The 144,179-nt window shown below is 45.2% G+C and overlaps 2 protein-coding genes across 3 annotated transcripts; one reads left to right on the plus strand and one right to left on the minus strand.

Moving 5' to 3' along the window:
- Window positions 1-25,277: 25,277 nt before the first annotated feature.
- Window positions 25,278-80,529, minus strand: Klhdc10 (kelch domain containing 10). 2 transcript variants are annotated; one of them, XM_021164780.2, is made up of 10 exons: window positions 80,269-80,529; window positions 53,481-53,567; window positions 41,105-41,326; window positions 38,842-38,996; window positions 35,687-35,835; window positions 33,636-33,720; window positions 32,864-32,930; window positions 32,332-32,379; window positions 30,707-30,846; window positions 25,278-29,933 (listed from the first exon to the last, which is right to left on the minus strand). In XM_021164780.2, the coding sequence occupies exons 1-10, from the start codon at window positions 80,423-80,425 to the stop codon at window positions 29,724-29,726; spliced, it is 1,320 nt and encodes a 439-aa protein (XP_021020439.1). In that variant the 5' UTR covers window positions 80,426-80,529; the 3' UTR covers window positions 25,278-29,723. The 2 variants fall into 2 exon arrangements, with proteins under 2 accessions (XP_021020439.1, XP_021020440.1); XM_021164781.2 differs by lacking the exon at window positions 53,481-53,567.
- A 10,630-nt stretch (window positions 80,530-91,159) lies between these two features.
- On the plus strand, window positions 91,160-113,333 carry Zc3hc1 (zinc finger C3HC-type containing 1). The gene is made up of 10 exons (XM_021164814.2): window positions 91,160-91,318; window positions 94,459-94,570; window positions 99,332-99,482; window positions 100,140-100,223; window positions 104,128-104,255; window positions 105,192-105,343; window positions 106,677-106,917; window positions 107,210-107,422; window positions 109,713-109,919; window positions 112,970-113,333. The coding sequence occupies exons 1-10, from the start codon at window positions 91,173-91,175 to the stop codon at window positions 113,036-113,038; spliced, it is 1,503 nt and encodes a 500-aa protein (XP_021020473.1). The 5' UTR covers window positions 91,160-91,172; the 3' UTR covers window positions 113,039-113,333.
- Window positions 113,334-144,179: the final 30,846 nt, after the last annotated feature.

A 144,179-nucleotide genomic window follows, 5' to 3' on the forward strand; every position in this document is an offset into this window, starting at 1 on the left:
AGGAATTGAATCCAGGGTACAGCTTACCGCGTACCACTGAGCTGCCTCCCCAGCCTCCAATATAGCAGTTTCTTGTATTAAAGTGAGTCAATATCTACTAACAACACAAATCCTCCTAGGATGTGTGTCACGTGTTCCTTTTCCTTGCTTGGCTCAGATCCATGAATCTAGATTACGTTCACTGTGACATTTATCTTTTTCTTTATCAATACCAGCCTTTACTTAAACCAAATTTGTTTTAAAGCATACTGAAAGAGTTTATAATCTAGTTTCCACTGAGACAGAAATGCTATGTTACTTGGTTTTCTCAAACTAATATATTCTTCAAGCTGATATTTGAATGGCAAAGAAATGTGTGCAAACTGGTTCTTCCTCAGTTTGGCTTTGCAGTAGGAACCTCGCCCGTGGACTTCTCCAGAGGGCTGCCTTGCTGCTTTCCTCCCCTGCAGTCTCCTTGGTGAGACATTCGTCCCACAGATTCACTCACATTTCAGCCTGGTCCCCAAACTAATCAATATGCACTCCATCTCTCCTGAACTCACCCAGGAACCTGTCAGACATGTGCAGTTGGGTATCTATCTGTCAGACATGTGCAGTTGGGTATCTGTAGACTCTGCACCTGGGACCCCATTCACACCTCCTGAAACCTTCGAGGTCGTTTAACATCCCTTTCTGTGCCCCTTATACTGCCAGTTGCTCATGCTCGCAACTGTGGTGTCAACCTTGATTCCTTGAGTTCCCTGTGTCCCCAGTCCAATCAGGCAGCAGACCTCATCCATTCTTTGTTAACAATGTCCCTCGCAGCTGTCCCTTTCCATTTCTGCCACCACTCCTCCCATTTGTACGCTTATCAACTCACACAGGACTGCTGTAACGGCCTAATTAATCTCATAGCCTTCTAATTGTTGCCATGCTTCCAGATTTCCCAATTCATCCTGTACATTCTCTTCAAATTTATCTTCCTGAAACACCTGTTTGATTGTTTCATTCCCTTGATAAATTCCTAAGCCTGACATTTAAAGCCCTCCACAATCTGGCCCCAGCTGGGCCTCCTGCACCCAGATCTTTGGCTCTAGCCAGTGTAGCCGCTTCCTGCTGTCACTTTGTCTGCTTGCTGCCTCTGCTCATCCTCTGCAGTCTCTGGGAATGCTCCCTCCGTGACACTCACTCTGATTTAACTTGCTGCCTGGGTCCTAACCATGCCAGCTAGCCAGCATTTTCTCCAGAAAATGAAACCTGTGTCCTTTGGCAATCAGCCTTCCTACCAACAGATCTGGAAATGGATGAGTAGCTCATCTTAACACAGGACTGCGGGTGAGCAGCCTGAGCTGAGGGTATTGCTATTCAGGGATACCCATTTATGGATAGGACACCCTCTGGAAAAGGTGAGCCAATGAGGCACACTGGCCTTCTTAGTGCTGGAGTGTTTCAGAACTCCACCTGCCACACAGTGCTGCTGAGAAAGGTAAGTTGTTTACCAATACCCCAGGACCAATTCCATGTACTCTGCAGGCCTTCCTCAGCAACCTGGAGTGTAGCCAGAGCAGCGACAACCCAGCAGAGGCCGGCTGCCCTTCTCTGGAATATGTCAAAGTCTTTGAGCATTAGCAGGCTCTTTCGAAGGAAGGCTTCAGGGAAGGACATCTTGTCTGACCACCTAGGACGGGAAGGCACAACCAGGGCCCAGTAACACTGCCATGGGTCACTGAGTAGCTTCCTACCAAGTCTAGGGTGGTTACATATCAGGCCGGAGCTGCATCTCAGGAGATATCAGTAATTCAATTTATTTCCACCCTGAATGACTGAGGGCTCGTGATGGATTCCATGGAGTGAGGAAGAAGAGGACCAAGCAAGATGGGTGTGGCCCAAGTGCACCACCAAGGACAGCATTGGCCCCAAAGAGATTTCCTAGCGGCCCACATGGAATAACTCCATGCATTCTGTGGAGGAAGTTTAAAGATGAAAGTTAAGCCTCTCTTGTGCCACATGCCTTTAATCCCAGTGCTATTGCTAGGGCGGTGGTTTGAGGCCAGCCTGTTCTACACAGTGAATTCCAAGACAACCAGGGCCATACTGAAAGACACAGTCTCAATAAATAAGTCCTGCCTCCAAAACAAAGTGAATATTCTAAAATCAGTCTGACTTCAAAGAGCCACTTGACAGAATGGACTAATCTGGAGGGCAAAGCAGTGGGGTTTTTATGTGTGTGGTTTTTTTTTTGGGGGGGGGGTTGTGTGTGGAGTCCCCTGAACCAGGGTCTTACTATATTAGTCCATGCTAACTGTGAACTCCTAAAATCTTCCTACCTTGGCCTCTGTAGTGCTAGGATCACAAACAGGTAATACATCATTTACCTGGCTTCACAGGGGTGAAAGGAAGATTCCGACAATGCTTTTTGTAGTGAAGAAAGGGGCTGCAGAGACATTGGGAGATAGCTTTCTTGTTCTCGAATCCCTGGGATGCACATCTTCAATGGCCTTGACAGTTCACATCCCACCTCAGTGGGATATATCTGCCATATCTGCCTGCTGTGCCCCTTCCACACATAGCCCTGGCTGTCCCCTTTTCCTTCCCCCCGTTTTACTTCTAAATGAGAAGGGAAAAAAAATGACAGCTAGATTGCTTTCATAAGCTGCATCCCACAGAGTACAGTTAGAAATGGGCAGTCGACTCCAGTGGGGGCAGCAACCAGGCACCATTGCTCAAACAAATGGCTCAAGAACAGCTCTGATGGTTTTGGCCCAGAGGATAGGCACCAATTTACCCCACTCCAGCTGCAAAGGAAGGCCCCTTGTGTGCTTAGGAGTATCATCCAGACCACCCAGTGGCAGGACATGCCTTACTCACTAGGGAGAGAGGCTTCCAGAGGTCCTGCACTGAAGCCAGGGCGCCACACCTGGTGGCTTGAGAGTTTGCATGGCTTCCCTCATGAGCTCTGACCATCTTTTAAATCAGATCAACACTGGTCTGTGTTCAGGTCAGTGTGTTCTGCAAGAGGTCTATAATGGATGTCATGTTAGAAATCCCTGGAGTGGAGGTCCTTAAAGTAGTGGTTAGATCCTTGTACACTAAGTGGCTTGCATCAAGTTTGAAGGAAAAGCCACATCCTAACATGGCCTTTAATGAACACTGACACCAAGCATTTCTGTGTAGCCAGGACAACTCTCCCTCACTGGAAATGCTTGCTGGATACTCGACTTTGACCTCAGCACATCTGCTTCCCCTTCCCGCTCACTGCCGGCACTTTGTAAAGTTGGTGAGGGGGTGGTGAGATGGCGCAGTGGGCAAAGGTGCTTGCCATCAAGTCTGAAAAACGGAGTTCACCATGGTGAAAGGGAAGACCTGACTCATACAAGTTGTCTTCTGGCTTCCACATGTGCACTGCGGTATGTGTACCGGCACACATACACATGAGCCAGTGTGATTTTTAAAAACTATCAGTATAGGGGTCTGCAGGTGTCTATTTCATGACCCTCCTGGTGAGCACTGCCCGAACAAATGGAGAACAAGTCTCCCATGGACTCCATGTCCCTTGAAGTCTGAGAGCAAATGTATGTAAGGCGCTTGGTAAATATTTGCTGAGCTAATAACCGGACTATATAAACAGTTCACTGAATTTCTTGTGCTGGAATTTTCAGTGAATACATCTTCTGTGCTGGAGACCACAGAGGGCTCCACAGACGGTGGGTAGCAGAGAAAAGAAAGGAGCTGGCAGTTGGTTGAGTCCAGATATGTAGAAGAAAAGTCTGGAGGGCTCCACTCTGCATCCCTGTCCCCACCCCCTCCAGTGGATGCTCTGAAAATGGATTCAGTAGTAAAAGGTGTGCAGATGGCTGTGAAGAACAAGCCATCTGGAGCGCTCTCTGTCCATCTCCTCGCCATCCCAGTCAGCACCAGATTGGGGTAGATGCAGTGAGCATGAGGAATGCTCTCCTCTGCTCGCAAGGTACTGTGGTCACGTGCTCTGAATTCCTTTTCCCTACATCTGCCTGACTAGACTAGAGAACCTGACCTAGGAAGGCCTAGAAAGAGACACCAACAGACCCCTGGCTGTCCTGGAACTTGCTCTGTAGACCATGCTAGGCTAAGTCTCAAACTCAGAGATTCACCTGCCTCTGCTTGACCTGCTCATAATCTTACAAATGCACACTCTGGCTACATTATTTCAATGAATGTACAAACACACGTGCACACATGTGCACGTGCGTGTGTGCATGTACACACACCCACACACCAAGCACCAACTTGGCTATAGACTCTGCTAAGAACTGTGAGCAGCAATAAAACAATTCCCCCTGGAGGAGCAAACCTAAGATGTAAAGTGAGACCTGGAGCGATACGTGTCCCTGAAAGGTGTGAGACTGAGGGAATCTGCCACATTCATTCCTCTACAGTTGGTGGCAGTGCAGCCAATATACAAGTAGACTGTACATGGATTCCAGTCGTCCTAGGTTTGTAAGAAATGACCACAAACACCATTTGGCACTTCTCCCAGCATCAGGGATGCAGGCTAAGTGGGGCCGGCTCTTTTCTGCTCCACAGTACTTGGACTTTGAGGATCAGCATCATTAATGCTGTGCACTCAGGGTCTGGCAGGTGGTGCCAGCTGTTAAAGAGGGCAGTAACAGGAAGGACATTAGTGTGGTACCCACACACAACCTCCATAAGCAACCTGGTCTTCCTCATAGCATGGTGGCTCAAATCCAAAGACTGCTGTCCTGAGAAAAGGAGAAGGCAAGGGAGACAGGAGCTTTAAAGGGCTTGGAAGTGCCAGCATTTCTTCTACCCTTTCTGCCAAGGGGGCAACAAAGAGCTTTAAGGGAGGAGCTCGGCCCTCTACCACTGGGTTGAGGAATGTCGCACATTACGCGTGGATAACCCAGAGGATCGATTTCACTCACCAAACACAGGCACATGAACGTCTGCATGACCATCTTTGGAAAACACAATCTGCTATAAAACGCAATGCCAAAAGTGATTCATTGATAGCAAGGAAATTTATTCTATGAATATAATCAACAGAAAAAAATAGTTACATCTGAAAATATTCGTTGTGTGGGTTTATTTTGTTATTTACTTTTGAATGATTTTTGCAGTACCGGGAATCCACCTTGGGCTTGCACATGCTAGACAAGAGCCAACCACTAAGCTACAGCACCTGTGCACCCCCACACCCTTTTAAAATTTAAGCACGTAACAAAACCTGGTCCTGAACTCAGTTTTCCTACCTCACCCACTCAAGTAGCTGGGGTTGTAGACCTGTGCCTCCAGTAACAACCATGGTATACATTTATTCGCTATACATCTCCCAGTGTTGAAGTAATTTATGGTAGGGACTAAGAGTGTAAAGAAGACTGAAGATACTGTCTTTCCCTCATACAGTGTAACTTAACAAAACCCTATCCTTGTGTCCAGTGTTGGGTCCATAAGTTACAGTCAGCTCAGATTCCCCCAGAGATGCCTTGTTGAGATGCTAACACATATTGAATGGTATCTTGTTAGTCCACCTACGACCTTGAAAAGTCTGTAGGCTGATGAAGTGTGGGATAGAACTAACTGTAACTATGTAAAACTATGCATGTGATAGAAGAAAATACACAAGTTTAAACTCACTTGTCCAAGTTGGAATATGGAGGATTTTTGGTGTTTGTTTTTTAAACGCTTTTCAAAGGTATATTACTTTTTTAAAAAATATATTTATTTTATTTATATGAGTATTCTGTCTCTGTCTTCAGACACACCAGAAGAGGGCATCAGTTCCCATTACAGATGGTTGGGAGCTACCATGTGGTTGCTGGGAATTGAACTCAGGACCTCTGGAAGAGCAGTTAGTGCTCTTAGCCACGGAGCCATCTCTCCAGCCCCAGTATATTACATTCATTCATTCATTCATTCATTCATTTATTTATTATGCCTGCATGTATGCCCACATGCCAGAAGAGGGCATCAGATCTCATAATAGATGGTTATAAGCCACCATTTCATTGCTGGGAATTGAACTCAGGACCTCTGGAAGAGCAGTCAGTGCTCTTAACCTCTGAGCCATCTCTCCAGCCCAGTATGCGACTTTTTTTTTTTTTGTTTTGTTTTTTGTTTTTTGAGACAGGGTTTCTCTGTGTAGCCCTGACTGTCCTGGAACTCACTCTGTAGACCAGGCTGGCCTCAAACTTAGAAATCTGCCTGCCTCTGCCTTCCAAGTGCTGGGATTAAAGGTGTGCGCCACCATGCTCGGCCTAGTATGCAACTTTTTTAAAGAATTTATTTTATTTAAAATGGCTTTTGTGTTTTTATTCTTCTGTGACAGGTTTTCTTTGTATATTCTTGACTGTCCTGGAACTCTCTTCTGTAAACCAGGCTGGCCTCAAACTTACAGAGATACACCTGCCTCTGCTTGAGTGCTGGGATCAAAGGCATCTGCCACCATCACCTGGCTTTCGAATTTCTTACAGAATATATTTGGGAACTCTTTATTATATAGTTGTTTACATACTTTTACGTCTATTGTTTAAAAACATGTGCTAAAACAAATGTGATATTTGTTTCATAAGCATCTTCTTGTAGTCTATTATAAAGTTAAAATTAGAAGTAAAGAATGTTGTAATAGTTTTTACTAAAATTTGTCTATCATTTTTCATGGTTGTTTTTATAAAAAGAAAAGAAAGCCGGGCGTGGTGGCGCACGCCTTTAATCCCAGCACTTGGGAGGCAGAGGCAGGTGGATTTCTGAGTTCGAGGCCAGCCTGGTCTACAGAGTGAATTCCAGGACAGCCAGGGATATACAGAGAAACCCTGTCTCGAAAAAAAAAAACCAAAAAAACAACAACAAAAAAAAAGACTTATTTTTGCCGGGCGTGGTGGCGCACGCCTTTAATCCCAGCACTCGGGAGGCAGAGGCAGGCGGATTTCTGAGTTCGAGGCCAGCCTGGTCTACAAAGTGAGTTCCAGGACAGCCAGGGCTATACAGAGAAACCCTGTCTCGAAAAAAAAAAAAAAAAAGAAAAGAAAAGAAGATTTAAAGACAGGTACTAGTCATTCTTACATTTTATTCACAAAAACTCATTAGTGGCCAAATTGCTGAAATGATCGCCTTTTTATTGAAACAAACTTTTCTGTAATATTTTATGGAATATAGAGACAAAAATTAAACAATATACAGTGCACATGTCTGTGTGTGAGTATGTACACATGTGAGTGCAGGTGCCCACGGAAGCCAAAAGGGGGCATCAGATTCACTGAACCTGGAGTGACAGGCAGTTGTACATTTTCCTGTCTTCAGTAAGATCTGTCCAAATGCATAGCATCACTATGTTCATAGCAGCCTTATTTATAATAACCAGAAGCTGGAAAGAACCCAGATGTCCCTCAACAGAGGAATGGACACAGAAAATGTGGTACATTTACACAATGGAGTACTACTCAGCTATTTAAAACAATGAATTTATGAAATTTTTAGGCAACTGGATGGATCTAGAGGATATCATCCTGAGTGAGGTAACCCAGTCACAAAAGAACACACATGATATGCACTCACTGACAAGCGGATATTAGCCCAGAAGCTCGGAATACCGAAGATACAATTCGCAAAACACATGAAACTCAAGAAGGAAGACCAAACTGTAGATACTTCGATCCTTCTTAGAAGTGGGAACAAGGGCTGGAGAAGTGGCTCAATGGTTAAGAGCACTGACTGCTCTTCCAAAGGTCCTGAGTTCAAAGCCCAGCAGACCACATGGTGGCTCACAACCACCCGTAATCGGATGCCCTCTTCTGGTGTGTCTGAAGCTACAGTGTACTTATATATAATAAATAAACAATAAATTAAAAAGTGGGAGCAAATTACCCATGGAAGGAGACAAAGTGTGGAGCAGAGATTGAAGGAATGACCATCCAGGGACTGCCCCACCTGGGGATCCATCCGATATACAGCAACCACCAAACCCAGACACTACTGTGGATGCCAACAAGAGCTTGCTGACAGGAGCCTGATACAGCTGTCTCCTGAGAGGCTCTGCCAGTGCCTGACAAATACAGGAGTGGATGCTCACAGCCATCCATTGGACAGAGCACAGGGTTCCCAATGAAGGAGCTAGAGAAAGGACCTAAGGAGTTGAAGGGGTTTGCAGCCCCATAGGAGGAACAACAATATGAACTAACTAGTACCCCCAGACCTCCCTGGGACTAAACCACCAACCAAAGAAAACACATGGTGGGACTCATGGCTCTAGCTGCATATGTAGCAGAGGATGACCTAGTCGGTCATCAATGGGAGGAGAGGCCCTTGTTCCTGTGAAGGTTCTATGCCCCAGTTTAGGGGACTGCCAGGGCCAGGAAGTGGGAGTGGGTGGGTTGGTGAGCAGGGGGAGGCAATAGGGGGTTTTCTGAGGGGAAACCAGGAAAGGGAATAACATTTGAAATGTAAATAAAGAAAATATTTAATAATAATAATAATAAATATCTGTCCAAATGTCACTTCTTCATACCAGTTAGGATTTGGATGTAAACTGCGGCACTCCATGTGTTTAACCAGTTGGTCTCCAGATGATGGCACCATTTTGGAAGGCTACAGAAAACTTGAGGCGATAGGACCGCGCATAGGCCCTGAGGTTTACGGCTTTGTCGTGCTTCCTGGTCTGCTGAGGTATAAGCCATATCCTTCCAGGAATAGATCATATCATATCATATCACACTGTGAGCCAGAATAAACCTGTCTTCTCTCTTTTGTTAAAAGATTTATTTATTTGTTTGTTTGTTTATTTATTTATTTGTTTATTTATTTATTTATTTATTATATGTAAGAACACTGTAGATGTCTTCAGACACCCGAGAAGAGGGCGTCAGATCTCATTACATTGTGAGCCACCATGTGCTTGCTGTGATTTGAACTCAGGACCTCTGGAAGAGCAGTCAGTGTTCTTAACTGCTGAGCCATCTCTCCAGCCCAACCTCTCTTCTCTTGTCCAGTCTTTAGAGTCACAGCAACAAAATGTACCTAATGCCATTTCTTGGCACCCAGCAATAGCAGCCAGCCACTGTTATCCTCTGCTCAGGTGTTTACTGTACATAGGTGAGTGGACTCATCTGTTTCCTCTTGTTCTTCCCTGGTAGAAATAGTACACTGGCCTTGCCTGTCTGTTGGGGGAACAGGACCTTAACCAGCAACTATGTTCCAGGAATCCCTTCTGTAAATGTCTGCTGTGGAACATACAGTGAGGTGAACTGTAGCCGGTCTTTGATACTTTGTGGGTTCTTCTTTTCCCACCCTTTAACCCCCCACACACACACACACCTGTGAAGGGAGAGAGAGAGAGAGAGAGAGAGAGAGAGAGAGAGGAGAGAGAGAGAGAGATATCCCTGAATCTAATGTCCTTCCTTTTGTTTCTTCTTAGATCACAACTACTAACAAACTGCAGCCAACCCCTGACCACCAACCCTGCCTCTTGGGGCCCTCACACTTATAGACCCTCTAAAACGTCCCCAGAATTCCAAATGTCACACAATCGCCGAAATTATCTGCAGCTGGCAAAACCATGCCTCTGCTAGAGCACAAGGCAAATTACAGTCAGCTGCTGTGGACAATCTGAAACAGCCCCATATCCCACACCTGGGATTAAAATGAAAACACTTTGTTGTTGTTGTTGTTTCGAGACAAGGTTTCTCTGTGTAGTCCTGGCTGTCCTGGAACTTACTTTGTAGGCCAGGCTGGCCTTGAACTCAGAAATCCGCCTGCCTCTGCCTCCCAAGTGCTGGGATTAAAGGCGTGCACCACCATGCCTGGCTATGAAAAGTTTCTTATATTTCTGTGTTTTTTTTTTTTTTTTAAGAATCCAAAATTCCAGAATTCTTTTCTTTAAAAAAAAAAAAAAAAAGATTTTGTTGCTGTCCTCAGACACACTTTGGTGGACATCGGGTCCCAATACAGATGGTTGTAAGGCACCATGTGGTTGCTGGGAATTGAACTCAGGACCTCTGGTAGAACAGTCAGTGCCCTTAACCACTGAGCCATCTCTCCAGCCCAAATTCCAGAAGTCTTAAGAATGTCACTACAGACCGGGCGTGATTGTGCATGCCTTTAATCCCAGCACTCGGGAGGCAGAGGCAGGCAGATTTCTGAGTTCGAGGCCAGCCTGGTCTACAGAGTGAGTTCCAGGACAGCCAGGGCTACACAGAGAAACCATCTCGAAAAACAAAAACAAACAAACAAACAAAGACTGTTACTACAGTGAACAAACTATTCCCTTCTGGCTCTTTAGTCCGAGGGTTTAAAACTTTTCTGGTAGGGCCTGGAGAGGTGGCTCTGCACTTGTTCTTGCAGAGTGCCTGAATTTGATTCCCAGCACCCACATGGCAGCTCACAACTTTCTGTAGCTCCAGTTCCAGGAGATCCAGTGCCTAACTCTGGCTTTCATGGGCACTCCACACACGGGTACACAGATGTATGTGCAGGCTATAGCCCATACACATAAATTTAAAAAGTAAAATAAATGACAAGAATAAACTACCACCCCAAAGAAAAGGAATACATCAGCTGCTTAAAGCCTAGACAGACAGTGGTAGTTATTACCACATACATCCTGTTAGCCAGTACTTTATCGCATGGGCACATCTAGCTGCAAGGGAGTCTGGGAAATGTTTGCGTTTCCAGAAGTAAACTGGTCATGCCACAGCTACTAGCCCTAGCACTGTGGAAATATGGATATCAGATGACAGAGTCTGCCCCTGAGGGATATGTCTGAATGCACCCACAGAGCTTTGATGGTGCTTGGTTTCCCAGGATGGTGACTGCTGTGGATGTGGGATTTGTCAGGTCACCTGAACGAGGCCATCCTCACCAAGCACTTTGCTAATAAGCGCGCTCTCCGCTTTCCTCAGGCACTGGAAGTAAGGAAAAAGTAAAACCGTGGCAGATATGTTCATAGTCTTTCCTATTGACCAATATTATAAGTTTCTGGGCCACATGCACTATGTAATTTACAGAACTTGGAGCTAACTTTTAAAAGTGGGGCTCCTTGTAGACTTTCAAGACGTCCACAGTGGAGGATTAAACTATTCTCAGCCCCTCCTAAGGGCAGGGTCCCCTATGCCTGTCCAAGTCACAGTGTGTAAAGCCAAACTCTGTCCGTACTGACAGGCTCTGTTACATTTATGAAAGAACGCACACAATCATGTTGGCTTTTCTCATAGCTTCAGCTTTTAGGTGAAAATTTCCCCTCCTTGACATGGCTCAGGAAAGCTTAGAAATGGTTGGAGACCAAGCTGATCAAATGTCTGGTTGTGTGGAAGTCCAGTAGGGTTTGGCGTGCCCTTGCTGGGCACTGGCCTGTCAGAAGTCAGCCCAAGGGGCTTTCTCCTTCCCTTCCTTCTCACATGACTGGCTCCATGGTCCAACACAGGACTTATCTGATACTCCTAGGGCCTCCCATTGCCAACTTGGGTTAGACTGTTCTAGCTTCCAATCAGAGACAGGGGGGCTGCCCGTCCTTGTCACCCTTGATTTCCTCACAAAGATGCTTCCACATTAGGTATCCAGTCCCATATCTGAGGTACTGAGGTGGTTGGAGAAGCTATTGAAGGCTTCCTGGTTTGGCACAGCCTGCATGCTGGGAGCAAGACTCACCCTGAAGGAACTGGGTGGAACAGTGCAGACGAGAAAGATGAGAGCATCAGATGACAGGCCGGGCACGGAGATTGCAGAGAGCAGATGCAGCCGCAAGGGCAGATGAATGTGCCAGGGGAGCCAGGGACAAGCGAGTAAGGTGTCAGATGGGCACGCTTTCCTCCAGGGGCAGGCAGGCTGTGCGAAAAGCCAGGCAGAGGACAGGGGGATGATTAGCAAGCGGGAGAATGAGTCACGCAGCCAGTCCCCTGGGCAGCTGCACGCGCAGCAGGCTCTCCCGGGCACTGCTCCGTGCCAGGCTGCACAGCTGGCAGAGAGAAAGGGGCCAGAGCTCCTGCAGGGCCTCTTGAGGATGGGCTAGGAGCCTGGCTTCTAATGACCACCTGCTCCTGGCTTGGGTCCAGAACTGCCTACGACCTCTGTCTCTGGGTACAGCTTGCTCCCCCCCCCCCCCATAGCTTCAGAGCAGGCCTCAACTTAGGGAGCCATGTTTCTCCTCAGTGCCCCTCCATCCTTCCTGCCCCCTTTCACCCCACAGCACAATGAGATTTCTAGTTTCCAGAGACCTGAAAGCTGCTAGGAAAGCAGAAGTTGACAGGGCCCGCCTCCCTCACAGGACTACCTTTGATGGGAGTCATCTGGAGACGGACAAATCTCAGGGCCAACTCCCGCCCTTTGGCGAATGGAGCAAGACAGACATCAGGCAGCCCCTCACCCTGAAATGGAAAAGGTACAACCCGGCCCGGAGGTAGTCTGACTCAGCTGCTCCGGCGAGGGTGTCCCAGAGGCATCTGTGGGCAGGCCCGCACTAACACGGCTGTCCCCGACTATGATGGCCAGTAGTGTTTCATGGCGTGGAGAGTTAGAGGCAGAAGAAACCTAATCGCCTTGGCTGCAGATCAGCAGAGGTCTGTCTGCCAGGAGCTGGGATGAGAGGGCACGGGAGACTCACTGTGACCCCTTGACCGTGTTTTTCAGAGCCGGCTCTTCTGACTTCCTCGAACACAAGGAACTTGGGAACATTCCACTGAGCTCTGAAAGGAGTAGGGTGGCACAAGGTGGCAGTAGAGAGGCTTATAGTTGTGAGGGGAAGACAGGGTCTCTCACTGGCCTGGAACTCCCTAGGTAGGCTCAGTAAGCCAGGGACCAGGGATCTGCTTGTGTCTACCTCCCCAGTGCTGGGATTACAAGCGTGTGCCACTCTACCCCGTTGTTTCTGTTGTTTGTTTCTTTTCTTTTTTGTTTGTTTTTTTGTTTTGTTTTGGGTTTTGGTTTTTTGAGACAGGGTTTCTCTGTGTAGCCCTGGCTGTCCTAGAACTCATAGACCAGGCTGGCCATGAACTCAGAAATGCACCTGCCTCTGCCTCCCAAGTGCTGGGATTAAAGGCGTGCGCCACCACTGCCCAGCTGTTTGTTTCTTTTTTCTGAGTCCTGGGAATCAAATTCAGGTCTTGGGATGCTTTACTGACTGGGCCATCTCCCTGGCCCCGGGGCTACCCTTTGGATGCAGGTGGCCACTCTGACCCCCTAATCTAAGCATAACTTTTGCAGCTCCACAAACAGCTCCCAGGGGCAGAAAATTCACTGTGCCTTTCAGTGACCATTGAGTTGCTCCTTTCCTTCCAGAGCAGCTGGAGGAGAGAGTGGAGGAACCAGGTACTCAGAGACAGTGTGTGTGTGTGTGTGTGTGTGTGTGTGTGTGTGTGTATCTCTGTGTGTCTATCTGTCTCTCTGTGCCTGTCTGCCTATCTCTCTCTGTGTATCTCTGTCTGTCTCTGTGTGTGTATATCTCTGTGTCTGTATCTCTGTGTGTGTGTGTCTGTCTCCCTGTTTGTCTGTCTTTGTGTGTGTGTATACCTCTGTGCCTGTATCTCTGTGTGTATGTCTATCTGTCTCTCTGTGCCTCTATGTCTGTCTCTGTGTGTATCTCTGTCTGTCTGTGTGTGTGTGTGTCTCACTGTGTCTCTCTGTCTCTGTGTGTGTGTGTGTCTAAGTGCCTCTGTTCTATCTGGCCTCCTCAGCCAAGGGACGAGCCACTGCGGTCTTGCTCAGGCCCCTGCCCTGCTGCTGACCAGTTGTGGAGGAGGAAGATGGCTGCCTCAGCATCCCTCCCGGCCGGCTTGTGGTTCAGTCAGTGGATTTATTGAACACTTAAGCTGCCCAGGGCTCTGGCTGCTTCACCCTGGCTTGTCCCTGCTTCCCTGTAGCCATTTTCTCCATCTGCAAATGAGATCAGTAAATCTCGGCACTGAGCGAGGAGGGCCAGTGACAGACAGCACTGCTGGTGACCGAGCAGCCGGGGGCTTTGCTTTTCTGCACAGCCACGGCCTAAGTGGCACGTTTACCTCTAATGGCAAAAGCATGCAACGAGGCCCCATCAGGACCCTTTGCCTGTTCCAAAGCTCACTGAATGGATGGCGTACGTACATGGCTGTCTCAAGTCTCGGAGTCTAAGTGTCTGCCAGATTCACGTCCAAGCCAAGGTTAAATGGGCCCCTGGTACATTGGAGTATGCGGGTGAATTTGCATCTGTGGTGTGGCGCTGTATATTGTGTTTCTATATTATAGTGATGAGGCCTTTGGGTGCACAGTGTGTGATGGAGAGAGAGAGAGAGAGAGAGAGTCTGGGTTTGTAATATAGGTTTGTAAGAGGTGGTATGAGGGGTATGTGGTGTGTGAGAATACAATGATGTGTGTGTGTGGTTTGTGGAGGCAGTATGAAATGTGTATGGTTTATGTGGGGTATGTGGTATCTGAGTAGTTTGTAAGGGGTGTGGTATGTTATATATGGTTTGTGGTGGTGTGGGTTGGTTTGGGGGTTGTGGTACATGAGGCATGAGGGGTGTCTAATGCCTTACAGGAGGGGTGGCTCCCGTGCCTGGTACCTTAAACGATGAGAAATTCTTGCGAAGTGGCTACTGTGAAGTTGGGAGCTCTGGTTACAGTTCTCAAGGGCGCATCGCAGTGCCACTTCCAGCCAGGTCAGCTACAGAATTTTCATGGACACACAGGTTTGGGCCCACTCTGGTTTATTAACGGAGCACTGCTAGTGTTGAGGACCCACCCACCCACAGCTTGGATTTATCACAAGATCCCATATAATGGCAGCACACCCAGGCCTGAGCTACTTGGCCACAGCCAGCTGAGTTCACGTAGATCCCCAAAACCTGACAGTGGAGTTTCTGTTTGCTGGGGGACACTTGCAGGGGTGGGGCCCATCTCCATGGCAGCAAACCTCTTAAATCAATGTCATCCTCCCTCGTTAACACTCCCGGATCTCTAATGTGTCCTTCTCTTAGCCCCCATTGTCCTCTGTCTGTCAAAGCCTTGTGATTGTGTGCACAAATCCTTCACTATTCCAGGTGGCTGTGGTAGACAGAACACCCACCCAGACATCTCCAAGGTGTTCACAGGGTGAGCCAGGTCATGTTACCTATGTCACAGCCCTTTTAAGCCCTCCCTGCTATCTCTTCTCCAGGCCCTGCAGAAGTGAAGACGCCATTCTGTAAGGAAAGATCCTTTCCTTTCCTGGCGGTGCTGCACCTCATCTGGAGTCCCTGTGCCACATTTGGTAAGGGACCACAAATCTTCAAAGCCAAAAGTAGCCCTGGATGACTTGAGGCAGGGGAGGCATTGCAGGTTTTAATAAGAATTAGACTAACAGCTCCTCCATGCAGGGAGAAGTCCCCCCAATACCAAGTGTTTTCGTAGGCTTTTAACCTTCCCTTACCCTCAAGCTGAATTGTTAACTAAACCTTCTAAAGCAGGAAGTCCTCCAGAAACTATTACCAGAGTCTTCTGTCCAGGGACTGAGAGCACACCGAGCACGCCCTGCTTGGTAGGAGGACCAAAGTAGGTCATGGGTGGACTTTCTTGGGTGGCTGTCTCAGAGCACAAAGCAGCCAGCCTCATCATCCCCGTCCCCTCCCAGTCCTGACCTCACTCATAAGAAATCTGGCTTGGTGTCGGAGCTTAGTAGGAGAATATTTGCCCAGCACGTGCTTGGTCTTGGGGTCTATCCCCAACACAGTTCATTAATGAGTGAAATCCTGGAGAAGCGTTCTGGGCCTGGAGCTGTGCCTCAGGGTTCCTGTATCTGCCTAGCATGCAAAAGGCGGTATGTTCAATATCAATCCCATAAAAAGGAAGGGACGTACTGTACTGTTGGGCTCCAGCCGGCCTCTCCAAATACACAGACTTCAACCAGTCAAACTCTGAAGAGTTCGGGAACTTTACAGTAACAAGGAAGCCACCAGCTGTCTCTCACCATAGCCTTGACAGAGTGGACAGGAAATGTATAGCACTACCTCGGTCTGCCAAGGGAAGAGGGAGCCACGGTCCCACCTTAGAATTCAAGGTTACCAAAAAAAAAAAAAAAAAAACTTCCCATGGGCATAAAAATTAAGCCTAAACAAATTATATCTAAAATATCACTGGATGCCAAGGCACATGTCTGCAGTCCCAGCACTGGGCAAGCTGAGAAGATGGGGCAGTAGGGGCTGCCTTGAGCAACAGTGAGACTATGTCTCAAAACCAAGGAAGGGGCAGAGGAAGCAGGGAAGAGAAGAAGGAAGAAGGAGGAGGAGGAAAAACAGAAGAATTGGCTTCCTGCATCCCACTCTCTGCCTCTAGTCCAGCTCCAGTCTTTTCCTATTCTAAGTCCAAAACTCCAGCATAGCCTCTTCAAGAAAGGCCCCTCAGCAGCCTCCCCCAGGAGACACGTGGAAGTCCATTGGTAGACACAAAGTTTGCCTTGTTCTACTCCCACGGGACTTGGCGCTCTCCCTTTCCAGCATCCGCCTAGCTCTCAGAGGAAGACTCTGTATGTCAGCCTGTGAAGGGAAAATGGAGAAGAGACAATCCCGCCAGCAGGCACCACTCAGTGGAGCAGACAAGGAGAGCGTTCGATGGTGTAGAAAAGTGATAACTCTTCCTAGGGATCATGGGAAGGGAACACAGGTGCCTAGACCTGAGAGGGCAACTCTGTTGGGGACACAAGCAGCACCCCCCACCCGACGGGACGGCCTAGCCCTTGCCGTCCGTCCTTTGCTCCGTCCTTAGGGAAGAGTAGCAAAGGACTGGCATCAGGGAGCACTGAGCAGCGTGGCTCAGCACTGCTCTCAGAAGTGCTGTAAGGGAAAGAACGGCTTATACTCTTCTTCCCCAGGGGGCTGTGCGGCAAGAAGACACTGTCTGAACTCAACCTCCCCACTGAAGGCCCGATTCTCTGTGGCTCTGAGCCTCTTGGCTACCCTCTCCTGGCTGCCTCCTCAGACCCCTCCCAGGTTGGATACACGGAACAGCGCAGGCTACACCGGCTGGGGAAGCCGATCTGTGAGGTGTGAAGAAGAGGTTTCAGAGGAGAGCGCTATCCCTGACAGACTGCTCTGGAGGTCAGCTAGGGCCCCTGGGCTGGCCATGTTCAGAGGCGCTGTGGGTTAGGTCTCGGACAGTTTTCGGGGGCGTGGCAAGGAAGATGAAGAGGATGCTATTTGGCTGGTGACTTACCAAGAACATCATAGAGCGGGCGTGGTGGCACACGCAGAGGCAGAGGCAGGTGGATTTCTGAGTTCGAGGCCAGCCTGGTCTACAAAGTGAGTTCCAGGACAGCCAGGGCCACACAGAGAAACCCTTTCTCAACCCCCCCACCCCCCAAAAAAAGAACATGCATAGCCTTGCTCCGAAGTGTACGAGTAAGTCGTAGCTGTGCTGGTCCGGGCACCATATGTACCGTGTTTAGGACTTGCCTAGCTGACTCCATTCCATCTCAGCACACTCACAGGTAATTTCATGAGCAGGCTGCAATTCACACCTGGATCTACCATCACGGCAGCCTGTCAACACTCAGATGTGGCTTGGTTGAACACATTTTCCAGGTGTCACCAGGCAATTCAACACATGGCAGGACGGCAGACAAAGCATGCGGCAGTCATATCCGAAGGCCGTCCCCGAGACTCGGAACTCTGTCTGCTTTCAGTTATTTACTTATTTATTTGAAACAGGGTCTCACTGTGTAGCCCAGGTTAGCCTTGAGCTCACTGTAAAGCTGCCTTTAAACTTATGATCCTCCTCCTAAGTGCTAGGAGGACAGGGACGTGCCACCAGACCACACTTCATTTCCTTATCTTATCTCTAAGCCAGGGCGCACATACCAGACTCTCTCCCGAGGTAATTTCAGCAGGAATTCTCTCCAGATCTAGTGCCCCAAACATACTTACATCTGACACGGCCATTTGTATTCCTTCTGGGGTCCTCTTTGCATGGCTGACTTCAAGCAGGCTAATTAATTATTTTAGAAACCACGATTAAATTGACACAGTGATTAATCTGATAATCCTTTTTATGAAATTACCTCGGAAACGCTAACTTTTCATCTTTTGAAACTCACTGTGTAAATCACTCTGAAGATTACATTGTACCAGCTTTTGGCTCCGTAAATCTTAATGGCAATGTTTTGCCAAAAGCAATAAAAGCTGTCCTGGATTTATCAGGTCAATCAGGGAAGAGGCAGGCAGGCAGGAAATTGAAGGTGACTCAAACTGCAAAGTCGGGAGGGAGGGGTCGTTGACTGAAGAAACTGTTGGAACTTGCCACTGTGGCCACATGTAAGCAAGGAAGTGAGTAGCCTCAGGAAGCAGAGGGGCATGCAGAACGCCAGTCACAGCTGCCAAGGCTCCCTGTCGGAAAGAAGAGATGTGCAGTTCTTAGAGGTGGAGCCTTCTAGTCTTCTTTTCCCCACCCCCAGCAGCTCCTCCCAGGGCCCAGGGCTGGGTCTCACTCAGCCCACCACCTGAGCTCTAAGCTTAGAGGGCAGAGCCATTGCTAATGAGCCACTGCAACAGCCCCCAAACTCCCTAGGCAGAAGGCAGAGGCAGAGAGAGGATGCTTGGGCTGTTGTCTTCCTCTGTTATACCCGACGGGCAGGGTCCTGGGCCTCAGGCTGACTTGAATCACTCCAATCATACTTTAGATGTTATCAGCCATGCCTCCTACAGCCTGGCTGCAGTGACCCAGCCTATCTGAGTGCAGCATCCCCTTCTACTGTTCGCTTCTTTCCTACGTAGTGGCTACACACTGGATCCCTCTGCGGGCCTCACTGGAAGTGTGTTACATTGCTCTGCAGCTTGTAGGAGGTAGCAGGCACCACAGGCCTCTACAGATTGCAGGACAGGTGGAGGGCCCCTGCCTTCTGAACCCAGGCCCCCAGCTATCCAGCTAGCTGAAAGTGTTTATTGAACACCTACTTTGTTCCAGGCTCTAAGGACTATGGAATGAACAAGATAGAGTCAGCTCCTGTCCTCCTGATGGTAGAACAAACAGGCAGCAAACTCCATGGCCATGGGGGAGATGGGAAGGGGACAGAGCCGGTAGAAGGGGTCAGGGCAAAGGCCTTGGAGTCTCCCTAGCGGGACCCTAGCTTTGACTCTTCCTCACTGAGATGACATTTGAATAGAGAACCGGAGATGGAGGACAGACCCACAGAAATGCAGGAGGAAGAGTGAGCCACTGGTGCCAAGGCCCCCAACAACACACTTCATCATCCTAGGAACAGCGCCATGGCTGCACCAAGGAGCAGCGCCATGGCTGGACTAAAGGGAGCATCGTGGCAAGACACCAAGGTCAGGTAGCTTTGGAATCCCCACGCCATGGAAAGAGCTGAGATGTGGCCTTTCTGGGCATCTTACAAGGAAAGCGTGTCCATCTGTTGCCTTGTTCTGGTCTGAAAGGTACACCCACCCCCCCACGACAGATCAGGTGCTTCCACTGGCTCTGGTGAAAGGCTCCAGGGCTGGGGTTTCCAAATCTTGGAAGCCTCACTGCCAGGAGTCACCGTGTGGCCTGAGGAAGCCAAGATACCTCATACAGATTCCACATAGTCCCTGTCTCTACTGCTGCGTCTCTGGGGTCGGAAGAAGACCAACCCATAGCCTCTGTCTCTTTTCTCCTGGCCGGGCTATTCAGATGATAGCTAAAGACAAGGCAAGCTGCCTCATCTTCCCCAAGCCAGGACAGAAGGAGTTTATGAGGACGCGGACAGGAACTCTGAGGGGCTACTGGCCTTCTCAGGTTGCTCCTCAGAAAAGTCTCAGTGTGTGGTAATTATCTCGTTAGTGAGGACTTCAGCTGACCTCTGGAGAGTGACAGGACAGTCGTCCTCCTTCAGGAGATGGTGACCCACACCCATCAACCCATGCTGGAGTTACTCTGTTCTTGGAGCTGGGCCAGTCTGGAGGAGAAAGGATGCTGGAGCCTTACTCTCAGGGGAGGAGCATTCTCTTAGCTCACTCTCCAAGAACTGGGTGGGGAGTCTTTCAGACAGAACCTGTCTTTGGCCCTGGGTCTCATCCGGGTGGCTGAGCCGGGCTTATCCCCGTGGCTTAGCAGAGCGAGCGGCCATGGAAGCTTTTCTGGACAGGGCTAGCAAGGCGTGAGGGTTTAAGCATGTGCCCGGAGAGCTCTGGCACCTGTTTGATACTTCCCAGGTTGATGGTGGCATTTCTGGTGTGAACCCAGCCCCTGGAGTACATCTGTGTATCTAGGTCCCGGGCTCCACCTGCCACCTCACTTGAGGGTACCAGGCCCCTCACCTCTCCTGCTCCAGGCCCACATCACCTTCCAGAATAACCCCCATCAGGAACCCGGCTAGGGTCTTTTCTCCCTGTTGCTTTTCCAGTGAGGCCTCTTTTCCCCCTTAAGTCATACAAGCACTTCCGAGAGAGCCATATCGACCGCCCTCTAGGTTGCCATGGAAACAGAGCTTTCTTTCCTCCCTCCTGTTTACCTTGGTCAGGGGACTGCGGCAAAAAGCAGCCTGTCGCAGGAGGAGAAGGGAGGGCGGGGGAGAGCGGAGGGAGAATCAGCTTGCCTTAAACCAGATCATTCCGGTTTGGAGTGGTTCTCTCCCCCGCAGCCCTAGGCCCCTCTTGCAATACAGCACTGCAGTACCACACAGGGCTGTGGAAGGCAGGGAGGGAGGGAGGATCCTCATCCTGCGAAGCTTTAGTGGAGAAGGTCCTACACCCGTGGTACCCCGTCCTAATTCCAAGTGGACCTGTCTCCCTCAAGGCCAGAGTTTGGCCTCCAGTGCATCCTCTGGAGGAGGTGCCCCAGGGTGACTGCTGTGCTCAGGTTGTCCCCCCACCCCAGGATAAAGAGATGGGAGCTGAAGGCCAGGCCTTGCTCTGTATATGTACTCTTGAGTGCCCTGGCCAAAGTGGCCTCACCCTATTTACCTCGAACTTAAAATTTCCCAACTAACTGCCTTAGAGCGCGATTATATATCAGTGCCTTCTGAGCACTGCCTCTCCTCGCCCTAACTTTCCAAGTCTCCTGCCGTTTTTTCTGGTTTCTTTCGTAGGCTTCCTCCCCTTCCAGAAGCCACCAGGAGGTGGTGGGTGCTGTCCCTGAAAAGCTTTCTAGCTCTTTGTGCTCCTCTGAGCCTTGAGCTAAAGTACTCTATCCTCAGTACCTGATTACTCTCCTCTAACCGGTTTGCTGGGTAGAAGCCCTGCCTCCCGGTGCTATCAGCCTGAATACAAGGTTGTGCCCCGGTGGCATCCCAGCTGGTTGCGTACCCACTAGATGCACAGTTAGCGTGGGCACTGGCCGCTGCTAGTCGCGGTGCCCACGACCAGGCCCAGCGCTGCCCGCCAGGGGGCGGCAGAGAACCCACCCTAGGCAGCTTCTCTGCGAAGCACGAGGCCATCTTACATTCGGAAAATCCTGACCTGGCTCCGCATCTGTGTGGACACTGGGAGCTTTGCCGGGACAAGTGACTGGCGGTGGCACCTGGGGGACTTGGCGCTCGCTTCCAGAGCAGCTTCCCGTCCCAGCCACAGGCTTCATCGTGCTGCACTGCGGCTCCGCGGAGCCCCGCCCACCTGGGGAAGGGTCTGATCCTTTAATTTAAGCTAGGGTGCAGTGAGAGTTCTTACCAAGGAGACCCTTCCTCTGGCATTGGGAGAGCTGGTAACTCCCTTGGCAAGAACACTTTGGTGGACCTTGGCCCATCCTCCCGCAAAGGCTAAGACCCTCAAACTTATGTCCTAACACAATGTTTTTGTTTGGTTTCTGATTTTGTTTTAAGAAGCTCTGGTTGGCCTGGAACTCAGTGTATATAGACCAGGCTAGCCTCAAACTCACAGGTCCACCTGCCTCTGCCCAAATGCTGGGATGAAAAACGAGGGTGCACCACCACGCCGGCTCCAGCACAAATTAGCTAAGCAGAAAGTGGATGGAGTGACGCCGGACTGCAGCACGTGCCAGATATGGCTCTGCTACCCTGCAGGGAGAGAAAGTGGGCCTTGCAGTCTTGGCAAGCAGGTGCTGAGGCTGTGCACAGCCCGCCATGTTCCACATTCCTAAGGGTCCCATATGCGTGGCAGGCAGTGCAGGGTGAGCGAGGAGCAGATGCCAACATCTTGAACCCTGATCTGAGTTTGCTTGCTGGAGACTGGCATTCCAGTAGTAAGGGACTCAGCCACAGGGTTGTACTAAAATGTGTTCCCCTACAAGGGGGTGGGAGAAATTTTGGAAATGGGTAAAGAGAAGAACCTTCCAAGGCCCAGACTCTTGGTAGCTTTAGTGAGACGGTTCATAAAAGATAAACTGATCTGCCCGTCCCTTCTGGGGTGACACACACTGACACTTGATGTATTTCACAGATGCCACTGCTATGAGGACCCTGGCTTGGTGTTGAGTGCCAAGAATAATAAGTGGTCCACGTGTGCCGCTGTCTCTTTCCTCTCTTTGCCAGCCCTAGAGCTGGGCTGAGGAGCCAAACTGGGCAGGCTCTTCCTGCCTGCCTGGCTGCTGCCTGAGCTGAGCTGAGAGATCTCACTTCTGTGTGTCAGGCTGGGCTGTCCCAACCTTGGTGAATCAGAATATGGCTAATCTGCAGGGTCTCCTGGGAATAAGCCCCCCCCCACACACACACACCTCTTTTCACCCAACTATGGAGAAAAAAGAGGTACAATAATGCTCTTGCTTGATGTTATGAAGGGACAAGATTGCAAGGAACACACTTCCGGCAACACGATAAGACCACACACTTAGAACAACAGATTTTTTTTTTTCCCCAAACCTTCTCCCCCTTCATTTGTTCCTCTCTAGAGCTGGCTCTTAAAGGTTCCCAGATACCAGTCAGGCTGCGTGTGAACAAGTGGGGAACTTCACAGTTGTATCCTTTGAATCATTCCAACTACAGACTTAGTGAGAAAAGCTAGATTCACACTATCTAGAAAGACAAGTAGTCTGGTTTCTGTTTTGTAAGGAGAGGGAGATGCCAGCGGGTCAGCCCAGCCCTCCCTCGAATGTCACACGATAGGCAGGTTTGCTGCCACCTTGCTATATCCCCAGCCTCCACTCAGTCTCAACACTACAGAACTAAGTAGTCTAGGCACTGATGCCTTTGTTTGTTTGTTTGTTTGTTTGTTTTAGACACTATCCTTTTATCTCTAATTAAAATGTTACCTAATGGTTGTCTTAATCTGAGACCTCCCAGCTCTAGAGAGCAGCCATGACTGACACCTATGCAATGGGACCATTAGCACCAATCTGAGCACTCTCCACGGCCACTAAAGCCTCACAGAGGTCTCAGGAGACACTATTAGTCCACTTGAGGAAGAATAACACTGGCACCATTTTACTCGTATTTCAGTGGCTCTCAAGGGAGGGAAGGGACGAGTCTGTTTGATCAAACTGTCATTCTCACATCAAGGTGACAAGGCCAGGACAAGCAAGCACTGTTCATCCCGGCCTTGGCTCTATAGTTCTTTGCTGGACAATTAGGCACAAGGAAGAGAGTGAGCAGCTGCGAGACAGGGGTCCCCAAATCCTTAACCCAGTTGATACAGAACTGAGATTTGTTAAGATACCACTTTATGGGCCGGGCGTGGTGGTGCAGGCCTTTAATCCCAGCACTCAGAAGGCAGAGGCAAGCGGATTTCTGAGTTTGAGGCCAACCTGGTCTACAAAGTGAGTTCCAGGACAGCCAGGGCTATACAGAGAAACCCCGTCTCAAAAAAAAAAACAAAAAAAACCCCACTTTATTTTAAAATATTTAAACTAACAACAGCAAAAACAAACAAACAAGCACCCCCAAAAAACAGTACTGAGTTTTGGGGATTCCAGCCCCACATTTTTCCTTTTTAAAAAGTATGTATTATTTTTTGAATGATTGTTGCACATGTGCAGAAGATAACCCTCAGGTGCATCTCGTCTTCTACCTTTGCGTGGGTCTAGGCGGCCACGCGCACAGCAAGACTTTTGTCTACTGAGGCACTTCGCCAGCCCTGCATGGTTTAGAAACCAGTGGCTTACACGTTAGCTCTGCCGCTGGCTTTGTTCTTCCTCCCTCCATTTACAGCCCCTCCCACTCGGTCCAAGCATGTATCAGACACGTGAGCATGCTACAAGTATGGCACTCACCTAATCTACAGAGCTGACACCAAACCCCGTGGGCTGACAGTCGGAGTGTCAGATGAAGGGGTGTTGTAGAGTTGTACACCACCCTTGGCAAGCATCCTGCTTAGCAGAGGCTAGCTTCCCAAGTTCCCCTATATCCTCCCCTCTAGTCCACTTCCTCTGACGGATGAGTAAGCCACACCCAAGGGAAACCAAGCTCTCCAGAGGCGGAGTGTTTCTGAGAGATAGGAACCAAGTCCTGTCCCAACCCAGAGTCTTCCTAAAACGGCCGCTCTGGGGCTAGAACCATGTGTGGCTATTTATATTTAAATACATTTAAATCAAGTTCCAGCTTCAGTTTGTCTGTCACAGTAACCAGTGTTGGAGTATTCAATAGCCCATGTGGCTGGTAGCTGCCACCCTAGTGGACAGTGCAGGTGGAGAACATGTCCTTTCACTAAACAAGGCTTTCTGCCGAGCGGGGGGAAAAAAAAACCGGAAAAAAAAAAAAAAAAGGTACCCGATGTGGATGGAGTGCCCCTTGTCCACTCTGAATTGAGAGTTGAGGAGACAGTTGCTGGGAGAAAGGTCACAAAATGAAGCAGGGCTAAGAATTGTGGTTTAGCCGGGCGTGGTGGTGCACGCCTTTAATCCCAGCACTCGGGAGGCAGAGGCAGGCGGATTTCTGAGTTCGAGGCCAGCCTGGTCTACAGAGTGAGTTCCAGGACAGCCAGGGCTACACAGAGAAACCCTGTCTCAAAAAACCAAAAAAAAAAAAAAAAAAAAAAAGAATTGTGGTTTAATCCCAAAGACCCCAGTAAAGGATTCAGCTCCCACGACTGACCGCCTTTTCTCTGGACTGCAAAGTCCCAGGACTGCGTACTGGGCTCACACCGCCCTTACACGTCCCTGTGTCACCTCAGCAACACCTAGGGAAGTCTGACAGCACAGGAACCTGCTCGGCAGTGGTCTGGGGTATCTAAAAGGTCGCAGTAAGAGAGGGGCCTGCTTGCCCCACAGGTTCTCCCTTGCCGAGAGCCGAGTTCTACAGAGCAGGCTATTGTGTGTCCAGGAGTTCCGGAAGGTGAACAAAGAGGGGTGGGGGTAATAGTGGAGGGCACGCAGATATGACAGAGCAAAGATGACTCTGGTGAGGACTGAAGAACATGTAGTGACAGGGTAGGGCTGGTGTCTGTGTCAAATAGGTGAACTCAAACATGTGCCCAAATTACTGCAGACTGCAATCATGGCAACTTGGACCAAGTAGATTTAGAGATTTATTGATCAGATTGTTTTAGAAAACCAACAACGAACACTGACAAGGTAGGTAAGTACAGGTGGAACGTTTCAGGGTAGGTTCACTTGCTCATAGGAAACCGGGAGAGGCGGGAAAGCTGCCCTGCTCACATGGCATGCACACCAGACTGCAAAAGGACGTCCACACTGTGCAACAGGACTGTGGCAAAGAGCTTTGAAGTAAGGCAAGCACTGTGTATGGCCTCCACTGCCTGCAGGAAGAGTAGAGCCTGGCCCAGCCTGGGAACAGCTCCAAAGGGAGGCTGACCTTTCCTGCCTGTCCCTACTGCCTCTGCAGGGAGAAGCCTGCACGCTCCCTAAGACTCCCCGAGCCAGTAGCTTCCCGCTGCCTCCTTTATATCCAACAGCAGTCACAACTACTTAGTGAAATTGGCCTTTTCTCTGAAAACTGCCTTTGACTCCCCCTCTGCAGACTAAGTGGGGCCTTTAAAAAAACTTCTCAAAAGTTTTAAAAAAGATTAACAACATGGAAAGACCACCAAGGAGATGGTGCTACCATCGAAGCACAACTCTGTTTTTGACACCAGACAAGGGAAGGTATTTTTTTTTTTCTTCCAAATCTCACAAACTTATGGACGAGTGACAACATATGGAGGACCCAGAACCCCCACTGCGCCTGCTTCAGGCCCAGCCAAAGCTACCAGAGCTCTAAGGTACCTGGGGACCAATGGAATTTACACCTATGGTAACCAGCTCTTGAAAAGCATGGCTGTAACAATAAATCCTCCCGCATTCACCCTGAAGCCCAACACCTGGAAACAACAGAGAACAAAAAGGAAAATGGCTTTTTGTGCTATGTCAGAGTGTTGGTGGGAGGGCCATTCTCTAAGCATCACTAAGACCACAGAAAAGCAAACTGTTTTTACAGGGGACAAAACCAATACAGTCCAAGAGGACAGAGCACCCTTGCTGCACACCAGGACATCAGACTGCAGAAGGTGACTCCAAAGGAGGAAACAGAAAAGCAAGCTTTGCCGAGAGCCAGGAAATGTGCTCAGAGGGTGGGGTTTCTGTTTCTGTCCAACACAGCCTGTTCATCCCACAGGAACTAAGAGTTCTCTCTGGTCAGGAAGTAGCAGAGAACTCAGCAGCAGGCTATGCTCAAGGTTCCCACCGATGGTTATTTTCCTACCAGAGTCTAACACCTCTAAGTTAACTGGGACCCTGGCCTGGCTAGCTGCTGGCCCTTCTTTGAGCTTCTTTTCCTTTCCTGACTTCTCGTCCCTTGAAAAGGGGATGTGTGTGGAAGAAGGACAGGAAGGGACAAGATATGTAAATCAACTGTTTGAAGGAGAAGGCTAAACATTGATTATCTATGTATTTCGATTGTGTGTGCTTTCACCTTGCTACAGTGGATAACAAAAGATCAGTCGTACTTTTAATCTAGAAATGTTAATATTTTCATCATATATATAATTTTAAAATCTAGCTCTGTACTGGAAATGAATGCTATAAAGCAAGCTTTTATATCAAATCATTAGGCCCTGAAAGATGATTTCTGCCAGTGGGAAGGAAGGGTTTTGTTTGTCCTGAAAAGCAGGTAAAGTTTTGATCTATTATATACTGGTTTGCAGTTTTCTGTAAAGTGGAAAATACCTTATCATAAAGAAAAAACCATTTAATAAGGTATTACATTCCCAGATAAATTAGTGTATATGGGGGAGGGGCTGTATTAACATTAGGTTTCAATTCTCTACCTGGGCAACACTTTCAAGTGGACTTCCTTATTCCTGGGCAAGACATGCAAATGGGAGACAGTACGAGCAGGGATGGGAAACCCTCAGCTCCTAACAAACTGAGGAACTAGAATAAGAAAACATGGACCTGAAAGAAATCCAGCTTTACCAAGAAGTTGGCTTATGATTGCACTAAAAAGTTCTTGGCATAATTTCACTCTAAGGTAATAAGTTGACTTGCCCAAGACAGGTACAAAAAGCAGTGTCACTGCTTTACAGTCGCCGCTGCTACATAATCTGTACAGACCATGTTTCTACATATTGCACTTCCAGGACTGCAGGAAGATGTCTGGGCACACCTCAAAAAGGCAGAGGGGCAGCGGGCATCACAACCTTCCCACACCAGGTGATGCCACTGGGAATCCCAGTGCTGGTTATAGAGAAACCAAAATGCTGGTGACCCTTCGAGAGGATCCAGTCACCTTCCTTTAAGTCCTTCTCCACAGTCATTTGGCATCCAGAACATGTGCGTGAGTGGCTGCGGCATTCAGCTGCTCCCCGCACCACTTTCGCTAGTGTTCTATTCAAAGACACTTTAGACCCAACATGCACTTCTAAGATACAGAATGTCGTTGATGTCAGGCCTCCAACATCCATCTCAAAGAGACTGCCTTCAACGGGCTTAAAAAGGATGCCAACAAGTGTTGGCTTGAACCAGCCCCCTTTCTACAGCTTTCTGGTATAGTCAGACCAGAGTCAGCCTCAGTAGTCCAAGGACCATGGGAGTCAAAGCACAGAGGCTGAACATTGCCTTTGGTCCCTATATAAACCAATGACAAATATCCTTCTGTCACCCTAGAAAACATGGCTTACTTAGTTTGGGATACACTTCCACCATGTGTCCAGGAGACCTGGCCCAGAGTCACACAGTTTTGAGCACACAGTGGCTCAGGCTGACTTGCTCTGGAGAGAGGTCTTATGAGGAGTGCGCCTATCGGTGGCAGGAAGTAAAAGCCACACCAACAGGAAGTGGCCAGAGCTGGGGGTTAAGACCCCAGAAGAGCAGCTCCATTCCCTCGCTCACAGATAAGGGCTTCTCTCAGGACCACAGAGCAAAGGCTCCACTAACTTAACCCACATGGATGGAGCATAAGGCCTGCTGGGAGCCAAAGGCAGGAGACCTCCCTAAGACTGCACACCGGGCAGGAACGTTTTTTTACTGTAACTCAAAGGTGACTTTTATTTCATATCAACTAAAGAGATCTCTTTTGGGCTAAAAAAAAAAAAAAAAAAAAAAAGAATAATGTTAAAGCTAGGTGGAAAAGAGGCACTTAAAGGAAAAATGTGTTTGAAATCTCCTACAAGCCTCCTCTGGAAGGAGCCTGCAGGGGGGACTGGCTGCACCCTCCTGCAGGCCTCTAGCATCCTGACTGCACCTATGGATACCCACAGGCTTACACAAGTCACTCCTCAGCTCTTCTAGCTGTCTGAGGACAAAAGGAGTAAAAATGTAGGTTACTTTTCTCTCCAGAAAGGACGAAACAAACTCAAAATCTCTCACCAACAGAAGCGAATCACCCTGTCTCACCCGTTCCTCCTGCTGGCTCTCCAATGACCCCTGCTTCTTGAGAAGGAGACTCTGTGCCTTTTCCCTTAAGACCTTCCTCTAGTCACTAGGCAACCACAACATCGTGTACACGGAAACGGACAGCAAAGGAGGCAACAAGCTCAGGAGGCAATCAAGAACCAACAGTTTGAGGAAACGCAGGGCCATGGTCCAGAGACTTAAAGAGCAGCAGCTGCTATGCTAGTCAAAGCCAGCACACCAAGCAGAAGGTAAGACAGTTAAGTCTGAAGGGTGCAGGTGCTGTGCTCTATATACTGTCCTAGACATTTACATCACACACTTAAGAGTCTACAATCCCCCACCAAGAGGTCAAAGACATATTTAAAGCCATTAATAAGCACAAGGGAAGTTCAGAACTGCCTGGAAAGAACTTGATGCCATATACATTTCATTTGAAAGACAACAATAGAGGGTGATGACGACAGACACACTAAACATTGGCAGGCCAACGCTAAGCACTGGAGCATTACAGGATTGAAGGCATCACTAATCGTCACTGAGCTGCCTGCTAGTGTCAAGGTCAGGCATTTTTACAGCAAGTCATGAAGCACCGTTGAGTCCAGCCACTCCGTACATCGCAGAAACACTAACTCAACATCCAGACTTAAGAACAACCTGCTAGACTACCAAGACTAGTGTTCTCGCTCTATCTCCCAGACCACAATTTGTTGTTGCTGGCTTTTTAAGCTTTGTGTTTGTTGATGATGATATTTTAATCTGTAGTGTTAGTTGACATGGTCAATATGCTCAGCATTAAAAGAAAAAAAGGCAACAATTTCTCTCTCTTGATTCTTAACATTATTAAGGGACTTTCAGATATTCCCTCAACTCCATCAAGAAAGAGGGAGTGCATAAGTGTGGGGTGCATTATGAGGGGCAGGAGGGAGGGGAGCAAAGAAGAAAGCACATGAGAAAGTGAAATGTCCATAAACTTAACCCATTCACAAAAAGGCATCTGATGTATTTTCTGAATAAGGCCTTGATCAGGGTAGCCAATCCTCTTTGTAGCACATTCTACACTGCCCATAAATAAAGGAGTCTCTTTAAATTAACATTTCCAGTATCAATGAACAGTCCAGAAATCTTCATTTCAAACGCTCGATGAGTTCTTGTGTGAGTCCAAGGTGCAGGAGCTGTGTTCGGGAGAGGTTTGCTAGGTTGGGGAAGGCCGCGAGCAGCTTCTCCCATGCCAGTTCCAGCAGGCTAGGTACCACCAGCCAGATCTTAAACAGCGACCCAGTCCGTTTGTTTTCATGGATGTTCACCACTCCTCCGTGGATGTACATGCAACCGGCCTGTGAACAAATGGCAGTGAGAAGAAGACAAAGTCAAACACCAGAGCAAGAGTGACCAAGGCAGACTCAGCAACGGAAACAAAACCACCTCACAGGCTGGAGATACAAACCAGGTAAAGCACTTGTGGAACTGCCAGGCCTGGGCTCAACACACAGGCCCACAGACACAGACTGTCTCACTGATCTAAACCTACGTGGAAACCAAGACTGTTTATATAGTGACCTGCTCATCTCAGCCTTCTGAGTGCTGGGATTACCATGGCCAGTTCTATAGTTTTGTTTTGTAATTTGATTTTACTGTGTTTTTGTTTGGTTTGGTTTGGGTTTTTTTTTTTTTTTTTTTTTGAGACAGGGTTTCTCTGTGTAGCCCTGGCTGTCCTGGAACTCACTCTGTAGACCAGGCTGGCCTCAAACTCACAGAGATCCACCTGCCTCTGCCTCATGAGTGGTGGGATTAAAGGTGTCCGTGTGTTTTAACTTCAAGTACAAAGAACTTTTTATTAACAATTAAATTTAGAGTATACTAATTATCCAAAGTACCAAATGCTGGTTATACTACAAAGATGAGAATCAGGTTTCTATAGTCTTTTCAATAATACGCTAACAGAGGGTGACATCATTCTGCTCTCTAATGCATTACATTGTTCCTTTAAACTTGGATGTGACTGTATTTCCCTCTCCTTTTCCAAATCTGGTTGCTATCAGCAACTTTTCCCTGGCTAGTCTTCCTCACTACCTACCACTACGTAATATCAATGTGAGAACAAACTCACAGGAGTGACGGCCGCACAGTGAAAGTAAACGGGCTCTGGCATGGTGGCAGGGAGCTTCACCCACTGAAACGTCTGCAGATTCAGCTTCCAGATGTCTCCCAGGATCACTTCTCCATTATAGCCCCCACAAATGAAGACATCTGTCATGAACAAAGGAAATGAGCTGCAGCTACAGGATGTCTTACAGAGAACACGTGGGTCATTCCACAACACACCTGGGACACTGGCTGGGATGGAGGATGCCAGCCCAAGGAGGCTTCATGGCAAGGCTCTCCAATCCAAATGTGACTCGGTTACAGACACCGCCAGTGCTTGAACTTCAGAGAAGCAGCACCGGCAGTAAATAAGCCAGGTGTAGGAGAGCTCATGCTCTGAAGGAGGTGGCTGTGCAGGACCAGGGAGATGCCCTGCAGGGAGCAGCCTAGCTACTTCTTCCTGGGACCAAGAGAAGCTAAAAATCCCATGAGTCAGAAAACACTAATCAAAAACAAAACACAGCTACAGATGAGTTTCCAAACTCTTCCTTTGAGGAACATCCTGGAAAGAGCATGCATTTTTTTATTCCCAGAGACAAATATGCTCCACGTGGACATATGGAGAAATGCACACTGCAATATGCACTCTGGGGGTCACAAAACAGGTTCTTCCTGGCCATCTTCAACCATGATAGCAAACACTCATTCAATCTGTAGAGCTGTTGGTTAGTTCATAACTATTGATCAATTTGTAGTAAAGGTCATGTGACCTTTTAAAGGCTGAGAAGTTCCAACTATACGGTGTGACTTCCAGGAAGCAAATGAATAAATGGCTAATTCAAGTTGGGATCATGTTTAATGCAATGCTGAATTAAGCTATAAAAAAGAGCAGAACATTTTTTGACTAGAATGCAAGAGAAACTTGAAAGCATCTCTCTGTTCTCAGAGGCAAAGCAGAGCAGCACTACCACCTATAAACCTCACCCAAGAGCATAAGCAATGGTTTAACACGCCCCGGTGAATATATAAGTGGCAGATAAATGCTACTTAAGTCTGAACTGGAGTGCTAAAGGCTGCAGCGGCCAAGCTCCTGCATATACCCCTTCCCAGGGGAGGAGGACCGGGTGTGCTCAAGGATGTTATCAAACTGTAGAAAATATTAATTACACAGTAAATTAAAAGTCATTAGCCAAAGGCTCATTATCACACTTAGATAAATCATACCAAGCCTTTGCTACAGGAGGCCCAAAGAATGAACTCGGACTTCTGACATCAGACAGAGAACAGAATAAATGTGATGGTATAGTACTCTGAGAGTTATTACAATTGTAGTACGGTGTGCACCAACGTCTTACTGCATAAGCACCCACAGTGCTGCACACAAATCATGCTGAAGGAGCCAGTGGTACAGTAACAGCTGACTTACCGTCAGCCTCAGAGTTCTTTTAACTGAGAGAGCCCAGACCCAAAACGACTTTACATTCTGAAAACTGCCAAGAGGCAAAACTCTCTACAGTTCCCTTTAAGTTTAAATTAAAAAGTAGGTGCTGTCTAAAATTATGCACCCCTTTTGAGGAGCTCATTAGGAAGCCAGTCATTCTCAGCAGCTATGATTACAGAAACGAATCAAACTTTATTTAGACTCCATACCATTTTTAATTTGAACACAACTGTGACATCGTCGGGCTGCAGGAAAACCTGTCAAACACATAAATACAGAAACTCAATTATTCACAGAAACCATCAGATTTTTTCGTTGTTGTGTGACTTTGTGTGTGTCTCTGTACTCCGCATGTGTGTGTCTCAGAGAGCCCAGCAGAGGAGAGCGGATCACTTGGAGTGAGCTGGGGTTGCAGGAGGCTGGGAACTGCCTGATGGTGGGTCTGACCTCAGGTCCTCTGGAAAGCAGTGTGTGCTTCACCCATGAGCCCTCTGCAGCCCCTAGGCCCCAGTCCTTATTTCACACGTGCTTCTCCCTGTGCCGTGTAACCCAATAACCCAGGTGAAACCTCTCTGCTGGGTTCCTAAGGGAGAATAATAACTGGACTGAGAATATCGGTAGTTGCTGGTGTCAGCTTTATAAATATTTTATGTGCCATACCACTTAAGAAAATCACCCTTACCTCCTAGAACACAAGTGCAAAATAGAATTGTAAAGCATGAATCAATACTTTTAATTTACCTATTTTTTCATGAGGTTTTGTTGCGATCTCCTCCCATGCATTTGTTTCAAGGTTGTATGCATGGATCTTGGAAGAAACAAGAGAACACATGTTCAGGTAAATAACTGTAATCTTAGTTACCATGGAAGCAGATTTTCTAAAAGTAAACATTTTTAGAACAGTTTTAGAAAAACTAGACTAAGGAGAGATGCACGTGCCTCTTAGTGGTCTGTGCTGCCCTACTGTGTGCTGTCCTAGACTGGTCACATGTCCACAGTGAGTGAGAGCTATTCTTGTAACAGAGAGAAATAAAGCAGCATTGGCGAGGGTACAGACAGAAGCCATGCAGACCTCTTACAGCCTGCTGCAAGGCCAGCAAGAGCTCTGTCCCCTGACCCTCATCTCTGTGATTTCTAATGCATTTGAAATGCCCTGGGGACGGATGACTAAGAGCCCTAAGGAGCTCGATGCTCTGGAGTCAGTGGTGTGGAGTCCCGACAGGGATGTCACATTCCCAGAAGCCTGCTCCAATTCTCTAGTCCCAATCCCTAGTCACCGCCTCACCCACTGCACTTTCATAAAGACTTTTCAGCGTGTGAAGAATGTGACTACCAACTGCAAAGCCTCTCAGGAGCTCTGTGTCCAACCTGTCACAGACAACACTGGTCACAAAACAAGTGCTGAAGCTGCTCCAAAATTCAAGTAGTCAACAGAACCATCTTGATTAGTATGACATATGCCTATCTATTCATCTCCCAGTACCTTTTACTTCTTTAAGAAAAAAACAACTACCTTGTTTAAGGAATAGGCTGTCCAGGAAGTACCTCCTCCCAAGATGTAAATCCTCTGCCCGTCATGAGCAATTTCATGTCTGTACCTGAAAATACCAAAACAAAACAAAACAAACAACTAGGTGGACATGACCTTCCTAAGGTTTTGCTGTGAGGTTTTTATTAACTAAATATATAACATTATTTATGTTAATATGTGATAAATGATTAGAAATGACCTAAGTGTTAACCAGCAGTGAACTGGTTAATGAATTACAGAATATATACAAAATGTATTAGTATACAGTCAATAAGGAATAAAGGATGGCTAATCCACTCAGAAGTTCTTTTCATACCATTATCTGGAAAAGAAATGAGCTCCACACTAAACAGGCTGCAGGCAGGGTTAAAACTTCCAGCCATGTAAACACTCGCAGGTGAGAGGGTGTCTAATCAACTAGTATCTTAGCTATCTCTAAGATTAATTTTATCTTTCTTTCTTAGTTTGCTGATTTGTGTTTTTTAGATTGTCTATAATCTTCCTGTCATAGGTCTGTAAAAGGAGAAATTATTATCTAATAAATGATCAACCTGTATTTAATTAAACCCTACACTATGAGTTTTAAGATATTTGACAAAAACTGTGTGTACAGTATGCTGAATGAAACACCTACTAGAACTTTCATCTAGGCAACTAAGCTAGAAGTGAAACTTTCCCCCCCAGAGTGAAAGGCTCTGTGTACTATTCTTGGTTGTCAATTGAGTATATCTGGAATTAACTAAAACTAGATATACCTGTGAGGGCTTCTTTCTTAAAATATTTGAAGTGGAAAGACCCACTTTTAATCCAGATCTTTTGAGGTAAGAAGATCCACCTTAAATCTGGGTCACACCTTCTGGTGACAGCCTATACAAAGGACATGGATGACGGAAGCTTGCTCTCTCTGGCATTCCAGTCTACCTCTTCAGGATTGCAGTGTATACTGAAGACCTAATGAGACAGCCAGCCTGTGGACTGAACAACCACAACTACTGGGTTCTTGGGCCTGCCATAGGCAGATGGCCACTGTTGGACCATAGCCTATAAGCCGGTGTGTGTGTGTGTTCTATTCTTCTAGAGACTCCTGACTAGTACAGGCTTTCTTTGAATTGGAATTTCTTTTTTAAAAAGATGTGTTTGATGTACCTGGGTGTTCCGTCTGCATGCACTCTGCGCACGCAGCGGAAGGGAGAATGGCATCCTGTGGGTCTATAGTTATAGACAGCTGTAAGTTGCCATGTGGGTGCTGAGAACTGAGCTCAAGAGCTCTAGAAGCCATGGTAACCACTGAACCATCCCCCAGGCCTTTAGAATTGGAATTCTTTTTATTTATTTTTATTTTTTGAGTGACGAAGGGGTGGGGCGGGGGTTGGGTGGCATAGTGGTTTGAGACAGGGTTTCTCTGTGCAGCCCTGGCTGTCCTGGAACTCACTCTGCAGTCCAGGCTGGCCTGTCTCCCCAGTACTGGGATTAAAGGCTGAGGTAAGAAAATCCTGCTTCAGCTTCCCAGTGGCAACAATGTATATAGAAGGCCACTATGTGAAAATGCTCGCCTTTCCCTGAAATGCCCCAGTGATCAAAGCATAAATTATATCCAAAGAACTGCCTTACGGACCATCTCCATCTCCCAAGTTCCCTCCCAGGCAGCCCAGCAGCATCCTACTGCAAGGACACTAGAGTACAGCAAATGGAGACATGACGTTTAAGGCAACAAAAGACACCCAGTCAGTCTGAAGAGAGGGAATACTCTCTTCCAGTCAATACTCACTGACCCTCAGTATGACTTTTAGTGGTAACTGCTACTATTGGTTTCTTTCAAACATTGCTAGCCTCTTACTACTAAAGGACAACAGAAATAATATATTAAAAATGTTACACTTATAGGAAAATACTCTATTCTCATTAGCAGACCTTTCTTCTCTACTAGTCTGGATCCAGTCTGGATCCAGCGACTTCCCTTCTTCATGTTGCTAAGGCTCTGGAAGAGGTCAGATTTCAGCAAGAAAGGCTAGTGCTCAGTCCCCGCATCTCACCTCTCCTCCGGCAGGTCACAGGACAGGTTGTTTGGTTTGAGTTGTGTCCACACCATGGTGTTGAGATCTAACTTGTGCAGGTCTGTGCTATAGATGTAGCCGGTTGTTCCCCCAAAGACATAAAGGGACCCATTGATGAGGGCCATGGCCTGTGGAAGGTGAGTGAGAAATAGTCCTTAATACTTTAGCACAGATGTCCCCAAACCGTGTTTATCAAATTCTCTTCTTTTTGCTTTTTCTTAGGTTTGTTTGTTGTTTTTGTTGTCATTGTTGTTTTTGTTTTTCAAGACAGGGTTTCTCTGTGTAGCTTCGGCTGTCCTAGAACTCACTCTATAGACCATGCTGGCCATGAATTCAGAGATCCATCTGCCTCTCCCTCTCAAGTGCTGGGATTAAATGTGTGCATGAACACCCGCCTGGCCTCTTCTTCTTCAGCCTTTAAGCTGTGTGAATCTTGGGCAGAAACTTGTCTCAGTAGTTGGAGTGTTTCCTGTTCTCCCAGAGAACTGGAGTCAGTTCCCACCAGCCATTTGGGTAGCTCATAACCACCTGTGACTTCAGCTCCCCAGGCACCTGTGCACACACACTGCATAAACAAAAATAAAATATCAGGGTTGAAGCAATGGCTCAGCACTTAGTCCGGTTGCTCTTGCAGAGGACCTGAACTTAGTTTCCAGCACCCACATGGTGTCAAAAACATCCTGTACCTCCAGTTCCAGGAGATCTCACACCCTCGTCTGTCTTCTTTGGCACTACATACAGATGTAGTACACACATGCAAGCAAAACACATATACACATAAAATAAATCTAAAAATAAAATAAAGTGTCAAATTTTGACTCAGGTGTGATAGTGTTTGCTTATAATTCTAGTACTCAGGAGGCTGAGGCAAGATCTGAAGTCTGAGGGTAGATTAGGTGCTCCATAGTGAGTTCCATGACAAACTGAGCTACAAAGTGAGACCTTGTCCCAATAAAATGAAACAAAAGAAAAACAAAAAAGACAAAACAACAAAAAGGAAACATAAGCAAACAAATAAAAAAAATCACATCAAAATCTCAAAAAACTAAAGGTAAAAAGGCTGGTGAGATGACCACTGAGTTCAAAGTGCTGGCCTTACAGCCTGATATACGAGCTCATCCCCAGAATCTAGTGACGGGAAACAACCAACCTGTAGAAGTTGTTCCCTAACCTATACCTGTGGGCTGTGTGGCATCTGTGCATACACACGCACACATGCACACAACACACACACACACTCTAATAATAATAATAAATGAACAATTTTGAAAGGTTAAAATTCAGGCCCTTCATCCAGGTGAGCTAACAGATGCCTAATCATCCCAACTGTCATGAAGTTGATCTCAAGCTGGGACCAGCAACACGTGAGCCCTTGTCCACGAAGGAATGAAGAAATGACTAAGGCATTGTACAGAACTCAGGGGCTGTTTTCCCCTCACCTATACAAAGGTGAAGCTTTGCCAGTTCTACCTAGAAAGGAATCTGTCAGATGACTCTTAAAGGTCACGACAGTAGGGACAGTGAACAGGAACACCCCCTGAAAGCTACTTCTCCTCTAAGCAGTGAGAAGAAATACACTCCAAGCAGCAGCAACAGGAAACTAAGCTAGCATCATCCTAGAGTATGAAATGCAGAGCTGGCACTCTCCACCAGACTCCTCTTCGGAGGACTTACTCGGAAGCACTGCCACGGCTGCTTCTCAGAGCTTGTGTGCTGGGAGAGAGTGTGATCTGGGACTCTTTCAAAGTTAGAGCTCAGAAGTGTTTAACCACGCCTGTGTGCCAGACAGCTGAGCCAGATGCCACACAGTGCCTACTGTAAGTGCAGCTACTTGTCTTAAAGTCTGTTTATAGGGCAGCCAACTATCTTTCTGGATATCTTTACACTGACCTACACAATCTCTACATGTCTTAGTTCAAACTCCTGTTCAGTCTCTTATGAGCTATACTTCTTGGAGATAAAGTTCTTCAGAGAGTTCTGTCATCAGACCAGCCTCAGACCATGCTAAAGCTCCACATTACTAAAGGTTGGTGTAGTTAAGGAAATTTCCAAGTAGATCTAGCTCCTGACCTTCAAGTTGGATTAGAAGCAAACAGTGGCCCTGGGAAGATGGCTTGCTGGGTAGAATGCTGCTGTGCAAGCCTAAGGCCCAAGATCAGTTCCTAACACCTTTGTGAAACAACAATCCAAACAAGTCAGGAGTGGTCAGATGTACTTGTACACACAGGGCTGGCGAGGCAGGGTCGGCAGACCCCTGCAGCTCACTGGCCAGGATGCAGAGCTGGCGAGGCAGGGTCGGCAGACCCCTGCAGCTCACTGGCCAGGATGCAGAGCTGGCGAGGCAGGGTCGGCAGACCCCTGCAGCTCACTGGCCAGGATGCAGGGCTGGCGAGGCAGGGTCGGCAGACCCCTGCAGCTCACTGGCCAGGATGCAGAGCTGGCGAGGCAGGGTCGGCAGACCCCTGCAGCTCACTGGCCAGGATGCAGAGCTGGCGAGGCAGGGTCGGCAGACCCCTGCAGCTCACTGGCCAGGATGCAGGGCTGGCGAGGCAGGGTCGGCAGACCCCTGCAGCTCACTGGCCAGGATGCAGGGCTGGCGAGGCAGGGTCGGCAGGCCCCTGCAGCTCACTGGCCAGGATGCAGAGCTGGCGAGGCAGGGTCGGCAGACCCCTGCAGCTCACTGGCCAGGATGCAGGGCTGGCGAGGCAGGGTCGGCAGACCCCTGCAGCTCACTGGCCAGGATGCAAGGCTGGCGAGGCAGGGTCGGCAGGCCCCTGCAGTTCACTGGCCAGGCAGCCTGGCCTCATCAGCAAGCCCCAGAAGCCAGAGACAGTATCTCAAAAAAAGAGAGAAAAATCAAAAGGTGGACAGCTCCTCAGGAACAATACCTGAGGCTGTCCTCTCGCCTACACACGGAAAACAAACTCAACACACAGCCCAGAACGGTGACAAGAAGAGGGGGGAATGTAAGATCCATAAATTATACTTTCACACCAGAAAGTGAAATGCCCCATCAAGTCCCATCTCCACTGCAACCACAGCAACACTGGATTCTGACACTGTTGCTAGAGCACAAAACATGAGGCAAGCGCAAGGCAAGTGCACGGCCGTGGACCTGCCATGGCAGGCAGTACCTGTCCGTATATACGGCTGGGCCTCTTCCCCCGACAGCTGAGTAGAGCCCATCTCTTGTACTTCACATTGCAGACATGGACGTCATTGCCGTTGCTCTCACCAAACGGGATGCCTGTACCTCCGAACACTAACAGGTTGTTTCCATGCAGCACAACTGGGGAGGAAGAAGCACACATTCCACTCGTGCACTGCTATCTGTAGCATGCTGCCCCATGAGCCCAGACCACCTGAGAAGCTCAAACATGTCTACTTTAATGATCTAAGATCACACATATCTAACTATAGGATTTTGCAAAAGAAACGGCTTAGTTAATACTAGATGGACAACTCTCACACGGCTCACTGCTAGATATATGATAAACAGCCACAACGCACTTGTACAATTCACTAAATAAAATAATGTGCATAGCAATGTCAAGTCTACAGAATACATTGCTGTTCAAGACAGCTCAAATACACAGCAAAACAGAGGAAAAGGATCTATCATCTTTGTCTTAGAAAAGACCCCATAGGACTGGAATGGGGATTAAGGGCTCAATCTCTGCCAGAGGAATAATCTTTACATTTTAAACTATACTTTCTTTTTTCTTTTTCTTTCTTTCTTTTCCGAGGCAGGGTTTCTCTGTGTAGCCCTGGCTGTCCTGGAACTCACTTTGTAGACCAGGCTGGCCTCGAACTCAGAAATCCACCTGCCTCTGCCTCCCAAGTGCTGAGATTAAAGGTGTGTGCCATCACGCCCGGCTTTAAACTATAGTTTCTGCCAGTTTAATCCTCTACCAGATAAAAAGAACCACCAATATCCTGCAGGCAATTTTGGTATTCTACCTTTCTCTTTTCTGTTTGCCACATTGTGCACAATCCTCCCTCCCTCCTTCCCTCGTCCCTCTCATTTCAGTAGCTCCTCAACTTCCCCACAATCCCAGGGCAGTGGTGGTGCACACCTTTAATCCCAGCTCTCAGGAGGAAAGGCAGGTGGATTTCTGAGTTGAAGGCCAGCCTGGTCTACGGAGTGAATTCCAGGACAGTCAGGGCTACACAGAGAAACCCTGTCTCAAAAAATAAAAACATACAAACAAAACCTCCCCACAGGGCTGGTGAGATGGCTCAGTAGGTAAGAGCACCCGACTGCATTTCCGAAGGTGCAAAGTTCAAATCCCAGCAACCACATGGTGGCTCACAACCATCCGTAATAAGATCTGACTCCCTCTTCTGGAGTGTCTGAAGATAGCTACAGTGTACTTATATATAATAAATAAATAAATCTTAAAAAAAAAAAAACCCCTCCCCACAATCCTTTAACTCACACAGTGCAGTAGTTAAGTCTGTACTCCAGTGCCGTCAGGAGTTGGATTTAATTCTAGTGGGACTTTAGGAAAGCTAGTTCAAACACCCCTGAGGCTGGAGCTGTAAATGTTATTCTCTTTTCTCTTTCATTACTACTTTCCTCTCTCTCCTGTCTCCCTTTCTGTCTGCATCCAGAGCTTGGTGCACTCCATCATTAAGCAATGAACCCATTTCCACTTTTAGAGATGCTAAACAGAAACAGAAGTAATCAATGTTTGTTTTTTAACTCCTCTATTTTCCGGAGATAAGGTCTTGCTATGTAGCTAAGGCTGGCCTCAGAATCACTATGTAGCCCAGGCTAGCCTACAATTCATTGCAATCCTTCTGTCTCAGCCTCCCAAGTGCTGGGGTTACAGGCATGCACCACTGTACTGTAAAAAGAGTTTAAATAGCTTGCTGAAGGTTTCCTAAAAAGAGCTGGGATTCAATCCCAAGCAGTCTGGCTTCAGAGCATTTACTTTTAGTCATCTATTCTCAGGGCCCCTCTCAAACCTTGGTTCTTCATTTGTACAATGGCAATCACTGTAGAAACCTGTATCACAATGATGCTGTAAGGAAGTGAAGACCTTCATTTAATAGCTATTAATTACTATAGCTGCAACTCCAGCTTTTCATTTGACTACATTTTCCCTAGGATATATGTAATACTTTATATTGACCCTGAGATGGTGTTAGTCTCACTTTACAGGTAAATAGTTAAAACCTCATCTGGCAATCCAATATTATACAGTTAGACTCAAACCCAGGAACCCAGATTCTGAGTCATTACTCTGAATTACCACCACAGTGAAATACCTATTCCGTGACAACGCTTCATCATGTTGCAACAGTGTACGTTATTAAGAAGGGACAAGTGACAACAAACCTGCCATTTCAGATAGTTCACAAAGTCAAAACTTCAAAACTGCTGGCACTTACGTGACATAGATGCCAATTCCCGGGGCATGTAGCCATCTGTGCCCATCTGGTGCCACACGCCTGTTGCAAAATGATACCGCCAAAGCTCCCTGAAGAGAGGGTAGTCTTCGTTATCCGGCCCTCCCGATTCATCATAGTCTGGGTTATACCCTCCAAACACATAGAGATTGGTATTGTCTGCCACACAACGGTGTCCACTGCGGGCTGGGGGAGGTCTGTGGCCTAAAGAAGAAGAGGATGGTTTTCCAAAAGAGGCTTCAGATGAGGAGCAGAAACAGAATTAGTAACAACCACCTGAACTTCCAAAGGGAGTGGGGGGGGGGGGATCCTAACACACATGTATGTCATTTACCTAGCTTATTTTATGCACTTACACAGACTACTTAAGATTTTAGGGAGTTAGTCTCCATTTTTATTTCCTACGATTTTTAAATTTCAAAGACTAAAAGATTCTTCCCAGGAGAGGTGACACAGCATGATAAACTCAAGAAAATGACTGACAATATGGAATTCAAGAGAAGCAAGAGAGGCCTACTGCTTCAGACGCTAAGGTCAGAGATCAGATCTCGTCCTCTTTCAGTGAGAGCAGAGGCAAGCTAGATTAAACTGTGACTGTTGGAGAGAGTAATCACAAACATGCATGAGTCATGTCTAAATAAACACATACATGTAAGTATACGCTTAAAAAGAAAACTGGCTCTCGTGTACTCAGAGCAAAATTAAACTTTGAATACCATTCCAAAACTTTTCAAAGAAAATCCTGCATTTATCCCAAAGAACATCTTATATTCTGTTTAAGGCTACTACTAAGAAAAGCTATTATGGAAAAATTTTAAACTCAAAATGATCAAAAATAAAAAACTGTAGGTAAGACCTAACCTCTGAAATGCTCCATGATATGGGTAAAGACAGCATTTTCTGGATAGGACTCCAGGACCCTTCCCCACAACCTTCCCCGCCAAGGACAAAGTTTGTCAAACAGGAAGGAAGCAAGTTATAGATTTTAAATATTTTTCTTTATGATAGCAAGAATCCAGCTTGCCTTGTGCATGGTTAGCAAGCATTCTGTCACTGAGCTACAGCCTGAGGTTTCAGTTCTGTCACCAGCTAGACCTGTGGCACAAGCCTGGAATCAAAAGTCCTCAGGAGGCTGAGGTCGGAGACCCATCATCTCAGGGCCTGCCTGGGCTCACAGCATAAGTTCAAGACCAACCTAGGCAATTTGGGGATATAGCTCCAGTGGGTAAAGTACTTGCCTAGCATATTTAAGGCCCTTGGCTAAAACCTGGTATACAATAAGTAAATGACTGAATTATATACATAATTCATTTAAACTAATTTTGAGATCAGTTTAAAGGGAGAAAAAAAATCCACTACTTTATATTTCAATTATCCTTACAACTTCTTATAACAGTCTACAGAAGTCCTTAAATAGTTACAGAACCAAACAAGCTGCAATAGGATATGGACTATGATGACACTACATTTGTTACTACCCTAAAGATATCTCTATTTTATGTGCTACTGATGATAGTATAATGTCCACTAGTACTTAGTACACTGCCAGACACCAAATATGCTTTACTAATTAGTATTTATTACCAACCTAGTAAGGCCTTTTGTGTCTTTTTAAGCAAAAACTCTACTTTATATGATAAACTTTGGAACAAGAATTAAAATGCTATGCACAGAACTAGAGTACCTGAAAAACAAAGCAACAATGTATCTTTTAGTCACTCTTGTCCTGTCAGTCCTGTGTGTAAATCACTGACAGCTCTTAAGGCCTAGGTTAAGCATCTCAGAGCCCTCTGATGCTAAACCACTTCCTTTCAGTTACTCACTAGAGCTGTTAGCCTCATTGCCCAGCAAGCCTGGAGTCCTTCCTTTGACCTTGGCCTAGGCCACCTGCTCTCTAATTCTCCAGTGTAGAAATGCTCTCAAATCTACCATATGTCCCTTTAGGTTCTTCTGGATCAGCAGCCTCCGTTCAATGTTAGGGCAGACCTAAAGTTATCGAGATGGGAATACTGTATTTTGTAAATATGAGTCCAATGCCAGGCAAGTCGACTTCAGGCAACTGGGCATTTACAAATGATTTATGATTTGGTGTAAGGGAAGAATTAAGTCTCCTTCTGGCACACTGAGAACAGGAGAGTAAGCTATGGGAGACTGAGCAAGGGCTCCCAGGACATCCTAGTTCTTTCGTCCAGGACCTTGGTGTAGACACAACCTTCCACTGAATCTGTTTCCTCATCTGTGCTGGGGACGGCCCTGTGCCTCACAGGTGTGCTACTGTTAAGTGCTCACTGGCTTACATGTCTATCTCTCCAGGTGGTGGAGAGCTATGTGAGGAAAGAGAAATGTAGGTGCACCCACTTTCCTGTAACCTAGTGTAAGGCTCACAGAAAACACTGAAGGGGGCTGAGAATGGAACTGGTTTCTAACTGATTCTTCTCCACTCATTTCATGTTTGTTTTTTCCTGCAAATAGAGTAAAAGTTCCTCAAAGGCAAACAGCATGTACAATTATCCTGCATTACCCACATCACGTGACACAGCCAGAAAATACAACACATCTAAAAGTTTCCCTGGGTTTAACTTTAGGCCAAAGTAAACAGTGGCAGGAATGATTAAAACAATGACCGGCTCTGTGGACTCTGACACAGTATTTCCAAGATAGATGGCGTGGAGCTCAACAGCGAGCAGGCGCTGAGCACGTGGGAAGCCTGGCTTCAAACTCCAGCACCAAAGGAATAGAAGGGGGCGAGGGCGAGTGTGACTAGGGGACAGCTAGATTGTGTAATGATCTTTGCAAGGTACAAATGCATCTAGGAATTAGCAAGACAACCGTAAAACAGTTGCTATGTTCACTGGTCAGGAATGAAGACTCTCATGTTTTTTGTTTCTAGAAGGCGTTAGATAATTCTTAGGTTTTACATTTTTGGGAAAATGTGAAAAGAAAGACAGTAGCATTCTAGAACTTTCAATGGACACAGAGCAGAAAACATGGTCTAGGCTTACCACCATTTTGGCGATGAACATAACATGTGGATCAAACACTAGGGCAAAATGAAAAGATGATTTGACATAAAATGTACCCATTCATTCATTCTAAGCCCCAAAATTACTGGACAACAGCTGTGAACTGTTATTATGACAGGTTCTGGGCCAGTGACACTGTCTCTGGGGCTTACAGCCTAGCTCTGCCCAACATAATGCAGTAATTCCTGGCTACACTTGAAATGTGGCTGGGCCCAACGGGAATTTGTGTTCAAAAATTTAGCATCCCTAAAAGAATGTAAAATTGCTGGGCAGTGGTGGCGCATGTCTTTAATCCCAGCACTTGGAAGGCAGAGCAGGCAGATTTCTGAGTTCAAGGCCAGCCTGGTCTGCAAGTGAGTTCCAGGCCAGCCAGGGCTACACAGAGAAACCCTGCCTCGGAAAAACAAAACAAAACAAAAAACCAACCAAACAACCAAACAACCAAAAAAAGTAAAATTACCAGTTCTACATTAATGATATAATAAAATGATATGGGTTAAATAAAAATATTAACATAATGTCTTGTTTTTCATGTGGCTGCTACAAAACTTTAAGTTTGTAGCTCCCGTGTCTCCCAGATAGTGGTGAGTTAATCTAACTGCTAACTTCTGCTGTTCTCGTGATCTAGGCTAATTAAATGGCTGGGTAAGAGCATCTGACCAGTACTTGATCAATGCTGACCATTCTGTCAAGGAGCCTTCAGAGCTGCACAGGGTTAAGTTCTTTCTCCACAGAACCCCTTCCTATAGCCCAAGAGTGACTCCCAAATAGCTGAAACCCATTTCTTTCTTTTCTTTTTTTTTTTTTTTCGGTTTTTTGAGACAGGGTTTCTCTGTATATCCCTGGCTGTCCTGGAACTCACTCTGTAGACCAGGCTGGCCTCAAATTTAGAAATCCCGCCTGCCTCTGCCTTCCAAGTGCTGGGATTAAAGGCCTGTGCCACCACGCCCGACTCCTATTTCATTTTTAAAAAATCACAGGAATGTATCAGGGCAGAAGCCAAGCACATGTGGCCAGCTCCTTGACCTTAACAAAATGAAATTTAGTTTTAGTATAAAGTCTCTGAGTCCTCCACCAAGTTTTCTGCTGATACAATCATCCACAGGTTTGGATTGCCTGCTTCCAAAACTCTCACTAGAAAACAGAGGAGTAGGTTTCAGAGTGAGCTCAGAAGTAAAGATTCACAGAGCCAAGGCCAAAGACCAGCACCCAACTCCTGTAACATACATATCACTCACTCACACACACACACACACACACACACACACACCACGCAATGTAAAAATGTGTAAGTGAGGAATGAAAAATGACCCTGCATGCTGAGGTGATCTGAACATCAGAAGACACACGTAGCTGTGGGACCTGGACAGCTGAGCCATTTTCTTTCCCGAGGCAAGCATCTGTTCTAACTCAGGGGTAAACAGGAGTTATGGTAACTAGGGAGGTGGGTTGATTTTGTAGCAGAAACCAGCTAGTTTTCTGAGATTATGCAACAGATGACTAGGTCATTTCCAATATTCTCATTATTATAAGTAATACTGGACTAAAGTTTCTTCTACATATTCCTATGAAAATTATGAATAAATCTAGAAATAGAATTTTTGGGTCAAAGAAACATGCATGTCAAATATTTACAAATATAACTATTATAGAGCTATACTACTGGACTATTTATAATCCTAAGTATGTGTATGAAAGTGTGTATTTTGAACTTTTCCTGAGACAGGGTCTTAAGTAGCCCAGGATCACCGCAAACTCTCTACACAGCCCAGGATGATTAAGCTACTGATCCTCCTACTCCTACTTTCAGAACGCTAGGATTACAGATAGGGGTCACCATGTCCAATTTTCACAGTGTCGGGGATGAATGAAAGGCAAGTGTGCTACCAACTGAACTACACACCCCTCATAGCACTACTGCCTTCCTATCTTCCTTATTGAGACAGGGTCTCGGGATATAGTCTGGGCCAGCTTTTAACTCTCTAGAGGCAGGATCTCACTATATAGTATTGGCTGACCTGAAATACAGTCTTTAGATCAGACTAGCCTTAAACTCTTAGAAACCTGTTTATGTCTCTCCAGTGAAAGGATTAAAGGCATGTACCACCACATCTAGACAAGCCTCAAACTCCTGATTTTCTTTCTCTGCTTCCCCAGGGTGCAGTCCAGAAAATTTTTTTTTTTTTTTTTGGGTTTTTGGTTTTTCGAGACAGGGTTTCTCCTTATAGCTCTGGCTGTCCTGGAACTCACTTTGTAGACCAGGCTGGCCTCGAACTCAGAAATCCGCCTGCCTCTGCCTCCCGAGTGCTGGGATTAAAGGCGTGCGCCACCACGCCCGGCTCTATTTTTTTTTTTTTAAAGATTTATTTATTGATTATATGTAAGTACACTGTAGCTGTCTTCAGACACTCCAGAAGAGGGAGCCAGATCTCGTTACGGATGGTTGTGAGCCACCATGTGGTTGCTGGGATTTGAACTCTGGACCTTTGGAAGAGCAGTCGGGTGCCCTTACCCACTGAGCCATCTCACCAGCCCCCAGAAAATTATTTTTTAAAGATTATTTCTCTATGTGTACGACTGCCTAGATGTATGTACACTATACGTATACCAAGTTGCCTAAGTGAGTCAGAAAAAGAAGTCAGAGCCTCTGGAACTGGAGTTATAGACAATTGTGAGCTGCCGTGTGGGTGCTGAGAAACAAATCAGGGTCTTCATCAAGTGCTCTTAATCTCTCCAGCTCCCCAGCAAATACATTTTTTTGTTTATCCTATTCAAGTTTTAGCTGAAATTTAACAGAACAAGGTTGAATAGAAGAGATGATACTGAAGAGATTAGTCTTGCTTAATTTAATTCAGTGAGGACACTGGTCAAATTTCACTTCAAAATTAGATATTTCCTCTTGGTTTCTTGTTAATGGTCTACCAATAAAGTAATCATTAGATTTTGTTCCTTATTAGAAAAGGGTATGTTTTTAAAATAAAATTTTTACTGAAATGTTACATACAGAAAGGGACACATATAAGGCCACAGTGTGATACATTTTAACAAAAAAGAATGCTTAAATTTTTTAAAGTTTTTATGGGGGTGTCATGGTTTTCTTTGAGCCTATTAGTGTAGGTACTACTAACTTCCAGAAGCTTGCCCTCCCTTCATGCTCACAGCACCCTCCGATGCACCTCTTTACCTTAGATTATTGTGAGCTGCTATACAGATGCTGGACATCAAACCTGGGTCCTCCACAAAAGCCACCAATGCATTTAATCTCTGATCCATTTCTCCAACCCACTAATTTTTCTGTCAATCATAAAACGAGTGGTCTCTCTATAGTTTTATTATACATTGCCATATCTAAGTGTGCATTCCCAAATAATATTTGAAGTGTATAATAAAATGAGACAGTAGCATGCCTTTGTAGCACTTGGGAGGCAGAGGCAGGAGGATCTCTGAGTTTGAGGCCAGCCTGGTCTACAATGCAAATTCGAGGACAGCCAGGGCTACACAGAGACACTGTGTCAAAAAACCAAAATAAGAAGATATAGTACATATTCTTTTGGGTTCTTATTTATGATTGTTCCAAGGCTCCCTCCCTTTCTGTTGTTGTTGAGGATGGTGTGCGCAGTCTGCTCATCTCCACTGTTGAGTGGCATCTCTGTAGGAGTGTGCAGCCCAGTTTACTCACTCAGTCTAGTTCTGTGAATAGACATTTAGGTGCTTTCAATCTGTGGCCTATTATTGATATAAACATTTTCATACATGTTTTCAGGTGGACAGGGGGGCCACAATGCTGTTGGCTATAAATCCAGAGACTGAATTCCTGAGTCTTAAAGGAAACCCTTATTAGATGAGGCCATAGTTTTCAAAATGGCTAGAACAATTCCCGTAGTTACCAACAGCATGAACATCCCACGTTCATGTCAATACTTGGCAGTCATTGCTCCCATTTAGTACTTCCTGTTAGTCTACAAACCTATCTCACACTAGAACACACATTTCTCTCATTGCTGATGAAATTGGGCACTTATTGGTTGTGAGCCTAGCCTTTAATGGCTGAGCCATCTCTCCAGCCCAGAAATTGGGCACTTTTAAAAAATCTTTTTAGATGAGGTCTCCTTGTGTATTTCTGGCTGTTCTGTAAATCACTATGTAGACAGGCTGTCCTTTAACTCCCAGAGATCCTCTAGCTTCTGCCTCCAAGAATGCAGAGATTGAAGGTATACATCACCATGCCCAACCAAGTCAAGCACTTTTTGTTAGTTGGCCATCTGGAATTTCATTCAGTAAATGCCTACTCCAATTTTACACATTCTTATAGAGATGTCTTTTATAAATCCTGATTTGCATAAATTCATGGTATATTCCTGAAATGAGAATGCTTACTTCTCACCTATATATTTCAGTACTGAAATTCTGTACTTTTACTAAGATTTATTTTCACTTATGTCTGTGTGTATGTGCATGTGTGTAAGGGCATAGGTATGTGCGCATGAAGGCAGGCCCAAGGCTGACGTCCTTCCTCTTGCTGACTGAGGAAAACTCTTTCTGTTCATTTCTCATCCAGCTAGTCTGACTGGACAGCTTTCTCTTCGACCTACTGCCTTAGCCTTCCCAGAACCGGGATTACAGGCAGCCTGCTGTGCCCCCTGGCATTTACAGACATTTTGAGGGACCCAAACTGGTCCTTAGGCAAGCACTTTATTCACTAAACAAAAAATTATGAGACTTTTAGCACTAGTTCCAACTGTTTAATGTTAGTTATAGAAATGCAATACATATGTATACACACATATTACACAATTCCTCTACACTGTTAGAAATCTCTACAATTGTATTTAGCTTCATGTCTAAGTTTTAGTAGAGTCTCTACACACTACTTCATATAATCAAATATTCCTCGATTTGGAATTTATATCACCAGAAGTACCTTTCCAACTTATTTTCCCAAAATGACTGTACTGCATAAATTCCAGATCTCTCATTTATTTTGAGAGATCAAGGCCAGCCACATCTGGAGAGTAGATTCTATGCCAGATAGGGCTACACAGTGAGATACTGTTTCAAGACAAACAAACAAATAAAAATAAATTCTTTATACTTTATAATTAGATAGAACTCAATATACCTCTCACATGCACTGTACTATCAAACGGAGATGCAGAAGCAGCTGAAGTCCCACTGCCCCTGTCCTGGAAGAGCTTAAAACCCGAGGGGAGGCACACAAGTGAACAGAACTCCATGTGGTCAGTGCTGGTGCTATTACAGGCTGTCCACAGAAAGTGACATCAGAACAAAGTGGGGACAGGTCTTCCAAGTTTTCCTGGAAGTAACTGCTAGACTTACTGTTGAAGAATCAGAGGTTTTTCTGGAAATACTTATTAAAAGTGTTAAGGGATAATCAACTAGTGGTTTGCAAATCAATGGGAGTTTATCACCTACTCCCAAACTCTGCCCTGTGATTATCCATGCCATGCTTAATGACAGGAAGTATGTCACACAAGAAAATCTGGAAGTAACGTTTTAAAAAGATGATTTATATTCAATGTGCATGAGTATTCTGCCTGCCTTCAGTATGTATGCCCTGGGTGTCCGCCTCGTGCCCACTGAGGCACCACTCTGCAGCCAGTCCCTGAAGTCATTCCTTGTTTTCCCCTCCTACTCTTCAATTAGTGATCAAGGCTCTAATTCAGCACATGCATAATTCAAGTTTGTACCTCCCCCACATCCCTACTACCGCCGCCTCATTTCAGGATGCAGCTTTCCTCACCTTGGTAACTGTAGTCATTATCTCTTTACTAGCCTCAAGACCAAGTCTGATCCTGAAAAACTCTCCTTCAATGGTGCTCGCTCTATCTGACCCCTTACAGATTCTGGCTGCCATTTCCCACTATGCTAAACTTCCTACAGACCTTTGAAAGCATCTTTGAAAGTGGTACACAAACACCATATTCAAGCTATCTGGCACCTACCTGTGTCTGCAATTTTACCCTTCCCTCAAAAAAACCCACTTAGGTTTAAGTGACTTATCTGATAAACCAAAAGATACTATTCATCGTCTTCATCATTTGTTGATGAGAAACCTCTGTGTGTGCTCCACTACCTTATCAGGACACTGTCACAAATCACTGCACTCCAATCACTCTGCAGCTGTCTGCTCACCTGGTTCTCTAGATCTGCATCATCAATCTATCAAGTACAGTGACTGCTACATGGAAAGCACCCAGAAACGCCGAGTGAAGGGATGAATGATGGACAGAGTTAAACCTAAGAAAGTTGATGGGACAACCAGAGATCAATGGGAAAGGACAGAACACTGAGTTTCCACCTTTAATGGGTAGAAATAAGAAAACACGGAAGAGAACAAAATGGACAAAGAGGAGGAAGCAGAAAACATCTAGGATCATACAAAGCACTGTGACCCAAGGGAAGAGAAACGTGAATAAGATGCAGGAGGCCGACAGCATCAAACATTGAAACTCGTCAAAGGAGAGAAGACAGACAAGGCAAGGCCCCTGCTTCTAAGGAGGCTAGTGGTGATCCTTACACCCCAATGCTGAGCCTGCTCCCACCTCAGTCTGCTCAGCATTATCTATCACCAACTTCCTCAATTTTTCTGAATTTAGGACTTACAAATCTCCAATGGTATGAAACTTACCTGTGCAGTGTTTTTTACCCCCATGACTCTTTTTTTTTTTTTAATGGAAGCTATACAAAACAAAAAAACAAAAAACAAAAAAAACCCACCATCCAGATAGAACCAGATTTGTTTTTACTATTTCTTTTGACATTTTATATTTATATAGGATTTTACACAATTTTTAAGTTTTTTTAGATATGTTTGAGTGTTTGTCTGCAAGTATGTGAAGTGCATACACACCTAATGCTTGCAGAAGCCAAAGAAGGACGTCAGATCCTCTGGAAGTGGTATAAATGCTTGTTAGCCACCATGCGGGTGATGGAAACGGAATAAGGGTCCTCTGCAAAAGCAGCAAGAGCTCTTATCCTCTGAGCCCTCTCTCCACTCACATAACTGCTTTTTCATTAAACTCTATGACCAATTATTTTTCTTTTGGTGGTGGTGGTGGTGGTGGTGGTGACATGGTCCCACATGCTTCAGGCCCCTTGAACTCACTATGTAGCTGGAGACAACCCTGAACTTCTGACAGTCTTGCCTCCACCTCCCTTTTAAGTGTGAGAATTAAAAGTGGTATCATTTTTGCCTTTGTTTGCTTTGGTGGTGTTTTGTTTGTTTGAATTTTATTGTATGTATTTTGTGTAGAAGAGAATAGTTTTGCTTTAAGAATATATGGAGGTCAGAAGACAACTTGTGGGTGTTTCTTTTCGGGTTCTACCATGTGGCTCCCAGGGATTGTGAGTTGGTTGTCAAGTCTTGAGTCATCCCCCTGCCCCCATACTTGGTGTTATATGTGGTGCTGGGGACCAGGGGTTTTTAGGTGGCTCTGGGCAGGCTCCATTTAAGCACCCTGCCAACTAAGCTGTATCTCTAACCCTTGTTCTGGTTCTTAGACAGTTTCATTCTGCAGAGTTTCATTCGAGGATGGCCTAGAATTCACCATGCAACTCAGGCTGGCCTATACTGTAAAAGGACATCCTCCTGCCTCAGCCTCCCAAATTCAGGGTTTATAGACCTGAACCACCATGCCTGGCCTTAAATTACTTCTTAATTATGCTTATATTTAGTAAACATGAGTATTTAAAATAATGCTACATTGCTTATGAAGCCTAGTTTATGCTTATTTCAGACTAAGTTAAATTTCTCAGTTTAAAAAAATTAATAAGTTAGTATTTTAATTTAAAAAGAAAATATTACAGAACTAACATATCTCTTTGCACTTATATGTATTATTTTCCCATCACATACTACTAAAGTACCTTTGACATTTATCAATAACATTATTTCTGCTAAGAGGCACCTTGCTATTACTGAATTTCTTATCTTGACCCATTCAGGCCCGGTTTTAAGTCTGTTCATGTTCCAGGGTTTGGCTGCTAAAAATACGTTAAAAACTAGATATGGAGACATCTATAGCAGCTGTGGGATTTACCGTAGTGGTCTTTGTTGTTTGGTTTTGGTTTTTGTTGTTGTTGTTTGTTTGTTTGTTTTTTGAGAAAGGGTCTTTCTGTCTAGGCCTGGCTGTTCTGGAACTTGCTATGTGGCTTGGCATTCACTGATCTGCCTGCTTTAAAGGTTTACGTGGCTCCATGCAGCTTAGGTTTTTTACTTAATCTCTTCAGTTAAAATTAGAAGAATGACTTGTAAGTAATTTAGTAAGGTCTTAATTACAACATCAAGCATGCTTATCTGATAATTTGCTATAGCTAAAAAACAAGAAAGAAGGAAACACTATGAGCTAGATTTTTCTTTTTATCACAACAGTCTACAGCTGATAAAAAAGTGGTTAGTAGAAAGAGTGTGGACTCTAAGAAGAAAAGCTGCCTGTCAGACACATCAGCAGCTTTAAAGGTGATACATTTTGCTAGTTAGTCCTAAGAATGCATACAAGCTCACACTTAAGATCTCTTTCCTACACTCTTGCCAACACTCTTGCTTTAGTCTTCCCATTTCACTTATTGTGTTTGTGACAGTAGTGAATAATGAAGTTTATATTTACTGGCATTTGTTTTTGAACTTGTTATTACATTTATATATATTTATAAATTACATGTGTTGTATGTGGCTGTGTGCACATGCTGTGCCACAGCACATGTGTGGAGTCAGGACAACTTGGAGTAATTTCTGTTCCTACCATGTGGGTCCTAGAGATCAAACTCAGGTCACTGAGCCTGGCAACAAGGACTTTTATCCTCTGAGCCATTTTGCCCTCCCCAACTACCATTTGCTATGTATTAACTATTCATGTGCATTCACTTATTTTTTAGTATAGACTACTAGTTCCTGGGAGCTCTTTATTATTCAGATTAACAACCTGTTATAAATGCTTCCCATGGCTATGTTTTTATCTATGATGCTCGATACAAAGGGTTGTTAGACTATCATATCATCATTTGGTTCTTCCTTAGAATCACATCCTACACTTGAAGGCTTTTTGATGTGGTTATGGTGGTCTGCCACTGATACTAGTGAGGTAATCTACTCTACTATCTAAGATACATTAAGAGAATCTAACTTCCCCAAAACTTATCATTATAATCCCAACAGTGGTCAATATAAAACATAAATTTAAAACTAAGGCCTAGACTTTTTGCTTCAATTTTGGCTGTTAAGACAACGTAAAGAAAACAGTTTTGAATTTAGAAAATTCATTGAAAATCCCCTTCAACCCAGAGGAAGCACAGACCTCTTGCTAGTTATCACCCACCTCTCAAGAACCTGTTAGGGATCCTTATGATGGGACAGGACTGAATGAAGCGCCTCCTAACTGGGTCCCATCGTATTTTCTTCTTACCTGTCACCACAATTATCAGCAGTAAGTCAGACACATACAACACATGGCAAATAATACATAGTTACTGTATTATAAAGACAGAAAAACAGGAAACAAAACAATACTTGAATACAGAAGGAAAGTGATATAAAGTATCGTTTAACTCTGGAAGTTAAAATGACATAATACATGAGCAGTGGTCAAAGTTTTCAACTCTTATCCCCCAACAACACAATTATGCACACCTTTTTAAAGCGGTTCAATAGCCTGTGCACTCAAATCATCACCAATGCCATCTTGTGGCAAAAATTTACCAGGAATTTTAGAAGCGATTAGACAGAACAGCCTTTTAAAGCCAATAAAGCCAAAAGGAGCTCCACCCAAAAGCATCAGGCACAGCACAGGCTCCTCTGCTCAAGGGTTTTGTTTTGTTTTGTTTTTATTAGTTACAAAGCAATGGATACAGACCTTTAATAAGAAATCTGCTGGGCTAGCAAGATGGCTCGGCGGTGAAGAGCACTGACTACTCTTCCAAAGGTCCTGAGTTCAAATCCCAGCAACCACATGGTGGCTCACAACCACCCGTAATGAGATCTGGTGCCCTCTTCTGTTGCATCTGAACTCAGCTACAGTGTACTTACATTTAATAATAAATAAATCTTTTGGCCGGAGCACACCAGGCCAAGCCAAGCAGGGCCGACTGGAGCGAGCACAGGTCCTAAAAATCAATTCCCAACAACCACATGAAGGCTCACAACCATCTGTACAGCTACAGTGTACTCACATACATAAAATAAATAAATTAATTAAAAAAAATCTTTTGGCCTTAAAAATTAAAACTAGATGACAAGCAAGTTAAGCAAAACATTCCTATCTGGGCGCCTCCATGCAGTATTGGGAGGAGGGTACAGGATGCTCCTCCTAGGAAGCTAATCAGCCCCACACGAATCCCAACTACAGTTTGTTTTCTCACAACATAGAAGAAAAATGTAATGGACTCATAGAACTGTTCAAAGGATCAATTTTCTCTCTTCCCAAAGTTTTGATACTTCCCATTAAAATACCTCTTGTCAAAAAAAAACAAACAAACATTGCTTGCATAGCACATAAAACTTATATTACATCATATAATTCCCTCAGCAATTCAGAACTAGCTCCGCACTCATTTTTTAGGCACCTGCTATGCCTGAATCCCTGTTTTAGGACCTAGAGTTGCAAAAGAAGGATATGACTTATGCTACCTAGAACCCCTCTCAGGTAAGCAAAGGACTTGTATAATAATCACATGACAGTAAGTTAAGTGTAAGGAAGATCTTATGGTAGTCGACACGTAAGGGAGGGAGGAAGCGGAAGGAAACTGACTGACTGATGGAGTGTGAGGGCCCAGCCTGAGCATCCGTCTTCCCACTACATCGCACCTACTCTGGCTCCAATTTCCCAGAAAGAGAATGAATGGGGTATGCTTTAAGCGATTGGAGGTATATTCAGATGATCATCAGAAGATCTAGCTTGTTTATTCAAACACTCTAACATGGAGAAACACAAATGCTGTTTAATATGACCGTCACAATACTGGGGAGAAGAGACTTGTGGGGAAATTATATATCTGCACAATATCTAAAATCTTTTAAGTCTGTGGTTTCCAAATGCTGGTCTCTAATTCACTGCTAGGTTAAAGTGAAAATTCCCAGCCCAATATAAAAGGAGAAATATATGGAAAAAAGCTAAAATATTCTCTTCAAAGGTCTATCCTTTTTTACTATTAAATATTCTTTATTTTCTAAGAGAATGATGATAGAAAATTGCATTGGTTATATTTTTACATATCTTTGCTTAAAAAATAGAAAAATTTGCAAACAAAAGTTTACTCTAAAGTTACACACCCATATATTTTAAATATACAGACTGAACCACTGCTTTGAATCAATCTGATCCACCATTGATGGCTCATGAGTCCTGCACAGGAAGCCATACTGCCAAAGGATACTACCACACATTATAACCTTCCCTTCGTCTCACCTAGGCTCCAAGTAGAAAGACAAGATAGACACACAAAACCACCGAATAGCAATACAAGACAGAATATGACAAGTGGTTAGCTTACAATTTGACATTTTTATGTATCAAAAGTGTTAAAGTGTACATACCCTTTGACCCAGCTATTCCACTTCTAGGAATCTATTCCTAAAGAAACAACCATAGATGCATGGAAAGATGTCTAGACAAAGATATTAACTATAGTAATATTTATAATGGTAAAAACATTATAAACACTTCCAATATCCAACAAGAGGGAGATGGTTAAGTATGTTAGTTAAACATACTTAAAAACGTTCATATGCTACATACCACTTAAAAGTTTATATGAGGCTATTAACATTAACAAGCATTTACAATATATTGCAAATGAGCCAGTTACAAAGTAGCATTGCAGTAAGATATAATCTTAGTAAAAAAAAGTCTACGATCATGAAAAGTACAAAAAGGATTTACATCAAATTTTAATTGTGATTATCTCTGGGTAGATTTTATGAGTGATTTTGTTTTTTCTCCTTTGTTCTTGCCTTTATTTTCCAAGCTTTTGAGAAAACATTACTTTTGGACTGGAAAAAGACAATATCATATTACTTTAGTTTTTGAAAATATAATTTTTTAAAGTAATGGAAAGAAACACACCAAACTGTTAACAGTGAGTTATGACTAAGGTTGGAGTAATTAATCTTTTTATGTCAGCCAAAAATTTTATGGCATATTATTTATAGAAAATAACATAATCATGAATTTTCCTTTTGCTTTTTTTGAGATAGGACCTCCTCGTATAGGCGTGGCTGCTCCAGAACTTACTAAATGGACCAGGCTGGTCTGGAACTCACAGAGTTCCACCTGTCTCTTCCTTGCTTGAATTAAAGATATGTTCTACCACATCTGGCTGCTATGTGAAATTTAAAACTACTTTAGAATATAGAGATAACAAAAAAAATTAGTGAATCAAAGCTGTAACCAAAGATCTTTTGGAGGGCTGGGTGTGTAGCTCAATATACACACACTTGGCCAGCATGCACAGGGCCCTGGGGTCAAACCTAAGCACCCACCCCTGTTTTCTTTTATCAGAACTTCTGTTAAACATCTTTGGCATGTTTCTCTCATAGCAACCAACATATTATTTCTGTCACAGATGAAGCTAATGCTAACTTCATGGAAGTTATTCAATCAAAATGGATGCTGACTTTAGGACCTATGTGTTCTTCTTCCCCCAAAGAGCGGAGATGGGGGTGGAGGGAGAGAATAAAGGGGAAGGGGAGGGAAGGGAAGGAGGGAGGGGCACAGTACCATAACAACAACAACAACAACGTAACAGTAATGTGCACATGCACTTTTTATTTTTACAGAATAACACACCTTTTAAATTTCATAAATTTATTCTTGACCTAGACTTCTATTCATTAACATTTACACAAACATAAGCTGCTTATGGTAAAAATTAAGCAATACCAATCTCTATTAGTGCTTATTTTAAAATAAACCTTCCCAAAGAAAAACATATTTTCTCCAGTCATTTAACCAATATCTAATCTGCTACCTTAATTTTCTTTTTAATTTTTAAAATTATTTTTTTTATTTATTTATTTTTAGTTTTTTGAGACAGGGTTTCTCTGTGTAGCCCTGGCTGTCCTGGAACTCACTCTGTAGACCAGGCTGGCCTCAAACTTAGAAATTCACCTGCCTCTACCTCCTGAGTGCTGGGATTAAAGGCGTGCGTCACCACACCTGGCCTTAATTTTCTTTTTACAAAATTTGCTTCACCATAATCACTAAAATTAAAACTTTAGCAAGACACACGCTAACTCAGCTTCTCCCCAATTTCATAAATAATGTCATCTTTTTATAAATCTACAGAGAAAGCACATGCTTTCAATCCCTTGGGAGGCAGAGGCAGGTGGATCTGAGTCCAAGGACAGTGTGGTCTATAGAGTGTGCTCCAGCACAGCCAAGGCTACAGAGTGAAATCCTTTCGGGGGTGGAAGGCCTACACAAGAAAGAGCAAAACAACAACAAATACTCTAATAGACTAAAACTAAGAGGAGTCAGTGAGAGATAAAGAGAGGAAAGGGAAAGCTGGGAGAACAGACTCGGAAGTCAGTCTAACAACAACCAGGAGCGGGTGAGAGGTAGCTTCACTGGTGTAAACAGCTGAACTAAGTTAACCACAGAGGCAGGCAGCAGAAGGAGCTGAAACAGACTGTAAAGATCACCACACTGGTGGTTGGTGATACACAGAAGTTATAGTACAGATCAACCCCTCCCGCCTATTTGTCTCCTGCAGCCAAGTGTTTAAGAAGAAGAGGCTCTGCTCCCAGATGAGACTGGTGGCAATGAGCAAGCGTATGCTCCCCAGGTAGGACTAGGATGAGCTGTTGGCATTCTGACAGCTGAAGGGCAGCCACACTAGAGAATGGTCAGTATCAGGTACACTCCCTCACTGTGACTCATCCAGTGTCCTCTCTCCTCCCTACTACAATTAGTGGGATCTGTGCAAAACACCGAGGGAAAGTCACAGCAAGGCTAGCAAAGATTCTCAAAGTAGAATGAACCAGCATAAAATCAAGACTCAAACATGGTACAAATCAGAAGTAAAATGCAAAGATAACAAAGAGAAGTGAGCTCTATCAAAATGTGAAGTACTGGGGTTTTTGTTACAGAAATGAACAAATGAATCTTAAGCTTCATATGGAAATGGAAGGAGCCCAGAACACCACAACAATCTAAAAAAGAAATTGGAAGACTAACATGACACTTCACTCCCAAACTTACAATGATACAGTATTTAAAGCAGAGGGACTGACATGAGAACACACATAAATGATTTCCAGTGAGAACTCAGTACTGTGGTGGCTTGTGCCTGTAATTCCAGCACTCACATGGAGGGCAGAGCCAGAAGGACCACCAGAAGTTTAAGGCCAGCCTGGTCTAGACACAAAGTTCCAGGGCAGCCAAGACTACATAGTCAGACACTGTATCAACAAACCATAAATAAATAAATAAGTGTATGTGAGAATTCAGTTAAACACAAACTCTATTATCCATTAATTTTGGAGAAGTGACAAGTAAATCTTACAGGTCACAAGAATCATCTTTCCAACTCACTCTACATTACATACATTTTAACCTAGCATTTTTTGGGGGGGAGGGACGGGTGGAGATTGTTGTTCTGTGTTTTGAGATGGGATTTTCACTCTGTGGTCAGGTTTAAGTTGGCTATGAGTCTCCTTTTCTGCCTCCTGAGGGCTGGGGTTATAGGTAGGCATGCCCCACCACATTCAACCTTTAAACCTAGAATTCTACACTTAATCTCTTCTTCATGTATGAAAAAGGGCATTTTTGGATGTGTAAGGACACAATAAAATTGCTCCCCCATAAGTCTGAAAAGGGAATCACTTAACATATACATATGGAATGAAAAAATAATAACGCGACATAAGAAAGAGTGACCAGGGAAGCCTCAAAGCTTAGTCGGCATCAGCTAACTGGGAAATAACAAATTACTGACATTCATAACTGCAATTAGCTTGGGCTCGATAAAGGGAGACCCTCAAAACATACACATAGAGCTGGGCGTGGCGCACGCCTTTAATCCCAGCACTCTGGAGGCAGAGGCAGGCGGATTTCTAAGTTCGAGGCCAACCTGGTCTACAAAGTGAGTTTCAGGACAGCCAGGGCTACACAGAGAAAACCTGTCTCAAAACAAACAAACAAACAAACAAAAGTACACATAAAAGCCAGGGTGTGATGGAGCAGACCTTTAATCCTAGCACCCAACAAGCAGATCTTTGAGTCTGAGGCCAGCCTGGTCTATTTAGTGAGTTCCAGGCCAGGTTACATAGTGACCCCATCTCAAAAACCAAGCAAACAAAACCCCAAACAAGAAACACACACACACACACACACACACACACACACGAGACTAGGTACATCTTTTGCTAAAAAGTCCTTAATTTTAGTTTCTCTCAAAACTGACCTGGAGGGGCTAGAGAGATGGCTCAGTGGTTAAGGACAATCAGTTCTCAGCACCCATGAAGTAGCACACAGCCATATGTAATTCTAGTTCCGGGGTAGCTCTTCTGACCTACAGGGATACCAGGCACATATATGGTGCTCATGCATACAGTCAGGTGTGCTGGCTAGTTTTATGTCAGCTTGACACAGTCATCTGAAAGGAGGGAACGTCAATTAAGAAAACACTTTCATAAGATCCAACTGAAGGCAAGCCTGTAAGGCATTTTCTGTGTGTGTGTATGTGTGACAGAAGGAGAGAGAGAGAGAGAGAGAGAGAGAGAGAATTTATGTTTATGTTATGCTGTGCTGGTGGTCTGTGTGTGTTTCTGTGCATGTATGTATGTACCTCTGATCTGGTAGTCTGGGTCCCTTAAGAAAGGAGACTGAGCAAGCTCTTCATCAGCTCCTCCATCCAGGTTCCTTCTCTGTTGACTACATTCGATGATAGACTGTGTTATGGAAATGTAAGTGAAATAAACCCTTTCCCCCCAAGTTGCTTTTGGTCATAGTGTTTCATCGCAGCAACAGATACCCTAATGAAGACAGGAGGCAAAAACCCATTCACATATAATAAATATTTTAAAAAGATTTTTCAAAACTGTGTATCAAATCAGTACAAGCACAATTTTAAAAAAGGTAGCACTGAATATTGGTGAGCATGCATAGAAACGAGGTCATGTAAACACTGTCAGGTCTTGCGAGGCAGAGGCAGAAAGAATATCTGTAAGTTTGAAGCCAGCATAGTCTACATAGTGAGTTCTGGAATAGCCAGGGCTACATAGTGAGATCCTGTCTCAAATGCTCTCCTGCGAAAAAGAAACAGAAAAAGAAAGAGAAAGAGAAGGGGGGGGGGAGGGGAAGAGGAAGAGAAAGAGAAAGAAAAAAGAGAGGAAAGGAAAAGAGGAAGGAAGGGGAAGGGGGACGGGAAGGGGGAGGGGAAGGGGGAGGGAAGGAAAGGAAAGGAAAGGAAAGGAAAGGAAAGGAAAGGAAAGGAAAGGAAAGGAAAGGGTTACACAGTCACTCTGAAAAGGACATCACAGCAAGGCTAAACAGGTGCTTACTATAGAACAAGGCAATTACATTCTTGGGAATTTATCCCAAATAATTTAAATTTTATGTTCACATAAAACATAAACACAAAGCTCATGACAAACTTATTCACAATAGTTAAAATATAAAGCAACCCCAATTCCCTTCAGTGAGTGGTTAAACAAACTAATAGATACATCTATGAAACACTGACATGGGGAACAACTTGGGTAGATCAGAAGGGAATTATAAAGGGTAAAATGCATCAGTTTACCAAGGCATTTCCATAGTTAATCTTGAGGTCAGCTTAGCTGGATTTAAGGTGTGTTTGTGAGGCTGTTTTCAGAGAGGGGAAGGCCCACTATGAATGTAGGTGACCAATATTATAGGCTGGGATCCAGATAGAGTAAGAGTGGAAAAGAGACCCCTGAACAGGCTGTGGTAGTGTGAATAATAATGGCCCCCAGAATCTCATAGATCTGCATGCTTTGTCCCCATTTGAAGAAGTTTGGCAGGAACTAGAGGTGGCCTGGGGTTTCAAAAGCTGATACAGGGCCCAGAGTGTTTCTGTCCCTGCTGCCTGTAAATCAGGGTGTAAAGCTCTCAGTTCCAGGGCCATTCCTGCCTTCATGCTTCCCACCATGATGATAATGAACTAAACCTCTGAAACTGTGTGGGGCAATGGGTTATGCACAGACAGCCTGGTCTCTAGTCGAGCTTAGGTCTTGAACCCCAGTGGGACCTGGTGAGTGGTAATTTCCACCTACATGGGACAGAAGGCTTCAAGGCGTAAGATCATGTCTCCTGGACCCCTGGTTCCTGTCGAAGTTACTGCCCCCACAGCCCCCACAGGAGAGGTCTGTGGCTATCAGTCATGCAGACAATGTCTCAAGCTTCAGGCATTCTGGCTAGACTCCACCCCCACCCACAGTTACCTGGCAACAGCAAGATAGCCCAGCCCACTATAAGAAGGACTGCTTGGCCCCACCTCTCTCTCTTTTAAGCTTTCTTACTCTCTAGTCCTCAGTCTCTCTCCTTTCCCCCACCCCACCCCCTTCCACGTGGCCATGGCCAGCCTCTCCCTCTCTTTCTACTTTCTCTTTCTCACTGCCTTTCTACAATAAAGCTCTAAAACCATACATAGACTCTCTGACCATCAAGGCCCGCTGTGCCTGAACGGTGGGATAGGCTTTCTTCTACCCCCCCCCCCAAAGGCCTTCCTACGCTGCAGCCATGGACTGGACTAAGGACTCTCGCCTGCGTGGGAACCACCAAGCGCCCCCCTCTCCCCCTGCCCTTTCCCTATTTCATCCCCAGGGCTGAGTGCTGCCCTGAGGCCTCTATTCTGTTCTTTACTCCTCTGCCGTATCCAGCGTGGGATGCCGGAGGCTAAGAACCTGGTACCTGGGGCTGCCCCTTGTCCACCACCCGCTGTGTGGGGTCAGTGGCTTAACATAGCCAGATGCCCACCCGGGACTGCGTGGAAAGCGTGTGCAGTCCTCCCGTGTCCGCCCACCCAGAGCACTGAAACTCTGGTGGGACGCGGGTTCTCTCCCACTCCCCTCTTTCCCTCTTTCCCACATACCCACGACCCCGCAAAACTGTAAGCCTGCCTTCAAGTGCTGCCTTGATCATGATGTCTTTTCATAGCATTAACAGTGCTAAGACACAGACATTCTCCTTTACTGCTTCATGGCCCCAGAAACCATGGAACCAAGAACTACTGACAGAAACATCTCAAATCATAAGTCATCTCAAGATAACGATTCTCCTTATAAGTTGTTTCTCTGGTGTTCATCATAGTGATGAAAAATTAACACACACACACAGAGCTGCTTCCAGGGAAGTAGGGCTATTGCTAGCTACCTTCCGGTTCTGAAGCCTTTGTGCCTGGTTTGCAGGAGGAATTCGGAAGAGTTTGGAATGCACACCACACAATCCTAGAACTACACACTTAGCTTAATTCTGGGATAAAGTCAAATCCTTGCAGTAGAGACAGCTCAGCAGGCTTCTTCCAAGTAGAAATGAGGACTCTCTTAAAACTGGACACTGGGCCACTTGTGTCTTATCACAGCAAAGAATTTGTCTATATTTTGCCCATGGCTTAAGGGTGGTAGACTAAATGAATCTAGTAAAGGAATTTTCTGGACTGCCCAGCTACAGTGTACTTAGACATAATAATAAATAAATCTTAAAAAAAAAAAAGGACTCACTGTGGTCATAGTGTCTCTTCACAACAATGGAAACCCTAAGACATTGCCTCTAGACATTAGACATGTTATCTCGGGTGCTGGAGAGATGGCTCCGCATTCAAGAGAAATGACTGCTCTTCCAAAGGTCCAGAGTTCAATTCCCAGCAGCCACATGGTGGCTCACAGCCATCTGTAATGTCATCTGATGCCCTCTTGATGTGACTGAAGACAGCTACAGTGTACTTATATACATTAAATAAACAGACATGTTATTTCTTTTAAGGTTAACCGCAGCTTATATACATTTATGCTAAGCACTGTGGTTCCATACAGACTCACTTAGAAATTCTCTCAACTATGTGAGGACTACAGAGGAATAAACAGGTAAGCGGGCAGACGTGGCTAGTTCTCAATGTGCCCATGACTTGATATTCCTATTCTTTCTGAACAGCCTGGTGCCCCTTTCTGCTTTACACAGCTTTCTCTTGCCATGTCTCGGTAGTTTTCTTTCATTTTCTTATTCCTCCAACATTACTCTTAATTTTTATAAAACAAGGCAGGCTATCATAGACATTTCTTCTCTAAGTACAAAGTAATCATAGCATAGTGAGGAACAGCTTCTAATCTTGAGCTAGTCTTTGTCATTTTGGTTTTATTATGTAAGCATCCTTTTTCTGAGAAAAAAAAAAGTGGGCTCATTAGGTGAGGAGTTTTTGTCTTTGGGGGAAAGAAAGGGCACAAACAGAAATGTCATTCATCTACATAAATGAATGATTCCTGGCTAGACTATCCTTGAAAAATAAGCTAAAATTTACATATTTACATATGTTAATCAAAAAGTATTATAATTCATAAATCTGTTAGATTGAAGCATCACATCTGAATCTAATAAATACAAAATTCCTGAGAATACTCTGGTCTAAAATAATATCATATTCTTAATGTTTATGAATATCTGCCAAGATTTCAACATAAAACTCTCCCTACATCTGGAGACATGGCTCAGTGACTAAGAACCCTTGCTGCTCTTCCAGAAGACTGAGATCTGACTTTAACTCCAGTTCCCGGGAATCTGAGGCCCTCTTCTAGCCTTCTTGAGCACCTGGTAGGCATGTGGTGCACATACATACATGCAAGCAAAGCATATATAAATTATACATATCTTTTTAAAAAATTAAAACTAAAACTAAAAAACAAACAAAAACAAATAACAACTCCAACCCTTTTGGCAGTCTCTTAAGCCCCCAAATCCTACAACTCTCAAAAGAATTGCAACTACTTACAGATCCTTATAACTACCCACTACTGTTGTGGATGGGCCTGGTGCTGTTCTTGTGAACCAATCCCCTAATGAGTAAAGGAGCCAATCACTGGGCGAGTAGGAGGGACTCCCGGGCTGGACGGAGGACGAGAGGGAGGAAGAGAGGAAGCAGGAATTATGTTCCTTTTAGGCAGAGATAATGTGAGGACAAGATGTAGCTACTATTGTCTCCCGGATTATGACGAATCCACCAGGATTCCCCACTGGAGAAATTAGATTTAGTATAGTTTACAAGATTAGGATTTCAATTGCTGTGCCCAGCAATTAAGTTACTGTCATTTCTGAACTAAGTTTGTGTGGTGATTTCCTTCACGTGGTGGTCCAACTGGGTTCAAGAGAGAAAGATGCCTGAGTTTGCCAGATGTGGACCACAAAGGCCATAGGGAATTTGAAGTATGGGACTGGTGTGGTAGCAACCCGCCAGTGGGAACATAGCGAGTTGGGTGGAGCCGTCATGGGAGCTCCAGACCAGAGAGTCTCCATGAGATACGAACAGACTGGCCAGACCACCAGGGCAGAGAGAACGTGACAGTTCCAGTTTTTAATATTTCTCTATTTCCTGCAACACATTACAATGGTTGTTGAGACACTAGACTAGAAAAGCAAAACAAAACAAAAAAACCAGATTGATAGCCTTCTCAGTTCAGTCGTTAGAGTACTAGCTGCCCTTGAAGACTGGGGTCTGACTACCAACACCCATGTGGAGGCTCACAACCACCTGTAATTCAGCCGGGGAGAGGGGGGGTCCTACACCTCCTTCTGGCCTCTGTGGGCATTGCATGCAAATAGTACACAGACATGCAGCCAGATAAACATAAAATAAAAATAAATAAAACTTAAAACTCAGGCTAGAGAAATTAGTTTCCAAAGAACTAAACCCTGGCTCTCTCCTGAGAAGAATGTAACGTCTGGTAGAGCCCCTGAAGAATATCTGTTAGACTCAGAAGTTAATGGAACTACATTAAAAAGAAGGGTTACATTCACAAACCTATGACCATCATCAAAAGGGCAATTCAATGGACTTGCACAGTATAGGGAAGACACCTACCAGGAGGCATAACAGAAGTTGCCATCAAATGCATGACAACTGTTGGGATAATTAAGACCTACAAACAGTGTGCCAGCTTCCTTTCCAAGAAACGGACAATGCATTATTCTAAATGTGTAGACCTCTTCAGGTTCCAGTTAGTAACAACAAAACATATTAAGAGACTTTTATTTTGTGTGTATGTGTGGGTGGGTACATGTTAAAGTGTGTCGGGTACCAGTGGGTAAGGGGCCCATGTGGAGGCAGGGATGTCCACCTCAGGCATCGCTCCTGAGCAGTCAACCTTGTCACTGGCACCCGGACTTTCTGATTGAAATAGGCTGGTTGGCCACAGAGCCTCAAGGATCCTTCTGACATTGCCTCCGCAGCTCTGGGACTGCAAGTCTGAGCTACCCATCTAGCTTTTCACGTAGGTGCAGGGGACTCCCACTGAGATTAGGGCTTTTACAGGAAGGTTTGCCACCACTGTTAGGTTTGCTGAATTAGGGTTAGCGTTGAGACGTCTAAGGTCTTTTTCTTTTCTTTTCTTTTTTAAAACTTTTAATTTGTATTGTTATGAGTGCACTGTAGCTGCCTTCAGACACACCAGAAGAGGGCATCAGATCCCATTACAGATGGTTGTGAGCCACCATGTGGTTGCTGGGATTTGAACTCAGGACCTTTGGAAGAGCAGTCGGTGCTCTTAACCGCTGAGCCATCTCTCCAGCCCCCTAAGGTCTTTTTCAATTTTAACATCTTATGGTTCAAAGGAAAGAAAAACTAAAATTTCATTCTAAACATTATGATTTATAAGGTTGATTTCTGTGTTTGAGGATTTAAAAGCAAAACCCCTGCCTTTGTTATAGTCTACATTTTTATGCACATGAGTCTACAATGAAATACACCCTATAGCTACTAAGTCCTTTTGCTTGCTTCTCTCTGTTGTTGGTGGTGTTTGACTGTCTTTATTACTCTGATTCTACAATCCTGTATACATGAACGGCATGCTTTACTTCACAGCTACAACCTCAGCCCTGACTTCTTGATTCAGAGTCACCTACATGCTTTCATCTATAGCAAAAATCTGTTTAAAAAAATTATGGAGCTGGAAAGACGGTTCAGCAGTTAAGAACAATTGTTGCTCTTGTCTAGGACCCACCATGGCTCATCACCATCCATAACGCTAGTTCTCAGGGATCTGACCCCCACAGGCCCCAGGAACACATGTGGTACACGTGCATGCATGCAGGCAGATTATTCATACACATAAAAGAAGTCTTTAAAGAGAAAATTCTGATGGGCAGTGCTGGTCCATACTTTTAATCTCAGAATTGGGGAGGCAGAGCAGATATATACACACACATATATATATATATATATATATATATGTGTGTGTGTGTGTGTGTGTATATATATATACATACATACACATATACATATCCCTGTGCATCTGAGACAAGTCTCTCTACTCAGAGAGTTCAAGTCAACCAGGGCTGCATAGTGAGATCCTGTTTCAAAAACAACAAAAAGATGGACTCAAGAAATGGCTCAGTGGGTAAAGGCTGACAACTTGAATTTGATCTCTAGGATCCACATGGTAAGAGAGGACTCTTAAAAGACCTCTGACCTTCATACATGCACTGTGGAATGTAATGCAACAACTCACACATAAAAATAAATAAATGTAATTTTTAAAAATATTTAATAAGGAAACCAGACATGGTGGCCAATGCCTGTAATCCCAGCATTTGAGAAGCTACAGCTGTGCTATATGGTGTTTCAGGGTATGTATGAGCTTGTCTAAAAAAAAAAACTCACACACTCTCTCTCTCTCTCTCTCATATATATATATATAACTGGGAATATAGCTTAGTGGTATGTATCACTTGCCTAACATGCATGAGACACTGGGTTCAATCTCAGTATCTACCCCAACCCCAAAAGGTAGCGTGTAGCCAGGGTAAGAGTGCATAGCTTATAATCACAGTGCTGAGAAGGACAGCAAAGCAGGGCTGGAGGCCAGTCTAGGCTACATTGGACATTTCAGACCAGTCTGGGCTATGAAGGGAATTTTGTCTCAAAAGAGAAGTTGTAGCCAAGCATGGTGGTGTACATCTTTAATTCCTGCACTAGAGAGACAGAGGCAGGAGAATCAGTGAGTTCAAGGCCAGCCTGGTCTACACAGGAGCTCCAGGACAGCCAGTCAGGACTACATAGAGAGACCTGACAAAATAAAACAAAAACAAAACTCAAGGTATGTGGTTTGAACAAAAATGCCCCCGAAAGTGCATATACTTGAACATTTGGTCCCCTGTGAGTGGAAGTGTTTGAGAAGGTATAGAAGGTGTGGCCTTGTTGAAAGGGCATAACTAGGTATAGGCTTTGACAAAGTTATTAAGACAACTAGGAAGGTAGATTCAAGAGAATCAGAAGTTCAAGGTCATTCTCAGTTACACCATGATGTTCAGAGATGTACATAAGATTCTGTCTCAAAAAATAAAGTATGAGCCGGGCGGTGGTGGCGCACGCCTTTAATCCCAGCACTTGGGAGGCAGAGGCAGGCAGATTTCTGAGTTCGAGGCCAGCTTGGTCTACAGAGTGAGTTCCAGGACAGCCAGGGCTAAACAGAGAAACCCTGTCTTGAAAAACAAAACAAAACAAAAAGAATTTGTTTCATGTGACACCAAGGTATGTATGGTTAGCATTTAATCAATTATCTATCTGATTCAAGCTAACAGTTGACAGTTTAATAATGAAACCATATGGCAAGAAGTTACTATGGATAAAAAAGGAAAGCAAAAGGCATCATTCAACTCCAAATTATTTTATCATCTCATTTTCTTACTAGTCATTATACTTCTCACTTTACTACCTAAGCTTACTTTCAATGATTGTATCCTAGATAGCATAAGCCCAGGCTGGATTCTAAATGTGGCAGGAAACCAACATAGAATTTTGATCTAGGAAGCAATATATAGTTGTGCTTGAGGCAAGATTAATTCTGCTTCAACACATCGGGTAGATCAGAAGACTAAGAATAATAGAATATATCTATAGTTGTATGTGTGTGTGTGTCCATACACTGCAGCTGAAGGCAGTAAAGACCTAAACTGTGGTGGTGATACAGTGAGCTGGAAGGAACAATCTGAGAAGGAGCACAGCACAGCAGTCAAGTAGATGACCCAACAGCCTGACTCTAACCTTTCAGGCTTACATGGTCATAGACAAGAGTTTTACCTTCTGCACCTCAGCGTTCTTACCTATAAAAAGGGGGACAAACATAAGTGCCGAATGTACCTACTTACGCACTGTGAGGAGTAAATGTGTACAGAAGCACCCAGCTAGGGCTTTGATATACCTAGCACGCTCAATTCAATACCTAGTACCTACGGTAGGAACCAGGCATGGAGAGCAACACCCATAATCCCAGCACTTCAGAAGCAAAAACATCAAAGTCATTCTCAATTTAACAAGTTTGCGACCAGCCTTTGCTGTATGAAACCCTGTCTCAAACAAAAAAGAGCTTAGTAAAAAAGCAAGAGTTAAGGCAGGTACACACCTTTAATTCCAGTGTTTTGGGGGAGGTCAGAGCCAAGCAGATCTAAGTTCAAAGCCAGCCTGGTCTAGATAATGAGTTAGTTCCAGGACAGCCAGAATTACCTACATAATGAGACCCCCATCTTGAAAAAACAACAACATAAAAACAAACATAAACAAAAAGCAAGCATGAGATTACCAGTGGTGGCACAGACATATCCCTCCAGCACTCGAGCTGTCTCAGGAAAGAGATGGGAAGTGAGGTTAAGCCCATCTTAGCTGACTGCTTTGTGCTGATGAACAAATTGATGTGGAATTGTAAGGAACCCAGAATGGCCAAAATGGACCTTTGAAAGAAGAGTAAAATAGGAAGAAGGCTCATAATTCTTTATTTCAAAACTTACTTCAAAGTACCAATAACTGAGCTAATATGGTACTGGCATATAAGCAGACATACAGATCAATGGAACAGAAGAGACATCAGAATGAGTACACTTCCTCGTAATCAAATGATTTCTGACAAGGGTGACAGTACCGTTCAGAAGTGAAAGAAAAGTGCTATAAACAAATGACATCGGAATGGCCAGACAGAGATCAGAAGACCCTGGCACCAAGTACAGGGACAAACACAAGGCCACACAAAACTGAAGGGAAACACGAGATATATATTTATGACCTTGTATTTGGCAAAGGATCCTTGTAAATCACGCCAAAACATGAACAAAAGGAAAAAAATAGCTAGACTTCATCAAAATGTAAAAGATCAGTGTATGCTTTTAGCAACACAATTAAGAAACTGATAAAACACACATATAAATGTTAAATTATATAAACAAAGGACTTAAGTCTAAAATATATAAAGAACTCTTAAAACAACAAAAAAACAACCCAATTAAAAACAGGATGGGACGTTTAAACTTGACCCAAGATGGAGTTATCACAGAGAAAGGAGCTTCAGTTGGGGAAATGGCCTCCACGAGATCCAGCTGTAAGGCATTTTCTCAATTAGTGATCAAGGGGAAAGGCCCCTTCTAAATGGGACCATCTCTGGGCTGGTAGTCTTGGGTTCTATAAGAGAGCAGGCTGAGCAAGCCAGAGGAAGCAAGCCAGTAAAGAACATCCCTCCATGGCCTCTGCATCAGCTCCTGCTTTCTGACCTGTTTGAGTTCCAGTTCTGACTTCCCTTGGTGATGAACAGCAGTATGGAAGTGTAATCTGAATAAACCCTTTCCTCCCCGACTGCTTCTTGGTCATGATGTTTGTCCAGGAATAGAAACCCTGACTAAGATACTCCCTAACAAGGAAACAGCCACAGACAAATGGTCAACACGCACATAAAAACATGCTTGGCATTGTTAGTCATCGAAGGAAAACACATCAAAAACTACAATGAAGGCAGGAAGGTGCAACGCCTACAGTCCAGCTACTGAGGCTGAGGTTGCTTCAGCTCAGGAGTCTAAGACAAGCCAGAACAACATGAAGACCTGGTCTAAAAAACAAGAGCGTTAAGATTCTATTTCACACATATTAAAATAGTTGGTATAAAGACTCAGAAAGTGAGATGACAAGTGTTTGGGAAGATGGACAAAGTGCTGGTGGAATGTAAAATTCCACTTGCTCTGGAAAACTGTCTGGATATTCATCAAGTGGATAAACATATTCCACAGAGATACTACACAATTCAGCAATTGTACTCCAGGTATTTACCTAAGGGGAACACATAACCGGACATCTGTACACAGGTCTACACGCAGCAGCCTTACACTTAAACAGTCAAAAACGAAAAACAACCTAAGTACATATCAACAGACGATTTGGTAAATTACTATGGGAAGGATAAAAACAAACTATGGGAGGGGTGGGACGGCTCAGCTGGTAAAGGTGCTTGTTGTGATGCTCTGGGTCTGATCCCTGGGACCCCAGGCTAGAAAAGAGAACTAACTCCCAAAAGAGTGTTCTTTGACCTCTACATGTACACCCTGGCCCTTGTGTGCACACAAATGCACACGCATACACACAAACAAATAAATGTCAATAAATAAATAAATGAAGTCGGGGTCAGAAAGATGACTCATGGATTAGAACACTTGCTTCATAATCATGAAGACCAAAGCTCAGGTCCCAACACCCATATAACATACCTTAACCCCAGCTCCAAGGGGACTGGAGATTGGTCGATTGTTGGAGCTTGCTGCTTCTAGCCTAATTGAAACAAAAGAAACCCCAACTTCAGCTGAGATCCTGCCTTAAAAAAATAGGCAGAGTGAAAGAGAAGGATATCCAATGCCCTCTTTTGTCCTCTGTGCAGGCATTGCTACACAGAACCACACACATAAACATACAGACACAGAAATAAATCAACTTTTAAAGGGGGTGGGGTGGCTGGAGAGATGGCTCAGCGGTTAATACTGACTGCTCTTTCAAAGGTCCTGAGTTCAATTCCCAGCAACCACATGGTGGCTCCAACCATCTGTGTCTGAAGACAGCTACAGTGTACTCACATACATAAAATAAACAAATCTTTAAAAAAAGAGAGAGAGAGAGAAAGAATATAAAAGAGAGAGAGAGAGGGTGCGAGCAAGCGAGTGAGAGCAAGCAGGACTGGGCTATCTTGCTGTTGCCAGGTAACTGTGGGTGGGGGTGGAGTCTAGCCAGAATACCTGAAGCTTGAGACATTGTCTGCATGACTGATAGCCACAGACCTCTCCTGTGGGGGCTGTGGGGGCAGTAACTTCGACAGGAACCAGGGGTCCAGGAGACATGATCATTGCGTCATTGCCAAGAAAATCAATGGAACTAAGATCACAGTAAAGAACTGAGGTCACAGCCGGGCGTGGTGGTGCACGCCTTTAATCCCAGCACTCGGGAGGCAGAGGCAGGCGGATTTCTGAATTCGAGGCCAGCCTGGTCTACAAAGTGAGTTCCAGGACAGCCAGAGCTACACAGAGAAGCCCTGTTTCGAACCCCCCCCCCCCCCAAAAAAAAAGAACTAAGGTCACAGACAGGTGGTGAGAGTGCACGCCTTCAATTCCAGCACTTAGGAGACAGAGTCTAGAGGATCTTTATGAGTTCAAGGCCAGCCTGGACTACAGAGAGAATTCCATGACAGCCACAGCTACATAGAGAAACCCGGTCTTGAAAAACAAAGCAAAACAAACAAATAGAAACATATAAAGAAATAAGGAAAACAGGAATAGAAGAGAGAGGGCTCTGAGAGTAAGAGAACTGGCTACTCTTCTTTGGTCCTGAATTCAATTCCCAGCAACCACAAAGTGGCTCACAAACATCTATAATAGGATCTAATGCCCTCTTCTGGCATGCACAAAAGCAGAGCATTCATACATTAAAAAAATAAATTAATTAATAAAAATTTTAAATATGGCTGGGCGGTGGTGGCGCACATCTTTAATCCCAGCACTTGGGAGGCAGAGGCAGGTGGATTTCTTAGTTTGAGGCCAGCCTGGTCTACAAAGTGAGTTCCAGGACAGCCAGGGCTATACAGAGAAACACTGTCTCAAAACACCAAAAAACAAACAAACAAAAATTTTAAATATGACATGTTCTCTCCTATATCCCTGACTGCCCTAGAACCTTTTTTTTTTTAAAGGGTACCAGCAAGATGGCGTGACAACTAAAGGCACCTGAAGCCTGATGACCTAAGTTCCATCCCTAGAACACACACAAAGAAAGGAGAGTACCAACTCCTAAAGATGTCTTCTAACCTCTCCATCTGTGCCATGGCACATGCGAGCTCACAGACGCACAACAATAAGAAAATGTGAAGAGGGCTGGAGTATTGCAGAAAATGTGAACATCAAGAAATGAATGTAAGAGACAGGTGGATCTCTTGAGTTCAAGGCCAGCCTGGTCTACAGAGCAAGTTCCAGGGCAGCCAAAACCAAGGAGATAGAGAGAGAGAGAGAGAGAGAGAGAGAGAGAGAGAGAGAGAGAGGAATACCCTCAAAAGCCTGCAGCCACACACGTCTTTTTATCTATTTTAAAGATGTATTACTTTATGTATATGGGTCTTTTGTCTGCAAGTTTGTCTGTATTATCAGAAGAGGGCATTGGATCCCATAGGGTTATGTTATGAGTTGATGTTTTGCTAGGAATTGAACCCAGGATCTCTGAAAGAGCAGCCAGTGTTCTTAACTGCTGAGCCATCTCTCAAGTCCCCTATTTCTTTTTTAAGAGTGTGTGTGTGTGTGTGTGTGTGTACGTGCATATGCACACATCTCCTAGAGCTAGAGTTTCAGGCAGCTGTGCACCACTATGTGTGTGCTGGGAACTGAACTACAGACCTCTGCAAAGGCAGTGCTCACTAAGAGTGTGTGTGTGTGTGTGTGTGTGTGTGTGTGTGTGTGTACGTGCATGCACACATCTCCTAGAGCTAGAGTCTCAGGCAGCTGTGCACCACTATGTGGGTGCTGGGAACTGAACTACAGACCTCTGCAAAAGCAGTGCTCACTAAGCCAGCTCTCCAGCTCACCAATACCAAGGATTCAAAAGGCTGAGCAAAAAGGCAACAAGATTACCTTAGGCAACAAAAGCCACGCATGGTAGTGCACATCTGTAATCCAAGCACTCAGAGTAGGCAGAAGGATCAGGAGTTCAAAGCCAGCCTCAGCTATGTAGTAATCCAAAGCTAACCAGGAATACATAACGCTATGACTAAAAAAGAAAATGAAATTATGATTTTGGGGGCATTAAATTAGCTGATTTCATATTCTATGGAAAGAAATAAGGACAACCAACCAGGAATAGAACATGGGGCAACAATAATCAAAGAATGGACTGCTCAACAAAGCAAAACAGTAATCCCATACTATTCAGGGCCTACGTTGGCCTACAGATAGAATTTCACATTCAAGGAAACAGTGGGTACCTAGTAAGTGCTCAGTGATGATGCTCAGTAACGAGCGGGTGGGCATCCAGAGGAAAAGTAAAATCCAGTTCTGCCTCAGAGCTTCCTTAAACTTATATCTACATGGACAACGCTGACACATAAAAATAAAACTCTGAAAGTACCAAGAATAACACAAGAGCATCCATTACAATTTTAGCTAACAAGTACTGGTATAAGGATGATCTGTCTTAACCACAAATTATTAGACTCAAGTGGTTCAAGTATGGCTGAGTGGCTAAGCGTTCACAGGCTCTACAGAGGACCTGAGTTTGGGTCTCAGCACACTCGTCCTACAGCACACATCCTGTAACTCCTGCTCCTGCCCCAGGAGATCCAAAACCATTTTCTGGACTGCAGGGACACCAACACTCACATAAACATTCGTGTGAACATCATATAACTTAATGTTTAAAAAGCTTTACTCACAAAACAAACAAACCAAAAAAAAAAAAAAAAAACCCAAAGCCGGGTGTGGTGGCAGTTAATCCCAGCACTCAGGAGGCAGAGGCAGGTGGATTTCTGGGTTCGAGGCCAGCCTGGTCTACAGAGTGAGTTCCAGGACAGTCAGGGCTACACAGAGAAACCCTGCCTGGGGGGCAGGGGGGAAGCTTTACTCAAACATTTTAACAAACTACGTCAACACTACTTAATCCTGCTGGAAAAAAAAATCTATAACCAAGGTTCAAATATGAACTGAAAAACCATGGAAAATATCTACAGCATTGTCAGAAAGTAGTAAGTACTAGTTCCTTAGCGCACGAGTTCCTATAAACAATGTAAAGCATCTCAACAGGAAATGAACAGGGTCTGTAGAGACTATAAGTAACTGAAACAAACATGGTTCTTTTATTTGCTAAAAAGATGCTTACGAAAATATTCAGTTGGGGGGAGAGGACTAACCCCAGCAGAGGCAGACGGATCTCTGAGTTCGAAGCCAGTCTGGCCTACAGAGCTAGTTCCAGAAAGCTAGAAACCCTGTCTTGAAAAACAACAACAACAACAACAAAACGTGGTTTAGGGTTTCAGAGAGATAGTTTAGTGGTTAAGAGCAATGGCTGGGCCAGGCAGTAGTAGCAGCGCACCTTTAATCTCAGCACTTGGGAGGCAGAGGCAGGCGGATTTCTGAGTTTGAGGCCAGCCTGGTCCATAGAGTGAGTTCCAGGACAGCCAGAGATATACAGAGAAACCCTGTCTCGAAAAACCAAAAAAAAGGAGCACTGGCTCTGCTTCTCCCGAGGACCAAGGTTCAACTCCCAGAATCCACATGGTGGCTCACAACACAATCAGTAATTCCAGTTCCGGGGAATCTGATGCTCTCTTCTGATCTCTGAGAGCACTCAGTACACACATGGTACACAGATACATACATACATGCAAGGAAAACACATGTATACATTTTTTTAAAATATAAAGTAAAAGTTTAGCCAGGCATAATGCACATTCTTGTAACCCCAGCACTTGAGAAGCAGAAAAAGGATTTCCACACATTCCCAGCCAGTATGGGCTACACAATAACACCCTAACTAAAAAACAAGGTGCTTGTAGGTCAAGGTGGTAAAAGGTTTTAATCCCAGTACTTGGGAGATAGAAGCAGGAAGATCTCTGTGAGTCTGAGGCCAGTATGGTCATCTAGTGAGTTCCAGTCAGCCAGGGCTACAGAGTGAGACCCAGTCTCACAAACAAATCTAATCTCTGGACTGGGAGAACAGCTTCTGGGTAGCATGCTTGCCTATCTCGTAGAAAGCCTGGGTTCCATCTGTAGTTATTACAAAGATGAGGAGGGGGTTGGTATTCCAATAAAGGAACCAAGCAAGAGCCACCAGCAGGTCAACACTGTCATGAGACCATGAACTGGCCCTACCTTTACAAAGGGCAATCTGACACTTTATCAAGGTCTACATAGTGAGTGGCCTTTGTCGTAGCAACTGAGCCTCTAGGAATTTACCTGCAGGAAAGACCCTAAGTGTGAAGTTTCTGACAGACAAGGAAACTCAAGGCATCACTGTGGCAGGATCCGTATGGCATATCTAAACATACAACAGCTCTACCCGAGGCACAATGCATACCCCTTCTGGAAAAAACAGGCAAGAAATGTATCATTAAGAAGAGAAGCCAATAGTCATGAAGGCAGAAAGAAAACCTGCCTTCTCCATGTTTTGTTTTATTGCTTTTTGTGACAAGGTTTCATGTAGCCCAAGATGGCCTCCAACCCAAATGCAGCTATGATGTGGAGGAGACCAGGCCTTCCTGCCTCTTCTCCTCAGGCTTCAATCTCAGACACTTACTACCATGTGTGACTAACACATGTTCTTTTCTACCACTTGAATTTTATATTTATTTAAAACTTTTAAATTAAGATTTTACAATGATTTTTCACCCAGCTTACTTAAGTATGTCTTCCTCTTTGTCATTGTCTGTGTTAGCAACAATGTTTAACTATTTTTTCCTACTGGCACATTTACTTAATTAAACTCACATATTAAATGTAATGCTACCTTGTACTCTGTCCCCCAAGTCCCTTGCTCTCTGCGTTCTATCTCTAAATGTATAATCTACAAAACGGCAGCTCCATTCCCTATTTTTTCCCCTAGGTATATAAAGACTCTTAATTACTAAACTAGAAACCTAAAAATGTTCTTAGCCTGTGGTTAAACATAGCATCACTGCTGTATCCTAGAAAATAGCAGAAAAGGGCCAGCAAGATGGCTTAGCAGGTAAATGAGCTTGCTGCCAAATCTAATGACCCAAGTTCTAGTCCTAGGACCATGCAATAGAATGCAGAAGAAACCTGACTCCCAAAAGTTGTCCTCTGACACCCACATACACACTGTGGCACATACATAAGGGATGAGTGCACATGCATGCACACACACACACAAATTCTGTTTTTAAAGAAAAAAATATTTTAGAAATAAAAAAAGATAGCAGAACAGCAAGGCAATATTCAAAATTTCAAAACCACTGTGCTGACACAATGCCTGATGTAGTACTTGATACTTTAAGGACTCAATATTATCTGTTTGTCCAGAGCCAGTGGGGCTATGCAGGCCTGAACTACAGCAATCAAGCCATTATCCATGAATATCTTACATATAATGCCAATACATTAATCTTTTTAAAATTAAAAGAAAAAAATTTCAAGACAGGGTTTCTCTCTGTAGCCCTGTCTGTCCTAGAACTCACTTCATAGACCAGACTAGCCTCAAACTCACAGAGATCCACCTGCCTCTGACTCCCAAGTGTTGGAATTAATGGTATGCACCACCACTACTCAACTTAAAAAAAAAAATCTTAATTTTATGTGTTCGGATATTTTGCCTGCCTAGATGTCTGTACACAACCTCTATGCCTGGTCCCTGTGGAGGCCACAAAGGACAGCAGGTGCCCTGGAAGTAGAGTTACAGATGGTTGGTTATAAGTCACTCTGTGGATGCTGGGAATGAAAACTCGCTCTGAAAGAGCAGCTTCTTAACTTCTGCGCCCTCTCTACAGTCCCTAGTTACAAATTGTTAATATATTACATTGTGGTACATGCATACAGATATAATTTGTATATATATATATATATATGTATGTATATATATATACACACACACACACACACACACATACACACACACATCGAGTACATCTTTCCCAACAATATTCATACACAAACGCTACATATACCTTAGGAAAAATGAGTTATACTAGGAGAGGGTACAGGGAGAAGGGCCATGTCAGAAAGGTGAAAGAAGGCTCTTATGGAAAAAAATACAACTGAGATCCAGGAAAGGTAAGTTAAATAAGAGGAGGAAGCACACGGTTCCTCCAGGAGAGAAGCCCGTGTGCAGTGGCTTCCTGTGCTGAGGGAAGCAAAGCAGAGAACACAGAACAAAATGGAGAACAACCCAAGGCGAGAAGGTACCTGGTGTAGGGCCGTCTAGGACACAATAAGGGTCTCAGTCTTACTGTAAGAGCAATGAAGCAGCAAGAAAGGCTAGGTACGGTGGGTGGCATGTGCCTGAATGCCACTACTCTATAAGCTGACACAGAAGGGTGGAAGGTTCAAGGCCAGCCTGGACAAAGGTTAGACCCAATGTTAAAAACAAAAAAGCTAAAAGAAAAAGGCTATAAGCAGAGATAATAAAAGATTTGTATTTTCAAAGATCAGTGATATATGAATGGGAGGCTCTAGCAGACGTAGGAAGTCTGCTTAGAAAGCTACTGCAGTGACCCTAAAGGACAGTGACAGAATTAGTTACAATGGAAACAAAATGAACAAGACTAGGTAGCTAACTATAACTGAAGTTGGTGGGGAGCTTAAGGAGACCCAGCTTTCAGATTCCCACAAGTAGATGGATAAAGATCCTACCACCAAGCCAGGCACAGGCCTTTAACCCTAGTGCACAGGAAGTAGAGCCTGGAAGATGCCTTTGAGTTTGAAGCCACGCTGGTCTACATGCTATATAGTAAGATTTTTGTCTTTTACATTTTCTCAAAAGATACTATCCCTGAAAGGCAATGGGGACACTCCAGGAACACCACCATATTATACTGCTTTGTTTCACAGGGACTGGACACAAGACAGAAAAAAGGTTCTTCAAGTATGTGGAAGCCTTGGTAAAGAAGGGTGAATTGGAAAATAGGGATAGAAGTCAAGAGAGATGAAAAATTAATAACCAACCAAACAAAAACAAACACAAAATCAAAAAGAAAAAAAAAAAAAGGAAGAAAAGATATGTCTCCATCGTCAGCCATAAAACAGACCTACACATTCCTATTCCTCACTACCACTTAAAATATTTTGAATTACTTCAAAATAGAGTAAAGAGCTATAATATGCAGTACGTAGGAGAACAAAGGATTAGTATGAAAGAATTTATTATTTATATCAACGTATATTATTGAGCTATTGGGAATTTTCTAATTTTGAGAATGAGGGAAAGATGGAGACCGCCTGTGTGGGAAGAAGGAGCTGAATGCCAGCCTGGAAGAAAGGAAGCAAAACGAAGACTGTCGACTCCACTTCTCCAATTTTCACAGTTTAAGCACGTTTTATCTTCACCTCTGGACAAATGGCTGTTCTTGTCCTCCTGTGCTAAGGGAATGCAGAAATAGCGCCATACTTCAGACCCTTATTTGAAATCATGGCTTACCCTGCCCTCATGTGGTAGCAGAGAGGAACTGCACCAGTATGTTGCAGGACCCTGAGAATGCCCACATGAAGTTCATGGTATAATAATTAATCTATGACCAAAGACTTAAAAGATTGCAGGCAGAGAGCAAACTGGGAATAGTCCTTGCCAAGGGATTTACCTTCTAGGCTTAGTAATGCAGAAAACCTAGGGTTTTGCTGTTAACTGGCGATAACAAAAAAAAGATGTCTCCTTTTTTCTTGTTAAAGATCACATATTTAGCAATTCCAGAATACCAGTCTGATACTGTTTATTCAAATCCAGTTTATGGTATATTTGATTATTTACAAATGTCTCAATTGTATTTTAATGGCATGCACAAATGGGTTAATGAACATTTCTGGCACACATCAAAAACCATATCACAAATATTAGTAATTGTCTCTCTGAATAAGTAAAATCCCCTTTGTTATCTTTAAATGAATCAACTGATTTTTTTTTTTACCACCTAGAAGAACAAGTCACAATAGTAAACACAATTCAGAAACAATCAGGTTCTCAAAACATCTAAACAAATATACCACTGATACAATCAACTTAACACCAGCCACATATACACACAAAAAAAAAAAAACATGGCGAAGGTCTAGTACATCATTCCTGACAATTCTCTTCACGGTGAAAAAAAAAAAAAAAAACAGGACTGCCCAATAAAATGATTTGGCATTCTGTGCATGATTTAATTCTCTACCTTTCTTTTAACAGACTGAAAATTTGTAAACGTACGCTTTTTACAACTGTTTACACACATACCTACATGACTTTGTTTTGTTTTTTCTTAAGCATGTGAACTCAAAGACCAAACCATGAAATTCTTAGCAATAGGTATATTTTTCCAATTTTTCAGTTTTGATACCGGGATCACATCATTTCGTTTCTTTATATTCATGATCTTCATTTCCCCCTTTTAAAATCTAGACATCATTATCCAGTCTGTCTCTGTACATCCCCAAATATTACTGATCCAATCTTTTTTTGTTTTCTTTCCCAAATACTCCCTAGCCAACACACACACACACACACACACACTTTCACATGCTCATTCCATTTCAAAATATCCAACTCTAACACAGTTGGTTGGCTTTTTTTTTTTTCCTTTCAAACAAAATCACTTCTATATTGCTCTCGTCTCCTCTCCTTAATTTGGCACTCCTTTTGAAATAATTTTCCACAGTTAAACACCAATGTCTTTCTTTCACAACATCCATCCGCGGAAGAGGAAAAGATTAAGAACCGGGCAAGCGAAACATTTGGGAATGTCAAAGAGACAGCGGCCTCTCCTTCGGGAGGAAAATACAACTCTCCTCCCCGAGCTGTCGACACAGCGAGACTTCTCTTCAGGCGTGCTCCGGTTCCCCTCCTGACCTCAACGCCACCTTCCTGCTGCTCTGCTTCCCTGTCCTCCCTCGGCTGTGTGTCCGAGGGGCAGCAGAGCCCGGCGGCCGCCACCTTCTCGCCGGCAGCGGCCCCACCACTCACCTGGCAGGTGCGGCCGTCCCGAGAGCTGCACGAATCGGTTGAGCTGTCCGGTGCCCCGACCCCCGCCGGCCGCGCCGGCCCCGCTAACCCCGCTGGCCCCGCCGGCCGCGCCTCCTCCCCGCCGGCGGTTCCGGTCCCAGCCCTGGGCAGCCGACATGGCCCGCTAACGATTGCCGCAGCCCGGTCCCGGCAAGCCCTTGCCCCGGCAGCGCGAGCCGAGCCTCCTTCCCGGGCTCCTCAAGAGACCCGGGAGACGGGGGCCGGAGTAGCGCCGGGCTCGCCAGCAACCAATGGCTGGCCGCCTTGGTGAGAGTGGACCAATGGGCAGTCTCTTTCTTGGCAGGTGGAGGGAGGCGGGGAGAGACGTGGTAACCATAGCTATAGCTAAAAGAGGTGGGGGGGAGAAAAGGCATAAGCAGACGCTCAGAGAGCGCATCGATTCCCGGAGCTCCACAGCTTCTCCGGGATGCTGAGGGCTCAGACCAGATAGTCGAAGGCCGAGCGGAGAGGCTACGCCAGAGGAGACTCCCAAGCAGGGTCGCTGCCCCAGCATGGTCGATACTCCGGAATTCTGTCCCATAAGCACTGTATATAGAAACATCATAGGTACACAATGCATGTACTTGGTGTTGGTACATCTGTCTGCAGTTCTACAGACTGAGCCCCGGTCTGCGGACTGTTGCCACACACAAAGGGCTCACGGGAGGTGGGGGCAGGGGGAGGAGTCAGATGAAATCTAAAAAACTCCTGGCTTTCATCATTTGTTTTGTCTCACGGTGGCACTGCCGGGACCCTTCCTTTGCATTAGCCACGTCAAGAGCAAACAGCTTTAAACCTGATTAGCAAATACCGAAAACTGTTCGATATTAGAGTAATCATAGAAACACAAGTGAAAATTTCAATAAGAAAACCTTGCAGGCATCAGTGAAGATCTCTATTTAAACACGCGGCTTGTGTATGCCTGCCAAGAAAAAAAAATAGAAAAAGATACTCTCTTAGATGACATACGATCAAGTAAATGTTTTACTCACACACACACACAAACAACCCACCTCAATTGTCTTACAATATACACAACGACAGAAAATGGACGGACGATGTGATTTTAAAATGTAAATATCAGAAATTCCCATCGTTTCAAAATTAAACCGAAATTTTGGCTTTGAAGTTGGGGAGGCGCAGTGCACAGTGGGAAAATGCAGATACACATTGCTGTTTCCAAATAAGGAAAAAAACATAAATTTCTCAAGGGAAACAAAACCTTTCAAGATCTAATCTGATGGACTGCTGACCCCCTTGATGTTTCACACATGAGAACCTCACATGTTGGGTTTTTTGATTTTTGGGGTTTTTTTGTTTGGTTGGTTTTTTGAGGATTGGGGTGAAGGAGAAAGTGCTGAGACCAGAAGTCTCCTTTGATCTCGGTGAGCAAATTTCATGTCGCCATAAAATGTTGGTTTTTTGTCTCCACACCCAGTTTCTGTAGGAAAAGAAGTATTTTTATCCATTATGCGTTATGATACAGTTTATTGAAATGTTTGACATCTGATAAAAAGGAAACCCATGGAGCTGGGGATGAAGGTAGCTCAGTTGCTTAAAATACTTGTCTAGCACCAAAGGTACAGTCTCCTGCCACAGTATAAAACTCAGCATGGTGACACACTCTTGTAATCTCCAACCGAGGATGGTGGCAGGAAGATCAGGCATTCAAATCCAATCCCACTCAGATAGATACATTACAAGTTCAAGGCCAACATTAGCTGCATAAAATCCAGACTCAACAACAACAAAAACAAACAAACAAACAAACAAAAAACCCCAGGACCACCAAGAGCTAGAAGGATGTATGCAGAGCACTGGCTGGTTGTCCAGAGGACCTGGGTTTGATTCCTAGCACTTACAGAGCAGCTTTCACCCATCTGTAACTCCAAATTCAGGATCAGACGCTCTCTTATGACCTCCTCTGGGTGCTGGGCATGCAAGTGATGTACAGACAGACATACGTGCAGGCAAAACACCCAGACATATTAAATTAAATTAAATTTAAGAAAAAAGGCCGGACCAAACAGAAGCTCAGCATGATGGTGCTTGCCTGTCTCCCCAGCCCAACACCTCATTGGCAGAAGTAGGAGGCCCATAAATTCAAGTGCCTTGGCTATATAATGAGTTTAGAGCCACTCTGTGATTTATGAGACTGTCCCCAGCCAATCCCCAAAACCAAAGTCTGTGGTCCTAAAACAGGAGGAAAAAAAAAAAAACCCTAATGAGTGTTAATTTTTCTAAAGAATTGTACTCCCACAGCTGGAGGGATGACCCAGCAGCTAAAAGCACTGGCCACTCTTCCAGAAGACCTGGATTGGATTCCCAGTACCCACATGGTAACTTACAACCACCTGTAATTCCAGTCCCAAAGAGTCGAATTCCCTCTTCTGGCCTCCATGGTACCAGGCACACATAAGTTACACAGACATACATGCAAACAAAACACTCATATATACATTTTTAAAAAAATGAATTGTACCAACTGAATAACACGATTCTAATATAAGGAAATATCCTTTTTAAAGGTTTATTCATTTAAGTATACAAGTACACTGTAGCTGTCTCCAGACACACCAGAAGAGGACATTGGATCCCATTAGATTATGAGCCACCATGTGATTTCTGGAAATTGAACTCAGGACCTCTGGAAGAGCAAGTCAGTGCTCTTTAATCACTAAGCCATCTCTCCAGAGCCAAGAAATGTTGTCTTTCTAGGAGAATTCTGTATAAACAAGGAATGGTAGGATACCACTATTTTGCCACCCCTAATAAATTAAGAGAACTTCCCCTTGAATGTCTGCAATCGCTAGTATCACATGACAGTATAACATGATCATGTCGAAGGCTTAAGGGCACCGGGGGCAGGGGGAGCAATGAGGGCCAGTGAAATGGCTCATTGGGTAAAGGCAGACAGACTGTAGGAGCTGAAAGACGGGAGGCAGTGCTACTCTACTCACTGCACTTCACATAAATATTAGCTATAGTTGCCTGCACAAGACCAGGCTGATCAACATTCCAGCACAGGTCCTTGTCGTGTGAGGCTCTGCTTCCAGCTGAGGAACTCTGGACAACTGATGGCTCCTGGATGAGGGTCATTTTCTTCAAGGGTGTGGCTACTGATAGTTAGTTGCTCATGCTCCAGTGTATAAACCCACAACCCCCCCACATGTGCAGGGAACACCAACTGGGTTCAGTGGTTATTTTGTTTTAAAGTAAGGAGCTACGGTTCAGCAGTTGAGAGTGCTTAGTCTAAAGGACCCAGGTTTGCTTCCAGCACCCACACCAGACAGTTCACAACTGCCTGTAGTTCAGTTCTTTACACACATAGTACGCATAACTTCATACACATAAAGATAAATAAACCTTTAAAAGATTGCTGGGCATGGTAGTAATTTCTGCCACTCAGAAGGTAGAGGCAGGCAGGTGGGTCTCTGTGAATTGGAGCTAGTCTGGTCTACATATGTTCTAGGCCAGCCAAAGTTATAAAGTGGGATACTGGCTCCAAAGGGGGAAGTTGGGGTGGGGAGTTAGCTGGAGAGATGACTTGCCTGTTAAAAGCACTGCCTGCTCATCCACAAGAACTATATTGCATTCATAGCACCAACATAGTGACCACAGCCATCTGTAACTCCAATTCCAGGAAATCCAACCCCCTTTCCTGGCCTCTGTGGCTATCAAACATGAAACAGTGCACAGCCATACAGGCAGACATGCAAACACAGACATGTATATAAAAATTGATGGGGTGGGTGTCAAGACAGGGTTATCATGCAGTCCTGGAACTTACTCTGTAGACCAGGATGGCCTTAAAATCAGAGATCCACCTGCCTCTCTACCTCCCAAGTGCTGGGACTAAAGGCGTGTACCACCTCTGCCCAGCTGAAAAAGCAGATATTTAATAAAGAAAATTATGTGGAAATAATTATACAAAAAAAAAAATCCTCTGACAGAACTAGGAAAATAGCCCAGTGGCTAAGGGTAGTGGCTGGGGATGTGGTAGGGTGGTGTGGAGAATACTGGAGGAAGGTGATCGGTCGGATTAGAAACAGCTAAGAATTGATGCTTGTTGTAGCTAGATGATGGATCATCAGAGTTCATTGTATTGTTCTCCCTCGAGTTTTTAAAACAAGGTTTTAAAGCTGGGTGTGGCAGTTTTTGCTTTTAGGCCCAGAACTCAGGAAGCAGAAGCAGGTGGGTCTATGTGAGTTCAAAGCCAGCCTGGTCTACAAACAAATTAAACAAACAAACAAAAAAATGTAGATTTGATTTTTTTCCCCCTCATGGAGAGGTTTTTAAGAATAGTTTTCAAAGGAACAATTCTAAATTACATAGCGTAGACTATGAACTTTGGCTGATGATGGTGTATCAAAGCTGGTTCATTGATTCTATCAAATGAGCCACACGCTGGTGGGTAGTGTGTTGATAGATGGGGAAGCCGCACAGCAGGAACAAAACGGCTGTGAACTCTCTGTGCTTTCTATTTAATTCACTGTGAACTGAAAACACTCTGAAAAAATGAAAAGTCATTCATTCAAAAGTGGGATTTGTGGGAAACTCAGCCTAGGAACTAGCAGGAGCTAGACAATTCTTCCCTGTAGATAGTCACATAGACACCCTGTATTAGTCAGGGTTCTCTGGAGTCACAGAACTCACAGAATGTCTCTCTATATTAAGGGAACATATTGGAATGAATGATTTACAGTCTGCACTCCAATTAGCCCAACAATGGGCAGCTGTGAATGGGAAGTCCAAGAATCTAGTAGTTGCTCAGTCCCACGAGGCTAGGTGTTTCCCCTGGTCTTCTGTATAAACTGGAATCCTGAAGAGGGAGGTTCCAACGGATGTGCTGGCAAGTAAGTGCAAACAAAGAAGAGTGATTCTTCCTTCTTCCATTGTCCTTATGTAGGCCTCCAGCAGAAGATATAGCCCAGATTAAAGGTGTGTACCACCAGGCCTGGATTTGGAACTTGCTCTGTCCCATGCTGGCCTTGAACTCACATCTGCTTGCCTTTGTCTCCTGGGATTAATGGCATGTGTACTACCTCACCTGGGCCTAAATTCTGGATCACAGATGTGCCCTCCATTTCTGGATTGTAGTTCAATCCAGGTGTGCTCAAGTTGACAACCAGGAATAGCCATCGTGCAGCCCCACTGTGGAGGACAGAATGAACTATAGAACTTTTTGTGAGAGAGAGAGAGAGAGAGAGTGCTCAGGCGAGCCTTGAACATCCTATGTAGCAGAGGATACTCATGAACTTCTTATCCTCCTCCCTCCACTATGCCCAATGTACACAGCATAAGCTAGGCAAGCACTCTCCCATCTATGTGCAGACCCTCCCTCAGAGCTTTTTAACCCCCCTCTCATGTCCAGTCAGGCATTTGGTCTTTGCCTTGTAACTGTAAGAACTTGATGTTCATCCTCAGAATCCACTTAAATAAAAGCCAGAGCCCCACTCCAACTCCCACCTCCCCCATAAGCCAGGCATGGTGGCACACGCTGGAGGTCCTGGTGCTGGGGACATAGAAACTTGTGGTTCCCTGGGACAAGCCAGCCTAACCTATTTGCCAAGTTTTAGACCATTTAGAGACATTATCTTAAAAAAACACAAGGCAGCCGGACGTGGTGGCACACGCCTTTAATCCCAGCACTCGGGAGGCAGAGGCAGGCAGATTTCTGAGTTCGAGGCCAACCTGGTCTACAATGTGAGTTCTAGGACAGCCAGGGCTATACAGAGAAACCTTGTCTCAAAAAAAAACAACCAACCAAAAAAAAAAAAAAACAAAAAACCCCACAAGGCAGACATCGGAGGTTGACCTCTGGACTTCACACACATGAATATTTACATGGACACTGTTCAAGCATACATTCGTGCATGTACATACACGAAGCCATATGAGTCACATGGGTTCTAGGGATTGAATTTAAGTCTTCAAGCTTGGCTGCTCTTACCCACCGAGAGACATCTCCCTAGCCTCAATGTTTGTGTGTGTTGTTGTTGTTGTTTGTTTTTTGGTTTGTTTTCGGTTTTCTTTTTTTTTGGTTGGTTGGTTTGGTTTTGTTTGGTTTTTCGAGACAGGGTTTCTCTGTGTAACCCTGGCTGTCCTGGAACTCACTCTGTAGACCAGGCTGGCCTCGAACTCAGAAATCTGCCTACCTCTGCCTCCCAATTGCTGGGATTAATGTGTGTGCTATATGAAGGCTAATTCAGTGCACTCTAGACCCAGTGGAAGATCTTATCTAAAACAAGATGGAGACAGAGGAAGGCAGTTGACATCAAGCTCTGGACTACACACCTAGCTATATGTACATGAGTATAGCCAGTCTTTGCTACTTTGTGGGTTCATTTTTCCCCCTGCCCTTTATTCCCCCTGCCTCAGTTTCATCCCCTAACACTAGATAGGAGGGAAACAAAGATAGATCGGAGAAAGGAATTAGGAAAAACCCTGAATCTAATTTCTTTCCTTTTGCTTCTTCTTTGACTAGGGCTATTAACAAACTGCAAGCAATCCCACCGAATGGTCAACAATCCCCTATTCCCCCCTCTCAGGGCTCTAGCATTTATTACCCTCTAAAAAGTTCGCAGAGTTCCAAACACCACACAATTGCCGAAGCTATCTGCAGCTGGCAAAACCATGCTCCTGCTGGAACGCCAGGGAAGCCATAGCCAGCTGCTGCGGACGGTCCGAAGCAACCCCACATCCCCACTCCTGGGAGTAAAATGAAAACACATTCTTATAACAGTTATCTGTTTTTAAAGAAACAAAAATTCCAAAACTGTCATTACACGTGAGTGCATACACATATATACAGCTGTATGTACATATACCTACATCACACACAAAATAAAAAAATAATAGTAATAGATATGTAGCAAAAGAAAAGACTAACGGGCTGGGCAGTGGTGGCGCATGCCTTTAATCCCAGCATTTGGGAGGCAGAGGCAGGCAGATTTCTGAGTTCAAGGCCAGCCTGGTCTACAGAGTGAGTTCCAGGACATCCAGAGCTACACAGAGAAACCCTGTCTCGAAAAGCAAAAGAACAAAAACAAAAACAAAAAAAGGATAAGACTTAAAGATTAAGCAGGTCTGGTGAGCTGGCTCAGAAAGTGAAGGTACTTCCTGTGCGAGCCTGGCCACTTCATTTTGATCCCTGGAACCCTTGAAAAGGCAGAAAAAGAGAATTGACTCCACAAGTCACCCTCTGGCCTACATATATGCTGTGGGACATGTGCCCACATGTACACACCACGGACACACACTAATGTGTTAACAAAAAAAAAGCATGAGCGAGTCATGATGGTGCATCCTTACATCCTGGCCCTTAGGAGGCAGAGGCAGGAAGATCTCCATGAATTTGAGGCCAATGTGGTCTACAAAGTGAGTTCCAAGACAGTCAGACCCTGTCTGGAAAGAGAGAGACACAGAGAGAGACGGAGAGACGGAGAGACGGAGACGGACAGACAGGGACAGAGAGAGAGAAAGTTTAAGAATTAAAGATGTAGGGGGCTGGAGAAATGGGTCAGAGGTTAAAAGGTCCTGAGTTCACTTCCTGGCAACCACATGGTGGCTCAAAATCATCTATAATTAGATCTGGTACCCTCTTCTGACCTGCAAGCACACATGCAGGCAGAAGACTGTAAATAATAAATGAATAAATCTTTTAAAACAATTAAAGAATTAAAATTAAGTAAAAAGAGAGTTACTTCTCTCAAAGGACTTCCTTTTGTAAAAGGCATTTCCCTTGGTTTTTAGAGACAGGGTTTCTCTGTGCCGCCCTGGCTGTCCTGAAACTCACCCTGTAGACCAGGCTGGTCTCAAACTCAAATATCACCTGCTGAGATTAAAAGTGAGCACTACCACTGCCTGGCTATAAATGGCATTTTAAGGTCTGTTTAGGAACGATAGGAGTACTAAAAAAAAAAAGATACAATAAAGCTCAAGACCACATCTCTACATAAGCAATTTATTTATTAAAACATTCTTTTTTTTTTTTTAAGATTTATTTATTTATTACATGTAAGTACACTGTAGCTGTCTTCAGACACTCCAGAAGAGGGCGCCAGATCTCCTTACGGATGGTTGTGAGCCACCATGTGGTTGCTGGGATTTGAACTCTGGACCTTCGGAAGAGCAGTCGGGTGCTCTTACCCACTGAGCCATCTCACCAGCCCTAAAACATTCTTGTTTGAGAAAAACAAGTTGTCTCCAGCAAAACCAGCATTCTCTCTGAAGGCTGTTTTCAGTTTTGCTGAAATTTCTGGCTCTTGGCTGCAAGGCATAGAACTAAAATTCTGCAGGAAGGGGGCTTCCTTTTCTTCCTCTGCTCCCTCCATTTTTGGAAAGAGGGCCTCACAGAGCTCTGCCTGGACTGAGCTGCATCCACACGCTAGGCCCATGGGCTTCAAGTTTAGGAGCTGTGTTAGGAGTTAGGAGCCATAGGACGTAAGCTGAAAGAAGAGAGACGATCTTGCTGTCCTCTCTGCTCACTGTCCCTACGCATCAGCCTTCAGCTGCAGGCTTTGGAAGATCCAGTACGGGTTTTCTTCCCATCGACCTCATCCACTTCAGTAGTAAGACTGGGTTTCCACCTGGGAGTGGTGGCACTTGGGAGGCAGAGGCAGGCAGATCTCTATGAGTTCGAGGCCAGCCTGGTCTACATAGCTAGTTCCAGGACAGCCAGGTCTACACAAAGAAACCACTATCTGAAAAACAAAAGCAAGCAAGCAAACAAACAAACAACAACAAAACTAGGGTTCACAATCCCCCCCCCATCTCTCCTTCTGCTGCTCTATAGAAGTGCTCTCTCTCTCTCTCTCTCTTTTTTTTTTTTTTTTTTTTTTTTTTTGGTTTTTCGAGACAGGGTTTCTCTGTGTAGCCTTGGCTGTCCTGGCACTCACTTTGTAGACCAGGCTGGCCTCGAACTCAGAAATCCGCCTGCCTCTGCCTCCCAAGTGCTGGGATTAAAGGCATGCGCCACCACGCCTGGCTCTCTCTCTCTTTTTAAGATTTATTTATTTTATGTATATGAGTACACTGTAGCTATCTTCAGACACAACAGAAGAGGGCATTGGATCCTATTACAGATGGTTGTGAGCCACCATGTGGTTGCTGGGAATTGAACTCAGGACTTCTGGAAGAGCACTCAGTGCCTCTAACCACTTAGCCATCTCTCCAGCCCGAAGTGTTCTTTTTTTGAAAAATGATTTAATTTTGTGTGTATATGTGTGTGCCTGAGCATAGATATGTACTCATGTTCATGCAGGTGCCTGGAAAAGCAAAAGGAGGGCATCAGATGCCCCGGCACTGGAATTACAGATGGTTATGAGCTATCCAACATGAGTGCCAGAAATCAAACCAAGAGCACACAAGCTGAAAGTGCTTGTAACCACTGACTCTTCTCTCTAGCTTCCCACCTCCCCCTTTAAAAGAAACTGTTTAAAGGTTTATTGATTTAATGTGTACGAACGTTTTGCCTGTGTGTATGTATGTGCACCATGTGCCCCTTGGAGGTTGAAAGAAAGTCCTGGATCCCCAAGAACTGGAGAAGGGAGAGCTCTGAACAGCCACATAGATGCTGAGAACGGAATCTAGGTCCTCTGCAAGAACAACAGATGTTCTTAACTGCTGAGTCTTCTCTCTGGGCCCCACTCCCTTTTAAAATGTAACCTAGGCTGACGCTGAACTTTGCAGGTAGGTCTGGCCTGGAGTTTCTAATACTCCTGCTGCTACCCTTGAGTGGCAGAGGCATCAAACGTGGTTTCTCTCAAGACTCCGCAGCCAAATTTGGTGCTCAGTGGGCCTTCTTTGGAGCATGTATAGTCATAATTTTTAAACTATAGGAAGGGCATGGGGGTATAGCTCTGTGGTAGAGTGCTTACCTAGCTTGTGTGAGGCTATGGGTTTGTTCACCCAGCATTGACAACATCGCCTCTTTTGTTCACTATTTTATCCACAGTTCCAGGTATATCAAGACAATAGTTAAAAATGTTTGCTAAAGCCGGGCGTGGTGGCGCACGCCTTTAGTCCCAGCACTCGGGAGGCAGAGGCAGGTGGATTTCTGAGTTCGAGGCCAGCCTGGTCTACAAAGTGAGTGCCAGGACAGCCAGGGCTACACAGAGAAACCCTGTCTCGAAAAAAAAAAAAAAAAACCAAAAAAAAAAAAAAAATGTTTGCTAAAGAAGGGAGGATGGCGTCAAAGCCATAAACTTCCTCCACTAACCACACAATCCTAGGAAGGGTTTCAAGTTCCTTGTTCTCAGTTAAACACTGCTGTTTCCTTACCTGGAAAACAACGTAATTTAGGAGAGTCGGTATGGCTTTTTTTTTTTTTTTTTTTTTTTTCGAGACAGGGTTTTTCTGTGTAGCCCTGGCAGTCCTGGCACTCACTCTGTAGACCAGGCTGGCCTCGAACTCAGAAATCCACCTGCCTCTGCCTCCCAAGTGCTGGGATTAAAGGCGTGCGCCACCACCGCCTGGCGTCGGTATGGCTTTTATGAAAGTATGACTTCCTACTGAAGCGGGAGAGACATCACCTTTACAACTCTTTTTTTGTGGTGGCACACGGCTTTAATCCTAGCATTCCGGAAGAAGAGGCAGGCGGATCTCTTGAATTCCAGGACTGCATAGTAAACTCTATATCAAAAAAGAAAACTCTGTGTTAATCTAAATATGTTAATTCATCAGACAAGCAAATAACTTACACTTAATCTTAAACGACATACCCACTCTTAAATTCTTTTAGATAACCAAGAAAAGGTGGGGCTTGCCGTCACTATTTTGATAGGTCAGGGGGCGGGGCTTAACTCAGAACATAAGTTCCTGAGCCTAAACGCGCGAGGGGACCCAATTCCGGCCGGACCAAGATGGCGGCTACCAGTGAGGGGCAGCTGTTTGTTGCGGGTATTGAAAAGACTTGGGGTTCAGTCGTTCGTTCCCCTGAAGGGACACCCCAGAAAGTTCGGGAGCTGATAGATGAAGGAATTGTCCCGGAAGATGGAGGCACAGAACCGTGAGTCATCTAGGCTGTGAGCGCTGGAGTGGCTTGGGGAGCAACCGCTTGGAGCAGGGGGCGGGGGACGCAACGGGTCGCTTCCATCCGTGACTTGGTGGGCGAGGTAGAATTCTTCCTGAGCTCTGAAGGAGACTGGCCTTCTCTGTTGCTCGGCTTCGGTAGCTTCTGGATGTACCTAATGCCGTATCACCAGCGAAATTTTGTAATAAACCTTTTTTTGAGAGAGAGAGAGGACAGTCTTAAAGGTATAGAGCAAATTACACGGGATTGTAAATGAAGCAATCACACAGTAAATAGAAAGATAGTAAAATGAAGTTACGTGATAACATGTCGTTTCCCTCCTTCACTCCTTCCTTAATTAAATAGTTTATACTGGGCTGGGAATTAGGTAGCTTAGCGTGCACTCAGCTCAAGATTTGATCTCTAGCACTTTATTAAACTGGTAGTGGTATCATACAACATTTATTTATTTATTTATTTATTTATTTATTTATTTATTCATTCTCGGTTTTTCGAGACAGGATTTCTCTGTGTAGCCCTGGCTGTCCTGGAACTCACTCTGTAGCCCAGGCTGGCCTGGAACTCAGAAATCCACCTGCCTCTGCCTCCCAAGTGCTGAGATTTCAGGTATGCGCCACCATTGCCCGGCATCATACAATTGTTAAAGTGGTTTATAGCTGAGCATAGGGGTGCAGGCTCATAAGGCCAGTGCTTGAAAGTTTGAAGATAGGAGGTTGCTGTAAAGTTTGGATCAGTTTCTTTTATATTGTTCCAGGACGAGCCTAAGTTACAGAATGAGACCCTGTCTCTCAAAGCAAAACCAGGGGTATTCAAGATGACACAGTCGAAAAGATTGGTGGTGGTAGCGGTGTATGCCTAAAATCCCAGCACTCCGGAGGCAAGGGCAGGCAGATCCCTGAGTTCGAGGCCAGCCTGGTCTACAGAATGAATTCAGGACAGCCAAGGCTACACAGAGAAACCCTGTCTCTTTAACTTTAACAATAAGATAGCACCAATAATTGAGACTTGAAAGAAAATTATCCCAAGAAAACTCCTCAGAGATTTACAGATAAAATTCAAGAAAATGTGGTTCTTGAGGGGGAAGGGGGCATCACAAGATTCCTAAACCTAGATAGGCATTAAATGACATTTATTTCGAAGATCTCTGAGAAATATAGAGTGGCTTCGTTATCAAGGTTAAGAAAGCCCAAACCTGGGCTGGGTGTGGTGGCACAGGCCTTTAATTCCAGCACTCATCATACAGAGGCAGGGGGATCTCTGTGAGTTCCTAGGTCAGCCTGGTGTACAAAGTAGGTTTCAGAATAGGCACAAGAGCCAGGGCTGTTACACAGAGAAATCCTGTCTCAAACAACAACAACAACAAAAGAGAGAGAGAGAGAGAGAGAGAGAGAGAGAAAAGAACAGAACAGAACAAGAAAGTGCTGGAGAAGCCGGGTGTGGTGGCGCACACCTTTAGTCCCAGCACTCAGGAGGCAGAGGCAGGCGGATTTCTGAGTTTGAGGTCAGCCTGGTCTACAGAGTGAGTTCCAGGACAGCCAGGGCTACACAGAGAAACCCTGTCTCAAACAAACAAAAATGGAAAAAAAAATGGCTCAATGGATGTATTAGTCAGGGTTCTCTAGAGTCACAGAACTTATGGGTAGTCTCTATATAATAAAGGAATTTGTCCAAAATTGTTTTCACTGAAAATGAAAGAATGACTTGGCTGGCTTTGAATTTTGTTTCCTTTTTTTTTTTTTTTTTTTTTTTTTGGTTTTTCGAGACAGGGTTTCTCTGTGTAGCCCTGGCTGTCCTGGCACTCACTTTGTAGACCAGGCTGGCCTCGAACTCAGAAATCCGCCTGCCTCTGCCTCCCGAGTGCTGGGATTAAAGGCGTGCGCCACCACGCCCGGCTCCTTTTTTTTTTTTTTAAAGATTTATTTATTTATATGTATATAAGTACACTGTAGCTGTCTTCAGACACTCCAGAAGAGGGAGTCAGATCTCGTTACGGATGGTTGTGAGCCACCATGTGGTTGCTGGGATTTGAACTCTGGACCTTCGGAAGAGCAGTCCGGTGCTCTTACCCACTGAGCCATCTCTCCAGCCCTTGTTTTCTTTTAAACTGTATTTTTCTGATCTTTCTTCTTGAAATGGAAAGATACTGTCTTTGATTTGAATTTCTTTTTTAAAGATTTATTTCTTTATGTTATATATACAAATTTATACATATATGAGTACACTGTAGCTGTCTTCAGACACACCAGAAGAGGGCATCAGATCCCATTACAGATGATTGTGAGCCACCATGTGGTTGCTGGGAATTAAACTCAGGACCTCTGGAAGAGTAGTCAGTGCTCTTAGCTGCTGAGCCATCTCTCTAGCCTGTGACTTGAGTTTTCTACTTGAGGTAGTGAGAAACAAGGGTCCATGTACATAACAATATCTAAGCTATTCCTTCTCACATTCAGAGTTAAATTCATGGGCCAGCAGGATGGCTTACCAAGTAAAGGTGCTTGCCATGCAAGCCTGCTGACCTGAGTTCAAGCCCTGAACCCACATAAAGGTAGAAGAAAAGATCTGACTCCACAAAGTTCTTCTCTGATTTCTATACATGTGCCTGGGCACATTCGTTCACATAGATATTGCATATACACACATGTACACATGCATATTACCCACAGTAGTAATCTTGACACTTTAAGAGGCTGAGACAGGAGGATTGCTGTGAATTCCAGGCCAGTCTGGGTTATAAAGTGAGACTCTGTCTCAAAAAAGAAAAAGAATTATTTCTGTGAAGTGGTTTAAATTGTATTATTATTCAGTACTTAAACCCTTGAAGGCCTTATTTTGTGTTTATACTAAAGTTATGCAAACTATTGTTGGAGAACTGTGAATGAGCTAGGAGAGGCTGGCTAAAGTGTAAAGAGTTGTGACTCCCAGATTGAAGAATTTAGAGCCTATGACTGTGTATTATGAAGTCATTGGATATATTAAGCAGAGGAATGTCTTGACTGAAATGATTTTTAGAAACTGAAAATCTAGTTCAGGTTTGATATGTGATGTGTGGAATAGCTAAGCTCAGAAAATTTAAGAAGAATGGTACATCGATCACTAACAGTCCTACTTGGTTTCAGAAAGGACACAGCTGCCACATTCCAGTCAGTTGATGGATTGCCTCAAGCAGAGCAGCCTCCATTGGAATCCACAAGCAAAGAAGCCTTTTTTCACAGAGTGGAAACCTTCTCTATATCCTTTTCAGTTGTGTAAGTGGTTCCACCTGCTGCAGAATTGTTACTAGCGAGGCACTGTTACACTGTAGCACTATAGTGGAGTATAGGTACTGCTTACTCTGACTCTTTGTTTTATAAGTGTGGTGTTTTGCCTGTATGTTTGTGAACCGTGTGTGTGTGCAGTGCCCAAAGAGCCCAAAAGAGAACATCGGATCCTCTGGGACGAGTTACAGCCGGATGTTACCCACCATGTGAGTGCTAGCAGTTGAACTGGAAGAGTGATCAGAGCTCTAATTGTTGTCTCTTCAGCCCCTTGCTCTGATCTTTTAAACCAAAGAATTAATATTGGTAAGAACTTTTTTTCTGTTTTTTTTTTTTTTTTTTTCCTTGACACAGGGTTTCTCTGTGTAGCTCTGGCTGTCCTGGAACTCACTCTGTAGACCAGGCTGGCCTCAAACTCAGAAATCCACCTGCCTCTGCCTCCCAAGTGCTGGGATTAAAGGAGTGTGCCACCACTGTCAGGATCAAGAGCTTTTTTTTCTGAAAATTAGCACCATAATATATTATTCTACAAAGTATCAGTTGAGGGATGGATCAGATCTTTTGTTTGTTTGATTGTTTCTGGATTTGGGTTTGGGTTTGGTTTGTTTGGTTTTGGTTTTTCCAGATAGGGTTTCTCCATGTAGCCCTGGCTGTCCTGGAACTCACTCTGTAGACCAGGCTGGCCTTAAACTCACAGAGATCACCTGTCTCTACCTTCCAAGTGCTGGGATTAAAGGAGTGCATAGCCACTGCCTGGTCTGGTTTGTTTTGTTTTGAAACAGGGTCTGGAACTTTTCTTCCTTAGACCAGCTTCTTATTTGCAGTTCTCCTGCCTTGGTCCCAAGTGCTGGGATGATAGGTGGGAGCCACTGTGAGCAGCTGATCTTTTTACAGAAGGGAAAAAACCTAAATCCTGAGAGGAGGGGTAGCTTCTAAGGCTTGTGTGTGGTATGTTCACATGTATTCTCATCTTGGATCTTGAATGCCTGTGAAAATAGTATTTTTACTGACACACTGGTTTGGTTTGGTTTGGTTTGATGGAGGGCAGTGCTAGGAATTGAACCTACTGCCTCATGTATGCCAGGCTAACACTCTTCCACTGAGCTATATTCCCAGCCTTGTTACACTCATTTTATAGATGAGAGCAGATAGGTTACATGGTTTGCCTAAGACATCCTGCTAGTAAGTAGAGGAGCCAGGACAACTGATGTAATTGAAAGTGTGTGACAGTGCCCCCTGCCCCATGTGGCTTCTCTCATGTCCCTACCAGACAGGGTTTCTCTGTTTTAGCTCTGGCTGTCCTGGAAATCACTCTGTAGGCCAGGCTGTCTTAGAACTCAGAGATCCACCAGCTTCCACCTCCCTTGTGCTAGGGTTAAAGGTGTGTGCCATCACTGCCTGGCTTCTAGATCCCTTTTGTGTATTAGTCACTATTACATAACAAACTGCTCTAATATGAAGTGGCTTTAAACAACTATTATCACAAACTCTGTGGGTTATATATCCAGACACCGAGTAGGTTTGTTTTGTTTTGTTTTTGTTGTTGCTGGTGGTGGTTGTTTGTTTTATTTTTTAATTTATGCATTTGCTTGTTGTGTATGCCATTTGGGGTTGGGAGATGCCCAAGGGGGCCAGAGGAAGGTATCAGATCTAGGGCCAGAGTTACAAGCCTCCAGACATATGTTCTGGGATCCAAACTTGGGAACTCTAGAAAAGCAGCCACAGGTGTGTGTGTGTGTGTGTGTGTGTGTTTAGACAGGGTCTTAACTGTATAGCCCAAGTTGACATGAAATTCATGATATAGCCCTAGCTGGCTTTGAAATGATGATATTCCTGCCTTTGCCTCTCTGGTGTGAGGATTACAAGTGCCTTGCTGCCTTGGTTCCTTATTACATGGGCTCTTTCGGGACAGTTCACAACTTTGAAGTTGGCTCCTGTCACAATGAACAAGCAAAACAACAAGGTGAAAGCCAGGTTATTTTTGTTTTGTTTTGGTTTTGAGACAGGGTCTCACTATTGTAGCTCTGACTGTCCTGGAACTAATTCTGTAGACCAGGATGGCCCTAAACTCAGAGACCTGTCTGCCTCTGCTTCCCAAGAACTGGGATTCTTTTTAAACTTAACTTTTTACCATGTTTACTTATTTAGTATGTGTGCTTTGGTGTTTATTTGGAAGTCAGAGGACAGCTTGTGGGAGTTGGGAGTCTCTTCTCTCCTCCCATCACATGGGTCCAAGGGATAAGCAGATAATTAGGCTTAGCATCAGTCACTTTTACCCACTGAGCCATCCCACTGGCCCAGACTCATTTTTATAACCAAATCTCAGAAGGTAGCCCATCACTTTTTGCCATAATCTGATTATTAAATCGTTACCAGGCTGGCTCATATTCATGAGTGGATCACCTCAGGGCATAGAACCAGAAAGCAGGTACCATAGGAATTAACAGTTGCCTACTCTACTCTTGTAAAAGTCTTTAGCAAAGTACTTTGAAAGTACTAATTTGCCGGGCGGTGGTGGCGCACACCTTTAATCCCAGCACTTGGGAGGCAGAGGCAGGTGGGTTTCTGAGTTCGAGGCCAGCCTGGTCTACAGAGTGAGTTCCAGGACAGCCAGGGCTACACAGAGAAACCCTGTCTCGAAAAACCAAAAAAAAAAAAAAAGTAAGGGAATGTGGTAAGTTAGGAGAACACAGACAAATGTAGAAATATCTCAACCTTTTTTACTTTATGGTCCCTTGTTGCTTAGGTGCATCTGATCCAGGGCTCTCACCAGCCCTCTCAATCCCTAGTATTTCAGATTAAATACAAGCAGACAGCTTCAGTATTCTTCCACACAGGCAGTAAGAAGTTTTACGTTGTGTGTTGGGTTTTTTTTTTTTTTAAGATGTATTTATTTTATGTATGTGAGTACACTGTAGTTGTCTTCAGACACACCAGAAGAGGGCATTGGATCCCATTACAGATGGTTGTGATCCACCATGTCGTTTCTGGGAATTGAACTCAGGACCTCTGGAAGAGCAGTCAGTGCTCCTAACCACTGAGCCATCTCTTCAGCTAAAGATGAGTTCTCAATACAGAGAAATAGAGAAGTGTGGCTCTCAGTTTTTAAGAGTATTTGCTGCCAAAACGGGAAGAAAAAAACCAACCAAACAACAACAACAACAGGGAGGTGGTGCCACATGCCTTTAATCCTAGCTATTGAGAGGTAGAGGCCAGTGGATCTCTGAGTTTGAGGTCAGCCTAGTCTACAGAGCAAGTTCCAGGCCAGCCAGGGTTATACAGAGACCCTGTCTCAAATAAAATGCCAAAGAAAGAGTACTTGCTATTCAGACAACTCAGCTGCCTGTAACTCCAGCTACAGCTCTGTAGCCCAACTCCTCTGGCCTGGGAGGCACCAGCCCTCAAGTGTACATACTCTGTATTATGTAGACCTGAGTGCATTAGAACTCCTCATAGACCAGGCTGGCCTCAGACTCAGAGCTCTTCCTGCCTCTGCCTTCCAAGTGTTGGGATTAAAGGTGTACCCTGGCACACTCAACTTTAAACATTTTTAATTTTAAAAGATAGATTCTCACTATCTAGTGCAGGATAGTCCTGTCCTTGTGGGCCCAAATTGTCCATGTGTTAAACCTTTGTAGTAGCTAGAACAGTTGGCATGCTATAAAACATTTGAGTCTTCCTAGACAAAAAGTTCATAATTTTTCACCTCTGCATATTACTCACGACTACCATCGTGTAAAGTTTGTACTTTAAAAATGGCCATGAGACTGAAGAGATAGCTCAGTAGTAAAGAGCCCCAAGCCCTCTTCCAGAGGATGGGCGTTTGAAGCCCAGCACCTACGTGGTAGTTTACAAACATCTTTAACACCGGTTATAATGCATACAGTGCTTTCATCTGGCTTCTGGGCACTGCATGCACATAGTGTACAAACATACATGCGGCCAAAACACGTGTAATGTAAATCTCTAAAAGTATATTAAAAATAAACAATGATCGTTATTAGCTGGATTAATGGCTCACATCTTTAGTCTAGAAGGATTTTCACGAGTTTGAGGCCTGCCTGGGCTACAGATTGAGCTCTACTCCAAAAACAACACTGCGAGGCTAGGGAGAAGACTCTGGATGAAAAAGTTGCAGCATGAACATGAAGACCAGGACCCACATAAAAGCTGGTGGAAGTGGCAGTGCCCCTGTAATCCCAGGAAGCAGAGACGGGGTCCCTGGGGCTAGCTGGCCAGCCAGCATGAATGCTTATGCACCATAGTTATCATGTGCGTGCTTGGTGTCCACCGATGTCAGAAGAGGTTACAAGAGCCCCTGGAGCTGGAGTTACAGATGGGTTTTGAGCTACCGTGTGGGTATTGGGAACTGAACCTTAGTCCTTTGCAAGAGCATCAAGTGCACTTAACCTCTGAGCTGTCTGTCCAGCCCCCACCAGGCAAACTGCTCAAATGGCAGACTCTAGGTTCACAGAGACACTTGTGCCTCAGTGTATAAAGTGGGCAACAGTTGAGGAAGATACTCGATGTCCACCTCAGGCTTCCACATGTATGTGTGCCCCCATACATGCAAGCATGTACACATGTGCATGTCTATAGTACATACACAGAAAAACTAAAAGACTGCCATTTTCTTTACTGTCTGCTTTTAATGAGTGCATGCCTATGTTAAGAATGTGTTCATGTTTTAATTGTGTTTGGTTTTCATATACATGGTTTTCCTTAACCGGAGTACTCTTTGAAGTGGGCAGGGAAGCCCCCTGAGCTGTCTCCACTTATCTGCGCTAAATATGGTTGGGTCACAGTTGAATGTGACATGCTCAAGTGCTCCAGCTGCCAGGCTTTCCTCTGTGCCAGCCTGCAGCCCACGTTTGACTTTGGCAGGTGTAAGTAGAAAATCCAGCTTACATTTCTCTCCACATTCGAAGGTACACTGGAGCTGGTGACAGAGCCAGTGGTAGAGCACGTGCCTACTATGTGCAGGGGGCTGGCCTGGCCGTCTGTCTCAGCAATAATGTGCTGTGGACGTGTGACACCCCTGTGGCCTCGGTTGCTCTCTGCACTGGACCTGACTCTGTGTGTTCTAGATCGACTTGGAAATCCCTGCCTTCCAAGTTGCACGGCATACCTTCTTTGCAGTAGCAAGGATCTGGTTTAGAGATAGGGTTTCTCTGAGTGCTAGGATTAAAGGTGCATGCCACCACACCTGGCCTATCTTTATACTTTTTTATAGTATCCTAATTATTTAAATGTATGTGTGGTTAGGTTTGGTCTCTAAAAGAGACTTGGCTTTTTTTTTTTTTTTTAAGATTTATTTATTATTATATGAGTACACTGTAGCTGTCTTCAGACACACCAGAAGAGGGCATCGGATCTCATTACAGATGGTTGTGAGCCACCATGCAGTTGCTGGGATTTGAACTTAGGACCTTCAGAAGAGCAGTCAGTGCTCTTAACCACTGAGCTATCTCTCCAGCCCCGACTTTTTTTATTTTATTTGGGTCTGCATAGTGTATAATAACTACTACCTTGTGTGCTTTCAGATAAGGAGCGATGTGCTGAGCTCAAGAAATCCTTGTGCAGTGCCCATGAGAAGTTCTGTTTTTGGCCAGACAGCCCCTCTCCAGGTACACATTCTAAGGATTTCCATTTGCCATCTCTCCTGGGTCATCACGTTTCTAATAGTGCCCATTTTCTTGTATACACAAATCTTTGAAGTTGCTTTTTTCTTTTTGTGTTTTTCAAGACTTGCAGTTACTAACTTTTCCAGGTGTATTTGTCCCACCATCTCTTGAGTGAGTGAGTGAGAGAGGCAAGGGGAGAAAGTGTGTGTGTGTGTACTTGAACACATATTGAGAGGACTAACTTAGAGAAGGCTTTTCTTTCCTTTCTACCACATGGGGCCCAGGGATTGAACCCAAGATCAATTTGGTAGTCTATATCTTTTCTCAATGAACCCTCTCACGGGCCCTCAGCTGGAATTTTTAAGCATTCTCTTGTTATGCTGGCACATCTCTGCTGAGTAAACAGATTTAACAGCAGAGCCGCCCTCTGGTGGGGAGTCTCTCCGAGTCCAGGTACAACCTTCTTCAGACCCAAGGTATCCTAACAGTGCTAGTTCTGCCTGTATGCTGTGACTATAGTAAGTGCAGTCGAGGTGTATTGTTTTGTTTTTAGTAGGATGGCCCAAGCTGGCTCCAAGGTTACTGTGGCAAGTAGTGTTCCATGGCCAGCAAAACCTATCAGAAGGCACTAGATTTCTCTCTAAAGTGACTGTGAAACAGGGATTTTCCACCTCTGGCCTGCTTTCCTTTCCTGTATAATATAGCACAGCTCAGTCCTGTGTGGATTTGAGGTTATCTCTGGCCACTCACCTAGGCTCTTTTAAGGATGTGCTACACCAGAGAGTTGTTGGTGGTTCCCAGCGCTTGTTATTATATGCTCTGCCTTCTAGATCCATTCACAAGACTCTCCTTGAAGATCTTCTAATTCCTATCTAGACTATCTTTGATTGTGACTCTTTTTCAACTGCCTTATCAGCTTTTCTCCTTGATATTATAAGAGGGGTGCCCGGCACTCACCAGTGCCTTAATAGTGTCATGTGTTGGTTTTGCTTTTAATATTCAGGTAACTTTTATGTGGAAAAAGGAATACCTATACTTATTTATATTTCAAGGCTTAATTTACTATACACTCCCAATAAATATAATTTGTTAAGTCTAGGCAGGCCTTAAGCTCTCCATGCAACTGAGGGTGGCCTTGAACTCCTAATCTTCCTATCCATTCTGAGTACTGCTGGCATGGGCCACCATGAACTGGCCGATTATTACAGTTTTGATCATAATTTTTCTAATATTTATTACTAATAAATTAAATCCCTTTAAATATTTTAAGTGACAGTTACAAATTTACTAGGGCTGAATATTTTGTAGATATATACAGGTTCAATACATAAATAAATTAATTATAAAGCCTATTTAAACTTACTGTAAAACTTGTTGGTGCCCTGCTTTTTAATTAACCAGATTAGTAGGACCTTTTCTTTCTTCATCTTTTTTATGTAATGTCGTACTTCCTAAATGTATCTCCCAGCACTTGTGGGTACCAGAGGATTGCTGTTATAGGCATGAGGCCAGTCTGAGCTACAGTATGAAGATCTGTTTCAAATACGGCCTTACAAATGTCTTTCTGTGTTTCGTTTTGAAGAATAACTTATTGAATTCCCTACAGGGGAAGAGTGACTGAAATGCTTACTACTTGGTTTTGGATTTTGAAAGAGTCTCCACACGTAGTTCTGGCAGGTTGGCCTAGTGCTTACTGTGGAGATGAGGCGGTCTCGAACTTGAACACAGTGCACATCTCTCTGCTGGCTCTACCATTCTTAGTGTTGGTGGTGGTGTTGTTTGGTTTTTGGGTTTTTTTATTTTTTGAAAGTCTCATATAACTCAGACTATCTCTGAACTTGAGCTAGTCCTCCAGCCTCAATCTACGGAGCACTCAGATTACAAGTGTACACCTCTCTGCCCAGCTTGTATTCTTATTCTTTTCTTTTTAATTTTTTAATTGATTATTTATAAGATTTTATGGTATATGGATGTTTTGCCTGCATGCATACTTGTTTACCATGTATGTGCCTAGTGTCCAAAGAGGCCAAAAGAGGGCATTGGATCCTCTGGAACTGGAGTTACAGACAGGTATGAGCCACCATGTAAGGTCTGGTCCCCTGCAAGCTCCAGCCCCAGGCCTGTCTTTTTACATGGGAACCAGAAATCCAAGTTCAGGCTTCACACTGGCACAGCGGGTGCTTCACTACCTGAGCCATCTTCCCAGCCTACAACCTTTTATGATAGTGTTTTTGAGATCATAATATAATTGTAACATTGCTGCTTTCCTGTTCCTCCCTCCCACCCTTCCCATGTCCCCTCCTTGCTCTCTCTCAAATTCATGGCCTCTTTTTCCCTAATTGTTGGTACATACATGCATATATGTATTCCTGAATATATAATGCAGCCTGCTCAGTGTGTGTCATGTTACTTTTATGTCTATGCTTTCAGAGCTGACCATTTGCTATTGTATATATAGCCAATTACTGTGCTCTTCCCTGGGAAAGACTAGGTTTTCCTGTTCTCAGCATTCCTTAGTGGCCTGGAATTAATTCTTTGTGTAAGGTTGAGGCTTCCTGGTCTTTCCCCTTCTTTGTTAGCATGTCTGTTGGAGATGTCCTTGTTCAGATCTTGTTTAGGCAGCCATGTTGGTGAGACTTGATGGGTGTATCTTCTCTGAGGTTCCTAGGAGACAGAATCCCACAGCAAATTTCTGTTCTTCAGTCTTTTGCAGTCTCTCCTCCCATCCCTGAGCCTTAGGAATAGTGTTGTAGATGTATCAGTTGGCAGTGGGTTCTACAACGCTGCATCTTGGTAGCGTGGAGTTTTCTGTCTGTGTGTAGCAGAGGGTTTCCTTGAGGAAGGTAAGCACCACACTTGGCTGTGGATGTGAGGACAAGCAGTGAGAATATAGTTGGGTGTTGTGCTAGTTTTGTAAGTCCCCTCCAGGATTCATGAATTCACTGGCCCTGGGTATTTGGCTAGCTTTCTAGTAGCAGGCATGATTTCCTTCTTGTTGAGCAGGCCTTGAATACATTTAGTGGGCTGTTGGTGGTCCGCAAGGCTGTGTGCTGCTGCTGTTCTGCTCTTAGGATTATGGTCCATGCAGCCATTGCTGTGGTTCACAGGCGTCACAGCTGAGTAGAACTGGTCGGCTGCTTCCTTCCTTTGGAAGCTTGTGTGGCACATTCAAGGGGGAGGCATTTAAGTCAGATGTAGCTTGTATCTCTGGGTCCCGGGTCTGAGGTACATGGTGTCTTCAGCAATAGGAATTTACCTTCTACTTCAACAACTCAGTCAACTTTCTACAACTTGAAAATTGCTATAAAATACTGTTTCTTTAGAATTTCTGTCTGGTGAATCAATTGTTGTATTTGTTTTAAATCTTTCTCTGACTTTAACTGTTTCAAACACACACAGAAGCATAAAGAATAGTTCATAATTAAATGCTGTTCACCTGTCAACAACTTCAATAACTACCAATTTTTAGCCCATCTTTTTTTCCCCTAGTAAGGCTGGGAATGGAAACCAGGTCTTTGCCTGTGAGGGGAGAGCTACACTCTTCTCCACCCTCCCCTAAGACAGGGTTTCCCTGGGATTGCACTCTTCACCCTACTTCTAGACAGTCTTGTTTCTGTGGGGCTCATAAACCTCAGCTCTGCGTTGTTTAGAAGCCACACCCCCACTTGTTTCCCTTCCCAGAAGGGATCAGTTGCCAAGAGCTTCTTGGTTAGGAGTGGAACTTGGTATCTACTTACTTCTTAGATCTGGGTTTTGTCTGGTTTGACCCTGTTCGGGTCTCTGTGAGTTCATATGTAAGACAATGTTTTCTTAATACCTTCAACTGTCCATTGTACATATCTCTACTTGCTCTATTCTGTTCTGTATTTCTTCCTCCCATCTGACTGCCAGTTTATTTTTCCCACAGATAGATTTGGGATGTTGCCATTGGGTGAGCCTGCTGTTCTCATCAGTGAATTCCTGGACCGGTTTCAAAGCCTTTGTCATTTGGACCTCCAACTTCCTTCTCTGAGGCCAGAGGACTTGAAAACTATGGTGAGTGTTTCTTGGCTAGCTTGCAGTGGCGTCCAGTCCACCAGCTTTTGTACATATTCCTTCACTTGACTGACAGAGGATGAGAGCATTATCAAGAGAATTACTGCTCTCTCTTTTGACTTGAGTTTCTTCCAGAATGGCAGTAGTGGAGGGTGGGAGTAGATGATTTCCATTTAAACAATTAGGGGTCTTTAAATAAGCTTTTTGAGTCAGGGTCTCACTGTGTGTAGTTCTGGCTAATCTAGAACCTATTATGTGAATCAGGTTGCCCTAGAATTCAGAGATTCACCTTCCTCTACCTACGGAGTGTTGGGATTAAAGGCCTGTGCCCCCACATTTTGCCCTACAAATTCAATTTTATTTCGATTTGTTACTCAAACTGCTCACTGTATATCATTTCCCAAGCTGTGACAGAACAAGAAATTCTCCTTTGATGAATAGAAATGCAGTTGTGCTCTATTTACTGTCATCTTACCAGTCTTTTGTGAAATTGTGCTGCATTGTAGGCACTGAAAGCTGATCATTTGCTTCTGAGTTGGCACTGTTCCGGCTTCTAAGACAAGCAGTTCCCCTCTTTGTTCTTATGTCAGCCTGACCTTCACCAAGGCAGCCCCCTCCCCCCTCAGGATTCCTAGTGCCTTATTAGCCACAGGTCAGAAAAGAATGCTGTCAAGTTTGTTCTGCCAAAAGTAAATTCAGTGTTAGGCCAAGACATAAATAGTCTTTTTATTGTTTGGGTTTGAAGTCAAGATGTGGGAGTCACAAGTTTCAGATCAAATCTACAATTGGCAAATTAAGAGCCATCTAATACTTAGAAGGCAGTCCGCAATTTAGGAAGCTTGTGTGATACCTTAGTCCTGCTCTAGAACATGTCTTTCTCGTGAAGTTGCTGCCTCCGAGTTTTGGTGTTGACTTTTGACCTCGGTCCCTTTGCAGTGCTTGACAGAAGACACGGTCAGTGCCCTGCTGCACCTGCTGGAGGATGAGCTTGACTTCCACACTGACAGGAAATCTACAAGCAAGTTAGGCTCCGACATCCAAGTCCAAGCCACTGCTTGTGTTCTCTCTCTGTGTGGCTGGGCATGTAGGTTAGTGAGTGTTACCAGGGACATGAACCGTGATACGGTCACTGTCTCTATTTACCAACCACCTGTGTCCTATGAGAAGACAAAAAGAGAAACTGGAGTAGGGGAAGGATAGAGAAGTGGGTAAGAATCAGCAGCAAACAAAAGCTACAGGCACAGACAGCTACAGTGTACTTATATATGATAAATAAATAAAATCTTAAAAAAAAAAAAAAAAAAGAGCTACAGGCACTCGCTGTGCTCACAGCCACGTTTTCCCTCGTGCAGCTCCTCCCAGCTGGGAACTTACGTTCCCATAAACAGTGCAGCGCTTTCTAAAAGCAGAGGGAAAATAATGTCCTGGTTTTAGAAAGGAAGAAAACTAAGCTTAATTGATAAAATCCCCCAGAGGAGACATCAGCTGGTGGCCCGGCCCCATGTTGGCATTTCCATTCCTCCTTGGCTTGGTGTTGACTTTCTAAGGAAGAAGCCTGTCAGAGCCAGTCTTGACTGACTTTAAAGGTCTGCTTTTTCCTTTTCTGTGTGTGGTGGGGGTGGGCATACCCATGCAGATGCTGTGGCGTGAGTGGGAGGTCGGGGCACTGGAGGAGTCAGTCCTTCCCTCCCACCATGAGGGTTCTGGGGACTACACTCAGGCAGTCAGTCAGGCTAAGAGCAAGCAGCTTTACCGCTGAGCCAGCTTCCTAGCCTTTGGTTTACTTTATTTTAAAAAGAAGAAAGATTTATCTATATATGTTTGTCTGTGTCTGAGTGTATGACACATGTGCAGGTGCCTTCAAAGACTAAAAGAGGGCTTCAGCATTGTAGGTGACTGGGAGCCTCCCAATGAGAGTGCTCAAATCCAAACTTCAATGACCATGACCTTTGCCTCTCCAGGCCTTCCCCCTGCACACACACCACTTACTTTAAAAAGGCTTTCGTATTGCTGGATTGTGGGGGAGGGTGTGCCGTGCCCATGATCACAGCACTTGAGGGGGTTTATCGTAAGTTTGAGGCCACCCTGGGCTACAGAGTGAAACCCTATCTCAGACAAACAAAATAAGGAAATGAATGTGCTTTCTTTGGTAAATTGAGAAAAAGGTTTTAAGAGGATCAGGAGCTTATAAAACATACTTCACAATGTCCGTGCGAGCAAGAACATACCGGGACCCTTGGACCTCTTTGAGAAAGTACTGTGGGAATCAGCGAAGATCAGGTCCTCAGATGAAGGCTGACAGTTCATGGTTCTAGCCCTCTGGCAGAGACTGCCTGCGGAGATAATGCAGAAATCATTACATGTAGTCACATGGAAATGTCACCTTTGGAAACACCCAGTTTTCTTTCCATTCCTTCCTAGTTCCTCGGAACCTACTCAGCTCTCCCTGATAACATGTTACCAGTGTATGAGGAAGGTCGGTCTCTGGGGCTTTCAGCAGATTGAATCATCCATGACAGATCTGGAGACTTCCTTTGGCCTGACCAGCTCCCCGATTCCAGGTGTGGAGGGCCGGCCTGAACACTTCCCTCTGGTGCCTGAATCTCCTAGGCGGATGATGACCCGAAGCCAGGATGCTACAGTTTCTCCAGGCTCTGAGCAGGTATTCGCTTCTCAAGGTGCCAGTGTAATAGCAGGTTGGCAATTGGTGGTAGGCTTTACTTCAAACCCTGTCAGGAAGACTATCCTATCACGTTTCCCTTCACAGATGGAGAACTAAATTTGTTATGGAAGCTAAGTATAGAACTACAATATTTGAAGATCTTAGTTATGTTGGCAGTTAAGATTCTAAATTTATATAACAAATTTCAAAATACTGTGTTTCACATGCTAGGAATACTCTGGCTAAAACTGTAACATCATTCGTATACTTCATTGCTTTTCTTTTCCTTCAGTCTGAAAAAAGTCCTGGTCCTATTGTTTCCCGAACCCGGAGTTGGGAGTCTTCCAGTCCTGTTGACCGGCCTGAGCTAGAGGCAGCCAGTCCTACCACCAGGAGCCGCCCAGTGACCCGAAGCATGGGAACGGGAGATTCTGCTGGCGTGGAAGTCCCCTCGAGCCCTCTCCGGAGAGCCAAGCGAGCTCGCCTCTGCTCTTCCAGCAGCTCCGTAAGTCTCCCTTTGTAAGGAGCCATGACGACACAAATAGCATAGGTGCCTTTCTTTATGTGTATCAGGAAGAAGCAGGCACAAGCCCTCCTGGGATCCTGGCCAAAAGTAGACTTAGTGAGTTCAAAGATGAGCACAGTTCATTACCTGTATGCCATCCCAACACTTGAGAGTGGAGTCAGGATCACAAGTGGCCAGCCTGTATTACTTCTGAGTTTAAGACCAGATTGTGTGACATGGGATCTTGTCTCAAACAAAAAACAGGCTGGTGACCTACCTCAATGGGTGAGGGGGCTGCACATACATGTGCAAGCACACACACCATAAACAATGTTTAGAAGGAGGGGGAGAGATGGTTGGCTGATCCAAAGGAAAAGGCTTGGAGTGGAGTCTAGAGAGGTCATAAATACTTAGACAAGCAAAACAGCAACACAGTAGGGCCACAGGTGTGATGAAGGAGACTTTCTGGATTCTCCCCCTCCCTCTCCCTCCCTCCCTCCCTCTCTCTATACCAAGTCTCATAGAGCTCAGGCTGTCCTGGAGCTCGCTGTATAACCCAGGCTGATCTGGGATTTTACACTAGTCCTTTCAGTCTTGTTGCTGGGATTATAAACTTGACCCACCACATCTGGTGGGTAGTTTGTTTTTCTTCGTTCTTAATATTTGAGACCAGGTGCCTGTGTAGACCAGGCTGGCCTCAAACTCAGAGATCTGCCTTCCTCTGTTTCCTGAATGCTGGGATTTAAAGGCCTGCAGCACCACACCCCACTGGTTTAGATTTAGTTGATGTTGTTTCAGGTTTTTTAGATTAACGTGCAAGGTTATGGCACTTGCATTCTTTGTTTTGCTGGTCGGCCTTCTCCCTCTCCTAGGGCATCCTCTTGCCCTCCTCTACAGCCCCCACCTTCTCCTGCCTTTGCCTCCTATGTGCCGAGATTAAAGGCATGCCCTACCACTGCCAGGTTTGATGTTTGTTTTCTTAATGGTAGCTGTTCTGACTGGAATGAGATGGAATATCAAGGTAGTTCTCTGATTTGCATTTCCCTGCTGGTAAGGATGTTGAACATTTTAAAAAAATATTTTGTATTAGTCAGGGTTCTCTAGAGTCACAGAACTTATGGGTAGTCTTTATATAGTAAAGGAATTTATTGATGACCTGCAGTCCAATTCCCAACAATGGTTCAGTAGTAGCTGTGAATGGAAGTCCAAGAATCTAGCAGTTACTCAGTCCCACAGGGCAAGCAGGTGAAGGAGCGAGAGAGAGACTCCCTTCTTCCAATATCCTTATATGGTCTCCAGCAGAAGGTGTAGCCCACATTAAAGGTGTGTTCCACTTCACCTTTAATCCCAGATGACCTTGAACTCCTGAGATCTCCATACCAAGATCCAAGTGAGAAACTTCTATCTCCCAGCCTCCAGATTAGGGTCACTGGTTGAGCCTTCCAATTCTGGATTGTAGTTCATTCCAAATATAGTCAAGTTAACAACCAGGAATAGCCACTACATATTTGTTGGCTCTTTTTTTGAGAACTCTCTGGCCCATTTTTTTGTTTGTTTGTTTGTTTTTGTTTTTTGAGACAGGGTTTCTCAGTATAGCCCTGGCTGTCCTGGAACTCACTCTGTAGACCAGGCTGGACTCAGAAATCCACCTGCCTCTGCCTCCCGAGTGCTGGGATTAAAGGCATTCACCACCACGCCCGGCTTCTGGCCCATTTATTGTTTGCAAGCTTTGGTTTAGGCTTTGGGGTTTCTTTTTTGCAGTTTTATACATTCTAGGTATATGTTCTGTGTGCAGTCCAGTGCATACTCTCCCGCTCTCAGGCTGTGTTCGCTCTGCTCATACTGTGAGAAGCTTCTGATACAGGGCAGTGTTGGTCCTCACGGTTGGTGTTTCCTGTGCTGTCCTGGTGCTTTTCAGAACATTCAAATAGGTAGTGTGGTCGGTCACAGCTCCAATCCCAGCACTTCGAGGCTGTGGAGGATGACAGATTCAAGGCCATCCCGGGCTGCACACAGACCCTGATTCTATCTCATCAAAAGGGGGCGGGGTTAGAGGGGACAGGAAAATGAGTGGACAGTGTAAGAGTCACTTGGGAGGCTGAGGCAGGAAGGTGACCAGTCTTGGCTACATAGCATGATTTCTACATCAAACAACAACAATAAGATAATAAAGAAGAGCGAGCTCCAAGTGTGGGCAGCTGTGTGATTCTGCGCTTGAGTAGCTGCAGTGCCTCTCACCAGACCTAGCATCTATCCTTCAATAACCCCGCTTCTCTTCTTCTTCCCTCAGGACACCTCTCCCCGAAGCTTCTTTGATCCCACCTCTCAGCATAGAGATTGGTGCCCATGGGTGAATATCACACTCGTCAAAGAAACCAAGGAGAATGGGAAAACAGAAGTGGATGCCTCTACCTCAGCAGAGCCAGGCTGGAAGGCAGTGTTGACCATCCTGTTGGCGCACAAGCGTTCTAACCAGCCAGCTGAGACAGACTCCATGGTGAGATAGCCGTTGCCCAGCGTGTGTGTGTGGCAACGCTTATTGCCTGTGGGATGAGCAGCCGAGGCTGGCCCTATAGTTAGTACCTGCCTGCTTTCAGCTCTCCTAAGTCAAGTCTGACTTCAGGAGTCAAGCACAGAAGTGCTTCAGTCTTTCTGATCTGCTCAGCACATGGCATTCTGTGACATCCTGGTGAATCCTTTGTTCCTCCAGCTGAAGTGACCCCGAGTAGGGAAGGGATACAGCAACAGAAATAGGCGAGTGGGCAGCTGCCCTGCCCTGTGCTCTCTGTCAGTCTCGGTCACTTGCATTTGGAACCTGGCCGGTTAACTTAGCTGTTGGGAGCTCTGTCCCCTGATACCAAACCGTGCCTTTATTTCTCAAGTCTTCATGTTTCTTCACTCTTCCACAGCCTGGGCACATGCTCTGACCAACCTTAGCTATCACACTCAGGACTGCCACCATTATAGGAAATGCAAAGCCATCAGAGCCATCTGAGAAAACAAGAATGGAAGCGGGAGGGTAGGCAAAGGAATGCAGAGGGCTGGCTTTGTGTTTCTTCCCAGGCTCGGCTTGCCTCATAGCCTGGCATAAATGGAGCTGTACCTCACCCCTAATGCTTTTCACAGACAAAAGCAGATGATTCTTTCCTGTCAGGCTTCCCAGATCCATGGTCACAGGATTTCCACCAGAGGGAGCTAAAATTATACCAGAAGCCCAACAAAGATACCCTTAGTACCCTTAATAAATAAGTAGAGGGAAGGTTTCCAAAGTAAGTCTTTCTTTCTTTCCTTCTTTCTTTTGTTCGTTCATTCATTTATTTAAAAATATGTAGGCTAGGGGCTAGCTTAGTGGCTCAGTAAGGGAACTTGCTGCTAAACCCAGAACCCAAGCCAAGAAGGAGAAAACTGACTCGAGAAAGTTTTCCTCCACATGCCTGCATTGGTATTCGTGCACATATACATGCACACGCTACATAAACAAAGCCATAAATGCACTGATACATAAATGTTTAATGTGTAGGTAGATCCAGCAGTACACACTTGTGCCAGCACTCAGTAGGCTTAGCAAAAGGATCACAAACCAAAGGCCAGCCTGGCCGATATAGGAGACCCAGTCTCCAAAACAGCAGCAAAACGGGGATTTGGGATATAATGAGGTATATAAAGACAAGTAGTTGACCCACCATGCAAACTGGAGATACTAAATCTGCCTCTGTCCACAAATTTAGGAAGTAATGTTTTGGCTAGATTGTTTGCATGTTTGTTTGTTTTTAATAAGATGCTTCTCTGTTGCCAGCTGTTGTAGCACACTCCTAACACTCTAGGAGCTAAGGCAGGCAGACTCTGTGAGTCGGGTCAGTGTGGTCTACATAGTGATTTCCAGGACAGTCAGGGCTGAATGTGTGCTCTGAGAACACCTAGGGTGCTAAGAATGGAATCCAGTATCTCTGCAAGAGCAACAGGTGATCTTAGCCAGCTCTGTAGCCAGTGTGTCTTGTTTTGTTTTGTTTTAAAGGTTTATTTTAAGTATACTTAGGGCTCTCTCTGTGTGTGTGTGTGTGTGTGTGTGTGTGTGTGTGTGTGCCCGTGCGTGTGTGCGTTTATTTTCTCATGCACACACCCATGTGTGCCTGTGTGCACATGCACATGAATGAGTGCGTGTACACATGAATGCTGGAGCTAGGGTTATAGATAGTTGTAAGCAACCTGATGAGTGTGCTGCAAACCAAACTTGGGTCCTCTGTAAGAACAGTTAAATGCTCTTAACTATAAGTCATCTCTCCAGCCCCTGTTTTGCTTTTAAAAAGAAGAAGAAAGGTATTAAGGGGGCAGAGGAGGGTAAAGGTTCTTCCCACCAAGCCTGACGACCAGAGTTTGATCCCGCTGCACACAGGACAGAAGGAGAGAACCAGCTCCTGCAAGTTGTCTTTTGACTTTCCCACATAGCATGGCATGTACATGCCTACATATACAGTAAATAAATAAATGTAATTTTAAATAGTGGTGCATACCTTTAATCTTAATGATTGAGAGGCCAAGACAGTGTATTTTTGTGAGTTTGAGGCCAGCCTGGTCTACATAGTGAATTCCAGGACAGCCAGAGCTACACAGAGAAAATCTGTTTTGGATGGATGGATGGATGGATAGATGGATGGATGGATGATAGATGAGACCCTGTTTCAGGTAGATAGATGGATAGATAGATGGATGCATGCATGCACGCATGCATACATAGACAGACTGGATAAGGAAATAGTGAAAATGGTATGTTTCATAAATTGAAAGTAAAACTATCTTGCTAAATATCCTTAGTGTCACTGAGACGTTGCCAGATGGAGCATCTATCCATCCTTGGTGTTGCTCAGAGGCAGGTAAAACCAAGTATTGGAGTGACTGAGAACTTTTATCTCTAGTGAATTGCTGTATCTTCCTGTAACCACTCCTCAGACTCTCAGAACGTTTCCTAAGTATAATTAGGTAGCAGTGAGGGCCTCTCTAGTTTTAGTCCCTCACTAAAACATGAAGCTCGGAGAGGGGTCACATTTTGCTTTATTTCTCAAACTTTGATGATGCAGTTACCCCAGCTGGGGACCACATATATCACTGTATGTGGGAAATAACTAGGTCCAATTAGTGCTGTTGCTGCACTCAGGGTGGGTCAGGAGTGCCCTTGTCACAAACAAAGGTGAGGACAGGACAGATGCAGATATGCTGAGGGACAATATGAGCGAGGCTTTGGAAATTGGCAGTGTTGGCAGTGGTCTGACAATAGAACACAGGCTTCTTGATTTTGTTTGACTTAAGCTGTGCATTATGTATGTAGCATAACATAAAATGAGTTTTAATTCTTTTTATTGTTTGTTTGTTTGTTTGTTTGTCGAGATAGGGTTTCTCTGTGTAGCCCTGGCTGTCCTGGAACTCACTCTGTAGACCAGGCTGGCCTCGATCTCAGAGGCCTGCCTCTGCCTCCCAAGTGCTGGGATTAAAGTCGTGTGCCACCACTGCCCAGCGAGTTTTAATTCTAATAATAAGCTTTTCTACCTACAGAGTCTCTCTGAAAAATCAAGGAAAGTGTTCCGAATATTCCGACAGTGGGAGTCTTCATCCTCATCGTGAGGATGCTCCGGACAGAACTGAGGGGACGTTGATAAACACGTCTGAGTTCCTTTGGTCAGCTGCTGCTGCTGTTCTTCATTCTGGTTTCACTGCACATGCAAAGACCTGCATGTGATGATGAAGAGAAGACCCGATGGCTCTGTGTGGGATGTGGACAGGGTAAGACACAGCAGGCCCAATTCCGTCAGGGGACTGCAGGGTTAGAACACCCATTCAGCGGCTTTGGTTCGGCACAGTGTTCTGAGCATGTAGCTCAGGAATGTGACAGTATTTCTTAATAAAGTGTTTGCTAAGATTCCTGCTGCTAGAGAATTGTTTTCTCCCTCCCTGGTTCCCCAAGTTTTCATAAAATTTAGCTGTGGTTTGTCATTGGACCTTAGAAAGAAGCAGTATAGCTATTGCATAGTCATCCCCAAGAGAACATTCTTGCAATAGTAATATTCTATCCATACTTTGCCTCAGTTGATAGCATTAAGAAATATGACTTCTTTAGTATAGATTATGTCTAGCAAAACTAATCCCTGAATATCACTTAACTAGTCTATATTCAAAATTTATAATGAAGGGGCTGGAGGTGTGGCTTGATGGTAAAAAGTGTTTGTCGTGAGCAGGTTCTGGGTATAAGTCCCAGCCTGCCCTGACCCCTAGCCTGCCCTGACCCTGTGCTTTTTCTTGTTTTTCTTTTAAGATATGCTTTTTCTTATTTATGAATACACTGTCACTTTCTTCAGACACACCAGAAGACGGCATCATATCCCATTACACATGGTTGTGAGCCACCATGTGGTTGCTGGGAATTGAACTCAGGACCTCTGAAAGAGCAGTTAGCATTTTTTTTTTTTTAATTTTATTTATTTTTTTTTTTTTTGGTTTTTCGAGATAGGGTTTCTCTGTGTAGCCCTGGCTGTCCTAGAACTCACTCTGTAAACCAGGCTGGCCTCGAACTCAGAAATCTACCTGCCTCTGCCTCCCGAATGCTGGGATTAAAGGCATGTGCCACCACACCCAGCCAATCATTATTATTATTATTATTATTATATAAGTACACTGTAGCTATCTTTAGACACACCAGAAGAGGGAGTCACATCTCATTACGGATGGTTGTGAGCCACCATGTGGTTGCTGAGATTTGAACTCAGGACCTTCAGAAGAACAGTCAGTAGTCTTACCTGCTGAGCCATTTCTCCAGCCTCTGACCCTAGATTTCTAATTGTTCCAGTTATGATTTGTCTACCCTTAAAGGCTCTAGGAGAAGTAAAATAGGAACTTAAGCCATCACAGTGGCTCACACTAGTACCTGGAGGCTAAGGCAGGAGGATCATTAGGAGTTTAGGGCTAGACTGAGGGGAAAAAAAGGAAAGAAAAAGAAAAAAAGGAAGGCCAGGTAATGGTGGTCCATGTCTTTAATTCTAGCACTTAGGAGGCAGAGGCAGGCAGATATCTGAGTTTGGAACCAACCTGGTCTACAGAGTTCCAGGACAGCTAAGAGTACACAAAAACCCTGTCTCAGAAACCAGGGTGTGGGTGGTGGTGGGGAGTGGGGGAGCTAGTGCTACAGATGGAGTTGGAGAGAGTATCTTGGCAAGTGTGGAGCTGAGTCTACATGACTCGGTCCTGGAAAACTGACTGGGGCAATGAGGGAGCGAAGGAAAAGCAAACACTGAAACGTACAGGGAGGACCTGGGACCCAGTGGGCTGCTCACACTCTGACAGAACAGCCTCAGAACATTTACTGTACTTGGTGCAGGAAGACTAGCCAGCCTCGGTAGGTCTCAGAGCAGTCTCAGCTTAGAGTCAATGGGAGAAGGAGGACTGCTAACACCCACACGGAGACCAGAGGAACCACCCTATGGGGTGAGGCACTGGGGTCATTGGCATGTTTGGACTCACTCAGGACTTCACACAAGGCAGGCTGGAGCAGGAGCCAGGTGCTGGGAGGACAGAAAAGGGAGCTTGCCTTCCTTGGTTTTAATCCCAACACAGTGAGATGCATAGCACTTTGTGGGTACTCAGTTCTTAAAAACATTGTTTAAACTAGACTGTGGTGGCACACACCTTTAATCCCAACACTTAAGAGGCAGAGGCAAGAGGATCTCTGAGTTTGAGGTCAGCCTGGTCTACAGAGTAAGTTCCAGGAAAGCCAGGCCCACACAGAAAAGCCCTATTTTTTGTTTTGTTTTGTTTTGGAGGTGGGGAAGAAATATAATAGGATACAACTATAGCTACTCCAGAAACTTGGGGGTGGAGTGTTATAGAAGGAGAAGAAGAAAAGAGAGGGCCATGGCTGTAGCTCAGAAGAAAACACATCAGCTGAGGTGTGGCTCAGCAGTAGAGTGCTTGCCTAGTACACATGAGACCTAGTACCTCAAACAAAAACAGCAGCAATGGACACTGGCAAATGAGCTAAGGGTTAGACAAGTGTTCTGGGGCTAGCCCCCATTGAGGTGGGCACTAGAGACAGCTGGGTCAGATGGAAACTTTGACTTTAAGAATTTGAGTTCAACTCTGTGGGGAAGGCTGTAGGAAGTTTTGAGCAGAGAGATGCCCTTCATGCCCAGGAAATGAATGCTGGTGCCACCAAATGCAGCCTTGAGACAAGGAGGGTCAGAAAAGGGAAGGAGAGTGGCCATGCACTGGGCATGAGCTGATGGAAGTGTCACATGATCCTTTTGGATGTGAAAAGGGGAGTGGTAAGAAACTTGGGAGACAGCTCTGTCATTAAAGAACTTGTCACACACACACAAACCCAGAAGGACCTGCATTAGGATTCCCGACACCCACACAAAAGCCAGAGGCCTTGATGCTGGGGATGTGGAAACAGGAAGATGCTGGCTGGCTGGTGTGCTTGCATCATTTATCTCCAAGTTCTGTGAGAGATCCCGTTTCAGAGAAATAAGACAGAAATCCTCGGAGCTCTACATATATACACACCACACACACAAACGCACACTCAGGCAAGGTCAGTTGTGGCCTTGAGGGTGTGGCCTAACCAATCAAGATAGCTCAGGTGGAGAGATGGCTCAGTGGTACCTCAGGTCAGCACACACTGGGATCCTTGGAATAACAGACCTGAACCCCACTCTTAGCTCTTAAACTTAGCGTGGTGATTGCTGTCCTGTGGCTAGATTGCTGTCTAAACATGGCGTTCTGAAATCCAGAGTGGAGGATTCATAATGTTCCATATGTTACCGTGAGCATGTGGGGTCTCACCCTGTGGAGCCAGTCCTCTCCCCCCGGTTCTAGAAATCAACCTCGGGTTTCTAGCCGCCCCTTCACCTCCTGAGCCATCTCACTGGCCCTGGTGGTTTCGTTTGCTGGCTGGCTGGCTGGCTGGCTGGCTGGCTGGCTGGCTGGCTGGCTGGCTGGCTGGCTGGCTGGCTGGCTTGCTTGCTTGCTTGCTTGCTTGCTTGCTTGCTTGCTTGCTTGCTTGCTTGCTTGCTTGCTTGCTTGCTTTTTATGGTTTTCTACCAACTGTTGTGTGTAATGGGTGTTTTGTCTGCATGCATATCTAGGTACCACAGGCACACCTGGTGCCTGTGGAGGCCAGATGAGGGTGTGTGATTCCCTGGAACTGTGAGCTGCTGTGTGAGCACTAGGAACCACTGAGCCATCCCTTCACCTTCTCGGTCCCTCTGGTTTTTGTTCCTCGGTTTGACATTGTAACCCAGCCTGGGCTGTTTTCCCTGTGTGAGTGGGCATGACCTTGTCCTCCTGAGCCTTCTCCTTTAGCTTCCCAAGAGTTTGGATCCCAGGAGTGCACCGCCACACCTGGCTGATTTGATTCTTGATAGTTTTGTGTATGTGTGTGCATGTTCATGTGTGTGTTTGTATGTGTAGAGGGCATAGGACAACCCTGGATGTCACCTTGAGGAACTCAGTTGACTTTGTTTGAGCCTGAGTCTTATCAATAAGGCTAGATTAGCTGCCAGCCAGCTCCAAGGATCCTCTGTTCCATCTCCCCAGAGCTGGGATCACAGGCACACACCTGCACCCAGCCGTGGGTTTTAGGGGATCAGGTTCCAGTTCTTTTACTTATCACCTTATCATGAACACACTTTTTTATCTGATCTGTTTGCCCAGACACTTCCACGTTTTTGAGAGCAGGCTCTGGCTCTTCCTAATAACCTAGACTGACCTTAATTTCAAGATCCTGACTTTGAGTGCTGGGGTTACAGGCATAGCCACCATACCTTGCTTGAATTTTGTTTTTCATGTCCCATTAAAAGATAATTATTTTTTTTTATTAATTTAGTGCTGTGGTTTGAATGTGTTTTTTTTCTCTCACCCAAACATGCTGAGACTAGGAGAGGTTCCATTGATGGGAGTTGGGCCTATAACAGAGACTGATGCTTTCCTCATAGGGTGAATTCTGGCTTTCCTGGGACCGGTATGGTTACCACAATAGTACATTGTTTAGAGTTAGTCTGGAAGGCTGGTGATGTAGGCATCTCAGTTGAAGAGTACTTGCTTAGCATGCTTAAAACCCCAAGTTTGGTCCTACAACATTGCAAAAAACAGACATGATAGTACATTCCTACATCCAGCACGGGAGAGGTAGAGACAGGGTCAAGGGTTCAAGGCTACATAGAGCATCCCAGACCATCCTGAGCTATATGAAACAAAACCCAAAACCATGGGCTGGAGAGATGCTTTAGTGAGTAGAAGTGCCTGCCAGGCCTGCTGACCTGAAACCAATCCTTAGGCCCCACAGAAGAGGAGACAACAGACAACAGATTTCTTTTCAGGTTCCTTGTCCTCCATATGTGTTATATGCTTACTGCACACATACATGTACACAAAATAAAATGATTTTTAACAAATTAAACAAAAAAAAAAGGTTAAGCTTTCAAAAAAAAAAAAAAAGGGCCAGGCATTGGTGGCACATGCCTTTAATCTCAGCACTTGGGAGGCAGAGGCAGGTGGATTTCTAAGTTTGAGGCTACAGAGTGAGTTCCAGGACAGCCAGAGCTACACAGAGAAACCCTAAGTTTTTTGGGATCGCTGTCTCACATGATGTCTCCCACCAGAAATGCTGACTGCGCTCTTAGCCCTCAGAGCCTTTTTTTCTTTTCTTTCTTTTCTCCCCTCCCCTTCTTTTTTGGTTTTCTTTTTCTTTTATTTATGTATATGAGTACACCATTGCTGTCTTCAGACACACCAGAAGAGGGATTCAGACCCCTTTGCAGATGGTTGTGATCCACCATGTGGTTGCTGGGAATTGAACTCAGGACCTCTGGAAGAGCAGCCAGTGTTCTTACCCACTGAGCCATCTCTCCAGCTCTCTTTTATTTATTTATTTATTTGTTTATTTATTATTTTATTTATATGAGTACACTGTAGCTGTACAGATGGTTGTGAGTCTTCATGTAGTTGTTGGGAATTGAATTTTTAGGACCTCTGCTCACTCCAGTTGGCCCAGCTCACTCACTCCCTGCTCGCTCCAGCCCAAAGATTTATTTATTATTTTGCATAAGTACACTGTAGCTGTCTTCAGACACACCAGAAGAGGGCATCAGATCCCATTACAGATGGTTGTGAGCCACCATGTGGATTTGAACTCAGGACCTCTGGAAGAACAGTCAGTGTTCTTAATCACTAAGACATCTCACCAGCCCTTTTTTTTGTTTTCTTAAGACAGGGTTTCTGGCCAGGCGTGGTGGCACACGCCTTTAATCCCAGCACTTGGGAAGCAGAGACGGACAAATTTCTGAGTTCGAGGCCAGCCTGGTCTACAGAGTGAGTTCCAGGACAGCCAGGGGAACACAGAGAAACCCTGTCTTGGAAAAAAAAAAAGACAAGGTGTCTCCGTATAGCCCTCGCTATTCTTGAATTCAGTCTGTAGACCAGGCTGGCCTTGAACAGAGATCCACCTGCCTCTGCCTCCTGAGTGCTAGAATTAAAGGCATTTGCCACCACCACATGACCAAAAAGCCTCTTTCTTTATTAAGTACCCAGTGTTGGGTGTTTTCTAACAGCAACACAAAAGAGACTAATACATTTATTACCCACAAAAATAATCCTATAAGATTTCCCACTTTATTAATTCTATTGGGTAGTCTTATGGGATGCTGACTAACCTCTGTTTGTCTTCTCCTGGGTAACAGCTCCCAGTTCCCCCTTCTTTGTTTCCCAGATTTGCACCTTCTTTCACTGTCCATTGCCCTAGTGAGAGTCAAGGTCATCTAGACTCTCTTCTCTCCATCCTCCCAGCCCTGTGGTTGACCTGCCAGGGTGGGCACTGGAGCCTCTAGGAGCCTCTGTTTGGCAGAGGTCGGGTTTCTCATGCAAGCTGATTTGCTTGCCTAGGGGAAGACTGATGCTCGAAGATATTTGATCCCTCACTCTGTCATAGCTGGAGTGTGGCAGACAGTGACACTCCAGTCCCTCCCTCCCAACCTTCTGCTCTTTCCATTGCCTTGCAGCCGGGAATAACTCAGGCCTCGTGACTCTGTGATTCTCTTTTCCCAAGCCCTGAGCTGAGCTCCGCCTCTCCTGGTAGAAAGGAGGATCGTGTTGCCACGGCTCATAAAACACTAGTTTCCTAGCTCTTTATAGATTTTAGCCAATCGTAATAGACTCACCGAGTGGGACATTATTTTCAGGGGCTTTTCACATTTGGTCATCACACCTGTAGACAACTGGGACTGCTTCTCAACCCAGCTCTTGACTATTTTCCACCCAGCTCTGTCTCAGCAACAAAAACAGCTGCTTGTATGCCCTGACCACCACCAAGAGCTCAGTCGTTTCCTCCTCAAGCTTTCCTACCTATTTTTAGTTCCTTTCCTATTCTGGGTTTTCTTTGGCTTTATAGAGCTGTCATCTGGCCGGCTGACCCATGCCTTTAGGAGAGAATGCTACACTTGAGCCCTTCATTGAGAGGCTGTTCTTTCCATCTTTAGCCCATGTTCTCTTTTCAGTGCCTCCCTGGCTAAATTGATTCATGTAGCTGAAGCCGATGGAGGACCAGGAGACTGTGCACAGGCCTCTGGGTAGGGCAGTGAGGTCACAGGGATTGAGGGTCAGAGTGTTCTAATCCGTTTATTGACCTTGTACTCGATGCTCTGAGCTGTCTACCCAGTACATCAGTGAGCAGTAGAGACGAAAGTGACCAGCAACCATAGGGTAGAAGTTGGAACCAAAATGCCTAGAAAGGACTCCAGATTTATCTCCCAGGAAGGCCTTCACTACCTTCAGGAAGAAGTCAAGACCAGACACACACACACACACACACACACACACACACACACACACGCACACACACTCTTTTCAAAGTCTGTTCAGTTCCAGGCCAGTCCTCTCTAGCCCAGTAAGAGCCAATAGAAAGGAAGCTGCACTGTAGTCCCCACAAATGAGGCAGTTCTGTGGCCACCTTGAGAGTCAAGGCTGTGTCTGGAATATGATTCTCGTGCAGTGTGAGAGAGGTGGGGAGGACGGAAGAGCAGTGCTCAGCAGGAGGACATTGGAAAACTGATTTTACTTGCTTTTCAGACATTTGCCTAAACACTAGGCCTAGCTTCATCATTCAAGCCCCATATAATCACTATTCCTTTTCACAAATGAGGATGCTGAAACATAATACTTTGCTCAGGGTCACCAGCCAATGAGGGCCAACATTCAAGTTCGGACTATCTGTATCCAAAGTCTAGCCAAGGTTCCACAAAAGACAAGATATATGCATGACAATGTTTATATATTTCTACTTGAAATAAATTGAAGATAACCTAAACATCTGGTAATTGATTACAGAGTATAACTTGGGAGACTATCATTTAAATTATTGAAATGATTATTGTAAGGACCAGGGAAATGGCTCAGAGGTTAAAAGCATTTCTTGATCTTAAAGAGGACCTAAGTTCAGTTTTCCTCACCCACATGATCCATAACCCCAGATCTAGAGAACCTGACACCCTCTGGTCACCTCTCACACCCTCTGGTCACCTCTCACACCCTCTGGTCACCTCTCACACCCTCTGGTCACCTCTCACACCAAGTATGCACGTGGCACATCAACATACATGTAGAACACACACTCGTACACAGAAAATAGATCTAAAAAATACTGTAGTCATTCACAGTGGCGGGTTCATTTAATGTCACCTTTCAGGAGGTAGAGTCAGGTGAAGCTGTGTATACTGAGGCCAGTCTGTCCTACATAGTTCCAGGATAGCCCTATATAATGAGACCCTGTCTTACAAAACAAAACAAGAGAAACATTGCCTACAAAAAAAAAATCAAAGGACTATTATTGTTTTTTTTCAAAGATTTATTTATTATTATTATTATACATAAGTACACTGTAGCTGACTCCAGACATGCCAGATCGCATTATGGGTGGTTGTGAGCCACCATGTGGTTGCTGGGATTTGAACTCAGGACCTTCAGAAGAGCAGTCAGTGCTCTTACCCGCTGAGCCATCTCCCCAGCCCAGGACTATTATTGTAATGTAGTTTATTCATATAGTAGAATGATACTCAGAGTTTTAAGTTGCTCTTTATCTAATGTGGATCAAAAACGTGTGTAACTAGAGTGATCTGTGTTCTGTAGCTAACTAGACATCCAGGAAAATGTGACGTATGAGGTAGTAAATGGCTAGAAAACTTCCCCTTTATGAGAGCCATAGCATCTGCCCACTTTCCAAAAACTTAGGTACTTAGTCCAGTTCAGACTCAAGGTCAGGTTAGCTTTAGTGTCAAGCTGTAAGACTAGCAGTACCCACTAGAGCCATTAGGTGCCGCCAGTGCTTCACATTAAACTCCAGCTTGCCTTTGAAACAACCACAGACCCACCGCCACCAATCATGGGGGACAGGCCCTGGGCGACAACTCCCCTTTCCAAATGGTTTACCCTCATTTCTGCATCATTTTTCAGGTGTTTTGTTGTTTTGTTTTGTTTTGTCTTAGAAAATGTCTCACTTTGTAGCCTTGTCTGGTCTGGAAATTTTGTCAGTGGTTCTTAACCTTCTTAATGCTGTGGCCCTTTTAATACAGTTTCTCATGTGACTTTTTTTTTTTTACATGTAATTAATTTTGCTACTCTTAGGAATGGTAATGTAAATACCAGTTTTCCGGTGGCCTTATGTGACCCCTGTGAAAGGGTCACTTGACAACCCCTCCCACGTTGGGTTGCAACCCACAGGTTGAGAACCTCTGCTCTATTTAGACTAGATTGGCCTCAGACACAGAGACCCACCTCCATGTGCCTCCCTAGCACTCTTATGGAAGGCAGACCCCACCTCGCCAGCCTCGCCACAGCATCTGGCTTTGTCTTGTCTAAGTCAGTGTAGACTGGAAGCTGGGGCTGCCTGCTTTGTAGCACAGACCAGTCCAGTGATAGGAAAATGGACAGCATGGAGGTGGGTGCCCAGAGAAGAGGAAAGAGAGAATGTATTTAGTGAAGATCCAGAGAAGTGGAGGACGCTCCCCTTTTTGTTGTTGTTGTTGTTGTTGTTGATTTTTTTGAGACAGGGTTTCTCTGTATAGCCCTGGCTGTCCTGGAACTCACTCTGTAGACCAGGCTGGCCTCAAACTCAGAAATCCTCCTGTCTCTGCCTCTGCCTCTCGAGTGCTGGGATTTAAGGCGTGGGCCACCACACTCCTGAGGATGCTCTCCTTAAAGTTCAGGGCTAATCCCTTGTATCCAGCATTAGAGACATTGTATCCATCATTAGAGGCGTGCAGAAATGCCTAAAGACCAGACTGACTGGGAAGCCAGAAGAGAAAGCCACAAGAGGAGAGGAGCCACTGGCAGCCACCTTGGTACACATGGCTGCACTGACGCCAGTCCTCCCAAGGTGTCACCAACACTCAGGCTGAGTCACTCCAAACCCAGCCCACAGAGTTAAGCCAGTAACAAAACCTGGAGGACGTGGCCACAAGGCCATGGGCCAGAGCAGTGTCATCACGGGCACCGTGCAGCTCGGGCCCAGCAGATGACTCTTTCCTTGTGAGCATTCCAGGGCGTGTGACTGATGCTCACTGACCCCGATTCATGGCGGCATGGAACACAAAGAGGTCATTACTGCCCCTTGATCCACCGGGGAAACTGAGGAATGGAGTGGGGAAGCAGCTTTGGCCCGTGAGTCAGTGGTACAGGTCATGAGTTCATTAACACACCGTCAGTCAGATGCCTATAAAGCCATCCTTCCCAACCAGAAGTAAACATGGCTGTCCAGGGCCAGGGAAGGGAGGACCTTCTACTCAGTGCCCTTTCCATACCTGTCGGTAGAACCAGAGACAAAGTTGCAAAGACTATGGCCTGACTCCCTGCATTCAGCTGAAGGTCAGAGTGGGGAGTGACAGCCAAGACGGCACAGAGGTTGTGGCCAAGCCAGCTCAGAGTCAGTCGGGATCTGGCCATCTGGACTCAAATACTGGATGCCCTTGTTATCAGTCTGTCTTCTGAGCCAGCTCCTGGGGCCTCTGCTTCTTGATATGTAAAAGGGCCAGGAGTAGTCAGTGTCTATGTCAAAGGGCTGCTTAAGAGCTAAGGGACGGGCTGGTGAGATGGCTCAGTGGGTAAGAGCACCCAACTGCTCTTCCGAAGGTCCAGAGTTCAAATCCCAGCAACCACATGGTGGCTCACAACCATCCGCAACGAGATCTGGTGCCCTCTTCTGGAGTGTCCAAAGATAGCTACAGTGTACTTACATATAATAAATAAATAAAATCTTTAAAAAAAAAAAAAAAAAAAAAAAAAAGAGCTAAGGGACCTGATGTTTGTTACGTGGTTGCTAAGCAATCCTTAGCTGCACACCTGGCCACCGGTGTCTTCAGGCTGTCGGGACTTTTGGGTCTGAGGAAAAGAAATGAGCACTGGGCTCAGGCAAAAACATTCCAGAATGTCTCGTTAGCTCATCCTTGCTATGGGAAGGATTCTTCTCGCCCAGCGGCTCTCCCCCATCAGCAGAGGTGCTGGTACTTCAGCTCGATGCCCAGTTTTAGAAGCATTGGGAAGCAGCATCTTGGGCAACCAAACACCAAGTGAGATAACCACATTCTTGCCAGCCTCCTCCAGCCTTGGCTCAGGGCCCAGCAGGGCCACCCTTAGGAAATGGTGCTAAGAAGACAACAGGCGAGCTAATTATAGGCCCGGCCCGCTGGGCTGTGGACACTGCCTGTTTGGCCTGCACGGCTTACCTGAGTCATCTATCCTGCGGCCACTTGAGCCTGGATCTAGACTAGCAGGCCACAGGGAGTCTACAGCGCCTTCCCTGTGCTCAGTCTGGTCAGCTGCACCACTTCCTGCCTCTTTTCCCCTCAGAAAGCCAGTTGAGGCAGATGAGCACCCGAGATCAGAGGCCAGAAGGCCTATTGCCTACTGTGAGGTGAACACAGAGCTGGGGTCCTGGAGTCTCTGGAAAATCACTTCACAGGTCAAAGTAAAAGGCAGAGAATGAACAGGGCAGTGGCCTCCTCCTTTTACCACACGGTCCACACCTCCATCCTCTCCCTGAACCTTACTGGTCTGCAGGGGCCCCAGCTCTCTTGACCCTTGGTGGTCAGCTGTGATCTGAGCTCAGTTCCCATAAGCTTAGCCCAGGAGTTTTTCAAAGTAAAAGGAGGACAAATATGGGTGCCGTGGTTCTAAAATCACAACAGAGTTAGAAAGCATTCTTTGAGGCATTAAAAATGAGGATAAATAACAAGAAAGTCCCCAGCTCTTCGGACTTAGTGCATTAGGGAGGCAAGGGTGTGGCAGGAGAAAAACTGGGGTCACCCTCTGTGAGTCGGGAGGGGAATGTTTGCACCCTGAGGGGTTTCCATAGCAGGGCTCATCTGTGCACTAGAAGGCCAAAATGGAAAGCTGTGAACCCAGGGAGGCAGAGGCAGGGGGGTCAGGAGTTCAAGGTCAGCCTTGGATAAGTAGTGAGATCCTATTAAAAAAAAAAAAAAGCCAAAGGGGCCATGAGTGAGGTCGGGCAAGAAACAGGAAGTGATGTGGATGGGTGCTGTTTTGTTTTGCTTCTGTTTTTGAGAGGGAGAAGGAGAGGGAGAGATTGTGTGTGTGTGTGCGCGTGCCCCAGAGGAGGCCAAAAGCCATAGGTCTCCTAGAGCAGGAGTCACAGGAAGTGAGTTGTCTGACATAGACGTCTGGGATTGAACTCACGTCCTTCGGAAGAGCAACACTGTTCTTAACTCTTAAGTCACCTTTTCAGCCCCTAATTTTTTTTTAATTAAAAAAATGTGTGTGTGATTGGAGGGGTCTATCATGGCACAAGAGTGGAGGTCAGAGGACAACTTTGGAGTTGATTCTGTCTACCTTAAGGTGGGTCCTTGTCATAACAGCAGCCATCTCACCAACCTGTTCTCTTGGTTGTTTTTGGCTTTGGTTTTGTTTTTCCTCCCTGTTTTATTTACCTATCTATTTATTTTGAGACAGGGTTTTTCTGTGTAGCTCTGGTTGTCCTGGAACTCACTCCATAGACCAGGCTGGCCTTGAACTCAGAGTGCTAGGACTTAAGGCATACAACCCGGCCTTCTTCCTTCCTTCCTTCCTTCCTTCCTTCCTTCCTTCCTTCCTTCCTTTTTTTTTTTTTTCTGACAGAGTCTGGATCTCCCTCTGTAAGCCTGGCTGGCATGCCTCTTGCTATGTAGTGACTGTAAGGCTGGACTCAAACTCAGAGATTCTGCCTGCCAAGCCGCCCACGTGCTGGGGTTCAAGGCTTGTGCCCCTTCACCCTGCCTTGTGTTTTGGTATTTGAGACAGGTTCTCTTGTAGTCAGCTTTAAACTCTCCATCCTCCTGCCTCTACCTTGTAGGTGCTGGGATTACAGGTATGTACCATGATGCTTGTCTGTTTTAAGGGAGCCATCCTTTTGGGGTAGGAATGAAGCTCTCTGCTCCCCAGGAGAGTAGAGCGCCAAGCGCCTGCCCAAGAGCTTTGCCTGGTCTCTCTCCGCAGCTCCCACAGCACTAGAGGGTTGGTGACACCCTCTGCCATCTAAGCCTCAGTGCTCCTGTTGCCACCCACAGCCCCTCATGCTTTCTACCCTTCTTGAAGTGAGCCTGATTACAGACTGCCCCCTGGGGGAGGGAGCGGAGGGAGGGTGGAGGGAGACGAGACCTAGATCTGGCCTTGCTGACTAAAAGAATGACCTCAGTGTCATAATGACTGGCTTTCTGGTTAAGCTGCCAACCTGGGTGCCTCCCCACTCTGGCCTTTAAGATAGCTCCACACAGGATGATTGTGTCTGTCGGCAGAGAGCAGTTGGGCTCCTGTAGCAGGAGTTCGTCAGGAGATGGTCCAGCCTCAGTACCACCCCATTAAATGGGGCTCAGGATGGAACTCCCCAGGACAGAACCCTTTATTTTTTTGTTTTTATTTTTTGGTTTGATTTGTCTAGACAGGGTTTCTCTGTGTGGCCCTGGCTGTCCTGGGATTCTTCTCTGTAGACCAGGCTGGCCTCAAACTCGGAGATCTGCCTGTCCCTCTTGAGTGCTAGGATTGATTAAAGGTATGCGGGACAGAACCTGGACAGAACCTGGGAACCAAGAAGTCTCTTATCACTCTATAATCTGAGGGGAAAATCAGGGCACCGAGTCTTCGTATTTTGTACATGAAAAAACTCTGCCAGTTTAAAAGTGAGACTGGCAGTGGATGCTGTCCATACCTGTAATCTCCACGTCAGGGCCAGCATGATGCTCCACGCAAGCCTGGAGACCTGAGGTCAGCATCCAGATCCCAGTATGGGTTGCAGGGCACCCTGCTCAGCCTTTGGGTTTTGGGTTTTTTTGTTTTGTTTTTTTTCTGTGATAAGCCATTCTGACTGGAAGCTTCCTGGGGAGGAAAGGGTTTATTCATCTTACATCTCCATCTCTGAGGGAGGTCAGGCAGGAAAATGAGACAGAAACTGAAGCAGAGGTCATGAAGGAGCCCTGGTAACTGACTTGCTCTCCCAGACTTGCTCAGCTGTTTTTATAATGCAACCTGGGCCTATCCGCCCCCGGATGGCACCGTCCTCCGAGGGCCGGGCCCTCCTCCGTCAGTTAGCAATCAAGAAAATATCCCCACAGACATGCCCACAGGCAAGCCCAATGCAGTCACTTCCTCGGTTGAGCGTTCTCCCAGGTGTGTCAAGTTGACAATCAAGATTGTTGTGACACCACACTGTCACAACAAAATCAAAAGCTGAAGGAAAGACTGGGTCAAGAGGAGAAGACAGGTAGCCTGGAAAACAGAGACTGCAGGAAAAGCACCCCGAGGAATCTGGCTGAGAAGCAGGCCATGGACCAGGAAGTGGCTCAGGACATCTGAAGCTATATACCAGAATGTGACAGGCAGATGCCCTTTTCACTGGGATCAGGACTGTGCCCCACCTTTGAACCACTGAACCAGCAAGCCACCAGGAGAGATGGCAGCTTGTCACAGATGCCAGAACTGCCATGAATGCTACTGTAACGGGTTATCCATTCCTGGCAAGAATGTAGACAGTCTTTGGGAGATCTGATCCGTGCCCCTCCAACGACCCAAGCAGGAATTTAGTGCCATGGAGGTGATCATGGGGACATCCTCCAGTTGTTTCAAACTCCTGACTCTCCTCAGCCTTGGAAATGCTGAGATTACAGTAAGATCCATCATGCCTCACTAGCCCCAGCCCTTTGCTATTCTGAGGAATCCCAAATGCAACTTTCCCTGTGTTCTTGGCTAACCCAGTGATAGCCAGTCACCATGAGGCAGCTTACATCCACCTCCCTGACTCTAACTTCAGCTCCTACTGGCTGACCTTGCAAACCCCCAAGCTGCTGGGGAGTCAAAGCCACAATGTCTCCACAGGCTCCAAGAAGCAGTGCTCCCTGTCTGTATGGTGATGACCCCTCCCCAGTTTAGTGCCAAGCTTGTCAGTTGCCTCAAAATCGTAGGAGCAGTTGAACTAGCTTATGATTCCTACCCTACAAGGTATGTCCAACCCGTAGCCAAGCGTCTCATGTACCTCAGTATAGCTAGGAATGAGACCCAACACAGAATCATAAAATTACTTAAAATATTAAAAGATTTTATTTTAATTTATTTTATTTTTATTTTATGTGCATTGGTGTTTTACCTGCATGTATATCCATGTAAGGATGTCCAATCTTGGAATTATAGACAGTTGTGAGCTGCCATGTGGGTGCTGGGATATGAACCCTGGTCCTTTGGAAGAGCAGCCAGTGTTCTTAGAGGTTGAGCCATCTCTCTAGCCCTGAGATGTTTTTTTTTTCTTTTAATGTTGCAACTCAGTTTTCTGATTCATGAACTTTATAGGCAACATCATGTCATAATGTCAAAACATTGGGACACCTGGCTGACATTGAACCTCGAGACCAAGAACCTGGAGAGAACCGGGTCTCCTACCCACTCAGCCCTCCCCTACCCACTCAGCCCTCCCTCTTTTCGCAGACACCTGCCCATGCAGCCCTCCCTCCTTCTGCCCAGATCCTTCTGCCCATTTCCTTTGGCACCTGAAAGCAGTTTTGCGTGGAGCCAGGGCAGGCACATGTGCCGCCTCTAGCTTAAGAAGCTGCTGCTCTTCCTGTTCCATTATCAGCAACATCAATCTTAGTGCTTTTCCCTCGAAACAAAGTTACTGGCTGTCCTAGAGGTAAATGCAGTTTGTACCGGAACAGGATTCTGATGAGAAGTTCGTTTTGATCTTCTTCAGGGCACGTGGAGAATCTGAGGACTGAGTTTCTTCAGAGCATAGTGTCACATCAGGGCTCAAGGAATAAATAAAACAAATTGAATGTGGAAAGAGGTGACTGCATGAGCAGAGCATGATGACCTTTGACCTCTCAGAACTCAACTGTCGGGTCGGCCATGTCCTCTGCATCCCTACACATAACCAAGCATTCAGCACATGCCTGGCCCAGAGGGGCCTCAGAATCTGTGTGCTAATTATGTGAACAAATAATATGTTTACAGTTACCTGCAAGAGTTTGGGGGTGTGGCAAAGTTCGTGGTGCAACCCTCACATTGAAGGAACTACTTTGAGGGACTGGAGGTGTAGTTGAGTGGAACACTGAATGTTGACCATATCTAAGGTACCAGGTCTGATCCCCCAACACACACACACCCCACAACCAAAACAGCAATAGTAAAATCCTACTTTGAGACCCAGTGGTACTGGTGTACATCTTTGATCCTAGTACTCAGAAGGCCAAGGCAGGTGGATCTCTGTGAGTTTAAGACCAGCCTGGTCTGGGGGCTGGAGAGATGGCTCAGAGGTTAAAAGCACTGAGTGTTCTTCCAAAGGTCCTGAGTTCAAATCCCAGTAACCACATGGTGGCTAACAACCATTTGTAATGAGATCTGACACCCTCTTCTGGGATGTCTGAAGACAGCTACAGTGTACTTACATATAATAAATAAATAAATCTTTAAAAAAAAAAAAAAAAAAGACCAGCCTGGTCTACAGAACGAATTCCAGGATAGCCAGAGCTATACACTGAAACCTTGTCTAAAGAAAAAAAAAAAAAAAGGAAAAAAAAAAGTCCTACTTTGAAAGTGCCCTGGAGCCCTGGATCCTGACAGTGTGTGGCTTTCACCTGCAACCTTCAGTACTTGTGAGCAGGCAGGAGGATCATGAATTTGAATTCAGCCTGAGACTACTACATAACAGAAACTCTGGATCATATTCTGGTGGGAGAAAAACAGAAAGACAAAAAGAGATGAGAGAGGAGGGAAGGGGAGGGGATCTGGAAGGCTGCCCCCTGCAGATAGGAAGTATCCAAGCCAAGTAAGAAGTAGAAGGCAAGATCAGCTCAGGGCTGGGAAGGGGCAATTTTGAGTAAGGCAAAGAAATGATGAAAGCTATGTGCCCAGCAAATGTATGGCCCAACTTTCTTCTGTGTGTGTGTGTGTGTGTGTGTGTGTGTGTGTGTGTGTGTGTGTTTGAGACAGGGTTTCTCTGTATAGTCCTGGCTGTCCTGCAACTCACTTTGTAGACCAGACTGGCCTCAAACTCAGAAATCCTCTTGCCTCTGCCTCCCAAGTGCTGGGATCAAAGGCATGCGCCACCATGCCTGGTTTGTGGCCCAGCTTGCTTGCTTGCTTTTTCTTTCTTTCTTCTTTCTTTCTTTCTTTCTTTCTTTCTTTCTTTCTTTCTTTCTTTCTTTTTTTAAATATTTATTTATTTATTAAATGTAAGTACACTGTAGCTGTCCTCAGATACTCCAGAAGAGAGCATTAGATTTTGTTACGGATGGTTGTGAGCCACCATGTGGTTGCTGGGACTTGAACTCAGGACCTTTGGAAGGGCAGTTGGTGCTCTTAACCACTGAGCCATCTCACCAGCCCGTGGCCCAGCTTTCTTAACAGGACTTTTTTTTTTTTTTAGACTTATTAATTGATGTGTGTGTGTGTGTGTCCTGCATAAATACCTGCCTGGTGCCTGCAGAGACCAGAAGAAGGCATTGGATACTCTGGAACATTTGAATCATGTGGATACTGAGGATTGAACCCAGGACCTCTGCAAAACCAACAAGTACTCTTTTTGTTTGTTTGTTTGTTTTTTATTTTTCGAGACAGGGTTTCTCTTTGTAGCCCTGGCTGTCCTGGAACTCACTCTGGAGACCAGGCTGTCCTCGAACTCAGAAATCCACCTGCCTCGGCCTCCCAAGTGGTGGGATTAAAGGCGTGAGCCACCACTGCCTGGCAATAAGATTTTTTAAAATATTCGTTTATGCCGGGCGTGGTGGCGCACGCCTTTAATCCCAGCACTCGGGAGGCAGAGGCAGGCGGATTTCTGAGTTCGAGGCCAGCCTGGTCTACAAAGTGAGTTCCAGGACAGCCAGGGCTACACAGAGAAACCCTGTCTCGAAAAAACAAAAAAACAAAAAACAAAAAAAGAAAAGAAAATTCGTTTATTTTATTTATACGAGTACACTGTATTTGTCTTCAGACACACCAGAAGAGGGCATCAGATCCCATTACAGATGGCTGTGAGCCACCATGTGGTTGCTGGGATTTGAACTCAAGACCTCTAGAAGAACAGTCAGTGCTCTTAACCACTCAGCCATCTCTCCAGTCCAGCTTGTTTGTTTTTAACAAGATTCCATATAAATGTATATTTCATGTCTGGTAAGGCCAGAAAATGATCATCTGGAACTAGACTTATGAATGGTTCTGATCCACCACATGGGTGCTGGGAACAGAACCCAGGTCCTCTGCTACAGCAGCAGGTTCTCTTAACCACTAAGATGTCTCTCTGGCCCCAGTTTACACTCTTATTTAATGTACAGCCTATATCCTAATCCTGTTAGTAGTAGCAATGGTGTCCTTCAAAGCATTTCTCCTGGCACAGGGTTTAGTCCAGGTTGATATGCCACATTTAGTTGTAACTAGTTATTTAGTCTCCCCTGAGCCTGTTTCTTTTTTTTTTTTTTTTTTTTTTTTTTTTTTTTTTTTGGTTTTTCGAGACAGGGTTTCTCTGTGTAGCCCTGGCTGTCCTGGAACTCACTTTGTGACCAGGCTGGCCTTGAACTCAGAAATCCACCTGCCTCTGCCTCCCGAGTGCTGGGATTAAACTGAGCCTGTTTCTTATTCATTTTTCTTGTTATTCTAGACATGTGATCTTATAAAAGTTTTTTGTTTTGTTTTGTTTTGTTTTGGTTTTGTTTTTGTTTTTTCAAGACAGAGTTTCTCTGTGTAGCCCTGGCTGTCCTGGAACTCACTTTGTAGACCAGGCTGGCATCGAACTCAGAAGTCCGCCTGCCTCTGCCTCCCGAGTGCTGGGATTAAAGGGGTACGCCACCACGCCCAGCAAAATTTTTTTTAATTGTATGTGTATGGGTGTTTTGTCTGCATGTGTCTGTGGACTACATGTGTGCCTGGCACCTTAGGATCCCAGAGTTACAGATTGTGTGTGTGTATCTGTGCTCACCTGTATTCAGGTACCTGAAAAGACCTGAAGAAGAAATGGGATCCCCTGGAGCCAGAGTTACAGGCAGTTGTGAGTCACCCAGCCTGGGAACAGAATTCAGCTTCTCTGGAAAGGCAGCAGCTGTTTTTCACATCTGAACCATCTCTCTAGCCCTTCAACAGGGTTTCTCTGTGACCCCTGGCTGTCCTGAGATTCACTCTATAGACCAGGGTGGCCTGGAACGTAGAGAGATCTGTGTGTCACCACTGCTGGACAAACAAGGTGTCAGGGAGTGTAGGCTGGTCTCAGAGTCAACATGTAACAAAGGATGACCCTGAGCCTCCTTCCTGCTGCTCCTCACTTCCCAAACGCTGAGATTACAGACAAGTATGTAATCCTGGCTCACCGCTGATGTTGTAGTCAATTTAAAAAGTTATTTATGTGTGTGTGTGCAGGTATAAAGATCAGGGGATTATTTATAAGAGTTGGTCCTCTCGTAGCTTGTGAGTTCCAGGAATTGAAAGCAGGTCATCAGGCAGGGCAGCAAGCACCTTTTACCGGCTGAGCCAGCTCATTGGTCCTTTTGTTTTACTTTGTTCTGTTTTTGAGACAGAATCTTGCTATCTAGCTCTGTGTGGTCTGGCACCTACAGTGGTTCTGCCTGCCTCTGCCTTTCTCTTGCTGGGATCACGTGAAGGTGTGAACCTCCATGCCCAGCTAGATTACATTGTTGACTGAACTATTCAATAAGTAACAACATAGCCTGCATGAGATTCCACACACAGAGACACATAGTATCTTTTAATGAGACACTCTTTGTTCTGTCACCATCTTGCCCTGATCACACCCACTCTGCTCTGATCTTGGAAGCTAAGCAGGGTCCACACTGGATAGTATTCAAATGGGAGACATAGGTTTCCCTGGTTAAGATGTCTTATCTCTTTTCCCTGTTATTATCTGCCCTTTTGTGATTATGAGTAATTTGTGGCAAATTAGTTTGAGACTACATGAGTGTCCCATTTCTCACCTGGGCCCCCTCCCTGATTCTGCAATCAATGACCTGGATCAATTTTTCCTAAGATGTGTCTTTGTTGCTACTATTACCTGTGGCCCAAAGCTTTCATACCAACATATCTTATAAAATGTTTGCTATGAAAAATATGCAGCCTGGTCCTTTTAAAGCAGAACTCAAACGATGTTTTTTGCATCTTAAGTATGGCTAGGGAGGGGCTTGGCCCTCCACCTGGATGGTAGCATTAGCTGTGGCTTTCTTGCTGGCTGTGGGCCCGGGACCTTGTGACAGACAGGACTAGAACACACTGAGGATTCCCAGTGAAAAGCTTGGCACCCTCTGACGAACTGTTCTTTGTGTTCTCCCGTGTTCTAGCCCAGGCTTGTATGGCTCACCACCCTTTCTCACAGATTCCTGGATGTTTCCACCTGGACATCCTGTTGTCACCTCAAACTTAGCAGAAGCCACATCCCATTTTCTGTCTAGGTTGTCATAGTTACAATGGTTACAAAGGCTGGAAGCCTCAGCGATAACTTTTATATACCCACTGAGTCATCTCTCCAGCCTTCTTTTCTTTACTTTTTTTTTTTTTTTCAGCAGGATCTCACTGGATTCTGGTGTGGCTGGCCAGGAACTCTCAATCCTACTGCCTCAGCATCCCCAGTACTGGGATTGTCTGTTTTGTTTTAACAGCTTTTAGGAGATGGCTGATCTTCCCAAACACACTCAGCAGAGCCTTGATCTAGTGACTTTTTTTTTTTTTTTTTTTTTGAGACAGGGTTTCTCTGTATAGCCCTGGCTGTCCCGGAACTCACTTTGTAGACCAAGCTGGCCTCGAACTCAGAAATCTGCCTGCCTCTGCCTCCCGAGTGCTGGGATTAAAGGCGTGCACCACCATGCCCAGCTGATCTAGTGACTTTTAAACGTCCTTTTGTGTCCCACTCCCTATCTCATTGGTGACCATCCCTTCGGGACTCAGCGTCACTCCCAACTTCAAAGCAGCTCACAGCTCTGAAATCTATAAGATTTCCTTTCTTTTTTGGGGTTTTTCGAGACAGGGTTTCTCTGTGTAGCCCTGGCTGTACTGGAACTCACTCTGTAGACCAGGCTGGCCTCGAACTCAGAAATCCGCCTGCTTCTGCCTCCCGAGTGCTGGGATTAAAGGCATGTGCCGCCACGCCCGACAGGATTTCCTTTCAATGAAGGCACAATTATTTTCTGCTCACATGTCAGCTGACAATGCTATTCTACCACAAAGGTCAAAAAAAATGTGGACTCTGGGGCTGGGCATTATGTCTGTGATCCCAGCTCAGAAGGCTGAGGCAGGAGGATTGCCATGAGTTCAGGGCCAGCTTGAGCTACATAGTAAGTATCGGGCCAGCCAAGACATCTTCTTTAAATAAATAAATAAATAAATAAAAATAAAGAGAGCAGCCAGGCGTGGTGGTGCATGCCTTTAATCCCAGCATTTGGGAGGCAGAGGCAAGCAGATTTCTGAGTTCGAGGCCAGCCTGGTCTACAAAGTGAGTTCCAGGACAGCCAGGGCTATACAGAGAAACCCTGTCTTGGAAAAACAAAAACAAACAAACAAACAAACAAAAAATAATAATAATAAAAATAAAAATAAAGAGAGCGGTCTCTGGTATCAACATCCCTGACATCAATTCTGGTTTTGCTCTTTGTTACTCTGTGACTTCAGTGAATGACTAAATTCTCCGTACCTCATCCATAAAATGAGGATTAATATTATTCATCTTATCAAGTTTGATGTGATAACTAAGTGATTTAAAACAGAAGGTACTTGAGCACCTGACCTATAAATTCTGTTTTCAAGTATGTACCCAAAAGAATCGAATCCCTAGTTCTTGGGAGACCGAGGCAGGGTGATTGTGAGTTCGAGGCTAGCCTGAACTGCAGAGTGAGACCTTGTCTCTTAGGAACACTCAAACACGGTGAGACACCTCTACAAGTCTCAGAATTCAGGAGGTAGAGGAAGAAGGATCCGTTTAAGATCATCCTTGCCACACAGTAAATTGGAGACAGTTCTGTGTTAATAAAAGAAATGAAACAAATTTCGAGCCTGACGCAGACTAGGTAGGAAAACCTGCCAATCAAAAGAAGCCAGACATGATTTTTTTTTTTTCTTTTTTTTGAGACAGGGTCTCACTCTGGCTAGCCCTGGCTGGCCTGGAATTAAGAGAGGTCTGCCTGCCTTTGCCTCCTGAGTGCTAGCATTAAAGATGTGAGTGAATACAGGTAGCCCCACAAATGTCAATGTGTATGACTGTGATTCCATTTATTTGAAGGAAGGAGGAAGGAAGGGAGAGGGAGAGAGAGACAGAGAGTGAGGGACGAAGATTAGGAGGGAAAGAGGAAGGGAGGGAAGGTTGGATGGGTGGAGTGGAGAGAGAGAGAGAGAGAGAGAGAGAGAGAGAGAGAGAGAACTCCTGAAGGTGTAGGAGGTAAGTGAAGAATAAGTTTCTTCTTATTGAAGCAGTGAAACTTGTTGCAATGGGACTCAGAGCCAGTGCTGCTGCTGCTGCTGGACAGCAATGAGCAACACTGTGTATGTGCAAACATTACTTAATTTTACATGTAAAATGGTTACATTGGCAACATTTCTTTAGGTGTATTCTACCACAATTTAACAGTTCCTTCTGCAAGAAAGGAGTCCCTCGGCAGTGTAGGAGACGGTTAGTGCGGACCACGCACCATCTGTCACACTGCGGGGCTGTCCAGGCCCACACTTAATCGATGACCCATGGACCTTAATCCAAAGTCTGATGACCCATGGACTCACCTTGATCCAAAGCCTGGACCTCTAGATCCAGAGGCATGATCCTGTGTCAGCAGCTTCAGGGGACCAGCCCCAGAGGAAGTGACTCATAGAAGTCAAATTCCCTCACAGTGGCCAGCCAGTTCTCCAGATGTGTATTCTTGGAAAACTTTATGGAAAAACAATTGTGCTCTAAAGATTGCTTAAAGAGCGGCAGAAGGCAGGAGTAAGGGAACGTTGGCCACTGATAGCACTGGGCTGTAACTCTGGGCTCCCTTGCCCTCTGTAAGAATGACCCACCCTGGAGCTGGAGGCTCAGTGGTTAAGAGCACTGACTGCTCTTCTGGAGGTCCTGAGTTCAAATCCCAGCAACCCCATGGTAGCTCACAACCATCTGTAATGAAATCAGATGCCCTCTTCTGGTGTGTCTGAAGGCAGCTACAGTGTACTTACATATAATAAGTAAATTCAAAAAAAAAAAAATGACCCACCCCTTGGGGAATCAAACCCTGGAACTCACACTGACTAACATAGCTTTCTTTTCCATGTTACAGGTAGAAGAACCTCTGGAACATTTGTCCATTTATTTAAAATTTTCCAGTCCTAGGAATCAAACCCAGGGGCTTATATGCTAGTCATGTGTTCTACACTGAGCGAATAGTCACACTCCCCAACCTCCATATACCTTTATCTTGGTAAGACATTCATCTATTCATTTCAGATTTTTGTTTTGTTTTGTTTTTGAGGCAGGGCCTCATTTTGTAGCCCACACTGCCCTAGAACTCGGAATCGTCCTGCCTCAGCTTCCCAAGTGCTCGTATTGCAGGCATGTACCACCATGCTTTGCTGAGACATTTGTTAGTCAAATTCTAATACTACTGCTCACTTGTGAGTCCTCTGTATTCTAGATGTAGCTCTCCTCCTTGAAGTTCTAGAAGATTTTCCAAGCCTTCAGCGTTAGCAGCACAGTGATGGGCTGACTGTGTGTGTGTGTGTGTGTGTGTGTGTGTGTATGGAATCTCTACCCTAAGCCTTTTCCTTCACTAGGAAGGTAACCATGTACAAGTTGTGAGGGTACAACCCTAAAGCTATATGCTGGCTACAGTACTCCATTGCTGCTTACAGGCCTTGTTATTGCTTATTGTTTCCTGTCCATTCCTTCAACAAGCAGTGTTCCAGCAGCTGCTTAGGGGTGGCTGTATGCTAAGTACTAAGGATACAGCAGTGGACCAAATAGCCCCATCTTCAGAGCAGACTGCTGAGTGGACAAGGCGACCAGAAGCAGAACAGAAAGTTTGCAGGATTCGAGCTAACGTTCAGGTGGTAGACTGCTTGCCTAGTATGCACGAAGCCCTGGGGCCAGGTCCCAGTGTGGCAGCATAAATGGGAGTGGTGGCAAATGCCTGTAATCCCAGCATTGGGGACTTGGAGGCGAAAGGATCAGAAGTTTCAGAGCCATCTTCCTCAGCTACACAGCAAGTTTGAGGCCAGTCACAGCTATGGGAGATTCTGTCTCTAGTTAGTTGAGCTGTTTTTTATTTTGTTTTTGTTTTTGTTTAGTTTCACTGATCACGGTTTCTCTGTGTAGCCCTGGCTGTCCTGGAACTCACTCTGTAGTCCAGGCTGGCCTTAAACTCGGAGATCCACCTGCCTCTGCCTCCCAAATGCTGAGATTAAAGGTGTGTGCCACCACCGCCCATCTGAGATTCCGTCGTTAAATTTTTTAATTTAAAATTTAGAATTAAAGCTTACGAAGGATAAATTGCCTTTTACACAGGAGTTGGGGAGACAGTCAGCAAAATGCTTAAGAGTTCAGTTTGATCCCTAAGAGTCTATAAAGTGCAGGTCTTGGCAGCACATTTTAATAATCCTGGCTCTAGGGAGGTGGAGGCAGGAGGATCTTTGAGGCCCATTGGCTGGCTGGCCTTGCCTACCGAGGGAGCTCTAAACCACAAAAAGAGATTCTGTCTTGGAAAGCAAGATGGGTTGGGGCAGTGGTGTCACACGCCTTTAATCCCAGCACTTGGAGGCAGAGGCAGGCGGATGTCTGTCTGCCTCTTGAGCTGGCTTGGTCTACAGAGGTGAATGAAGGTGTACGTGCACACATACCAAATGTCGCTTGAAGTTAAACCTCTCCAGCCTCACTAACAAGGCTCCCTCTACTCAGAAGGTTTTATTTGTCTTGTAGTTCTCCCCAACATCAAGAACATTCTGGCACAGTCTTTTGAATATCCCCAGAGGTGACAAAGCTGACTGGTTGACTTTGGCTCTGATTTGCAGGAAAAGGTGTTCCTGGTTAAAGTCTGGCAAATCACCTCTGTGATAAAGCTGGGCAGTAACATCGCTGTAGTGGGTTGGCCTAATGCTGCTTGTATTCTAATGCTAATTTGGGGCCCCCAAGACTGGTTACCCCAAAGATGAAAGAGTCTGCATGGTTAAGACACGGAGTGACCCTGCCCCCAGTTCATTGTAATTGGTAAATAAAGATGCCAACAGCCAAAGCTGGGCAGAAGAAGGTGGGGTTGAGGTTTCTTGGGCTTGGGGAGAGAGGACCACAAGGAGGGGAGGAGGAAGGAAAAGCTGCCTCCATGGAATAAAAGAAAAATGTTCAGGAAAAAGGAGAAGCAGCCATAGGCTGGCTGAGCCATAAAAATGTAGTCCTGAGGACTGCCCAATAAGAGTTATGAGCCAGATGGAACATAGAAATTAGTAAGTAATAATTCTAGGTTGTCAATAGGAAAGTAGACTCTAACAGCATGGAGGGTAGGCAGCTGCCCAGCTATTGTGCTGGTAAGACATATTGTAAATATAAAGGCTATGTGTAAGATACAATTTGCTAAATGCATGAAACTCAAGAAGAACGAAGACCAAAGTGTGGACACTTAGCCCCTTCTTAGAAATGGGAACAAAACACCCATGGAAGGAGTTACAGAGACAAAATTTGGAGCTGTGATGAAAGGATGGACCATCTAGAGACTGCCATATCCAGGGATCCATCCCATAATCAGCTTCCAAGCGCTGACACCATTGCATACACTAGCAAGATTTTGCTGAAAGTACCCTGATATAGCTGTCTCTTGTGAGACTATGCTGGGGCCTAGCAAACACAGAAGTGGATGCTTACAGTCAGCTATTGGATGGATCACAGGGCCCCCAATGGAGGAGCTAGAGAAAGTACCCAAGGAGCTAAAGGGATCTGCAACCCTGTAGGTGGAACATTATGAACTAACCAGTACCCCGGAGCTCTTGACTCTAGCTGCATATGTATCAAAAGAAGGCCTAGTCAGTCATCACTGGAAAGAGAGGCCCATTGGACTGGCAAACTTTATATGCCCCAGTACAGGGGAACACCAGGGCCAAAAAGGGGGAGTGGGTGGGTAGGGGAGTGGGGGGATGGGCATGAGGGACTTTTGGGATAGCATTGGAAATGTAAACGAGGAAAATACCTAATAAAAATCTTTTTGTCAAAAAAAAAAAAAAAAAGGCTGTGTGTGTGTGTGTGTGTGTGTGATCTTTCTTTCGGACTTAATAACCAAAGGTGGGGTAGAAGCTCTAGGCTCAGGAATTTTTAATATTTACTACTACATATTGTGGGCAAACAAATACTAAAGAAGCCGCCCTCCGTGGGGGCTAATGATCATCTTGTATGAAAAGTGCTTCTGGAGTCAACTGTAGCCCTGGAGAGCCCAGAGCCCTTGGTGGGCCACCAGTTCACAAGACTGGTGCTGAGGGCGTGGGGCATGGCAGGCTCAACTCGGTTCGTAGCCAGGGACTTCCACGATCCTGCTTTTCATCTATAAAACACTCGGGCTTAGTGTTCCTGGCAGTATCCGTCAAATCACATTTAAGGATGGTGTAGTGCCAGGGTGATCAGCCCAGCTGTGGGTGCCCACATCTGGATTCAGATCCAAACTCTGTCCCTCAACAGTCAACCAAATACAACTGACTTAAGTGTCTGTGTGTGCAGTATACAGAAGCGCCTATGTCTGGAAGCCAGAGAGCAACTTGGGTGTTGTTCCTCAGGTACTAGTTACCTCGTTATTATTATTATTATTATTATTATTATTATTATTATTATGTGTGTATGTATAAGGTGGGCACATGTGTCAGGTTTGCATGACAAGCACCTTTACCCACTGAGCCATATCTCTGGCCCTACCATAGGTTTTATTGTTATTTTTGCTGTTTCTTTATTTTGACAGGGTCTTACCATGTAACTCTAGCTGTCCTGGAAATCACTATGTAGACCAGGCTGGCCTGGAACTCACAGAGATCTTCCTGCTTCTGCCTCCTGAATGCTGGGACTAGCTTAACTAATACATACATATACGTATACATACACATACACCTATACATATACAAAAACATACACATACATATACACAGGGTTTCTCAGTGGTTTGGGGTTCACTGATTCCATTAGGATAGCCAGTGGATCCCAGGGACCTACCTGCTTCTGCCTGCCAGTGTTGGGATTACAAGTGTACTTGGCAAGAATGTCCCCAGACTGTTCTGAACATGGACAATCTCAGGTGTGACTTCCTTGAGGCCCTTCAGCCGGGTGGGTGGTGGTGGTGCACACCTTTAGTCCTAGCACTCAGGAGGCAGAGGCAGATGAATCTCTGAGACCAGCCAGGAACTCACATTACAGAGGTGGGTTCTGGGACAGCCAGGGATACCTAGAGAAACTCTTGTCTTGAAAAAACGGGGGACAGGGGAAAGGGGAAAATTCAGTGTGTGAGAGAGGAACCATAACGTATGGCTCGCAGGGTTGCTCCAGAATGGAATGAGCAGTTCTTCAATCATGGCTTTGCTTCTTTTTTTTTTTTTTTTGGTTTTTCAAGACAGGGTTTCTCTGTGTAGCCCTGGCTGTCCTGGCACTCACTTTGTAGACCAGGCTGGCCTCGAACTCAGAAATCCGCCTGCCTCTGCCTCCCGAGTGCTGGGATTAAAGGCGTGCGCCACCACGCCCAGCTGGCTTTGCTTCTTTAGCAGGGATCCTAGATGCACTTCTGTTTGTTATGGTACCTGCCATGAGAAGCATGGCACATGCCCAAAACAAGTTGTTCTAGAACCTAGTACGGTGGTACATGCCTGTAATCCCAGCACTTGGGAACGTGAGGTAGAGGACTACATAGAGTGAATTCAAGGCCACTCTGAGCTAGATAGCACACAAAAAGATCCATTCATGAATAAAGCACACATGTATTCACACACACACACACACACACACACCAGTCCTTCCTTGGGAGTCACTCCCTGTAATAATGTCTGCCCTTCGGCCTTGTTCCCCACAGCTAAGACACTCAGAAGCTCTCTGCTCCCTGGCAGGCAGACAGCAGTGGGCAGCAGGGTGGGTGAGGGCTGGGTGAGGGCAGGAACAGAGGGCCCTCTATTTTAAGCACTTGCCTCAGCTGTTCCTTGAGAACTGTACACTAAGGATTTAAAATAGACGGGGCCCTTCTGGTGACCAGTGCAAGGTAGCAAACCAGCTGGTGCCAGGACCACCCAATCCTGAGAGGTCTTAGGCCAGCAGTGGCCTTGTTCTGGGGTCCTAAGTGGGGGCTGCCTTAAGTGTAGGAGCTCTGGGGATGGTGCTCAGAAGGACTGTAGTTCCTTCCGGGAGGGCAGCAGTACCTCAGAGGCCTATCACCAGAGAGAATCTCAACAGCCTGTGCAGCTAGCTTCTTGCAGGCTTGGGCCTATTTTTAGGCCCTGTGGTAAGTTGGGTTGTCTCTGTTCTCAACATGCTACCAAGTTGCCAGCAAGACTTTCAGCAATACAGCCATGTCGGTCTCCCTGGCAAAACTGTTGAAAGGACAGAAAGGGCTGTTGAGAGGCCCAGGCCCAGGTGCCTCTCAAAGGGAAGGATTTGGCCTGAGCCGGGAGCTCATTGGGTAATGCACCTCCCTGAGAGAGCATGAGAACTTGAGTTCTGCTCTCTAAGCAGGGAAAAGCCAGGGAGCTGGAGAGATGCCTTGGCCATTAAAAGCACCAGTCACTCTTCCAGAGGACCCAGATTTGACCCTTAGCACCCATATGGTGGCTCACAACCACCTTTAACTCTAGTACAAGATGATCCAACACTCTCTTCTGACCTGGTGCACAGACATACATTCATGCAAAGCAACCATTGACATAAAATAAAAAAAGCAGACATGACTGCACGAACTGTAATCCCAGAGACAGGAAAAGAACAGAGTCAGGTGGATCCCTGGAGCTTGCTGGCCGGCCAGCTTAGCAGAACAGATGAGCTAAGGTTCAGTGAGTCACCCTGTCTCAAGAAATGAGATGGCAGGCAACTGAGGAAGATATGACATCTTCTCCTGGCTTCTACATGAACACAAACCCACTGGAACAGGCACATATACTACACACACTATGCACTTACTACACATAGTACATACACACCACACACTACACATATACTACACACACACACACACACTGCACATATGTGCATACATGCTACATACACATACTATACACATGCATACACTGCACACACTGAATACACTCACATACATTGAATACACACACACAGTGAACACACACACATTGAATACACACACACACACTGAATACACACACACACTGAATACACACACACACTGAATACACACACACACACTGAATACACACACACACTGAATATACACAATGAATACACATACACACTGAATACACACACACACTGAATACACACACACACACACAGCAGCTCTTACCCCATCCTATTATGCCTACCCATGCATGATCTGGTGGTCTGATTCAGACAAGCCCACATGAGGTTCTGAGGTTCTGCCCATACAGAGGGGCTCTCTGTCTTCCCCACACAGGCTCAGAACAACTAACTCTGTCCTTCCTTCCTCGGCCTTCCTCAGGTCAGACTCTTCCGAGTCACCTGGTGGCTTGTTAAACACACAGGGGCCTGGGCCCCACTTTAAACCCATTACATCAGAGTCTATGAGGTGGATCCAGGCGTCTGAAAACTTTAAACAAGGTTCCAGATGATTCTGATTCACTCCAAACTCTGGAGTCCTGACTGGAGCCCTGAGCAGCGGTGCTCTCTTTGATCATTTTCTTGTTTGATTGAAACTGGAAACTCCAGAGGCTCAGACTGGAACCAACATAATGTGTTAATGTGTGCCTCTCTATAAAACAGACTCTAGAACATACACACACACACACACAGAGAGAGAGAGAGAGAGACTCTAGATCTGCAAAATAAAGACCTGGCTTCTCCTTTATCCAGGGACCAGAATTTCTTGTATTATCAGATTCTGCTTTTTAAATATAAATTCTAATCAAGATCAGCGAGGGAAGGTGCTCAGGAGAGGCGGCCCGCTGGCACTGCTGTTTATGTAAGTGTCTATTCTTAGGCACTGGGGCAAGGAATAGGCTAGACATTGCTGCCCTCATGCAGTTGATGTCTTGATGAGAGAGACAGTTAATAGGTGAGTATAGAACTAAGTCAATGATTTCTCTCTCTCTCTCTCTCTCTCTCTCTCTCTCTTTTTGGTTTTTCAAGACAAGGTTTCTCTCTATAGCTCTGGCTGTCCTAAGAACTCACTCTGTAGACCAGGTTGGCCTTGAACTCAGAAATCCGCCTGCCTCTGCTTCCCGAGTGCTGGGATTAAAGGCGAGCACCACCATGCATGCCCAGCCCAATTGATGTTCTTAAACTTAAGTAACAGACAGTCACAGTGCATTGGCTAAAGTTACAAGGGTATTTTTTTTTAACCCTATTTGTGGAGTGATTGTGTCTCTTCAATATTCATACATCACAATCCTAGCTCCTAGGACCTAAGGTGTGGCTGTCCTTGGAGTAGAGTGTGCTCACCCAGCACACATGGAGCGCTGGACTCAACCTGGGCACAGCATAAGCCAAAGGTGGTAGCACACAGGAGTCAGAGGCAGAAGAATTAGAAGTTCAAGGTCATTGACAATCCTCAGCTATATACTAAATTAAACTTCATCGTGGAATACACGAGCCCAGAAAGGGGGAGGGGAGGAAGGAAGGAAGGGAAGAGGAGGAGAGGGGAGGAGAAGGGAGAGCAGGGGTGGAGGGAAGGAGAACAGAAGGGAATGGAAGGGGAAGAGAGGGCAGGCTGGGGAGATGGCTCATCACATAAAAATGCTGGACACATTGCCTGCAACCTGAGTTTGGATTCCCAGAACCCATTTAAAAGCCAGAAGTGGCTTGTGTCTGTAAACTCAACCACCCTGGGCAAGATGGAGGCAGTACCAGGAGAATCACAGGAAGGTTCAGGCAGCTAGCCTGGGGTTAGAGGCCAAGCATCACAGAGCAAGAAAGACCCAACGACTGTCACCTGATGCTGTCTCTGCTGCATACACATGCCACACAAGTAAATAAGAAATATTTTAAAAGACAAGAAAGGTTTCTTGCTCTGTATCACCTTTCTAGGAAAATTAAAAATCTATAGAAAGTAATGCCCTCGAGGAGGGGGATAGAGTGAGATAGGTGGGAGGGCTAGGGGATTGGAAGGGTTGGAGA

Source organism: Mus caroli, unplaced genomic scaffold (genome assembly GCF_978045245.1).
Source record: "Mus caroli unplaced genomic scaffold, Mus_caroli_1 scaffold_7, whole genome shotgun sequence".
Taxonomy (NCBI): domain Eukaryota; kingdom Metazoa; phylum Chordata; class Mammalia; order Rodentia; family Muridae; genus Mus; species Mus caroli.

Coding starts and splice junctions, on each gene's coding strand:
- Klhdc10 (XM_021164780.2), bottom strand. CDS start 80,425: ATGTCGGCTGCCCAGGGCTGGGACCGGAACCGCCGGCGGGGAGGAGGC. Junction 53,568..80,268: donor GGGACGGCCGCACCTGCCAG/GTGAGTGGTGGG, acceptor TTGTGGTGACAG/GTAAGAAGAAAATACGATGG. Junction 32,380..32,863: donor AAAACCTCATGAAAAAATAG/GTAAATTAAAAG, acceptor TGTGTTTGACAG/GTTTTCCTGCAGCCCGACGA.
- Zc3hc1 (XM_021164814.2), top strand. CDS start 91,173: ATGGCGGCTACCAGTGAGGGGCAGCTGTTTGTTGCGGGTATTGAAAAG. Junction 94,571..99,331: donor ACAGAGTGGAAACCTTCTCT/ATATCCTTTTCA, acceptor TAACCGGAGTAC/TCTTTGAAGTGGGCAGGGAA. Junction 99,483..100,139: donor CACGTTTGACTTTGGCAGGT/GTAAGTAGAAAA, acceptor GTGTGCTTTCAG/ATAAGGAGCGATGTGCTGAG.